The sequence below is a fragment of the Melozone crissalis genome, unplaced genomic scaffold (assembly GCF_028551555.1).
Source record: "Melozone crissalis strain CALT ecotype California unplaced genomic scaffold, PUWL_Pcris_2 ptg000016l_1, whole genome shotgun sequence".
Classification (NCBI taxonomy): domain Eukaryota; kingdom Metazoa; phylum Chordata; class Aves; order Passeriformes; family Passerellidae; genus Melozone; species Melozone crissalis.
This window is the reverse complement of record NW_026535794.1, coordinates 28873649-28995544: the sequence shown is the minus strand read 5'-3', so window position 1 is coordinate 28995544 and position 121896 is coordinate 28873649. Positions and strand designations below refer to the sequence as shown.

The 121896-nt window shown below is 38.0% G+C and overlaps 1 protein-coding gene across 2 annotated transcripts; it reads left to right on the top strand.

Moving 5' to 3' along the window:
• Window positions 1-724: 724 nt before the first annotated feature.
• On the top strand, window positions 725-66946 carry ETV1 (ETS variant transcription factor 1). 2 transcript variants are annotated; one of them, XM_054273853.1, is made up of 14 exons: window positions 725-850; window positions 1405-1540; window positions 2335-2422; window positions 4135-4182; window positions 13996-14049; window positions 34354-34483; window positions 36027-36215; window positions 40002-40249; window positions 52219-52286; window position 54038; window positions 54658-54726; window positions 57748-57917; window positions 61433-61534; window positions 64106-66946. In XM_054273853.1, exons 2-14 carry the CDS (start codon window positions 1496-1498, stop codon window positions 64325-64327), a joined length of 1434 nt encoding a protein of 477 aa, XP_054129828.1. In that variant the 5' UTR covers window positions 725-850; window positions 1405-1495; the 3' UTR covers window positions 64328-66946. The 2 variants fall into 2 exon arrangements, with proteins under 2 accessions (XP_054129828.1, XP_054129829.1); XM_054273854.1 differs by lacking the exons at window positions 725-850; window positions 1405-1540; window positions 2335-2422; window positions 4135-4182 and adding an exon at window positions 4372-4699.
• The last annotated feature ends 54950 nt before the right edge of the window (window positions 66947-121896 follow it).

The window sequence follows — 121896 nt, the reverse complement described above, 5'->3', positions numbered from 1 at the left end:
CCTGGCACCACTACACCAAAAATTCCCCTAGATCCGGTGTATGGGTGCTGCCAAATTCTGTCCACAAAACCTTGAAATTATGTCATCCTCGTAGAAATAAAAATTGCTTTCTATGATTCAATGAAAAAAAAAAAAAAAAAAAGAAAAAAGAAAAGAAAAAGAACCAAAAAAACCACCACCCTAAACCCACCAACCAAACACGCCCAACAAAAAAAGCCAAACCGAGAGCACCCACGAGCCCCGGGATGCCACCAGCTCCGGACAAAACGGTACCGAGCGTCTCTGGCCGCGCTGACTCCCGGCGCCCGCGGCTCTTTGCGGGGCAGCTCTGCCGCCAGAAAGGGCGCGCGTGTGCGCGGGGGGCGCCTTTCGCTTTACGGAGTCAGGCGGGCGAAACTTTTTCTTTAAATAATTTAAATTTTGTGAATGGAAAGGGTTGCCCTGCCGCCCGGGGGGGCGCAGGGGACACGGCGTGCCCGCGGCGGGATCCCGGGCCGCCGGCGGGCCCCGAGCGCCGCTTCCGAGGCGCTGCCCCGCGGGCCGGGGCCGCGGCCGGAGTCGCCCCCCGCGGGGCCGGGCGGGGCGGCGGGGCCGGGGCCGGGGCCGGGGCCGGGGGCGGGCGGGCCGCGGCGATCGGCGATCCGGCGGGGGGCGCGGGGAGCCAATGGGCGGCGGGGATCCGCCGGCGCGGCTCGGGGGCCCCTGGAGGAGGAGGAGAGGAAAAACCACGGGATTGAGCTCTGTCAGTGGCGCTCGCGGCTTCCAAGGGGGAAGTGCCGGGGAATAATTAATGTTTTTATTAAATTTGGAGGGAATTTTTTTGCAGCCGATCGCCGCGCGTGGCCTTCAGGTGGGTCTTCCCCCGCAACTTTGCCCGCCGCCCCGCAGGATTGCGCGGCGGCGGTGGGGCTGCGGGAGCGATCCTGTGGGAGAAGGTGGCTGGTGCGCGGGGCGGGGGGGCCGTGTCTGTGCGTGCGTGTGTCTGTGTGTCTGTCTGTGTCTGTGTGTGTGTGTGTGTGTGTGAGGGCGGTGAGTGCGTGGCCGCCGGGCGCCGCCGCCGCCGCGAGGTGCGCGGCGAGCCCCGCGTTCGCCATTACGAGTTGAGCACACGCTGCGAGAGCCGGGGCTGCCGGCGGCGCGGATCGCCCGCGGGCGCGGCGCGCAGTGTAAATAAAGCCCTGCCTCTCGCCCCGCCGGCCGCCGCCGCCGCCGAGTGCTTGTGCTCCGCGCTTTGCTGGCAGGAGCGTGTAACCCAGGTGAAGGCAGAGAAGGGAGGGTTGTTTTTATGAATGGGACTCTTTGAGGTTAATTAGGTATGCAAATGCAAGCAGTTCATTCATGCTGCCTCTTTTTTTTTTTTTTTTTTTTTTTAAAATCTAAAAGCCATCTTGTATTCCCCTCTAGGCTGATTGGAGTCCAGATCCCGAGGAAATCTCCAGATCAAATGCCCAGTAAATAAAAAACACTGAGCTAACACTCGTGGAAGAGCTGCAGAATGGATGGATTTTATGACCAGCAAGTGCCTTACATGGTCACCAATGTGAGTGATCAGTTCAAAGTTGGTGTTTATAAACTTGACTCCGACTTATTTCTGTGGGGGAGTTTTACAGACACAGTCTCTGCTTTGTTACGGCTGTAGGGGCGACTCTTCATCTGGGAGCTTTGCTTGCAAGATGAGACTGTCTTCTTAGTTTTTGCAATAAAGCATCGTGTTCTTTTAAAGACAGTTTTGGGATGATTAAAAAATCATTCACATGATTAGCGGATGAGGGAGGCGAGAGCAGCAGCAGCTGCATTCAAAGTTTCTGGCTGCGTTTGCCTGCAACGTTCAAAAGAATGAAGTTGAGGCAAACATTAACCTTTTTTTTTCCCTCTCTGGTGTTTTTTTTTTTTTCTTTCAGGACTTTGCAAACAATTTTATAAGTAACGCAGGGAAACAAAGCAATCTATTATAATTTCATGTCTGGGTTCTCCTGCATAGCTTATGCTATGGGGATTTATGGGCTATTGTGTAGGTTTGTATACTTTAGATGCTAAAAATACGATTGGCATTGTGTTGCTGCTTGAGCACATTATATATGTATTGTACAAATAGATACCTACATAGATAGATAGAAATGTGTTGCATTTAGATATAGGACTCTTTGGGAGGATATTAGGTGCTCAGCAATATCTTTTATTAGAAATTGAAGGCTGGCAAGAAGTCCCTGTTTGAAAATATAAAGAATTTATGCTAACTTTGCATATTCCTGATTAATTAAAAAAAGCCCAAAACAAACCCAACCAAATCTCAAACCTCAGATTTCTAAAGTAACTGATCTTTCCTGTTTATAGAATCCGCGTGGGAGAAACTGTAATGAGAGACCGACAAATGTCAGGAAAAGAAAATTCATTAACAGAGACCTGGCTCATGATTCAGAAGGTGAGGGCTTGTTGTTCCCCCCCCCCTTTTCTTACTAATGCAGAGAAGCTTTTTGAGAGCTCTTTATTTATTTATTTTGGAGATAAATATATCTAGATCAATCTGAATAAACAAGACAAGAAAACTACATTTACCAATGCAAAACAAACTGGCAAAGGCAATAAATTTATAAAGTTGAAAGTCCTTCCTTGACTTACCCTGTTGCATTTTGTGCACATGTGGCACACGGATGTCATGCACTGAGGACAAGCCTTTGCGGCATCTGACACAAGTCACGGCACCTGGCCTTTCACCATCAAGCCTCTTCATATTTAGGGCATTCTTCATCCCTCCCATCTTTTAACGTCCTTTTCCCTGGTATATCTTCAGTAGTGGTAGCAGGAGTGAGAGAATGTGGGTGTGGAGATTTGATTTTCACCAGCTTTACTGTATAGTCAGGGCTCTGGTACCTGCTGGCCTGTTTCTCTTGTTGTACGACACTAACAGGGTTAAAAATCCAGGGAATTTCGATTAACAGAACCCAGGGTGGAGAAAGTTTTGGAGGCCCAAAGGTTTGTAACTTAGTCCCATCAGTAGCCACCCAGGACTGTAGCTTGAGAGCTGGAGCTGTTAACACTTCTTTAGGTTACAAGGGCTGTGTTATGCTACGCCTACAGCCCAGAAAGTACACGAGACCTACAGGAAGATATGTAGAGGCCTATAACTTACCCCTATGTAAATCTTATCAGGGTAAGAACACACTGACACACTTTTCAGAGTCCATACTTGCCTGGAAAAGTAGATTCAAAAAAAAGCAACTTTCTGATTTTCAGTTAAATCATTCCCAATGTGCATGTGGGGTATCAGTACACAGGATAAATGAATAGCCTCTGTCATTTAAGTATATGTAAATAGCTATCTGTCAGCATTCATAAAAGAGGAAGTCTCTCTCAAAATACAGTAAATTAAAAATAAACCATTTGTTAGTTCAAATATGCTACTTAGTCTTGGCAAACAGAATTTTCGTAACTGAGTTTCTGAGGCTTGCAAGTAAGCTGAATGCTGCTCTGCTTTACACCCATTATAAGTACCTGATTTCAGTGCATTGCAAAAGATAAGCTGCTGCAAAATTCAGTCCATGAAGAAGGTGGTTTTAGTTTTAAAGAAGTACAGTGAGTACAGCATAGAGGAAATAGTGCTGGTTCTCATGTCATATGAAGTAAAACATTAGGGGAAGTACAAAAGATTTCCCATTTCTCTTTGCTATTGCAGCATCTCAGGTCACGGCTTCAGAATTTTTATATGGTAGTTATGACCCTACTATTAAAAATTCTCAGTTGTTGCTCAGGCAGAACTGTGGAAGTCCAAGCAAGCTTTATCTGGGGCAGATATTACAGGAGGAGGCCTGAATTGTATAAGAAGAAATTGTTCACCTGTAAGAAATGTTACGATTTTTAACTTTTCTATGTGTTGCTGAATGAGCCTTTTATACTACAGAGCTCTGTTAAGATTCTGGTTATTATTTCAGGAGCTGAAAATACAGTAAGTGCTTGGGTTTTTATTAATAGGTGTAGAAAAATCAGTAACTGATGCCTCAGAATGTCTGCTTTTTCTGTGCACTTGACTGCCAAACCAGAATTGATGTATATTGCTCTTAAGGAAAAATATATTTTTGAACCTATTTTAATCTTTTGAAGAGATAAAATTTTATCCATGTCTTTATCTTTGTGCAGAACTCTTTCAAGATCTGAGCCAATTACAGGAGACATGGCTTGCAGAAGGTAAGGGAAAAAACTGCTTGTAAAAAGAGGAAAAACAACTCTGGAGGGGAAAAAAAAAGTCCTGAACTTGCTGTCTTAATGTTCAGCCCAATTAATTGAGCTCTAAAAGAGCCACCTCATGTGTCATGCATACATTAGAGCCTCTGATGAGTTTGTCTTTGGGGACTCTGGGGCTGCTCTACCCAGTGTCATCACAAATTACCAGGAGAAATTGCTTCCAGCTCACAATCACATCTGCTTTTGGCAAGAACTAATGCACCAAGACTTCAAGTTCTAAGCCTCTGTTCAGATTTTAATTGCAATTGATCAGGTTTATATTATTGTACCTCGAGAGACTACATACAGCCAGAACTGGGCTTGCTGTTTCCTTTTCAGCAGCACATATAATTATTTGGTGTTCTGGTGGAGTACTTTTCTGATGGCAGAAATTAGTTTCTCTGGGTTCATCAGGACGGGATGCTTCAAGATTTAAGTGCAAGTGTCTTCTTTCCACCTTGTTCACAACACAGAACATTAGGTGTGTATGAAATGCTTAACCAGTACTTTTTCTTTCTTTTTTTTTTTTTTTTCAGAAACCTTTAAATATTTTGCATGTTATTTTTGTCTTTGTATTTGTAGTTGTGAGATTCTGTACCGGGTGATTAGAAAACTAACATCGGTCTGTTTTACACATGCATGCTCTTTTAAGTATTTCAAATAATCTTGCAGAGCACATTCTAGTGAAGAGACAAGGTTTAAGAACAATAATGTACAAATCTGAATTTCGAGTAGTTGTTGAGATATTCATTTAACAGTAACAAAAATGAGCTGCTGCAATAGAACTTTAACAAGTTGCAAGGTACCTTTTTGCTTGTTCAAATCTATTTGTTTTCAGCAACATTTTCTGATTTTTTTCTTTGATATTTGCAGTACTGTTTATTTGAAACATAAAGATTTTTATGCATTATCTCTTCTCAATATTTCTGGTCAGTTTTTTATGTAAACTTGTGCATCTGAATTAGACATAAATTTGATGCAAGTTAAAATAATCTCTCCAGATTCATCCTGATTTAAATGAATGTGAGTATTCACATATGTTTAAGTTTTTTCCTGTACAGGACTATGTATAGCTGTTTATAGAAGAGTTATTCTGTGTTTGATTTTTTTTTTTTGGTTTTTTTTTTTTGTTGTTGTTGTTGTTGGGGTTTTTTGGATTTTTGATTTTTTTGTTTTGTTTTGTTTTGTTTTTGTTTTAAAGGAGGGAGGTTGGGGTGAAATGCTTGGTGTTAGTGTTCATAGAAAGGGAAATATTGCTGACTGCTTGTTTATACCCTGATTCTGTTTTAACAGCTTTTTGTGTGGTTTCTTTACCTATTAGTAAGTTGTGGGGTATTGTTTATTTTGATGACATTTTTATTCTGCTAGTGTTAGTTTTACTATGGGGTTATTCTGTGTATAATCAAAAACCCCTCCTGAAATTAATGAACAGAGGATATATTTTTATGAACTAATAAAATTCTTCCCTAATAACTGAAAACAGGCTGTCCTGAACTAAGATCATTTTTGTAGTATAATGGTCAGCTGTAGCTGTCTCCCTGTGGTGATTTTCCTAAGGAGCTCTTTACATTGTATCATCTCATTCATGTTAGCAATCAGAAACATGTTAAAATGCTACTCAAAAGATACTATATTTTAATTTAGAGGTTGACTTTCAGTTTGATTGTTTCACTGGCATGGATGGTTTTGTTTCTTAAAAATGGTTAAATTTCTTTGATCTTAAGTCAGAAAAAATGCAGACAGATTCATAATGCATGTGCAGATAATAATGGAAGTTTGAAAAATAATGCAGAATTTAAAACTGAAATTTGATCACTTCCATAGGTACATAAATTAATGTAATGGCAATTTTTTTTCTGAAGGCACTGCTTATTTTAGACTAGAATAATTTGTTTGAGAGCCTTTTAACCTCTTTATCAGAGAGTATTTCACTGAATAAATTTAGATAGGTTTTGAGAGAGAAGGTGTCTAGTCCCATGTCAGCTAGGTTGAATAACCTTTATAAAGGCAGATAAAATAATCTGGGAAATATTTAAAAATGAAAAAAGAAGTTCCTTTTTTTTTACATAGCAGAAGGAAATAAACCTAAATAACACTATTTGTCCATGCTATATTTACACTAAATATTACAGGTTTTGCAGTGTTCTAGAAATACTTTAAGAAATCTCTGTTTCGGGCCATGCCGTGGTTTGAGCTGTTTCATGAAACAAACTTTGCACAGCTTTTCATAAGGCTAAACTAAAACTGAAATAAAAAGTTAAGATCACAACATCAAATATTGAACTATTAGCTTCATCCCAAAGATTTATGGAAAAAAATAAAAAACCACCCTTAACAACTTCTGTTACTCTTTATAACATGCCGGTGTTTGAGGACATTGTAGCTCTGCTCAAATGTCTATATGGATGAGCTTAGCCAGGAAACAGATTTTGAAATCAGACTTGTTTACCCATTGCTAGATGTGTCCATTTATGTTCTTCTGGACCTTCCTAGGCTAGAAGTCTGCCAATTTGGCAGCATCACTACTGTTTACATATTTCTTTTCATAATGCTCTGGAGCCAGGGAAATGACCATGAAATTTTAAAACATCTTGACCCTTTTTAAGAAAAGCAGTGGCAGCTGACCAGGTTTCTCCCGCAAGTTCAGATCCCCACTGGGGTGTAACCAGGTCAAAAATATACTTATTTGTTAGGAGAAGAAAGTGAGTTGCATTTTATGACACACAAAAATAATGCTTGTGGATTTTTCTTTGTTTTGCTTTTCTTGAAGCTGTCCTTATTGCATCACATATTTTAGCCTGAAGATTTTTACAGCTAGTGTCACCTGTGACAAGTTGGTGGTAAACAAGTAAACAGAAAATATGTGTATTCTTTTCCTCTTGAAAATGGTGGGAGGTTCACTTGTATTAAAGAATTAATCCAAATGTAAACAATTTGTGTAACCTGTTTAATATTTTATTACTACATAATTAACAAGCTGAATACTACTTACAGAGAGCTCACAAATGTATTCCAGTAGCTGCATAGTAGATTTTTATGGAAATGAGTTTTACTTCTTATTCTGTGTAGTATTATATACGTAAGAAAGACTCTAAATTATTTTGATGTAAAACAACTCTAAGATTGCCCTGTGTCAATTGTTATGCAAGACAGAAGATAGAGTATAACAGTTTTCTCATGCTAGAAATTGAAAATGGGAAGCCTTTAATAATTTTTTCAATGTTCAACCTTGAAATAGTTAAACTTGCCTATTGCTAATCAAGACAAATATTATTTGGATTTTATCATGTACATTTAAATAACTCAGTGGCAACATTTTGGCATGATAATACTATAAAATGACTTTATTGATTCCATGTGTTTGGAATCAGATTGGTTCTGTCAGGTAGCAATTGTTCGGTGACTTGAAAAAAGTGGTTAAAATATTAATCTAATGTTATCTTGTCATGGTATCTCTACCTACTTGTGGAAGAAACTGTAGAGAGAACAAATTGTTAGTGAGTGAGTGTCTCCTTTCTATGGTGAAAGCATTTGGTTTTGGGGAATACTAGATTAACAAAGAACTCCGATTTTTTTTTAAATATTATTGAAACACTAATTTGTCCTACAGCTTGTTTAAGATACATAAAAGGCATCCCAAGCGAAGACAAATAATAAATTTATGCCCTAGATCTGCTTCTTGGAGCAAGTTAATAAGCTTCTCAGATGGCAATATACTAAAAACTAAAATATAACATTCTTTGTGTGATTTGTAAAACATACAAAAAGATTAAGTAAACAGAAAGGGGTCTGAAATAACTGCTACTGGTATCGGGTTCGTGCCTCTACCGCAACTCTGCTAAATTGAGGGGATGGCTTCTTCAGCTACTGCTATTCAGAAGCCACTTCTTAGTATCTGAAAGTAAGTAATTTCTCTCAAATAATTATTGGCCAACTTTGGAATGAACTTGAGGAAATAAGTTTCTTCCCTCTGTTCTCCTGATGTGAAGGTCCCACCAGTGCTGCAGCGATGTCTAAGCAAGTGTTGACTTGTCGTTTGTTTCTTGAATGAGAAGGTGTGAAAGGAAATAGTTTCTAGGTCTTGAAGGATTGCTTTTAATAAAAGAGAGTACTGGATCTTCAAATATTAGTCTAGTCGGAGTGGCTTTGTTTAATCTGGCTAACTAGCTTTTTTCTCCCAAAAAGTTGTAAAATTTAGCCAGTGTAAGGCAGATGGTATGTAGCCACATTCAAGAACTGTCCATATTTTTATAGGAGCAATAAGAGTCAAGAAATTGTAATTTAGTACCTCCATGACTGAAATGGGCCTTACAGGAAGAAACACTCTTAAAAGAAGTGAAAACATTTTCAGTTTGTAATCCAGAGAATATCTTATTATCTTTTTTTTTTTTTTGGTGAACTCTAGTGATCTGATAGATTTGATTTTCTAATACGCCTCATGATCATAAATATCTGCACAAAAAAAAAGAACAGTTAGATTAGGCAAAAATGAAGGAAAGGGATGTTATTAAAATAAAAATCCAAAAGAAATAAACTCACCAAAAATCTACAAGTCTGAAAGGCTGCGTAACAATAAACTTTTTCATGTTTTTCTTGTTTGCTAGTAAAGTAAATAATTTTATTCAAAATCATAATTTTCAAATGCGGACAGGGTTTTGCTAACCATGAGGCATGTAGCAAAATACTAAATGTGAGAACTCCTTTTAAAACTAACTTTTTTTCTCATTTTTAGTATAGCAGCAAATGAAGAGCAGATTCTGCAAACCCATCTTCATATTCCTAGGGATTATTCACATAAGGAAGAATTTTGAGATCTGGAACTAGTTTTGAAGTGCATTTAAGTTTATTAGTCTGAGCACCTCACGTTATGTAAAAAGGGTTTGGGGTTGTTTTGACAGCAAATCCAGTGCTTATGGGTAATAATTTTTTTTACCGTCTTGAAATTTATCACTGTTTTACCTTCCCAATGCTTCTTTGTTAGAAACAGTTGTTCCCGTGGAAAAGTACAGCCACCAACCAACACCCCCCCACCCCAGCTCTTGCAGAATACTTACAATTTAGCCAATCTTTCAGATATTCAGAACTGACAATGAATCAAAGAAAACTCAATAGATCCATTACTGTTGAGGCTCAAAGTCTTATTTTAGCTAAGGCCAAAATACTACTGCTCATATAGAATTTCCTGTCAATTTCAATTTCTTTTGCCACTTTGAATAAATGATGGATATTTTAAAACTAATTGCTCTTAGCTCTAAAAGTGAAGCATGAGGTCAGAGCACACAGTACCACAGGAAGTGTTCTGCTACCCAAAATAAAGTTTTAAGTGAAGCATTTTCAGCTTCTTGTTTTTCTGGACAGTTTCCAGTTGGTTTTTTTATTTTTTAAACAAGAACACCTTTCTCTGGAGTGCAGCTGAGCTTTTGGAAGCAGTTTGTGAGTGGGACAAGGAAGAGTTAAGTTTAAGCCCTTTATAGTTTGCTTAACTTTTCATTTATTAAATAACGTTCCTCAGCAGGTCTGTGCTGCATCTTGAGACAAAGCAGTGAAATCACTGTGTTTATGCCTAAAGTTCAAGTTTACTTTGCTGTAGCTTTCTGGAAGGGTGTGACATGAAAAGCTTGTGGTTGGGGCCACATGGTTCATGCTGGACTGTGTTTTTGTGAATGGAGGCAGAACTCCAGTTCTGACTGCTTGTCTTGAGGAATTGCTTCGGAGATCAGCTGTCTCATTCACTGGCAGAAAGAATGACTCATACATCTTCTGCCTTGTTTGGCTCCAGGTCATTGTTACAGTGGATAGAGCTGGTTTTAATTAAATATTAACTCCTTTTGTCCTGGATGCTTGTTAATGGGGACTTTTTGTTTACTTGCAATGAAAGCAAGCTAACAGGCCCGAGTTCTAAACTTTTTTTTCCCCTCCAAATTGCTTTCCCTTTGCAAAATGAGCCGTCAGTTCAGCCTTTCAAAGAGTGTTTAAAGCTTTAAAAACTACAAACAAGCATTAAGTATTTTTGTGCTGTGAATGTTTGCATATCTCAGTAGGTAGTGAAACTGTAAAACCTAAACTGATAACATCTTCAAGATCGTCATTTAAATTTCTGCAGGCTTTCCAAATCCTCTTGAGACATTATAGCTATAGTCAGAAGGAAAAAAAAACTTTTGGTAATATTCTAGGCTGAGTTGGATAGCTTATGCTGCAGATGTTGTCTGCTTCAGGAGTCTGAGACTTGATGGCTCTGAATGTGGAATGAACTCATGTAGCTGCTTCTGCTATAAGCAGTAAAAGCCACGTGCTTAATATCCTTCAAAACCTTTTATCAGCCTTTTGGAATATACTTGCCTTCTCAGACCCCCTTAATTAAGTAGCTCAAGGAAATGTTCTCATTCAGATGGGTGATCATTTCAGATATCTTTTTTCAATTTCCCTCTGAATGGCAAAGGAAAAAAAAACGTTTTGCTGATTTCTGCATTGTGTCTTGTGTATGTTAACAGAAGCTTTTATGGTGGCCTTGCTAAGTTGCAGTATTTATGAATAAAAGAGGAAATGAATGGCCATGTAGATAAATGTGTAGACAGTTGTGACGCTGCAAGTTACATTTTCCTTTCAGACATTCATGTTGAAGTGTCTTTACCTGCCTATTTAATTTGCTGCAGAATCTACCTGTGATTATCCAAAATCCAGGTAGAAAAGCCCTCCTCTGCTTGAGCGATGGGATGATGTGTCCCGATGATGCAGCATCTCACAGCAAGAAGCTGGTGGAAGGAGCCTCTGCATGACGATGAGTGCTTGCATTTCAGCAGGATGAGCGTATGCAATTTCAGTTTTGCTAGTTTAGGAATAATATCAGATTAAGTGAAAGAAATAAGTACTCATATCCACCAGTTAGCAGGTCCTTTTAATTTCTTCATATAGGCTTATGGGTTCATTTCTAAGGTACTGATGCTCCTAAATTTGCATTCCAGTTGGAAATGCATGTTCCTAGTTTGTTTTACTTGCTGTTATTTGTTATGTTTATATTTGGTAGGGTTTTAAATATTCTTTAACTTGCATTGTTCCTTTCTCTACAGAGGCTTTTAAGGCCATGTTAATATTGCATTTAAAGTAAATTTTGACAGCATAGTCTCCACCTGTTTCTAAAGTGCCGATAAGATGATGCGCTCCGTCTCTATTAAATACGCCTTCATAAATTTTGGGGATCCATGAATAAAGTACATTATTCTTATTTACTCCATAAACAAGACCAAATCAGTGGTAATGGCAGTAATGTAGTATTCATTTTTTTCATAGAGTACTATGGCTGGGAAAAAAAGGACCTTACTTACTGATATATACATAAATCTCTACAGCGGATTTTTTTTTCTGGACTAAGTCAAATTAAACTGATAAAACCAGAATGAAGCACTGGTGAAGCTGTCCAGTGCATGGAGGATGCTCTCTGGAAAGTTATATGAGATTTCTATCCCTGTTCTGCAGCCACTAAATGTAGCCTCTTTATTTAAACAGAAGGGGGTTTTGTTTTCTTTGAGGCTTTGAAAGACATCTTAGATTCAGAAATTTATATATATATATATATCTACATATACACGTATATATGAAATGCAGGTGCATGTTAAAAAATTAATCCTGCTAGTCTCCCTGCTGCATTTGAAAATGGTGTGTGGCTTAAGAAAAATGTGTGGGATGTGTCTTCTGTAAACAAGTGACTTGATTCAATTACTTTAACTCTGAATGTACTCACAGATGCTTCAAAAACAAGTGGACTTATTAGAAATCTTAGGTACTGATTTCTAAGTAGAAGACCTTGATTTCATAATCAGATTTTTCTGTGACAATCAAATAGTTGGCATTTTTGTAAGGAAAATGCCAAACATTCACGTGTAGTCAATTGCCTGAAATGTCAGAAATTGTGGAGTGTTAATATTTGGGCTCATTCTGTCCCTGAGTTAATTCTTGGTAAAACTTGTGTGGTTTCTCTAGAAGAAAGAGAAATTGAATACATCAAAATACTGGGTATATTTGGGTTGGTAGTGTTTTATTCAACTTCAAATTTTGAGGAGCCAATATGTCCTCAGAGGTACTGGTTTATTATAAAAGGATGAGTTACTGTCAGGTTTGATTTTGTTCAGGTTTTTTTTTTAATTAGAAACCCGAACAACAAAGCAACAGTAGCTATGCTTTTTTTTTTCAAAGTAAGGCTAATTACACTTAGTGTATTTATCTCACACTTCTTTTCAAATCTGTATTTGCACATTTCCAAGGTCATTTGCTTTTAAGGGGTATTTGCTGCAATTAAGACAGTAGGATTTTAATTTTATTTTAAAACCCAGAACAAATAATTTTTCAGTATTATGAGCCTGATTCTGAACTCTTTACCCAGGAAAAAAACTTCCAGTTAAGTCATTAGAAATATTTCCTGAGTAAAGGAGTGGAGGTCTGGTCCATGAAGAGCAGTGTAATGCACATTCAAAAGAATTGTGAGTAATTTTAATTAAATATATATTTTTAATTCAAATTATATAAAAACTAGTAGAAATTGCACGTATATAATGGGGAATATGCATTTCCTATACTAGAAAATGTTCTGAAGGGCACGAAAGTCACATTTTATCAATTAACATATTTGAGAACATTTGATAATCACAGTTTCGATAAAAGATTATATAAGCAGCATTTACCTTTCAAATGTTATTGGGTAACCAGATCATGGCAGATGTTAACTTTTAATTAAGATAGTATGAATTATTTGCTTGTCTTTGGACAAGAACCGTGGAAAGTATTTTTAAACGGGAATTTTACGCAGCTTTGCTGCAGCGATTCCAGTTGGTGTGGATGTTGAGGAAAAGATGACAAAGTTAAGAGAAGATAAGCTGGATCTCTCTTGGTGTACCAGAAACAGTCATGCTCCGAGGACGCCGCTTCTGTGTAATGTTCTGCAGTTATTTGAATGTATTCATCTATAATAAACGTTTAGTGCTATTTCAGCTTAAATGGTTTAAATGAGTTTACCACACAGTTTGAGAGATGGATAATGTCTTAGATATACAACGAAAAGGAAATGTGGTACCAGAGGAGCAAAATTATCTATCAGCAGACCGTGAAATGATTGTATTTAATAGCTCAGGTTTGTGATGGAAGTTTCCTAAAAGCAAAAACGATCTTACAAAAGGCAAATGGATGTTAATTGTGATTTTTGTTTTAAGTAAATCTTTCTCGATGTCTGAAATGTTGTCATTGAACTAGGAATTCTGTGGTCTGGTAAAACAGTTCTTTTTGAATATTTAAAGCAATAAGAGAAAATCCCTACTGTGTTGGCTGACTGCCACGAACAATTGGAATCACTTTTAAGTAAGCCAAAGGTGTGGTAGTTTCGGGTTAAAGAAGCATTGGTGTTAATCAGTGGGATTTGGTTTTATGTGGACTTGATGTGCAGATATTTTGAAAATAAGCACTAATGAGTTTTACTGGTGGCTTGGTAGGTCCAGATCCTGGTACAGGGAGTGAGGCAGGGCCAGTGAGTCCCCACATCCTCCCATTCCCATTGTTCTGTGCCAAGACTTCTCTGGACTCACGCTGCACCACACAGCTTCACCCCAGGGCTTATCTGATATTAAAATGATGCGCTTGCCTGATTTTCATACCCAACAATGAAGAAACAAAAAATCATAATTTTAAATTTGACTGTGCTTTAAATTAAGCACAAGAGTCTTTATTTATGCTTTAATGGCTTATTTTAATTCTTGGTTTTTGTTTGTTTTGTTTTTGTTTTCCTTTCTTCAGCTCAGGTACCTGACAATGATGAGCAGTTTGTGCCAGACTATCAGGCTGAAAGTTGTAAGTATACTACAAATCATCACTTTCTTGAAATATACATATTTGTATATTTATATCTGCATCTTCATATTTGTTATTTATTTTGTCATCTGCGGTCATGTGATAGCTCCTTTTGCTGATCGGTGACATCAGTGTGATGAGTAGATAAAGCAAGTGGCATTTTGACATTTTGTTGTGCAGCCAAAAGAACTTCTTTGGGCTGAAGGTATAACCTTTAGCACGGGGCCCTTCCCTGTCATTTCCACCCACAGCCCCAGGGAAGCACGGAAACCTTAGGTTGTGGAGGTGGAAGGAGTTTCTTTGTCTGTAGAGTGTGCAGAGGAGCTTTTTAGCCGGTACAGATCAGATACTGTGGGACGGAGGATGCATTTCTGCTGAGCAGAAGTCAGGCTGCTCGACACGTTTTGTGTAGGAAAGAATAAATAAAATTCTCCATGTAATCAGTCAAATACAGCCACAACTGAAGCATTCTAAAGTTGTCTTAGCATGTGACATTTTCTTGCTCAAACAATATTTTCCTTTGAGTTAATCGGTGAGAACAGCAGTTATGTTAAGCTGGTTGCTTTGCACTGTTTTCTACTTACTCAACAAGAGTCTAACCTTATTTTTATCACCCTGTAGCCCTCAAGTCTTGCCTTTTCCTATTAAAAATGCTCCTATTCTGTTAAATGCTGGCTCCATTTTGCTGTACCTGATGTTCTGTGGTATTGGGTGACTGCAAGGGCATAGCATGAGAAACATCTGACAGTCACAGGCTTCTTGGAGCTTCTTTTTGTAGTTCTGTTCTTCATGGCAAGGCTTCTCCCCATCATCAGAGGTCTGTTCTAAACAGTGTCTGCTGATTGTAGCAGAGCACATGGTAGCTTTTCCATTTTGCTAAATAACTTAAATAGTTTATCCTATTGGAGTGAATTACTGCAGTTCACTAAACCAGATAGCTGTTAAACACGGCATTCTTATACTGAAATATTAAGATTAATGTAGAGAGATTAGGAAGAATTGCATTTAAATTGTCTTTAAACAAAAAAAAAAAATCACACTTACTGAATTTTCCTATAAATCTTTTAGATTATTTTTCCAGTTATTAAGTAGCTGTTTTAAGAACAATTCATTGAGTGTATTCATAAGAGCATTTTGTGAGGCAAAAAAAAGCCCATACTTTTTTTTTTAATCCCCTGGAATTGTTGCTGTGCAGGATAGTATCCCTACACAGCAACAATATAAATTAGTTTTTCTCTCAAAGTTCCTGTACATGTGCTAACCAACGATCGTGGTCACTTTTAAACTTTGAAAATTGCCTTTTATAACAGAGGTTGTTTTTTTTTTTACCTCTGTCTTCAAAGACTTTTTCTAAAAAAATTAAATTATAATACGAAAGAGAGAACAATCTATACATTGAAAATCAGATATGTTACTTTACATATGGATCTGTGTCCAAATATAGTCATTCATGCATATGCCTTTGTGTGAGTACAAAGTTCAACTGGGGCTTCTATTAACCCACAATTATCATTACACAACAAGTCAATGATTCTTGGAAAATAATTTGTGGACTATGAAAAGCCCTATTGAAGCTGGCCACTGCTTTTGGTGATAAAGAAATTCTCCTAATATGGCTATTTTATTAATGCTGTTGTGTTTCAAAGTTCCTTAGCCACAGCTTACACAGTATTATCAAAGGAACATTTATTTCTTCATTTCAGTTGGTTTCTTTATCTTAAGTAAAGGTCAGGAGAGCTTCCTGGAGAGTTACTCTGGCAAAGGTTATGGAGTTTCAGACATATACTTGGATATAATGTATGTAGCTGTGGGCTCTGCAAAACAGGAATGGAGATCAACATAACCAAAGCCGTGGGGAAATTACTGCTGCAGAAGTAGCACAATTGTGACTGTTTTCTCTAGATCCAAGCCTGCCTTCAAACTCCATTATAATGACTTGCTCTATACAGACTATAACTGTGCAGTACTGAGCCCATTACTGGCAGCAGTCTGGCAGAAGCGCTTGATTTCCTTTTTTAAAAATCTACTTAAATTTATTTTATTTTGTTTATTTTTATTTTTACATGGGAGAGAATGGACAAGCTGTCATAGATTTAGTGTTTAATACATTTAATTGAGACAAACGTGAAGAAGGACAGAAGTGTATACCGATGAAGGGGATTGCAGCCACTTTAGTTTAAAGGCATCTAAACTAAACTGTGCTTTGCTACAGAAATTTCATTTATGGAGCTGAGTATAGATAGGGGTGTGTATGTGATGTGCAAAGTGTGTAAATAAAACAGAAGTGTTCCAGTGAAACAGCTACAATCTGCAGTCCAGGTAGAAAAAATAATGACATTTTATTTATAGCTTCATTGCTTGAGAAAGGGGCTTTAAAGCTGAGACAGATCTGTGCTGTTAAATTGAAAGTTGTGATGTTAAATTGAAACAGTAAAAGGAGACTTAAGAAGCTTCAGTAACAGTGGCAGTTTTGGAAGAGTGTGGTTAAAATTTTCTTGCCTAGAAATCACCAGCTTGGTGATCTGAAGAAATCAGCTTTTGAAACAAGATGTGGAAGATAGTAGAGGAGCTGATATGCCAAGATCATGTGCTGTGTCCTAGCACTGAGCAGGATTAAATGCCCCTTAAAGTGCTGTGACTTTTGCCTTTATTTTCTGTAATAATGATTTTAACTAGTGAAACTGCACTGGTATTAGTAACTAGGGGAAACATTTAGTTTAGATTAGATATACAGTCCACTTTGTCCACTCAGGGATTTAACTTCAAAGCTAGCTTGGGCCCATGAATATTTCAATTATGACTTGCTATTAAACTTCAATCACTTTTTGAAAAGCAAACATAATGTGTGTATTTATAGTTAGGTGTGGGCTTTAGATATTATGGGTGAGATCAACAGCCAGCATAACTTCATGTGGTACTATTGACGTTATTGGAATTACGCACATTTCTATTAGCTAAGGATCCAGCCTGTCAAGCTTTAAGCTGTTTAAAAGTAAAATTTGTTTTGTTACTCCTTTATGGCTTCTGGAAAGAGGTCCTTCCTACCATAAGAATCTTAGTAATTCTTATTTACTGCACTTTCAAACCGTAATTTTTTGTCATCATAGTCCCATCTTCTCTTACTCTTTTATTAAATATTTTTAACTTGGCATATCTATCACAAAGAACCTTTTTGTAATTTTATTTAGATTGAGTGGAATTTAGAGTAGATAACAACTAGCTTGTTTGGCTGAAATTTGAAAAACAAAATGCAGTTTGGTCTCTTGTACCTTTCTACTTTCTTTGAGCACTGAAATTCTTGAGTTCTAAGAGGCAACAATGTGTATAAAAAAGATTTTTTTTGTTTGAAATTATACTGGAAAAATATTGAATTGCATATTAAATAGTGTCCTTTTCTTAGTTTTTCAATTTCATTCTCACAAGAAATAAAAGTTCCACAGAAAGAGTGAGGAATCTTGTACAGGCTTTTTCCCAAAAATTCTGTTTTAGGCAGGTTGGTTTTGTCTCTGAATCTGCTTCTATAATGCAGTTCACTTGTTTGCTGAACATTCAAGTAACTTCCTAATGACTATTCTTTAACGAGAACATGAAAAGTTGTGTAAAGCAAAGATGTAAAAATCTGTTTGCCCTAAAAAGGTGAATGTTTTGGTGTGGTTTTTTAATCAGCATACTTCATGTGACACTTTTTCCTAATTCTTATCCAATTCATAAAACCTAATTAAGCTGGTTTTCCCTCCATGTAGAGTCAATATTCACATTTGGAGAAGGGTGACCTGTGTTAACTTCCTCAGATAAGGTTTCCTATTGTTTCAAGTCCATTTTCATATACTGAGGAGGAGCCTGATCCTGAACTGGTTGTAATCAGTGGCAAGGCTTTCAGATACTGTAGAACAGCAAGGACTTTCCACTCCAGGAGCAAAAATGAATAAAGTGTTCAGTTTGCTCGAAGTCAATAGCTGTTGAGGTGAAGATTACTTGCTCCCATTGTTTGGATGGTTTCTGTGACAGACACAAGAGGAAGTAGGTAGGATTTGCTGATGTTTAAAAGATGTAGTTGGCAAAGAAAACTTGGTATTGTCAACAACACACTGAATTGTAACGCGACCTTGGTACAGCTGGTTATGAATGGGGATAACTCAGCACCAAACTTGATTGCCTGGTGTCTTAATAGTATAATCATGGTTTATTTTGTTTTAATAATATGTATTTGCATGGATCTAATTTTTCAGAGTTTTCTTTTTTTTTTCTTTTGCCCTGAAGTGTTAGCTATGTATTTAAAATTAATGATAAATTCTAGATTTTGGCTTTTATTTGCTACGGAGTTTCGGTTAATGAGAATTTGTCTTGTGCTTCACATTCTTGATCAGTTTCCTTCCTTCTTGTTTATTTTGTTCCTGTATTGTTTCCGAGATCATCACAGCCTTACCTTACCACTGCCAAGGGGTAAATGTTAGTGTTAGACCACATCTGTTGACAGTAAACGGGAAGGGCTGGCTGTAAAAATCCATGCTTCTCCACGTCTGATTAAACTTTAAGATAGAAAAAAATACTTTTTTTAGTAGTGATTTTGTCACTGATCTTTCATGACCTTTATTCTTTCTCTTACCTCTTTTTTTGTTCCTCCAGGTTTAGTAAAGGGGCGCTTTCAATGTAGATGCCAGGAATCTTAAATTATTCAGGGATGTGCTTTTTAGATGCTCTGCTTCAATCTTTAAAAGCCTGTTAAAGAGAGATTCTTTACATAGGCTTCAGGTAGCTGTATTCTTCTGTCATTTTAACTAATGGTGTAGGATATTCCAAATGCAGTTTAAATGAGGAAAAGCTTTAATATTTATTTATATATTTGCAGCATACAAAGGAATTCCTTTTTTACATTACCATATTAAAAATGCTTCTTTTGGTTTATTTTCTTTCTGTTTAAATTTCAAAAGTGAATTTCAGAATTAGAAGAGCATTTTCTGCTTGCTTTAGTATGGCAAGAGCTGGTGAGAAATTGACAGAGGTTAATTTCCCCTTCTTTTAACATATTTTGGAGAAGAAACCCCACACAATAAAGGTAGAAAACACCAGCATACTAGGAGTTCTGACAGGCCTACTGAAGTCAAAATGAGGTATATTTACTGGTATTAGTTTTGGTTTTCATGCAGAATAGTTTAATTCTGCAGCTTCTAGAGGAGATTTTTGTGGACTAAAAAAAAAATGTCATCTTTTTAATGTGATGATTCACTTCATAGGCAGCTGGTAGTCATGTCCTGGTAGTGCACAATGTTCTAGAAATTACAGTTGGTAGCGTTTTGGTTGTGGCAAGTTGCACACACCAGAATCTTTTCAGTGTTTGTTTGGTTTTTTTTTTTTTTTTGAGATTTATTTTATTTTCTTTTATTATGCCTTTATTTAGAGTCTGTACGTCTGAAATAACCTTTGAGTGTAGCTCTGTAAGTGTGGTGCTAGCTACAGCAGGCAGTCTGACAAATATCCTGCAAGGTGGTGCTACTTATTCCTGGAGCTGAGCTATTCCCTGGTAGGGCTTTTGCTGCAGCTGTGTTTTGTTTCTTGCCACTTGTCTTGAAACTACTTCCTTCCATAGGTCAGATGTTGTCAAATACAGAGACATTTGCTTACTTCTTTTAGTGCATGCCCGACTGTGATGGATTCTTTCTTAAGGGCTGTGAGAGTCCGGGCTCTGTGGTTTGTTCCTGCCTTTAGCTTTGCATGACCTTGGGCATGTTGCTTAACATCTTTGTTTCTGGTTTGAAGTAGGTACAGAAATGCATGTATCACTCTGCTGTGAGATACACAGCTTTCTTAATGATCACTTATCTGGAGATCTCAAAAGCATTTTACAAAGACAGTCCAGTGCAATTGCTGTTGTAAGAGCTGGAGAGGTCAGACTGAGGAGTCGATGCTGACCACCTTATCTCCCTTCATAGTTGCCTTAGATAGCCTTGCTTCTTTCATTGTATCCCTGAGCACTTGTTTCCTTTGTTTAAAGCCGGACTGAAACTGTTACCACCTGTTAACTTTCCTTTTTCTTTTCCTATTTTTTTTTCCTTAATTCACATTCAAAAGAAATTAGGATTTGGTGTCTTTCAGAAAACTCATTTTGTAGCTCATCGATGGGCATTAGTCTGTGCTAATAAGGGTTTTGGTTTTCTTCCTTTTCCTCTAGAAGATTATTGGAAATATTTCAATCTGCCATACAGTTGTGACCATAATTGCAAGACTTGATTCTTGAAAAAGTTTTACCATGAGGGAAAGTGTTGACTGTAATGCCTTTAACTTGTGATCTTAGTAGTAGAGAATTTGTGGGCTTGCTTTGATTTTAATAAGCAGTTTCTGTTTATTTGCTTATCTGCTTGTATTTTTATACTAAATTTCCAGCTTTGGAAAGGTGCAAAGATTTGAGATTCTCCGGGATTGCAGTAGTGGTAATGTCTCACAGATTATGTAAATACTTGTGGTGGCAGTAGCCCTGTGAAACAAATTAGAAGACCCCCATCAAGAACGCAGCTTTTGATTTTTAAAACTTCTAAAGCGGAAGCTTTCTTTCAGAGTGCCCAGCAGGCTGTGATGAGAATTTTACTGGTAATGGGGAGGTACCTCTGGGGATCCACAGAGACAGCAGACACCTCATGCAGACCGGTTTAACTGCCCAGGACCAATCTGAAGCCGATGGTCTCCAGCAGTGTGGGCATGGGGGAGCCCAGGCAGCTGGACAGGGCTCTTCCTGCGGGGTTTTGTGCCCCTGTCTGCCCACTGCCCTTCCACTGCCATGTCCCTGCTCATCCAAGCTGAGTTAGTTTCCTTTCCTTCAGCCCCGTCCTTGTTTGCTGCTTTATTGCAGATTAAAGGCTCGGGTTGCATGTGAAGGTTATCAGCTAATGAATAAACTTCAGTCATCCTGTCCTGTGATAAATCTGTCTCCTAGATCAAAGATGAAGCATGTAGACCTTTTTCCTTTCAAATGGTAATTTCTTAAGGCTGTCAGGTCACTTCCTAACGGCTGTTTACATGAAAACAAAAACATTAAACATATTTTATTCAAAATGTTGAATTCTCAGATTTGAAAAAAACCTTCTATTTCCTCTCTGAGGGAGTCTCCCCTCCTTCCTTCTGTGTAGGTCTCGTCTGTGGAAATACAAGTGATCCTCACATTGTAACTTGTGGTCATGGCAGTATTTTCATAAGACTACCATTATTTCTGTTACAAACCAGACAGTTGTTAATTTCATCAGGAGTATGTGTACGTATTAGAACATTTTTTCATTGGCAGTTGTATTAAAATGTGCATAAACTTCTTTTAGCTGTATTTTCACACTGAAGCCAAGCAAGGCAGACCGAAGGGTCTTTGTGATTCTATTTTGATACAAAACCCTTATTCTCCTAAAGCTCCTTTCCATGCAGTGTTTTTGCAAAATGAGTTTTGTATTTCAAGAGCAGTGTAAATACTGATTTGAAAATCTATAAGCTCTGGAATGGTCTAAAATAAGGAGGCAGTCTGCAAGCTGAGTTCATCCACTTTATATATCACGTATGTTTCTTTACATAAAATGTGTTTGCAGTCTGTATAATTTTTTTTATCTTTTTATTTCTGCTTGCTGCCTCAGCAACTGGAGATAGAAATCAGGCTCTCCTACAGAGTGCTGTGAAGTTTTCAAGTGATATAGCAGTTAAAAAAAGGAGGAGAGAGTGAAACTCCTCAAGACGTCCGTTAAGCACTGACATGCTTAACACACATTTGTGTCACGTAGGACAGAGGTAGCCCTCTGTAAGCTTACAGGAAAAATAGCCCTTGTTTCAGGTTCTGAGTCCTTTTGTTTTGGTCCTGTGCATTTCAGTACTAGGAAGTAGATGCAGTGAAGCCATTTATAAGCTGATAAATATGCAAAAATGATTATATTTATTAATTCTTTTGAAATGTAGAAGTCATCAGTGTTTTTCTTTTTTTAGGAATGGTCTAAACCTAGTCTAAACTTGTAAATGGAAAACTGATTATTTTATCAAGGCATGTGCTTCTTTTCCCCGAGAAGGATTATTTTCCTTTCACTTATTCTTCATTCTCTTTGTCTTCAAGACATTACTCTTACCAGTTCCTGGATTCTAGTATGACCTTGATGAGGTGAATGGAGAAGTGAACTGTCTTGGTAAAGGATATCTTTATTCTTACATATCTATTTCTTCTGTAAGCTGAGGATTATGCATGTTAGAAAAGAGTGAATCATTAGCAGCTTTATTTCTGGTTGTCTTTTTTCCTGTGGCTGTTTATGAACTTATTCAGCAAATGTGGTTGCCAGTAAGTTAATGTAGTGAAATATTTTCTAGCAGTGACATTTACTGCCGAGTCCTGCAGTCACCGAATAGGAAGGTTCCTGACTGGCCAGGTTTTTGTCTTTGAATTTATATATTATGAGTCGTCATCAAGGACATTTGAAAAATTACATGTGCAAAAACAATTCCCAGTCTTGCTAATTTGATCCTCTTTGCTCAAAGGTTGTTTCCTTTCTGCTTATAATGTATACCTAGAAAAGATAAACAGTTTAATTCTTTTTTAATACTTTGTCTTCATGCTGTAACTGAATGCAATGTTTCGTTACTTAACAAGCTGTTAAAAAATTTCACATGGCCAAAGCAATACGAGAAATGGAGACAGCAAGGACTTTTTAAACTGTCAGTATTCTGTAAAGACAAAAAGTTTCAAGCATTTTGCATTAGAATTTGGGAGCTGGATTAATACAAGTCTATATAGTCAGTGTGTGTGTGTGAATATATATATATATGTATACATGCATACAGGAAATACAACATGTAATTGTCAGTGTAACTGATTGTATGCCCTTATAAAATAATCATAAAACTTTAGGAATGCTTGGCTTCAGAAAGCATCAGCAAGTGTATTAGTAATGTATGTTCAGCGAGTCTCACATACATTAGGAATGCTTTAAGTAGCAGCAGAAGCCTTAAATATCCGTGCTGAGCACAAGCACCTGGTTGCAGGTGGTCACACTTCCACTGGCTCCAGAAAGAGCACTTTGCTAAGAGTCTTTGAAAATCGGCCCACTTAAATATAGTCTTGACTTTATGTTCCCAGACGTAACCACTTCTGACAATGGCTTCTTTGTTTCCCTGTTGAATCAGTGATAAAAATTGTGAGCTGAATTTTACTGTTGACTTATTTCAGTGGCCCGCACCTTTTCCACTGGAGACTGCAGGTTTTGCAGTGGTGAAGTAGAGAATTAGATTCCAGCCTTGCTTGAATGATTTGTAAAAGCGATCTGTTAGAGTTATTACTGGTGAACATTTGTGAAAATTGAACATTGAAGCATGGAGGGCACATGTATTTAGAGTGGTGACAGTCCCTTTCTCCACATGATGTAAACAAACATCCCATTAACTACCCTGACTTAGTGTTGTTTTATGAATATATACTTATTGTTAAAGGCAAAATTGAATTAAAAATAATCTCAAAATGCAGTTTTGTTCAGTTTTAGTGCCTAACATTGAGAGCCGCTAAAATAAAAACAAATTGTAAATAATCTTTTAAATTAGTTCTTTAATTCATGCTAGAGAGCACTCAATGTAGGGTCCATTTCATTATTTATTGTTTTCTCTTACTTTTGCATATACTTGAGTAGCTATCTGACAAGCATGATTATCCTTAAGGATAATCTTTTATTAGGATGCTCTTGTATTATGGGGATATTCCTGTTTTTATAGGGACACAAACTGACACATTGGTTATGGCTCCTGAGGCTGAGCTACTTCTAACTAGAATCAACCTTCTGACACTGGTTGTTTGGATTATGGCTGAACCAGCAATTAAATCCAGTTTCTTTCACATTTTGGCCAGCTGCAAGAACAAGATCGGTGGTCCTCACATTTATAGATGGCTGTTAGCTCTTTGCATGAATACATCAGAAAAGAACAACAAAGATAATAATTATACTGATGTAACTTGAAACTTTTCCTTAAGAGGTGAAATGAGGCAGAATCAGTTCCTGTTTGTTTTCTGCTGTGGGCATCTTTCCTAAATATCAAGGTGATGGTACCTTTAAAACAATAAATAGAAAATACAAAATTGTTCATTTTACAGTTTATTGTTATGTTTGGTAAAAATGCTTGTTATAGTTTCCAGAGTTTTCTTCATAATTTTGTTTTTATAAAACTATTTAAATCCTGAAATGTCAAACTGCATAGTTACCTGAAGTGGAAAGTGTGCATGTGTGTGTATGTGTAAAATGCTGGGATATTATTGGGTATTTTAGTAATGGAAACTACGCAATGCTTAGCCATTACCTCTCACAATTCAAATTAAATTTTGAAAATTGCTGCAAATGGAGATCCTGCCCTCAGAAAAGCACACAGACCCTGATATAGTGGCCAGCTCTTCTCTTTGCATTTAACTTTATTGATAATTCCCAGGTAGGAATACAATTTAAGTTTTCTCCCAGACTTGATTTTACATTAAGAACTTCCTCTTTAGCAGAAGCTCTAAAGGTGGATTGCCTCTTTTTGCACCGTGCCTGGGAGCCTTTGGAGCCAGATACATTATCAGTAGCTGTAGGAACAAGTGCCCCGATCTCCTCCCCGGATTTTAACAAAGCAAATGCAGGTGAAGAGCAGCCCTGTTTCTCTGTGTGGACCTGGAGGTAGCAGATGCAATGTAGAGGGATTAAAAATTCTTTGGAATTTTTTTTCCCTCTCTATAATCATCTTCAGCTATCCACGTGTTTTAGTTCAATTGCTACAGAACCCAGCTGGTTTAATTTTATTAGGTTACCACTTCCTCCTCCAGAGAGCCCTAAGCTTCTGTTTATTTTGGGGGCAGGGAGAGCTCCTGGTCCTGCCTCACCTGCTCTCCTCAGACATCAAAGTGAGCCAGTTCACTCCTCCTAGCTTAATCCTTCCCTTCTCCCTCCCACCAATGTTCTGCAAATTTCCTTGTATTCCTCCCAGTAATCCAGTGCCCCTGGTATTTGTCAGCAGGTTCACTTTTACCCTGGAGGTACCTGCTAGGAGGCAGAGACCCTCTGGCAGCACTTTCCACTCGACTGCCTGCAGCTGTGAGTCTCCTACAGCTGGACAGGTAAATTGTCTGGAAAGGAAGGAGAGCACTGCAGGAAGGGGACATAAATCGGAATAAAACAGTGCCTGTGACAGCATTTCTGTGGGATTGCTTCTTTTGGAGGTTGAGAAACTGTGTCGGAAACTGCAGCTCCTGCTGCCTGAAAATACTTTCCAGACAATTCTTAGTGGGAAAGTGGAAATCTTTTGGGGATAGAGGCAAAGAGGGATCAACTAACCACAATTGTGCCAAAATGTTCCATGCTTGAGGGTAGAAGAGTAGAGACAGTTTTCTAATACTGTGTGGCAGTTCAGCCAGGTAGCAGCTGCCCAAATACACTGTCAGTTTATGACAAAGGACCTATAGTGCCTTAGCTAGGTATTTACTAGAAGCCTCTGGAAAAGTTTGCCTTGGAATTGGTCTACCTTTGCATTTTAGTGAGTAGGTTATCTTTTATTGATATTTACTGAAAGTTACTCCCCCTACCCCCCCAGTCTAGTGGCTTACCCTTTTGGGTGGGCTTTTTACTTGTTATACTGAATATACTCAGTGAATATACTATGAAGTTTTTGACTGACATGGTCCTTTGAAATGAGAAGCAAAGTGGCTACAAATATCTGAATTATCTCAGTGGTGCCTTCAGGACTTCCAGTGTCAGAAGGCTGCAGGTGTACCCTCAGTAACTAATGAGCATTTCAGAAATTGCATCTCCACAAATAAGCAAATCAGGGATATCTTGCACTAAAAGTGAGGATTTATAGAAGTGAACCAATTATTAAGCGGAATGCGTACAACCTCTAATATTGTGCTTCCTCTCCCACACTAACTGGGAACCCCTCCACCTCTCAGGGGAGGCTACATCTGTCATGGCAAGCGGGTCTTGGGTTAGCTGCCCAGAAATAGCTACACTGGCAGAACGTTTTAGTGTCTTAGCACACAAGCTGTAGAAAATTCCAGTTAAAGAATGACACTTACTTTCCTTTGTGAAGAAGGTCCTAGAAGAATTTCTTTGCTGAACAGGGGCAGGACCATAATGTTTAATTGTCACATAAGGTATCCTGCAGGGAAAGGGCATATGCCTGCATTTTAGTGATGTTTTGTTGGTCACCTTTTCCCTGTGTATAAATGCCCTTGTATAAATCTGCCTGATGGATACTGATGCAGACTTGGTGCCCTATAGGTGCAGTGAACTCTTCTCTGTTTTCTATTTCAACACTTTTTTTGGCCTCAGGTGCTAATCTCAAAGACTTCATGTTAATGCCAGATCATAGTCAGGATAGGGAAAATTATGTTGAATATAGAGAATTAACATAATCTAGAAATGAACAGGTGATTCAATTAATTTAGAATTGAGTTTCATCGATGCATTCTTTTTGTCTTTTACTCATTAATCTGTAATGCTTTTTGCTTAAAAAATTAGGAAAAAAAAAACCTGACTCCAAAGTAAGAGCAAGTTATTTTAGCAAACAGTGCGGGCTAAGATGGATGCATTACTGTAGATCTTAATGTCCAGTATTTTCCAATATCAATTGTAGGAAAATGGGCTGTTATTTTCCATCTTGCAACTCCTTGTTTGTAAACAAAATTAAATTCCAGCTTTTGCTGCAGTTTGTTTTCACCTACTTGCTACTTTTTCCTAAGTCAAATTCAAAATAATTTTTTTTTCTATTCTCATACCATGTCATCTGAGAACATTCCATGTAGGCTTTGAGGAAAAAATCCCACAATTTTGGGCTGTCTTTTATTCTTTACCTTCCCCCCACATCCTTTCCCACCCCCTAAGGATGTAAAGGCTATACTATTGCATAGCGTTCATGCAATTCAAGTAGACCATTAATTGACATGTACAATATTGTAGGCTTTAGTTTGGAAGAGAAAATAAGCAATTTGCTTCATTTTGCAGCATGAGTTCTAACTGTTATTAAAGTGCATTTGTAGTTGCATATTTTCCAGTAAAGGTGACAGATTACTTCAAAGCTGGTATTTTCTTTTTGTTAAACTAGGTTCTCAAATAGATCCATCTTGCCCACGTATTCTATTCTTGCCAGTTGGCTTTGAAAGCTGGTGCTTGGGCTCATCGTTCAGAACTAGCTTCCAAAAAATGAGGTCCCATGCTGTTTCTATCTTTTGAGCTAGTAGGGGCTGGAAGGATCTGATCTGAAGCCAAGGCGAAGACTGAATTGATGGAATCATATATAACGGCTTTGCCAAGTGCTGCCCAGTGATGAAGTCCCACTTTCTGGGAAAGAGCACTGAGACAAGGGGTGGCAGAGCATTCTCTGTGTTAAGGGCTGTCCAGAGATTTTCTTTTCTGGACTTAGAGTCAGGTTACCACATAAGAACTAGCTTTTTATTGAATGCTTTTTCACACATTTACAAGTTTCTACTTTCTTCTGCTTGCTACTTACCCATTTTCTCCCCAGTTATACATATCCATTTGAAAAGAAAAAAATCTTTCTGCTCTTTATCACAGTATTACACATATTTTGGCCATATGTAATGTATCATTGCAGAAACATGCTTACATATTCAGTATGCTTACTTTCATTTGACTCTGTGTGTGCACACAGCAATACCCAAACACACATGCAGACTGTTTCAGGTGAGCAGTCACTACTTGGTGAGTCTAGATGGAGCCCAGCTCTCTTTAGATCAAAATTCTGGATCTTGAAGGAGTTCTAGTTTTCTAGATGCAATGGTAAAATGGAGAATAATATCAAGATCATGTATTTCTTCAAAAAGATACTTGACAGGAATGCATAGATTACTCCCATCCCCACCCTCCCTTCCATTGCTAGCAGCTTTCATTTGTAAGGTAGTGAAAGTTCAGGTCTCTTGTCTATGTTCAGCTTTTCTATAAACTGCCAGGATAGTCTCTGAAACCACAGTGATGATGCATATCTGTGTGTCAGATATCCAATTTGTCACCAACTTCTTCCAATATCTGGCAGAGAGCAGGACCTAAATGAAATCCAGTTGACTGGAGCTCAGCTAAGATCTGATAGAGGTGACTTTGATAGATAAATGGTTGAAGAACCTAGTGGAGTCTGTGTAAATGTAATCTCTTCAACCACTTTTAAATCAGTCCACAGCCTTCAAGTCTTGCTCATTTCTGCAGCTCTTGCAGTGGTCAGAAACAAAGCGTTTTTTTGCAAGAGATCACGTAGGGTGAAAACAACTGCAGATCTTGCCTCAGTCGTCCATGCTTAAAGTCAATTCTGTCTTCAGTTGTAGCAATCTTAGGTATTTACAGGCTTTTTATTCAAAATCATTATAACAGTTTAGATGGCAATTCTTGATTACCAGCCTTTACTCTCCCGGAGGTTCTGTTAGTATACGAGGCTGCATACCTCATCCAGCAGCAGCACAATAACCTCTGGAGTATGAATGAATGGTCAGCTATGTTGAGTGCCTGCTTCTGATCACTCGTGAGCATCTCAAAGTTACCAGTAAAACTTCTCATCAAAATATATAGTACAATGAAATTGAAAGAGCACACTGCTTTGGCATCCTGATGTCTTTAATCTGATTCATATTGTTGAAATTCGGAGTGCAGATGTCTACAAAGGTCTAAAGCTCAAGTCATAATGATCTAGAAATAAATAATCAATACATGCCTTCCGGAATGCAGAAGGCTGTTGTTTCATGAGTTGAATGCACACTTTTGAAACCTCTTTGGAAAATATATATAAAGCCTGGCATTCCCACCTAGAAAGCTATAGAGAAAGTATTTAGTTTCATAGCTCGTTGCTTAAGGTAAGCAAATACCTTTACTGAATGTATGATTCAAATATTAAGGTTACTGTTGCAAAAATAAGGCATTTCAGGACTCATGAACCCACAGTGTTGTGCTTGGATTTTTTAAAAATGTTTTCTGATAAGAGCAGCTAGGTCACTACTATCACCTAAGACATAACTAGCATTTTATGCTCTTTGACGAACTGTTCAATAAACTGTTTAAAAGCAGATTTTTTTTTACTAATGCCTACCTGTTGTACTTATAGCATAAATAGTTTGTTTGAATCATCAGGTGAGTGCTGTTAAGTTATAGTGAGCGAGGAAAATGGCAAAAACAGGAATTAGGGTCCCTGTCCTTAAGTGTATTTCAGTTTGCATTTTGATAGCAGTTTAGAAATGTTATCGCCTGTTTTGTCACAGACATAATTCACATCTTTCTTCAGGCACTGTAAACAAGAGAAATGGTTTAATGGCTCCATAAAAGGCACTCTGTGCTGATAGCTGAGATTAGACCCTTTAGTAATGGATTTTTGTGTGTTGGGGGAAGGGGAGGGCTTGGCAGAAGTAAATGTACTGGAAAAGAATCTTGGAGAGACTCTGATGTATCTGAAGTGCCTGCTGCATTGCTGTATGTATTGAGAGATAGATTTAGAATGTGACAGTGTTGCCTTTATCAGTACAGGGGCCTTTCCTTCTTGCATTTTGAAATTTTACCAAGTATTATATTGGTTCACCTCAGTCCGTCTGGAGTTGCTAGTACCTGGAGTTGCAGTGGTATCAACTTAAATATTTTTATGTCTTCTGTCTTTTCATCTTGCTGTTGAGTCAAGTCCCCTGTATTCAAATATGTTCAAGAAATCTCTCAAACCTTACATTGCATATTAGCCATTTTGCCTTAATTGATGATCAAAATTAGTGAGTTTATTTACAGAATTGTGTTTAGAGAATGATTTGAAAGCATAAATTTGAAAAACAGCTCAGAAACAGCGTGTTTAGGCCATGACTTACTGTTTCTTTCTTTTCTCTTCAGGTATTCAAAGTCCTCAAATGTAATACGTGTGAATATAGTATTAATTAGGAGACATCAGAGTTTACTATCAGGAGCAAGTGTGGTACAAAATCAACTGCTGTCAATTGATTTTATACCCTATAGTAAATGTTCTTGACCCACAAGTGTGGATAGGACATCTTTCTCTCTTTGGTCAGTAGAGTAAGCATTGCCTGCCATTAGCCAACATCACTGAATTACCAGTTATATTTCGTGGCTTTTTAAAGTATGTTTAAAACCATTCTTCCTCAGAAATAAGGAAAAAATAAGATTTTATCATGTGTTCTGGGCAGGAATCTGAAGTTTGAAAGTTAAAAAGTTACTTTTTGTTCAAAGGAGAAATGACTTGCCATTTCATATAACGTATTCCTAATTTCCTCTTCATCTTGAATAGTCACCTCTTGAATTGAAAAATATTTTAAGCCATTGCTTAATGTAGTGCATTTCAGGGCTTTCTCAAAAGAAGTAGATTCAGTTCTGTTTGTACAGAGGTGGTACACTTCCTGTTTCTCAGGCTAGAAAGTGTACATATCAGACTCCTCTGAGACAAACCAATTCCTCCTTTGACTTCAGAGTTCTTAATAAAATTGTTCTTCATTTGAGTGGTGTGGTTCTTCATTCTTTGGGTGTTATTATGAACAAAATGTTCAGGGATTAGGCTGTTGACAGATAGCAAAGTAGAATAGCACTTCTGAAGGATGGATGGCAGGTTCCACCCCATGTTTTTACATGTTACATGTGAGCTTACTTTGGGGTGAAATCATTATGGCTTTGTATAAAATCTAGTTCTGTACAGCAGCACGTTATGTATAATATGCAAGCCCTTTTACTCTGCAGATATAAATAGACATATTTATGCACAGAGAATATGCACACAGTAATTTATTATACCTTCATCAATTTGCAATATATGGCAGCAGTCATGCTTGCCTTATATCTGTGTGTTGGCTTTGGAGATGCTCCAGACAGGGTCTGTGGGGCAAGGGTCTGTTTCTGACACCGGTAAGCCTGACTTTGCGTGGTAGTTGAGATGAGGTGTTGAAGGCATCCATCTAAATACACATTGTAGGATTGTTTGCCTTTCAAGTTCGGAGGTAGTTATCTGTAAGTAATCACTCGGGATGAATTCTTGGCCCTTGGTCACTGTTTAATAAGACCATTATTAAGGCAGAGAGCCCCTTACTTTAATAGGGTTGAGACTCTTGTTCTGGGGTTAAGTAAAATGAATTTACCATCAGGAAGAAAGAAGTGGTAAGGAGATGGTTGTTTAAAATGTCATTTTGTTAATATGAATGTGTTGGTAGCTGGTATGCTGCACTAAAATTAGATTGTATAAATAAGCAACCCTGCTCTCCTCAAAAGAAAGAAGATTGAGAACATAATATAAAATCCGGTTTAGCAAAAGAGTGTATGTTTAAATTCTTTTAATAGGTGCACTATAGAATGAGAGTCACACTAAAATCAGAAGTGACGGGCAAAGGGTTTCAGTGATGGTATGAAAACTGCATTGAATGTTTGAAATTGTATAGTTAAAATAAGTCTGTCATCTTCAGCCACACTTAAGACATGTCCTGAAAGGGCAAGTAGCCTTCAAGAAAGCCCCCAAAAAGCAGTAAGTATTTTTATCAGCCTATCTTTTTTCCTCTCTACCTTTAAAAGTGGAGTTACAGATAAAGCTTAGCATGGTGACTGTGTCAGGGGACTGCCCGAGGAAGGCTTTAAATTTTACAGCTACATTATCTTTCTGGCTGTAGTTAAGATAAAGATCTAATATAAAATCACTTTGGTCTGTAATGCTTTCTCTAAATGAAGTGAAGGTGTTAACCTACTTGATTTGATACACTTTACCCTAGCTTATAAAGCTGGTAGGAAGGTGAGGTAAACTTTAATTAAAACTACAGCAGAGATGCCTTCTAGCAGTGTGCCCTGTACCTTGCTAGGACTGTACAGTAAGCAAAATAAAATGTACCTCGCAGTTGAGGCAGCAGGCTGGAGCCGTGTTCAGTGAAAGTAATTTAATTAGTGTTGATCATGACTCCAGATGATGGTGATTTGATAAGGAATAATTTAGTACTTAACAGCCTTTTACATGCACCAACTCCATGTGGGAAGGTAAAGCAAATTGCACAAAATGAATGTGCTGCTTTCACTTGTGCCTGTGCCAGTGAGCTGGAAAACTGCCTGTTAGCAGACGTTCAGGCTCTCAGCGCTGTGATGAAATACCCAGCCAGTTCTCCGCACAGGGCTGCAGTGTGGGAGTCTCTGTACTCCCGTTATTTAAAAATAAATAAGGGAAGTAATTTTTCATAACAGATTAACTCCAAGGAAGTAGCAAAGTAAAAAAAAAAAAATTAAAAAAAAAATAGAGCAGCATGTGGCCTTTGTGCAAATATGTGATACTGGCTTTAAAAAAGAGTCTTGTTGCAGTTGTGCTTTATTTTTTGATTCAAGTTAAAAGAGATTGCCTACCTTAGCTTTGGAGCCAGCGTCCCAGAGTTGTGGGGCCCATCATATACATTAAATGTATATGCAGGCATTATTTGACCAGACATACAAAGGAGAGTCAGCAGTAAAAGTTCACTAGAAGCGTCCTGAAACAAACTAGTGGATATCAGCCTGCTTTGTGATTGCTTTGGAAAACTGACTGAGCTGCATTTTGCCATGTTATTAAGTCTGAGAATCATTTTTCAAGAAGTCCATGTGTGCTTTTTTTTAGTGCAAGTTCAGACAGTTTTATTTAGGAAGAATTATTTTCTTCTTGTGATGTTCACATTTTCCATCTCTGTTTCCTAAGCTGTTGTGCTGTGCATATGCATTTCTATATGTTTTATTGTCTGCTTCTCCTTTCTAATCTTTCCACATAACTTTTTGTGGAATTGTGGTATTGTCCACAAAATATAATAGCTGAATAGCAGTTTTCTGCTAACTCTTGTGAGTTTTGTGAAAATACCTGTCAAAATTGAATAGTGTTATGTTGCAGATGACTCAACTGAAAGGCAGTAGTAGAAGCTGTCATGTAATAGGGTATGAGAGGATCTATTTGTGAAAGAGTTCTCTGAACATTGCCTAACCATGAGAAAAGCCAATGCAAAAGTCTGGAATCCAAACCTTGCTCACAGATGCCAGAGTTTAGTGGTTCTGATGCTCACTTCTTAGACAGCATTTCATTTATCTCCCCACTGAGCCCTGGCATGTGTATGCAGATGCATTAGTATCAGAAGATATGTAGTCTGTTAGAAATCTTCTTTCCCAAGTTCAGGTGCAAGACAAGGGGTAAGATGCAACTTGATGGTATATAATGATAGCCTGGCTTTTTGCTGAGATTCCCTAACAGGAACTGCTGCATGTACATGGATTTTTGTGGAGATACAAGTGTCTATGTCAGGCTGGAACGTGATGTTCATACTATGGTGTTTTGGTGACAACATCAAAGTGATAAAATTATGTCTGAATTCTAGGCATCTTGGAGTTCAAAAATGCATTAAAAACCTCATTTTATTTAAAACTTGAGAGGTGTGTTTTCAAGCTGTTACATAACTGTCTTTTAGTCCTTTGTCCTCCTAGCCACTTACTTAGGTCTGTCAGTGTCAGGTGAACTTTGAATTTTCTTCTGCTTTAATTTTGGTTAAGATTGGATATGAAATAAGGAGAGTTGTCTGGTGTAAACTAATTTGCTGGTTAACCTTGCCTTTACCTTTGGCCTTTCCCTTAGTACAGACCACCTTATGCTTCTAATTAATGCTGCGTTTCTGTCACACCCCCTCTGGGTTTTTTTTTAGCTTTTAAAAAGTATGAATTTTTTTGTTTTGTTTGTGTCTATACCACATCTACTATTGAATTTCGTCAGGCCAGGATTTTATCTTGTATATTTTTAAGAAAAATTACTTAAACCATTTTTTCTGATTTTTTAATGATGTTATTTATAATTAAAAGTGCATATAATCATCCAGTTTCAAGGGGTTTCACTGCAAATTTTCAAGCATTCTGTGGGACGAAAACATTACTGATCATACACTTGAGGCTGATATATCTTAAATTTATTTTGGAGTCGTTTGTGTGACACTCTTTGAAGTGGACTACTATTGCATTTATAGCTAAAAGCAACCTCTGATATTACTTAGAAACATTTGGTGCCTGGGAAGTATTTTGCCTCTGACAACATTTACAGTAGTTAAGCCAAATATAAGTGGGCTGTTATTTTCCTGCTAATGAGATGGGATGCTGGCCATCATTCTATTAAACAATAGAAGCGATAATAGCCAATGTGAAGGATCTCTGGTGTCTATTTTTCAGTTGACACTCAAAGAAATATTTGAAATGTTTATTTCCTATATTGTTTTTATTATTACAATTGTTTAATTAATCATGTGTTTAATTAGCAATGTCGAGCTTACTTGGGAAAGCTAATTGTTGATATTGTACTTGGGTTTTAATTGCATTCTCCTTCTCTTTCCAGTGGCTTTTCATGGTCTCCCTGTGAAAATCAAGAAGGAACCCCATAGCCCATGTTCGGAACTTGGCTCCGCTTGCAGTCAAGAGCAACCATTCAAGTTCAGTTATGGGGAAAAGTGCCTGTACAATGTCAGGTAAAGTAATTAGGAGCATATTTGCAGTGAGAACTGCTGGCTTAAATGAGGACTGACGAAAGAGTAATAAAACCATAATAGAGATCTTAGAAAAGTTACCTCTTCAGCAGATAACAGACTGATGAGATAATGCATTTAGCTGATGAACACTGATGGATTTGTTTACAGTTGTGTCAAACACTTACATAATAATTTTAAAGCAGTGTTTTTCATCAAAATGCAAATCCTCCATTCCTCCTCCATGGGAGCTAGCCAGAGTTTAAAAACCCAGGGTACAAACATGAAATAGAAGAAAGGAATATCTTGTTTTCTGTGAGCTGTGTTGAAAGTACTTTCAAAATGCATTATGTGCATTAGGAAAGAGAGATCTGTGTAACAGGCAAGGGATTGGCAGGTGTGAGCAACACATTAGGTATTTGACAAATTGTGAAGATGTTGTATGTGTATATTCCTGGGTGATTACCTTTTAAAACAGTGTTTCATTAGTTGCATTCAAAAGCAAGTTGTCTTCTTTTATAGGCATAGATAATAAAAGCTTTATTTATTTGTGGGTGGTGGAGGGGCTTGATACCTTTTCATTCCTTATTGACTTTCTTTTGCTTGCATTTACATGTCACTCCTTCCTTTAGTGTCAGCAGTGAAGGATTTCTTATTGACATTTCAGTCTATTTTAGAATCTTTCATCTAGCTTTGATTCTCATCAATGTAGTATGAAAACTGTTAGCACTTAAAGCATTATAGCATTTAACTTTTTGGATATGAATGGGGTAAAAAAAGGAAAAGACTGGCACTTTTGCCAGTTATAAGGAGTGATTTTGGTTTCAAAAATCAAATGAATCCATTGATGGATTTGATGGGTGCTAAGGGAGCTGATGTAGAAAAGCGTGCAAGCTTGTGCTTACTATTCCTAATGTCTGCATTTCTCCTGGTTAGAAACAGGGATGATCAAAGTGTTCTCAAGTCCTTTCCTGATGTGAGACACCCTTGAAAATAGCATCTATGTATTTGTAGGACCAGCAGTTTGAGAGAGAGAGGGGTAAAAAAACCTGTCAGGAGAGGCTGCTGACATCCTAGTATGGGTAGCTAAGCCAGCATACCATTGTTTTTCTGGGTCAGATCACTTCCCTCTGGCTGTATTGTTTTACTGTCTCACTTTGTGGTTTGTGCAAAAGAAAAAGAGCCTTGACAGGCACTGTCAGCTCTTTGTGCTCTAGTCCAGGTGCTTCTACTTTTATGTATTTTGTATACCTCCTGTTAGAATGTGACTGTAAGACTAAGTCCTTTAAAAATACATTTCTGTGTCTCATAGAAGCAAATGCTGTGCTGAATCACTTGCCTCCAACATGACTTCTTCATTGCCCTTCCTAGTGTAAAGTTGAGAATTCTTCTGCCCCAAACAGGTTCATAAGTTAACTATAATCAAAAGCTTCTAAATGGGGCACTTGTGGTGATTTTTTTTCTGGATGTAGATGCTATGGTTTTGCTTTTTCTTCTTTCTTTGGAAAAAATAACCTACCTTGCTTTTCCCTTGCTTTACTAATAGTGCCTATGATCAGAAACCACAAGTGGGAATGAGGCCCTCCAACCCACCGACGCCATCCAGCACTCCCGTGTCGCCGCTGCACCATGCCTCCCCAAACTCCGCCCAGACCCCGAAGCCTGACCGCGTCTTCCCTGCCCACCTCCCTCCATCCCAGTCCATTCCAGACAACAGCTTCCCCATGGATCACAGGTAAAACACAAAACATGGGAAGGTGTTCAGTTGTGGCTCTTTTATAGGGTAGTACTGGCTTCCTGCCCACAGCTCTTCCCTTTTAGGCTGGGGGATCGAGGTGGAAACCAGCAAGGTTGGTAGTGCAGAAATGTGTGTGTTCATGAAAGGCTGGCACCCAGCTTGGTGCACTAGTGTATGAGTTCATATTGGCAGTGACAGAATTTAAATTACATGTTTGTTCTGTCTTGTGAGGGTGATTACAGTCTGCTGGATAATCTCATCTAGGCTCCCTTTCCCACGAAAGGCTGGGCACAATGGTTTTTCAAGGTCCCTTCCAACCTGAGCTCTTCTCTAGCTCTGCGATTCACTTGAGGCTAGAAAGCCCTTCAAGGTGATGAAGTCACTAGCAAGCATGTTCGTAACTATAAATATCTGGCCTCTTGCTAAGCAGTTCACCTATCTAAGGGATAAGTGGCTATGTTGCAGTGTTCCTGCTTCAGAATATTCTTTAGGAGGGTGGATCGTTTTTCCAAGCCCTTCTGTAATGTAGTGTTTCAAAAAAAGATGCCAACATAAACCATGCTTAAATAACATTAGTCTGAGTAAAAGCCACAAGAGTTAGAGACCAGAATTAAAGCTTAAACTGTCCTTAAGTCACCCTGTTTTGTTTTGATATGTTAGAAATCCCCAGACAACTGTCTTAGCTCAGTTTTGCAACAGATATGTTCAGTGGATTCCCCTGTTTTTTTCAGTCCAAGCACTTGTTTATGGAATTCTATTTACCCTAGCCTTTATTGCATGAACCTGTTTTTGTGTGCTGAATTTTGATTGCTCTTGAACATTTAAAATTCCAATGGTGTGTAAAGAGATATATGTTCAGAAACTTGTTTTACCTCTTAGCCATTATCAAATTAAGAAAGACCTGAAAAGAAAAACAGTTGTTGGGAGTGTGATTTGCATGTTTCTGCTCTAATAAGGGTTATCTCCAGGGATTTGTGTAGATCACTTTTGAAGGAGGTTGCTAATGTTAATATTGCTGTTTTGTGCTCTGCTGAGATAGCTTTAAATACCACCAAGGTTCTCTACAAGCCCTTCTGGCCATCAAGAAACACTGAATTGGCCCCTTCACCTGTCATAGTCCCCATCTCCTCCCCAGCTGTGGACTGTGGTCTAGCCACAAAGGCCCCCAGTGAAGGCAGGCAGTGGTTTAGATTACAGGAGGGTGGATAAATGTGTTCCTGTACATACACCAAAGTCAAGCTGCCAGGACACTGAAATCAGCTGAAGCTAAATGGCTGATGTGCAGAGAACAGTAGTAAGAATTTTCAGATGAAAAAAAAATATTTTGTTATAAAGCTACTTGTAAAGAACTGAACCTGTATGTCAACGCTAACTTCAGTATTTACAGACATTTGCATACATCCTAGTATAGTTTCTGTACCCACAACCCTTGCTCTGTGCAAGCTTTGTAGGCTCTTTACATAATTCCTGCTCCCTCCCCATCTCTGATATCCATGTTCTTTAGGGCATTTTGCACTAATGCTTCCCTTCTATTATAGAACATTATGTGTTCTAGTAAAGTCCAAAATAGCTGACTCAAGGAAGAAGAAAAATCATCTCATTTTTCTCCATTTTTAAAGAAAGGTGGAGTTGTAGTGGGAGATATTTTTCACCCATTTTCTTATTTATTTTGAATCTTGTGTATGAAGCAAACATGTACTTAATATTTTTGTGAAATTCAAATTTTTGTGATTTACAAGGTGAGATATTACTACAATGACTGTATTCAGAAAATGTCACTTAAACAAATGACCTGCCTATGTGAGTTCATATAAGCATCTATAACTCAAGGCACAGTGGTTTTGGAACATGCATTGGTGGCACAGGATATCTAGTGGCATTAATATCTAGTACATACAGCCCATACATCTTCATACAGGGCATGAGTATATGAACGATAAGTGGTCCTAACAAGTACCAACAGGAAACAAATCCACTTGTATAAACAAATGGCTTGATTCCATACAAAGCTTCCAGTACAACAAGTATTATTAACTTCCTTTGAGGCTTTGTGAGTGAGCCTGTTTCTTATTTTATCTTCAAGTTGCAATTTTCTGATTCACTCCTTGACAGTTCTTAATGATAATTTCTGCTTCTTTTTTTGGCTAATGAAAAAAGGAAAAAAAGGAAATGAATGCAGTGCCAGTCAGCCTAACTGTTTCATAATACATTTGAGTTTCTAAGTTTATTTTCTGCAGGTGTAGGTGGAATTGCAAACCCCAATGTTACAGCACAGTACTCTTTCTACCGAAAAAATTATAGTATTTACAGCAGCATTGGAAAAATTCAGTTTGTCTCCACTACTGCATGGTAATAGTTTCTATCTCTGTAGTTTCCACAGTATTTATAATTAAGCTGTGATAGTAAATATTTGTCAGAACAAGTTACAGCAGTATTATGACAGATGGTAATAGAGTTTAAATTGTTGTAGAAATATGTACTACCTATGAGTTGATAGTCAAGGGTTTTATTGCTCGTGCAATCAAACTCCTGCATTGTACTTCACTCACACAGTTTTCTCCAAAAGAAAGTCTTTTGCTTGCGTGAATCAAAGCTGGTTCAGATCCGAAGTACAGGAAGCTCAGGAATTATTAGGTCTCCATTTTTCTTTTGTGTGACAGTAAGAAGCTTCCAAAGAAAGGCACGAGTTTTTGGGGGTATTTTTTAAGTGTCTTGTTTGTATTAAGTGATAACAGGACTAGTAAACAGTTTGCTGCAAGAGCACTGCATTTGCTGTTGGTTAGTGTGGACACAATATTACTGCTGTGGTGATTACTACTGTGGTAATCTGCAGGAGATAACTGGAAGACATCATGCAGTTCATCAGGGTCCAGTGGGAAAAAAGCATCCTGGTATTCTTCTGTATGATTCTGAACCTGCAGATGTCCAAGTAATTACATTCAGGCCTTTTAGTTCAGTTAGATAGGTTTTATGGAAGAGAAAACAAGCATAGGCTCTTGAGAGTAGCATTTCATGCAAAACAAGATAATTTGAAATCCTCTTCTTTTTTGCCTACTGAAGAGCATTTGGGAATACCAAATGCAGTGTGGCTTGTACAGATTACAACTTTCATGTAGAAATAACCAAGGGGAAAAGTTAAAGCTGGAGGGTAATTAATTATCGTAGCAAAAATTTGCACCCTCTCCTTTTACGAGGGTGCTGACATTCCCTTCCTGTTACAGCTGGAGTGCAGTGCCATCCTTGTGAATCGACCTCTCACGACACCACCCCAGAACAGTGGACTTTTACTCTGGAATGTTTCCAAATGTTAGAGCAGACAATACTCTATAAAAAATGTGTTTATTGTGGTCAGAATGATTTCTGTGTAACAGTAAGATGGGTAAGAGTATATTAGAGTAGGAGCAAGATGTTGCTAACATTTGTGAAAGAGCAGAGAACTCTAACTACGCCTCCTTCATGTCACTGTGGTAGAATGTCAGTCTTTCTACTGTTTTGGAGCTGGTGCATTTCCTGTTTGTCTCCTCTGTTGAGGGAAGATATTGAAAGCAAAGAGGATGTGGTGGGGACAGGTCTTAGAGCTGGTATTAATAGGTGGGATTTTTGTTTCTTTGCTTGCTGCTGTTGTACAGAGACAGTGACCCTGATGGGAGCACTTGGCATGATCATAAGCAAAATGTTGGTTTTTGAGAAAGTGATACAGCCACTAATAACGACTTGTGAAGATCTTTGGGAAATGGAACGTAGCTGGAGTCCTTTACATGACCCCTCTAATTTGTGTTCTAGATTTCGCCGCCAGCTCTCTGAACCTTGCAATTCTTTCCCACCTTTGCCTGCAATGCCAAGGGAAGGACGTCCAATATATCAGCGCCAGATGTCTGAACCAAACATCCCTTTCCCGCCTCAAGGTTTTAAGCAGGAGTACCACGATCCAGTTTATGAACACAACGCTATGGTTGGCAGTGCAGCCAGTCAAAATTTCCCCCCTCCTCTGATGATTAAACAGGAACCTAGGGATTTTGCATATGATTCAGGTAGGTGAGATTCTCCTTTAGTTCTGCATAGCAAAACAATATTTCACTCCAAGCCAGTGCTATTGATATGTCTTGATTGTATGAATTGAAACTTGCTCTTTTGACACATCTCACAAATTATGTGTGAGACAGCTTACAAAGTATTAAGATTGCTACATAATACAGTGTGACTTGTGCCACCATTTCTTGCTCTTTAAAAGGCTTCATTTTCTAGAAATCTCTGTCCAGAAACATTAAAGAAGTCGAGGAAGAAAGTAATGGGTGCAAATTTGCTTTGTTAAGAGGGAACTTGTTCTGTACTATCTCATCTTTGACCTCTGAATTTGTGAGCTCCATTTTATGAGTTCTTCCATTTGTGTGCCAGAAATAGAGAACTCTTTCTCCTCTTGCTTACATTACTTTAAATCAGGAGTAACTCCACTGAAGTGGGGTTTATACAGCTATAAAACCGATGAGGGAGAAGAATTGGCCAAATTGGTGTCAGCTCCTCACTTTGTGCATACTGCTGTGTTTTGTGGAGGTACATAATCTGAGATGCCAGGTTGCTGATGTAGAGAATACACTGTTGCTATTAATAATGTTTATTATGATTGTGCTTATAGGGCAACTGGAATGGAACCTTATTGCTCTACAGACAGTACAAAACAGAGGAGGTGGTGGCAGAATCTGCTCTCAATAGGTTCTGATCAAAATAGAAAAGATAAGCAATAGGAAGGCTAGAAAAATCAAGGGAATAATACTGTAAATGTTTGACAAAATTTCAACATAATATTTATATTATAATTGGGAAAAGAATGAGAAAATTAAGAAGTCAAAAAAGAAATTTAGTAATGAGTACCAAGTAACAAGGTGAAGGAAGCTACAAAGAAGAAAGGTGGTATGAAAAGAAGCTGAGATTAAAATATGAGGAATGCTCTAGGTGGGGTTAAACAGTTGATTGGTATGGAGCCAAGATAATGCAATCAAAATGTTGTTCAGTTTTAGTGTAAGTGATTTCTGCAGCTCCTCTTCAGTGTCTGCCTCGGTCCTGCTTTGTGCATGCTCCACTGTTGAAAGGAAGGGATTTCAGTGTGTCCCAGCTGTGCTTCTGGAGGAGGGCACATTGCTTTCATACACATCCATGATGACTTGGGCAGGGGGAATGGATGGCTCTGTCTGACTTCGGTCTGACTCCCCCTTCTTATTGATGCTGCTGTACTCCCAGGGCTTTCCTTCTGGTTCAGTCTCTGGCTAGATGCTTTTGCAGTTTATTTTCCAAAGGCTATATGACAGCTGAGTTAAGTGTCCTTTGAAATTTCAGCTCATGAAAGACTATCTTGCAATTTGATATAGTGTAAAACAGTTTTTTTTTTTCCTTTTTGTAGCTAACTTAACACTGTCTATCTGGTGCTAGTATTTTGTCGTTTCATTAATGTAAAGTGCTTGTTGTAGAGTTGATCTCAATGTTAGAATGGGGGAATTTGGAAACATTTCCTTTCTTATTCTTAACAAGCAAAAAATCAATCGTTAGGAAAATTCGAGTTAGCCCTTAACAGGGAGGGGACCAGGGGTGAAATATTTCTCCAAGCTGAAATACAAGACAAGATTAAAGTGAAATGGAATTACAAGGATCAGATCTAGAACTCAACCCATTCACTGATGAGGGTTCTGAGATCTGTGGCTTTGTGGAGTTATGTATCTCTGGTCCTAGAGCATATGGGAGAGACTGTGTAGTTCATGTGGCAGTGGATAATAAATGGGGGACAGCAGCTTCAGGGACTGCCAGTCCCTTGCAACCTTCACAAGCACTGTTATTCATCTTGCTAAATTAAAGGTCCAAAAAAGGCCCATTTGTAAACATGCTTCTTATTTGGCTCAGAAGTGGCATCTCCTTATTGCATACTGTTACTTTAAATCTGGACTGACTGCTAACATTCATCTTTCTTTGGAATATTCTGTATGGAAGAAAGCAGGAAATTTTATTCTGAAATGAAGATGTACAAACTTGTATCCAGTCCTGTCATGTCTATTTATTTTGTGCCAGCAAGAACAACATTCCACTTTATAATAATTATCTTCAAGCAAAATTGTTGCTTCTTTTGTAGATGAATGATTAGTTTTTAAAAATGTAATAGCTGTGTAACCAGTGGTCATGAAAAATTAATTTGTTGGTATCAGGAAGTACTTTTATTGGCCTCAGAATCACTGCATTTAAGTTGACACATCTGTACACTCCATAAATTGCAGTCAACAACTGTGGTCTGTTGATATTTTGTCTTGTTACCATCTGTTCTCCAGAAACCATCATTTTCCATCCTTGCTAAGAGTACATTAAATAACCCCTTAGGAAACATAATGTATTTGTCACTGAATCATTGATTTCATTTTTCACCTATGGATGTTCAGGGAAGGAGGAATGCCAGAGTAAAAAGTCTTTTTTTTCATTGTATTTTATTGCAGCTCAGATAAGAATATAGAAACACATTTAAGAAGTTCATTGTAATGCACTGAGATGTTCCTTTTGGGATGTTTTTGAAAGGGACTCGTAAAAGTTCATCGCTTTTGTGCACTATTCTTTTATACTTTGTGGGAAGCTGATGAATGAAAAGCATTATTATAGAATGATTACAACTCTATTAAAACATGACATTAATTATGACATGGGAAATGGCAGATCAATTAGTTGTAATTGTAATTGCAGGTATGCAATTTCTACTGCAGAATAGAGATAATGGAGATGTTTGAGATAATGGAAAAAGAAAAATGTCAACAGAGTAGAGGCTCTTCCTTATCCATCCACGCTTCTAGAAGTCACAGTGCATCATATAGGTTCAATCAGACATTTTCTGTCATGGATTTTTTTTTTTCCCATGTCTGACAGTCAGATGTATTTAGTACTTGATGGTAAATCTAGAAACTTTAGTCACAGAAGTGCAGCCAGGGACATACAGAGCTTTGAGATTTTGTGTAATTAATGAATATACTCCAAAAGGCTTCCTAAGACCTTTGTTTACAAGGCCTAATAGTGGGTATTCCTGTACTGTTAGCACTGCTAGAACTCAGTAATGTATTCAGGTACTTAAACAAAAAGGCCAAACTTGATATAGCTTGTCTCTTCTGTGCTTTGTTTTTGAGCAGGACCTTCACAGGCTTAACCCTTCTTACATGATGTAGTGTATTTGCAAATATAGTAAGGTATAACTCTAGCTGTGTGTGTATCATTTAATACTAAAAATCAGGTTTTAAAGTGACATCGTAAATTATTAAATCTTATATTTGGTTTTGCCCAATTGCCCAATATTTGGTTTTGCCCAATTGAAAATAGTTATTTTGCAAAATTGAAATAGTTATTTTGGTTGAGAATTTTTTATAACCATGTCTTTGGAAACTGAAATTTGTCACACAGTGGTAATGGAGATGAATAGAGGAGGAATTGTTGCTTGCATATACTACTTACTGATTGCCAGGAATTTTTCTGTTGAAATTTAGATAGATTCCGTACTTCCTGAACGTGTTACAGGCATTAGCAGGGCTGTTCTTACAGTTCCATTTCAGGGTAGCCTTACAATTAATGCGCTTGAACGGACCTTAGAAAATTTGGATTCTGTCCCTGTCGCTTCCGAGACACTAGTCACATCACTTAAAGAATGAGCCCTCCAGACAGAATTATTAGCCTCCATGTCTTTCTTTCTGAGTTGCTCATCCCTTTAATTCCTGAAGCCTCACAAGCAAATACCTTGTGTTGGCAAGTGAGAATGGATGGGCAACTGCCCCTCTGTTAAAAGAAATGAACGGAGGCCGAGAGACAAATCAGATACATAAACCTGTTTGTTTTGGATGCCCAATTAGAACTGGGTGATTTTTAAAATAACATTATGTACTACATATGTTCAACTCTTAGCTCCTAGGGACTTTCTTTGTGTTTCTAGATGAAGAATTATGGGAACATCAGATAAGGGTCTCAGTATAAGCAGTATAAAAATACATAATACCAAAAATCTGTCAGAAGCAATGTGGCTACTCTGAGAAAACTTGTTGGAGCTGGAATGGCTTTACTGGGGCCTAAAGTTGACCATTCAGCTGTATTATCTTTTCTTTTCTGGAGAACTTCAGTACATAGACAACGTCCATCCCCTGTAACAAATGAAGCAGGGGTTCCTCCTGCTAAGCTGTTTGCAGCATGGCGCTCCTTCCCACAAAGAGTTTTGACCTGTGCTCTCAAGACAAGAGTGATGGAGCAAAAGGCTGTATCATATTTGCAGCAAAGGATTCATATAAAGTTTGTGCAGGAAGTTGTTAATTATGACATTTACTAACCTCCTAAATTTGCTCTTACAGGAATAGGATATTGGTAGCATTCTGCCATCCATGTTATAAATGTATTTACCTAATAATGGGAAACAGATTAAAATGCAAGAATCCTCTCAAATTCCTGGTGAAGTGTTTTTTGGAAAGCAAATCAGTGCGTATTAAGGTGGAAAAAGACCCCTAGTAGCACAGTCTTCCCTAGGCATCAGCCAACATATTCTTAAATTTGGGATTTTGCAGAATAGCATAAGAGAAAGTGCTGAATTGAAAATTCAAGGGGAAAAAATATTTCTATTTATTTGCAGGTTGATTCCTCCCCCCACCAATTTATTTTTTTAAAAGTTTGTTATTCTATTGTATTTCTGGAGAAAAATTTTAGATATTTGGAGATGCTAGTGTGAAGAGAAAAAGTCAATTGGAGGCAGTGCTGGTTTGCTTTCTCCAGGATATTATCCAGTGCTGCATTAAATGCATTGACCAGTGCAGCATTTAAAGTGGCACAAGTCATGGTGCTTCCATTACTGTTTTTGATTATATTTGCTAATTTTTGTACTGTGCTCTGAAAATATAAAGTTCTGTGTGATTGCTAAGTATTATTACTTCTATTTTTCCCCCTGGGAGATTATTTCACAGACAAATAGACTTCACAGTTAAGAAATATTTCTTGATCATAAACCTAAATTTTCTCTTTGATTGGTTGCATTCCCTTGCTCGTAACTACATCTCATGGAAAGCAATTTATTGGTACTAATGCACCACCTCTAAATCTCTGTAGATGGATTGTGTGTGTGCTCTGTCAGTGTGACTCAAGATTTTGTATCTTGCTTCAAAAGTCTTCCAGCTCTCCCTCCAAGTTTCCTTTTTTCTTTTTTTTTTTTCCCCCTTTTTTAAAATCAGGCTGTTTTGAACACATATTTATAAAATGCTTTGTGAAACAAAACTGACTCCTTCCTTTTCCTGGGTACAGTGCTTAGTACACACATCTAAGAACTGCATCTCCTTATGGCCTTAAAGAAATTCTTATATACAAAAGTACAATTGTTCTCAATGAAAATCCAGATGGCATAAAGGCAGGAGGGGAGAAGGGACAGGGTTTGCTCTTGAGTTAGGAAGTTTAAGAACTCTCCTTACCTCAATTTTGGTTTTGCAGTTTTCCCTGTGGTTTAAAATATTTCATCCTTGTGTTTTGGGAACTTGTCTTTGCTGTGTTGCTTCAGTGAATGAGTATGAATTTTGTTCAGTAGTTAAGCTGCACTGGACTTTGCGCTTGCTTTTAAAAGACAAATCTGCTGTCGGACTGTGTGGTGGCAGAAAATAAGAGCATCTGACAGGGAAACTTGGGAAACCTGGACTTCAGAAGTTTGCTGTGAAGGGCAGAAATTTAACTTTTCACTTGCTGTCAATCTAGCTGGTTTCCTCTATTCACTATTTCTGCCTGAAATAAATCTGTAGTTAGAAATGATTTAATTTTGCAATGTTACCTTTGTGAACAAAGGAAAGCCTGAATACCAAGTTAATGTGAGTATATAGGCAGGAGACCGTATATGTATTTTTGTTTTCAAGGCAGACAATACGATCTGAAAAATTGTCCTGCAGTCCCTGTTTTTCAAAGAAATGGATAAATATCCTCTAAATCTACAGTTACAGTAAGTGGCACTGGCTAATGATTTGATTTGAGGATTGAGAGCGCAGTCTGGATTTACTCTTTGTGCATTAAGGCAGGTCAAATGGACACAGGCTGCATTTTAAATCAGTAATGGGAGGCTGAAGCCTGCCTTAAACCAATCACATCAGCCTTGCTCAAGACCAATTGATCCCGAGAGACTGAGCCCTGTGAGCATAGCTTTTATATGAATGGACTCTGTGCAGCCTGAAGTTTCATTCATAAAATGGATGCTGAAGGGAAAAAAAAAAAGCCAACCCACACACGCCAAACCCTGGAATGTCCATTTATGCAGAGCTGAAGGGTGTAGTGTTCCCTCAGCTGCTGCTTTTGCCAGTTGCCTTAAAGTAATGATTAATGCTGCTTGGCCCTGCCTGCCTGCAACCTGACACCATTTATGGCCTTGGTGTGTTTCTAATGTATAGTGAATGAGAAGGCTACATTCTCAAATCAGAAACATAAACAGGAACTGGTTGGTCTGAATTCCATTCAAATATGTCACTTCAGCCGTGCAGTGTTTGTCCAACTTCGATTTTACAGGCAGGGAATGGGGCGGGGGAGAAAAAGCAACACAGACATTTTTGCAGCAAGATTACCAACAAAAGGAGCGAGGGAGAGAGAAAATACTGCTGTCTTTTGTTGAATTCAAAGGAGAGCAGTGTTTAAGACACATTTTACAGTTACTGAGGTTAATAAAAGCAAATACATGATTTTAAAGTATGCTCGAAAGATCAGCTCCATGTGGAATTTCAATTCAGAGCTGAATGTATGAGCCTTTGTTTTCCTGTTCTGCTGTACAGAAAAAAGTTACACATCGCCTAGACAGGCTGTTGACATCTGGTCTCACAAAATGCATTGGATGTTGTCATAGATCTAAAAACCAAAGTTGTGGAAAGGAAGATGTTTGCTTAAGGTTTTTTCTGTATCTATGTAATATTTCCACTTAGACATGAGCTGGTGAGGCCAAACCTAATTCTCTGACAAGTTTTTGTGAAATGAGGTGTAAGAAATTAAACTTTAACAATTTTAATCAGCTATTTTTAGAAGGAAGTGTATGTGTATCTATGAGTGCACATTCTTGTAAGTTTGGTTTTTTTTTTCCTAGATTGCTGGCACAAAGGCTGGTGACTGAGAAAATGCATAAAACCTTCCATTCTGAATGTTTCTAAATTGCATAATGATTTGGGAAAAGATTGCCTTATTTAAAAATTAATTTTTAGAGATTTTTTTGTTTTCACCCATGTAATTTCAGTGCACCTACATTTTTTCATGCTGAATCTGCTACTGAAAAAAATAATGCTGACTTTTGTATTGCCAGGACTTTACCAGTTTGTAGGACTCTGTTCATTACATAGCTTGTGAGGGGATAAAGCTTTTAAAGGTGGTTGAACTAAAACTCGGTCCACCAACATTTAAGGGGTGGGTCAATTGCTCAAGCAATTATTGTAATTAGTTCCAGTATTTTTACCTGAATATCTCCTTTTGGGGAGGTATGAGTTTGAATCTGAATGTGTTCTGCAGGTTTAAAAATCCAAAAGAATAATTTTTTACTTCTCCCTGCAAAACACAAATCATGCATTTTTCTTAGTGACTCCTGGTGCTACCTGAGCGATTTGTTGTGATCTTGTGTGAAGAACTGCCGTTCTTACCTAAAAAGGTCCTTTTTTCTGGTGTTTTCACTATTATCTTCACCCTTGAGCTGGTCAGAACTTCTCAGTGATGTTGTAAACAGCTGCTTTCCAGCAGGAGGCTGAATGTGTTTCAGGGGGGGATGAAGTGCTTCTTTGTAAACAGTTTGTCAGTGCTCTTGGAAATCCATGCACAGAAAAGTTATTTGCAGTGATACTGTGATGTTTTAAGTTTAATGTCAAAAGTATGATGTGTTCTAGTTTGAACATTTTATTTTTAAAAGGCTACTTTTGTCTCTGCACTCGGTAAAAATCTCTCTCAGTACACCAACCACCTGCTCATGTAGCAGAGAAGTGCTTGTAGTGTGCAGGGGAAGCCTGAAAGGCGCCGGAGGGATGGCTGGTGTGTTCACAGGGTCAGGCTGGCACATGGCAGTGACTCCAGGTTTGTCCCAGCTACCCAAGGGACTTGTGCATGTCCTTCTGTACCCAGTAGTACAATGGGAGGGAATCTGCATGTGCAGCATTTCTTGTCTATGGGAAGGCAAAGTGGCACATTTAAGTCTATCTGTGTAGACACACAAACTGAATTAATGAAATAGCAGCCAAAATTCACATAAGTACTTTTCAGACCAAAAGGACAATTTAGAAGGACATGATATAAGTGAAATTGCAGGGTTTCCAGTGAAGTCCCTTCAAAGTTTTGGGGACCAGGTCCTTTTGAAACAGTTCCTTATGGAATCTGCTTCTAATCTGACTTAGTTGGTAATAAAGTGTAAGTGGAAAAGTGGGCAGGAAAACAGTAAGAAGGTTGCAGTCTTATTATCACTTTGTTTTAAATCTGTAGGGAAGTAGGCATGTTTTACTGTGCGCTGAGTATTTGGTGAATTTGGGTGACCTGTTAACAGGCTCCCTGACTAGGGCAGCTGCCTGCCAGTGCAGCACGGCTTTCACCTGAGCTGCCACAGGGAGGGTGAGGCCATGCAGGCAGTTCCCTTCTTCTCCCACCCTGTTTCAGGTGGTCTGTGCCTCCCGAGGCTCCATCTCCACGGCTCTCGCTCTGCAAGTGCACACGTGCAATGCCTCTGTGTGGCACTGTGCTTTGTCACCAGCACATGGGCTGTGCCCTGTGCCTCCAGATCTTCAGCTGATGTCGATAAAGCAAGCTGAAAAGTAATTCAGAAAGAATTAAAAAAAGAGTTAGAGTGTAACCTAACAACCTGCCCTTCAGTTAGGGAGGCTGTGTAAAGCCAGAAACAGGAACAGCTGAAGAATAAATCCTTGTTCAGGTTTCCAGTTCCTGCTTTGCTCTGCTTCATTCAGAAGACAGTCAGTCACTTCCTCCCATAGAATACAGTCTTGTCATTTCATCCCTTTGCCTGCAGAAGCTCCATCTTCCCTGTGTCTGTTCTGGCTGGGGACACAGGCTGAAATTGTGTTATTTTCTGTACGGGGTGGGATTGTGGGAACAAAATCTCATCCTTAACTCTGAATAAAAATCAGAAAAGAGGATTTAAGGATTCTTTATCTTCTCTGAGTTATACAGGGCTGAGACAACCTAGCCCCTTAAATTCTGACATGATAATTAATATGAACTACCTTACCAAGGGACCACTCAAGTGTCTTACTTAATGAAACTTAGAATCTGTGCCTGCTAAGTTCAATAGCAGATTTTTCTTGTCCTGAGAAAGTCTGTTTGGGCTTTTTCTGCTTGGATGTATTTTGAAGGAGTCATAGCAGAGCTTATTTCCATTATTTTTCTCTGTGACAGTCCTGGATGAGAAAGCACTTTTGCAGTGTCTAGATTATGTGTACTTTTAAAAACAGCACCTATTGTGAAAAGAATGGTTTCATGGTCTAGGATATAAAACCATATTCATTGTTTTAAGATGATTGCTATGTTCCTGTAATAAGAAGAGCAATTAAGAATGATCCCTAAGTATTCCAAAAGAATAATAAAAGATAAGCAATTTTTTCACATTTCCATATTTTTAGATATTTTGTTATGTTGTTTTTTATTTTCTTTTATGGGGCTCTGCTGTTCTTGAGCCGATGTAACCTTACAATGTGAATTGCTTCATTAACAGTCTGAAATAAGCTTGTTGTGTGTCTAAATCCAGGCACATTTTTTCTTCAAAGACCAAAACTTGTAAAAAGATGATAAATCAGTCATCTCTGGGATCTTGCCCTGGAAGTATTTCATGGCTGCTTCTGTCTTATTTGTTGTCTTGAAACAATGGTTTAAGAAGAAGGAAACATATAATTGCTCTGTAATTTCTGCACTAAAATGTTTTCTTTTGAAGTAGCTCCGCTTAGCATGTAAAAATACTTCTGGGTCTTAGTCAAGCATTTAGTACAATTTAAAACTGCAATACTAAATTTCATTGGTTGGACTTTTTATTAGATAAGGTAGAAATGAAAGCAGCAGGCAATTTAATTAGCAGTAATTTTTCTGGGCAAGTCATTACTTTGATGAACTTCAGAGCAATGTTTATGGCTCCTAATTAACCATGTTAGTCATTTGATTGAATAATCACTTTGGAAATGTTTCTGCAATTTGATTAGAGTCTGACCCACTCTGATAGTCATAAATTAACTGATAGCACTTTAGGATAACAAGACTCTAGTTACTTTACGAGAAATAAACTCTTCGTTGCTGTATTTTTTTGGTCCTCTGTGGACTGTTTAAGCACAAGCTAACCAGAAGATTAAGTAATGTTGGTACAAACAATGCTTGCCTTAAAGAGACTCCAGATGTTAATTATAATTGACTTAAGAGCATGGGAGATGAAACCCCAACTTGGCTAAGAAGACAACTTTGTGGATGCATGCATAATTCTTTATTCAGTATACTCTGTTCTATCACTTTGCAGGAGCGGAGTTCATGAGTCAAAAAGGGCTTTGCTGCCAATACTAGAGAAGCTTTACCTAAAATAGAAAATAGCATCTGTTTCAGTTCTACAGCTTCCTCTTTTTTACGTAGATTTTTCCATTCTCCTTAGAATTCAATCTACTTGCTAACATGAATGATTCCTTGCAGGTGAAGCACTGCTTGTAGCCTTGACTTCTAGCCTGCAGAGCTATACTTGACTGGGGTGATCACTGAGTCACTGATTCCTGTGGCTGCTCAGAATAGCTGCCTGAGACATTAGAGATTCTCTAGGCCTGAGGAGGCAGGCACCCAGTGTTTGAGAGAGGAGGTAATGAAGAGTTTGGCACAGATGTGCAAGAGGGACCACGGACTGTTAGAGGAAACTTATTATTATTACTGCCCTGTGTTTCACTTGTTTGTGAAGTCAGTGTAAAACCTCATTTTCTTATCCTGCCAAATCTTTGATACTCATCACTAGTCAGTGAACAGTGAAATTTGGAATCACAGTCTGAAAGAGTCTGTAGGCGGTGTTGGAAAAATAATGTCTGCTCTTTCGACCTCTGTTTGCATCTCTTAAAGAGTTACAAGTTACTGGTAACAGATTGCATAGCTTAGGGTAGGAGTTCATCGCAAGATCAAATAGACTTTGTTGAGCAAGACTTTTGATATCCAAGAAGTAGGTTAAACATGGTCTAGAAGGGCAAACATTTACGGTGTGTTTTGGTTTGCAAGTCCCTGTGCACAGGATGTGACTACTTGGGGACAGTGCAAGACACGGGGAAGAAAAAGAAAGACATTTGAAGAACACGTTTTTCATTAGTTCTATATGGTTTTTCTCATTCTTCCTGCAGATTTGAGTAGAGGTGGAGAATAGCAAATAAATATCAGTATTATTTAGAATATGCACAGTATTTTTTTAAGGTGTCATTTTTTGTTTTAAACACATAGAAGTGGAGAGTGATATAGATAGACCTAAATTTCTAGATAAAATGCTTAGCAACTACAGAAAATTTCATTAACCCTTCAAGTCCTTAACCAGAGTCTAAAAAGCATTATCCTACTCTTAATTCACTTTGACATTCCTTGTGTAAATGTAGTGTTTATAAGTGTGACTGGCAGTCTTTTCAGCACAATCGATTAAAAACTTTGGGTTGAATTAGATACGAAGATAGATATACAAGCACAGGGTTTAAAATATTCTTGGTCACTGGTGCGGGTTTTTTGGTGAATGGTCCAAAGTGTAGTTGCCGTGGGAGTTAGCTTTTAGCAAAGTTGATTACAAGAGGTTTGGAGTTCAGGTGCCTATGGTAGGTGGGATCTGTGAGCCTCACTTCATGGCTTTCTCCTTGGCCATGCGTGGTGTGGGCTGCTATGAAATGCTGTGTGTTGACAGGTTCCCTCTCACTATGAGCTGCGTCCTTTTCTGTTGCTGTTGTGCTTGCAGCTTGTCCCATTGATAATCTGCACACTTTTAATTCCTGACAGTCTTTTGACTTGCATTGTCATCTTCTCCTTTCAGAAGTGCCTAGCTGCCATTCCATTTACATGAGGCAAGAAGGCTTCCTGGCTCACCCAAACAGAACAGAAGTTAAGTTTTCTATTATGTATCACTTTTGTATGAGCGAAATGTAAAAACAAAATTAAAAGTCCTGGGGGTATCTGGGGCTCACTGGTTTAATTCTGGTTCTGGGAAGACTGGCATCATCCTTCTTTCCCTTTTCAGTGTTGAGTTTCTGATGCACTGATTTTTTTGTAGTTTCTTTTAGTGCCATAGGTTGATCAGCGTAGAAGCAATTATATTATGAACTTAACTCCTTCTGCTTTTCAAGGCCTCTAGCAGTTGAAAGGAAGACACGCTTAAAAATTTGTCTGTTTAACCCATTCTGCTCAAGTGATATTTTCCAGGCTGTTAGCATGACAGGCTCAGTTAACTGTGTTAAGTAATCCATTTTATACTTCAAATTCAGTGAAGGTTTTGGGTTTTTTCTTTTGTTATTACTTTTGCAATGTTTTGATGCACTTTATGCCCAAATTGAGATGTACCAGAATTCCCAATTATTTCAGTAGGACAGAGCTTACATAATTGTCAAAATTAAGAATTCTGAGTAACAGAACTTTATATGTACTAGAAATAAGAAGTCCAACAGAACTAAGATGACTGTGAAAGAGAGGTTATAGCCTCCACTGTCCTGTTTTAGTTTATCTGTCTTTGCAATATATTATTTTCTGCTTGTTTGTTTAGGATTTATTTTTCTTCCAGTGGGCAAATTTCAGAAACATGAGGAATCTGGTTTTGAGATTGATGAGAATCCAGATAGACATATGAATCAAAGTCTTCCAGGAAGACTTCATTTGCTAGTGTAAAGATAGAAGCAAAAAGATAACACATCTGGCTAAAATCCCATCTGCTTCTGGGTTGAAATAAAGACAGAAAAAAAGAGATAGCGTTTAAAAAGGAAGGTAAAACAGGAGATGGAAATTTCTAAGTCTTGTTATATGAAATTATATGTAGTATAGAATTTTGGTAAAGGAGGTGAGAGACATCAGGAAAAATATAAACAAACTGCAGGGATAAGGGCAAAAGAGTTTTAGTTTTAATCATAGCACAGATAGGGGAAAACCCATGTTATCCATGTTATGGTCTTGTAAGGAGTTGGAGGTGGCAGAATTTTCATGAATGACGTAAAAAAGCAGTGATGTTAGCTAAATATTTGGTTTCTGTATTTGGAAATCAATCAACATAATTTTACAGAATAAAGGTCATGTCAAATCTGATTCTGTTCTTTACTGAAAATAAAAGTTTGATTGATAAAGATGCTTGTATCGTATAGTTTGACTTTTTATGGCATTCAGTTTGCCTCTGCGTTACATTCTGATTAAGAAGTTAGCACAAAGCAATATCAATAAAGTACACATTAAATGCATTAAGACCTGGCCAACTGACAGATCTAAAAGAGGCTGTCAGCAGGCAATCATCTCTGAATGGATTATAGTTCTGTAGGAATTGATATCAGGAGTGTTGCTATTCAATATTTTCAGTAAAGATATGGAACAAAGTTAATAGATAACTTTATGGCACAAAGATAGAGCAGTAAATAACGGGCAGGACAGGGCAGTCACAAAGCAGTTTGAATTGTTTGGTTATCGTGGCACATTAAACAAAATGGTTTTTTAATACGTGAATGTAGATCAGGCCTGTGGAACAGGGAAACAATATATTGGAAAAAAGGATTTTGAGGTGGGCCTCCTCCTCAGCTTCACAGTGGGAAACCAGCCCAACCAAGCAGTGTAACCTTAAGGCAAAAAGCCTTCTGCAATGCTTAGGCAGTCAAAAGGAGGGTCAGAGGGTGGCAGGAGAGGAGATGTTTTGTCTCACTCAGTAGCACTGGTGAAACTGATATTGATAGGCAATACAGTTCTGGTTAGGCAAAACACGGGCATAATAGGAAATAGCAGGAATGTGTACAGAATGGTGTGCTAGGAAGGCTGCTGGGTTGTAGACAGTGTCTTTTAATGACAAAATAAAATTCTACAAAATTATCTTGATGGGAAGGAACATCAAGAGCAGTGTGTGAGGGTGACCTGTGTGGGTGTGAGGAGGAAATGCTGAGTGGTACTTCTTAGTCTTGCAGGGAGAAGATCTGCAGGAACTAATGGTTAAATGTAAAAGCCATGCTAGTTCAAACAGGAAATGAGCAAACATTTTGTAATAAATCATAGAGAAATATGGGTGCTTTTTCATTTTAGCAGGTGGAGATTAACAGTCTTTTGGGAATGCATATGTTAATTAAACACCCTTGTACTTAGGCCAAAATGTTGGGATTGGGCGGTGTCTAAAGGATGTGGGATATTAATCTGATTCCTGTATAACTTAGTGTTCCCTCTGGCATTAAGCCTGTGATCTCTTTTTTTCTCCATGCATCTTTTATATAAACACCTCTCTCTTTTCAACTTACAGGCTGCATGTATGAAAAAGGACCTAGGCAGTTTTATGATGACACTTGCGTTGTTCCAGAGAAGTTTGACGGTACGTATGACACATCTCTTTTTCCTGTGCAGGGAGATGAAAAAGAGATGAGGGACTTTTCTCTGTTGCTGATCAAAAAAGCCCAGTAACGTTCCAATTTAGGATTCCTTAACATACCATTTGTGGTGCACCCAACCAAAGCTGACCTTTGTCTCTTGAAACCAAAGTCTCCTCTTCAAGAGGATGTCATTTGACTTTTGCCAGCGAAAGATGCTGCATCCAGACTCGTGGCAAAGGAGATCAGTTTTGTACCGTTGAGAAGTCATAAGAGGATTTCCATTGCGCTGATGATCACATATTACTTGTTGTTTGAGATGTAATGAAAGCTGTACTTATAATTAACAAAACAGTGGAGAAAGCAGCAGCTTTGGTTTTACTGAGGATTAAGCCTCTTGTCTTGCTGTCTACGAAGTGATGAATAGTGAGAAGTGAGTATATAGGGCATTTTTTGTGTTTATGCCAATGTATTTGCACTAGGTTGAATGTACTAGTGGTTTATTTTTCAGTGGGATTGATAACAAATCAATGCCCTGTTCACAACACTACCAATTACAGCAGATTTTTTTAAGAGGAATTCTGAGGTCAATTAAAATGAATGGTCCAAATTATCCTCAGTTACTCTGACGTAAAATCAGTTTCCTGGTGTAACTCAGTTGATTTCAGATTTATTTCATTAGAAGCAAAGTAGATGGACACCGTATTTCTTGCCAGTGACTCTGTTAGTCTGCAACTTTGGGAAGTAATTTAGAGACCAATTACTTAAATTTGCTAGAATGGCATTATGTTAGTGGATGCAGGCTAGTGTAGTGTTGTTAGTATAGCTTTTGTGTTAGTGTGTGTATGTCTGGCTTTATTTATTTCAGCAGGAAAGATTAGATATTTCCTGATAAACTTGTGAACAAATCTTTGACCACAGCTAAAAGTAGGGCTGTAGAATTGGTGTTTTTCTCCTACTTTATTTTGTTTGTTTTGTCCTGAGACTCACTTATGGATTACAAAACTATTGTGTGTTTAGCAGCATTTGTTGTATTTGCTGAAAATCTGGAGACTCTGAAATGAAAGTAGCCCAGAGAATTGCACATTCTTCAGAGTATCACCTATATTTTTATGTTGGTAAGAAGTAGATAAAAGAGTTTTAAACAATATTAGACCTAACTGAAGGCTGCTCAATTCAGTATCGTGTTGTCACTGCATTGACACAGTCACAGAGTGTTTTACTGAAAGTCTGCTTTATACTGTGGCTTTGTAATGTGAGCTTGTTTGGATGTTTTTAACATTTTTTAAAAGCACATTGAGTCAGGTATTTTTTTGTTCCCCAAAAATGATTGTGGATCTGATCTGAGCACCAGTGTCAGATTTTTATGTACATTAATGGGAATGGGATCAGACCCTGTACTACAAGTAGTAAAGACTCGTTAACAGTAGCATTTGTCTATGTCTTCCTTAAAAATCCTTTTGGTTAATTTGGGCATTATACAGGAAAGGGAATGGAAATGAAAAAGAAATACAAGTACAGTAAAAGAATTAAATGTTAAGAAGTATTTTTGTGCCTGCAAAGCAAGCAGTCTGCTGCTAGTTTCTATGACTGCCCATTGAGAGAACACCTTGTACTCTAGAAGACTGAACTCTTGATGCAAATAGGTGTGTTTATGCTTGCAGCATGATGTTTTGAGGGAAAAATAGCAGATGTGTCATCAAATTCTGGTCAGTAAAGCAAAAGTTGGATAAGCTCAGGACTAGCCTTGATGTTTCAGAAGTAGATTCTCAGCTGCTTCATTTGAAATCAAAGATCAGCACAAGGAAAGAATTTGATCCTGTATAATACTGTACTTGCTCTTTGCACATTGCACAGCTATCATTACAAGGAAAAAGCCTGTCCTTGAAAAAGAAGGACTTTCAGGACTGGAACTTGAACCTCACATAAACCAAAAAGCCTTGTGCTGATTTATTTGTTTTCCACAGCTATTGAGTCAATTTTCTTTCCTGATTACAAAAGGAAGTGCTCCATTTTTAATATTATTATTCTGCCTTTCACTACACAGAGCCATTCTGTAATGGCTGTCAGAGCATCCTAATGTTGTGGCTGAATTTAAATTCCTGACTTTCCTTATTAAATAGGTCACACTGTTGGAGGCTTTTGCTGTTTTGATAGTTGAAATGAGGAATTTACCAGTATATGTAGGATTGCAGTCATTGTGTGGAGAAAAAAATACTGTCTGCTTCAGCATCAGACCTTTCAGCTGTTGTTGTTTGCAGGAGTTGTTCAGTATAAATATGATTTAAAAACAACAAAGACAGTATGGATGTAACAGGATGGTTTTCTCATTGGCAATTTGTAGAACAGCTAGTAGAATGTTATTGATATTTTTTAAAATGTTTTTCTAGACTTAAAATTTTAGAAAAATTAACTTATTGCTTTTCAGAGGGAATTTAATATGTAGATATGAGTAAAAGTAATTTTGCTCATATGCAAGTCCAAAATGCCACAGAGGAACTTGTGTATCTGCAGGATTTACATGCCTATACATAAAGGACATGCTGTTTAAGTCCAAGTCAAATACTTTGTCAAAATTTTCTTAGAAGTATTTGCATGCAAGAGAAGTTTCACTCAATGGGGTTTTGCTCCTTTATGAAGGCTACATTACTTTACCAAAACTGGGGCCTGTGCAAAGTATAGTACGCAAACACAATTCTGCACATTTCGCAGCTGCTTCAAAAATAGTTAACGTACTTTCAAAGAGAAGATATTACAAAATGGTTTGCAAGAGATTTGCATTTATCAGACCTACGTGGGGAGAGACTTAGTGAGACTTCCATAAATCATGAATGAATTTAAATGCTTTTTAGTATATTAATGTGTGATTGTAAGTCCCCAGCAAACAGGGGAATGTTGCATTTGAGGGTGGCTGAGTCTTCCCTTTGTTTTGTTACCCCTAATGATTGCTTTGCCAACTCGTCTGACAAAGTGAGTGCTGGTGTTGCAGGGCATTGCTCCTCTAACCTTGCTGCTGTTGTGCGCAGGAGATGTCAAACAGGAGCCGGGCATGTACCGCGAGGGCCCCACGTACCAGCGGCGCGGCTCGCTGCAGCTCTGGCAGTTCTTGGTAGCTCTTCTGGACGACCCATCAAACTCTCACTTCATAGCATGGACCGGCCGAGGCATGGAGTTCAAGCTGATTGAGCCAGAGGAGGTGAGTTAGACAGACAGCATGCCCTCACACCCACTGCCCCGTCCTGCAAACTTAACTGTGCTCCTTTGGACTTAGGCCTTGTTTTCCTTCGGGATTTTGCTTCAGTAGTGCTTTAGAAGGGTGACTGAAAGGACTGGCAAGAGAAGTGCTTCAGTTAGGACAGAGGTGTAGCTAAGCATAGATTTGACTCCTAGTCCCACAAAACAATAAAAATGTTGCAAGTACTAGAGTTAGTAAATAGTTCACATTAATTGTGGGGTCTGCATATTTCAGAATCACTTTATGGATGTAACTGTATCCCAAAATCCTTTGAAAACTTGTCCCTTATTAGTCTTTCAACACCAAATATTAGGTTCATTAGATTGAATCATTAGATTGTTTAGTACAGGCTTAGATCCTAGACTTGCAGACACTCATGCACATGCATGGCTCTTCTGAACCATGGGGTAGATAAAATTACTTATATTCATGAACATTTGCTGAAGCGTGTCTTAGTTCACTTGTGTGATACACAGGAATAAATTGAATGTTTTATTATGTAAACTGTTTTGGACTAGGTAATGTTATGTAACCTAGCTTGCATTCTAAACTGTCATGGAAATTGTTGGAAGATCAGGTGTATGTGAATTTTGTTGTAAAATTTAAGTGGAGGATTTAATTCGGGTGGTCAAAAGGCAGTATCATTCTGCTTTACTTTTCTTGCCCCTTGAATATGGTTTTCTAATAGAGACGACTACATCAAATTTTCTGACAGGATCCTCTCTGAGTTAGAGCTGAGTGGGAAGGCTTGGGCATTTATGGCTGCTTCTGCATTCCCCCAGCTATTTCTGTTTGCCATCCATCTACTGGCATTAGGAGTCTGAAAGCTTTCTTGCATGTTACTTACATTGTCTGCTAACTGCAATGTGGAGAAGCTGGAGCAGCTGGGGATGGTGTCAGGACTGATGTCCCTTTCCTTCCCGACCTGGTCTGGCTGAGGAGCAGGTTGCTGCAAGGACCCAGGTGCTGGCACTCGTTTGTCTGAGCATCCCCTGCTCTAGTGATGGTCACCACTACCAGGCAGATCCTGTCATTGTGTATCTGAGGATTTGAACTCAGAATAGCTCTATTCAATATGATACTGAAACTTTGCTGGCAAGCCTGCAGCCTTAGCAGGCTACATGGATTCCTTAGTTGTGTAACCTGTCCAAGAACAGAGCAAAATCTTTGGAAAGTTTTTTGTTTGGTTTTGGTGAATGATGCACATGATTTTTTCCCCCTACCTTAGTCTCATATTTTTTACTCTCTTAGTTTTGTCTTGTCTTTGAGGTATACCAAATTTTTTTAAAGATTGAAGCATTTTATTGAGAAATGCTTTCCAGCAGATGGTGCAAAAACTTTATAGATTTATTAGCTAAGAAAAGGAAAGTAACAAACCCCTGTTTTTCTTATTTGTAATTCCCTGAAGAATTGGATATTCTAATTTAACTTAAACAGATCATCTGCATGTCTGGCTATGTAGAAGTTGCTTTTTGAGCAGCATTGCATCCAAGATCTGGAGGAGGCTTGAAGGTTGCCTCACTCTGTGTGTTCCTAGAAGTACAAAGGACTTTAAGTTGTTTTTTTCATGAATGTCATGAATCTGACAGAAACGGTCAATTAAAATAAGAATAGCCTATGGGAAGTCACACAAGTTCTGTTGGTTGCCTAGTATTAATTGAAAGGAAATCAAAGAGCTTGTTGGTTCTGCTGTGGCAAGCTAGGATGTCAGTGACACGACCTTTCCATCCATTCCTTATTGGAGGTTTACGCCCTCTTAAAGAGTGACAACAAAAATGAATATGTATCAGCTCCTGGAGTGCCATAGTTCATTCAGGAAGTAAGTGACTGTGAACTGTGGAGCCTGAGAATTGGGCATGGGTCCATTTATGCAGGCTTGTCACAGGGACAACAACCTTCAGCAGGAAGGTAGGGTAGGAGTCCCCTCTACAGAGCAGGACTAGGTAAATGCTGTGCAGTTCAGGGATGGGAACTGGACCTGACTGCTTGTTTAGGAGTCTCAAAGTACCACAAATGTAACATATTCTTCACCATTACTTGTTGTTTATCTTTGTTGTGTATTTATTTATTTTGCAAGCCTGTTATGTTGGGAACATTTAGGACTCCGATTAATGCAGAAAAAAACCTTGGAAGGGATAAAAAATGGATGATGTGGTCATGTGTTACAAAAATGAATAGGTGAATCAAAGTTAGACATCTGGGCCAAATCTGCAGCTGGAATAAATGTACGTGATTGGAGGTGTGTTTCAGTACAGCTAAAATGTAGCTGAAGTTAGCAGAACTGTGATAATTTACATAACCCTGAAAAGCTGCACCACTGAAAGGAAATAATGCTTTCAAAAGAAATTTTAGAAATTATAGTCCAGGTGGACACCAAAATCATAGATTTTTCTTAGTGCTGCGTGTTGCCATGGCTTGCATCAAAAAGCTCCAGACACCTACGGGAAGTTTCGCAGAGCAGTCTGCAGAGAAGCTGCTGGCTACTCTGTCCTTTTTCCAGAGCTGTATGCATATGCACCTCTCAATCATTTTTATAAAATGTGCTTTAAAGAGTTCATCAGCTCTGCCTTTTTTTCCCTCAGGTGATATTACAGTCATTTTTACAGACAATAATTGAAATGTCACCAATAGCTGATTAAATTTCAGGCAAGGAATAAGAAGTTAAGCTCTTTAAACAAAGGGTCGCTTTGTCCAAAACTATCTTTAGCAATAAAACAGGAAGCATAAAGTCAAGTAGAAAACATAAGTCAGAGCAGAAGGCATATTGTTCTCTATGGAATCACTTCATGAGTTACTTGCAATTCACTTTTTATTGTTATTTTTAAGGCGAAATTATAGAGCTGAAACTATGAAATTCCTGTTCCATTCTTCATTCCACCATACAGTTCTTCCAAGTGATTATTCTGCCTCCTCAGATAATTCATTTTTTTTTGCTGAAGTAGTGTTTAAGACTGGGAGTTGTCTTTTGTTTTGTCTTGTATCTCCTAATAATTGCAACACTGCTGTCATTCCAAGTACAGTCTGTATTAGTTCATGAACTAAATATGCATGCATATGTGTTTAAAATAACTTAGTTTTTTTCCTGGCAGCACGGAAAAGATAGACATGGTACAAATTATCCATACTATCAAACTGAAGAAAGGTTTTGTAAAAGTTTTCTGGTAGAACTTGCTAAATGTTTTTTGTCCATCATCTCTTTATATGTTTTTATTTTTTCATTGGTTTTCTTTATTAAAAAGCAAAAAAAACCCCTAACCATCCACCACGTTGTCCAAGAAATCTATTACAAGTTTAATGATGATGCAGATCCAATTAAAATTCATAGTAGTACATGGGAAATTCAGGTCATAGCAACCTTTTCCTATTTGTTGCACCTGCAGGGTTTTCCCTCCTGCATCCCCAAATAAAGTATCTGATGATAAGATCTGCTTGTTAAATGCATTTAACAAATCATTGCTAATCCATTTTTGTGGCAGGTGGCACGTCGCTGGGGGATTCAGAAGAACAGGCCAGCTATGAACTACGATAAGCTTAGCCGATCGCTTCGCTATTATTATGAAAAGGGAATCATGCAAAAGGTGAGGAGCTAATTTTGTATTACATTTCACCAGAGTCTTGCATGTTAATCCATAGGTCAGTTTACAAGGAGTTCTTGTAATTGCATGGTTAAGGTAGTTTTTTTCATCTGTTTTGGCAAACACTAAGCTTTTGAACCTACTATGTACAGCATATGCATTAAGATATTTTTTTCTATGTAAAAACCGTCTGTGGTTTCAGTTCACACAATGCATTTCATGATTATAAGGAAAGAAGTAACATTCAAAAATATCCAAAAGAGCTTCCTGGCAGCTGGAAAAGGCAAATGGTAGAGTACAGTATGATTAATGTTTTGCAGATCTAAATTATCTGCCCAGTGCTTGGGTACTTTAGTAAGTGCAAGATAGGGGAGAATAATTATGCCTATTAACATACCAAGTACTTTAATATTTTTATCAATAGTGTTGTAGTAATAGTGGTTTTGAATGGATTTTAATATTTATAATAGACTGAATTAAGAGAAATATATAACAATAATTTATCTATTACGGGCTTGTCTTGCTGACAGTACTCAAGCCATCCTCCTACTGTGGCTTGCTGATTTTTAAATCTTGCTGTGTAGTACCATGTAGACTGACTGAGAAATCAATAGGAGAGGCCAGTCTGCTGTATCTACAAAACTGCCAGGTGTGATCAAAGATCATAATAAACACCTTGGACTGCACAACTTATTCCATGTCTCTTCGCATTGGTCTTCTGACCAGTGATGATGAACATGTTTAAACTTGTCATATGCCAATTCCATTAATGGAAACAGTGCTCTTAGCTCAGGTTACTGGGAGAGTTACTCAAGTTATCCTTTTCCAGTAGGATTTGTGAAGTCTGAAAAGTTCCCTTTCTTAGATTATGGGATTGTTGTAGTGCATTCCTTTTCCACTAGCAGTAGTCAACTTGGACAAATATCTGGGCTAGTATTGGCTTACAGTTCTCCAGTAGCTCAGCACCTCATTCATTTTTGTGTGTCATGTAACAGTGCACAGAGTCTTTGTAAGGTGCATTTGAGACTGGATGTGATCAGAGAGAAGCAGAAGTGTTTGGTTTTGCTGACTGGTGCTTCAGGCAGAGGAGTTCCTTGTTGCAGGTTACAGCTCAGCAGCATAGGCAGCTGTGCTGCCAGCACACTTCAAAGGCGGCACAGGCAAAAAAAAAAAGTAGCAGAGTGAAGCAAGTTGAAAAGGTGGGGATAGAAATGCCAGAAGGCTGATAATGCTGCCCCAACCCACACATCCATTTAACGTGGAAGTCTTGCAAGTGCTTTGGACAACTAACTTGCTACATCCTAAACTACTACTTTATTATCTACAAGAATGGGTTTAGCACGTGTTTTGAAAGCTAGCTTGTATGCTTATTTTTCTGACATAGCAATGTTTTGGGTTTTTCCTGGGATCACTCTGTCTGGCCAGTTCATGTATGTTAAAAATAATTGGGCGTTGTAGATGCAAAGAAGGTTTCTTTATGACAAAGTTTGTATGCATATTTTCCCTCCTTTTTTTTAAAATCAACAATGATAGGTTATGCAAAAGCCTGATTTCTGAGTGCAACCTCTAGTTTATCAAACTTGTTGACATTAATTTGATTTTAAAAATTCTGCTTCAGATACAGTCCCTACCAAATTTTATTTGTGGAATAAATAAGCTGAAAGTTCAAGGAGGTGCTTCAAACTATTTTGCACCCATTAGAAGAGAGTTAAGTTTGCAACACTTTTTCCATCTTCACTAACTCACTTCATTGCTATGGTAGCTGGAGTTGCAAGAAGCAGACAATATGATTTTATTTTAAAATAATTTTAATAAATTGTGAGCATGCAATCTAATGCATATTTTTTAGCACAATTTTTAAAATAAGCTACTTGAGAAGACTGTATTGACTTCTGTTTGTTGCTTGTAATAAGACAGCAATTTGTGTCGTTTTTATCATTCGCTAGCTTTTAGGAAATTGAAACGTAGACATTTAAGGCTGTTTCTGATTAAGGGAAAACTTTAGGATCTTTGGACAAATATCCCCTCCATAAGCAAATCCAAATGTCCCAGCTTTGCATGAGCAATTGCTAAGTACATATTAGCGTATGTATTTGCTTACACTGTCCCTGTACAATCAGCAGGCACTATAACTAAAGTGCTTTTATACGTAAGCATGAATCAATCTGTGTAAAGTGAAATCCAGATCTCTGCAGTGCAATGCGATTCTTTTTTCCACTTCGCACACGGAATGTGTAATTTTATTTTGCCACTGTAGTGACAATTTGTTTACATTTTCCAATAAGAACGATTCCATTTGTGGTTAAGTATAGGAAGCAGTCGCAAACAAATGTTTAGAAGCAGAATACTTAGTTCATCTTCCAACAGGATGTCATGAGTGGCAAAATCAAGAGCATTCTGCACAGTCTGCCTTGGCAGGTCCCACTTGTCTTTGCTAGGTTGTTAGCTCACCAGTTCTGCTGTCACGTTATTAATTGTGTAAGAAAGGTGAGTTCTTTGCAAGACTGTTGAACTTGGAGCTGCGAAACACGAGGCCTTACACTGCGCCTTTTTTTCCCCTTGTGTTGTCCCAAGGTGGCTGGAGAAAGATACGTGTACAAGTTTGTTTGTGACCCTGAAGCGCTTTTCTCCATGGCTTTTCCCGACAACCAGCGCCCCTTGCTGAAGACGGACATGGAGCGCCACATCAATGAGGAGGACACTGTGCCTCTGTCCCACTTCGACGAGAGCATGGTCTACATGCAGGACGGGGGCTGCTGCAACACCCACCCCTACAACGAAGGCTATGTCTATTAACAACAGTGACACTGAAGGGGTGCTTCCCCCTCCCTTAAGCTTCTCCTCTTTCCCAAGACCCAGAGGAAAGCTGAATCGACTTCAGTTTGTTTTTTAAATAGTACACTAAAAAGGGGCTTTTCCTGTTGCATTACTCCTATGGTCTGCCATGGACAGCGCACTTTATTTGAAAGGGGAGGGTTGGAACCTAAATGTTATTCTGTGTAAAAGGAGGAAAAGGGTGGGTTTGCTTTTTACTTAAGTTTGGGAAGGGAACATACAGGTTTTGAGTACAAAAAAAGCTATATCATGTCTGTTTTGTTTCATATCGGCATAAGATATTGTACATTTTCTCTGGGTATCTGTAGTACAGTTAATTCTCATTGTGCAAAATAACCACTTTGGATGATGATATCAGCACAGCATGCCTAGGGCACTTCTTTCTTGCCATTCCTAATTGTCTTTCTGCAGTAATAAAAGAGAAGCAAAGCATATACCACAGCATTTAATTTAGAAGTTTCCAGTGGCAGAACTTGTACCTTGCCTCTGTGAACAACCAGATAGTTTTCCTATTTTTTCCCTTTTTTCTTTTCATTCTTTTTCTCTTTTCTCTCTTTTTTTGTGTATGACTTAAAAAAAAAAAAAATCCTATTTAATGACAGACTGGCCATAAGTACAGTGACCAAGCAGTGAAATCCCTGACTTCGGACTGCAAGCTGCATGCTGTATCTGGTGCCACGTTGCTATACATATATGGCCCATGCTATGGCGCTGATTTTTCAAGATCCATTTGAGGGTGGTAATTACATAGAGTAGGCTTTCTGATGATCATGTCAGCATTAAATACAGGATCATATCATGATCAGGAGGGAGAAAACATTTTGTATCCTTCCATTTCCTTTGGTACATAAATAAGTTATTTAATCAATAGGAATTAACTGTACTAAGTCACATATCTAATTGTGCTGTTTAGACACAGCAAGCACTCCTTGAGAAAAATATCCAATACACTAAATAGGTACTTTAGTAATTTTTAGACACGGTACCCATTAATATGCATTTAAACCTTTTACTGCTGTGTTATGTTGATAACATATATAAATACTAGATAATGCTAATGCTTCTGCTGCTGTCTTTTTCTGTAATATTCTCTTTGATGCTGAATTTACTATGACCATTTATAAGCAATGCTGTAACTACAGGTAGCATTTCAGGACAAAATAGATGACTTGAACCATTTATTGCTTAGAAAATAGCTTACGCCATAGCTGTGCTATAAGCAGCTTTTATGCGCATCCACAAATGACTAGTAAGCTTCAGCTTGCTAAGGAAAGCTCTGCAGAACCTTTTGTAATTTTCGGTGGAACAGAGATGAACTGTCAAAGAATACCATGAAGTTGCTGTATGACGTTGTAGTGCTGGCACTGGTGTTACCAATCAACTTGTTTTGGACACTAAATGTAAATGTGATCGGATATGCTCGGAAGACAATTTAAATTTTGAGGGGTTTTTTTGGTTGTTTTGTTATTTTTTCAAATTGTTTTATTTTTTGAGAGGGGTTACCTTGGACACAAATCACACATGCTATTCTGTATGTAAAACAAAAACAAAAAGTGGCAAAACCCCAAAAGTTTAAAATATTTATGAGCACCTTTTTTGAAATACAATAATTCATAAGTTGGAGGGGTGGAGAGGAAGCTAAGAATTGGATTTAATTTTTTGCCCGGTGAAATTTAAATAGTTGTTATATGAAGTACCTCATTTTCCTAGATTGTCAAGAAGTGGGGGAAAAATAAATACATAACCATAAAAAGACAAGAATAACTTTCATCATAATGGATGGATTTCAAAGACAGTCCTAGGTGGTGGGTTAATCTTCCATCCTTTGTCAGTTAAGACACTACTTAAGTTATGAATATTTTAATACACATTTAATCAAAAGTAAAGAAGTAGTGGTCACTAGAAACCACAGGTGCATAAAAAGCATTTGGGCAGGTATTTAATTTACCCAGATCCATGAGACAACATGTTTTATGATATATGCCTTAATATGCCACCTAATTCTGTCATTCATAGGTCTCAATGGCACTTAAATACTCAGTGATCAACTGAGAAAAAGAAGTCTAAAATTGCAGAACTAGCAAAAGGGAAAGGGAAAATGTTCAGTAATATTGTTTAAAAAAATGTGGTTTCCATTGAAATAAGGTTCAAATGAAACATGCTTTGATGAAAAGTCCTTGGATTGGTTTTGGTTCTTTAATGTCAGCACAGAGCGCCTCTTGGCTGTGGCAGGATGTGGGTATTTGGGAAAGGGGTTGGACAAAAAAAGGAAAAAAAAAAGATTTTAAAATTGCATCGAATGTGTAATATTTAAGAAGAAAAAATATATATATATCTGTATACGGTAGTGACTCACTGAACAAAACAAGCAGTCAGACCAACATTACATGATCTCTCAGCAGAAGACAAAAAGGTCTTTCACTGAACTGATTAACCCTTTTTAAAATGTACCTAAGAGGTTTATTTAAAGTCTATTTTTATTCCACTTTTTTGTTTGTTTGGGGTTGGGGTTTTTTTTTTCTTTTGTTTTGTTTGGGGGTTTTCAGGTAGAATAATAAATCTGGCAGCTGATTTCTGCAAGATTGTTGTGTATTGGATTCCTAACCATTTGGATTGGAGAGGCCCCTGCAGAAAGGTCTCTCTTTTGGGAGAGGAGAGGATTTTCTGTCCCCAGTGCCTAAAATGGCTTGCTTCAAAGGGTAACAAAAAAAAAAAAAAAAAAAGAAAGAAAGAAAAAAAAAAGAAAGAAAAAAGAAAACAAAGAATGGGGAAAAAACAGGTGGCGTATGTACAATTCATGTGTGTGTATATATGAGTTACAGTCAGGAGTTAGATTACCAAAGCATGGTATTTGACTGACAAAAGGGAGGAGGATGGTCTATGTATATTTTGGGATTGATTCCTACTAAGAACACTTACACATTTTCAGAGGGCATTTTAATACCTTACTGGATTTGAGTGTGGGATGTTTGGGGCTGGGGTAAGGGGGCTGGGTTTTCCTTTGGTTGCTTTGGGGGTATTTTGGTTTCGTTTTCAAGCTGCACCACAAGTGGAGGGAATATGCAGCTTTCACCTGCTTTTAGCAGGAGCTGTAATAGAGTGAGCTTGTCTCTGTTTGCTGGTCTGTCTCTGTGCTGGGCAGAGCAGTGGGGCAGACAGGGCAGAGCTGCTGCGAAGCTAAGTCAGGAGGCATCACTGCAAAGACCCAGCGCTGTGGAACAGCTGAAGGGGCTCAGCTTTCATGTGCCATCCCAGATCACTTGCACCAATAGCTGAACACAGGTGAAGTTAGTGAAGGACTTGGCAGAATCCCTCAGAATCCATTTGAGAGAGTTAACATTACAAGTTTAAGACAGTTTCTTTTTCTTTAGGGATCCAACTTCCATGGCAAAGAGTCTGCCCTTTTCTCTCCAAGGTTACGCCACTCTAACTTTCTTACATTAACAACCTTAACTTTACATTCACTGAAAGAGCAAATTTCATCTGCTTCTCAGACCAAATCTGCTTGTTGTCCTGACCATGGTCTGGTGAGGTTACCAGGGGAAACTGGGATATATAAATGCTTTTCTCCAGAAATTCCCTGGAAAGAGGCCTTTACTCAGAATCTTTTCATCTTTGGGATTCTCTGCTACATGGGACTATTCCCCAGGGATTAATGCTTAGAGTTTTATTGCCCTTGACATCTGACGGAGTAGGGCTTCAAGTGCATTTTCACAGGACAATATCATCTATTAAATATTTTTGCCTTCTTTGTGGTTTTTTTGTTTGGTTGGTTTTTAATAGCAGGAAACAGATCAATGTGTACAAAAGGTATTATGAGGAAATCTTTGAGTTGTTAATGGCTCTACTTTCTCCTCTGAAGAGCATTAGCTTCAGTTCATGTATTACAGGTAATAGCACCCATAAACAGCCCTATTCAGTGCTCACATTAATAGTACTGAGGACTTTTCTAAATAGTCTCCTTCGAAGATTTTTTGGGAGTCTTAATTAATACGATATCTTATACTAAGAATCATCACTTTGGAATATTCCTCTAACATAGGAGACTAGGAAATTAATTTCTCAGTTCTCTGCTTATCTGAGGGTTTTTCTATTGTGTCTTTGAGGTTTTGGTTGGTTTTTTGTGGTGTTCTGTTTTGTTTTTTGTTGTGGTTTGTTTTGTTTTTTGGGGTTTTTTTTCTGATTTTGTTGATTTGGTTTGGTTTTATATCCGAGGCTGCTCTGCTAGGAAAGGAGGTAGCAGCTGAGAGCAGGTGCCTCTGCATCAGAAACCCCAGTTCAAAGTCCACTGCATTTTGCTAAGCTACCAGGCTGAGAACTGGAGTATCTGCAGTACAGCACTGTGCCCTCCCCTCCCTGTGCTCGTACTGAAGAGGGGACAACAGTGCACTGTCTTTTGTTTCTTCTGCTACAAGAGCAGTAATCTGTGTCAGAGCAGCAGGATGGAAAGCTAAGGGCAGTAGCATTTTAAAACTGCAGGATTACCCAGATCTGTCTGTCTGAGACACCAAAAATGCATCAGCCAAGTGCTGTCCCTTACCCCTCAGCTTTCATGATTGTGAGGTAGGTAAAGTGAACTTCAATCTTCAGGAGGTTGAAATATTGGTTTTCTCCCTGAACACCAATTTAATTTCTGTGGGAAGGAAATATCTGTGCCATCTTCTTATGTAATAGTCTGAAAGTGTCTATGAAGTATCTTGTTGACATTTTCCCAAAGAACTTTTTTTGTGTGAAAATGCCACAAGACGCATCACCAAAAGAAAGGGTAAATAAACTCCAAGAAGTTATCCATACATCAGGCTCTCCAAAGCTATAGTAGTATTTACTCTAGCAATGTATCATGTCTTTAATACTGCTGTATTGTCCTTATTACATAGTTTCATTGGGCTGACCTCAAAAATACTCAGTGTACCTTGAAATTTTGTTCATTTTAAATGAGCTTTTAAATGAGTTACAGGAAGGTAACCCTGAGGCAGGGTTACAATCAAGCATTTGGATCTGGTAAGCCATAACTCTGTGTCTTTGTCTTTGCTCTTACAAAGCTCTGTGGGCACATAATGCCCATATAAATGCTTTTTAGTTGTGTGGTAGAGAGGCTAGATTTGGGGGTGAGGGTGGTTTGGTAGTTTTTGGGTATCCATGACTGGCTTTATTTCAGAAGGAATGTCTATATGTATTACTTTTCAGTTACTTTCCAAGTTACCAGGTAGAGAATCGGTGTCCAAAATAGAATTTTTGCTGTGTAATTTACAATAGAGGCTATGGTATTTCCTTGCTGCTGCCCTAGAAAGGAAAGATGAGGAGTTTTCACCATTTTCTTTTCCCCTCCCTTCAGTGACAGGATCCAGCTGATCTGTCTGAAGATAGTTCAATTCTTCTCTCCCTCATTTTAGTGAACAATCTGCTCATCAGTACAGTGGCACTTTGTAGAAGCTCAGGTAGAGTGTTGAGTATTTTAGATGTACTGCAAAAGGCTTTCTATGGTGGCTTTCAGTCAAAATCTTGCATGGGCAGTGCCATATGGCTATGCCACCTAAATAGAGGCAGAGAGAGATTTTTTGCAGAGGCACCAGCTCCTCAGCTTGAGACATTTGCTGAAATCTGCAGTTTAGGCTGATTCCTGGCCAGCCAGGGTGAGTCTGCCCTGGCAAGGAACTCAGTGTGTATGTGGAAGACCAGAGAGAGCACTATCCCAGCATGCCTGAGTGAGGAAGCACAGAGATGGGAAAAAGTCTGTCAGGGGCAATCTGGCTCTACCAAGCAGCTACTCCAGAGCTGATTAGTACAGGAAGAAGGAGGTTACATGACCAATACAATAAATCACAAAGCTAATTATTTGAATGGCATGCTGCAGGAGAATCATAAGAAATTATGGAAAGTAATAAACTCTGTAAACAGCAGTGATTTTTTAAGGCCCTGGTGCTTGTGGGAGTGCTTCAGGAAAAGGAAGAGAGAAAGTAAAACACCAGAAAGGGATGATAATATTAGATGAGAACAACAGGAGTCAAACCATGAACTGCATTAAGGGACTTGGAAGATTGCAGTGTTTTAGATAAAAGGAAGGGACTAAGATAAGTGCAGCGTCAGTACACTGAGATAAGAGCAAGAGAGGAAAGGTAATTGGAGGCAGTGCACTTTGTGGTCAGTGGGCCAAATGTGTTAGGCTCAGAGCTGCACTGGGGATGTGTATGGCCCTGGTAGCATATCCCCAAGGACAGGAATACCAGTTCTGACTTTGGAGTGGTGATTATTTAGTAAAATCATCTGCACAGTGTTTGGTAGTTGTTAAAAACAACATACTGGAATATGCAGAGAGTGTTTGGGGCTGTAAATGTAATGTCTACTTCATCCCACTATACTAAAAAAACCCAACAAAACCCACAAACACAAAAGAAGAAAGAATACCTTTCAGGATAATGGGGCAGATTGTGGGTTGGTATAACTTAGCTTGGTTTCCTCAAAATCAGCTATGTAGCTTTATGTTAACAGAGCCTGTATTTGGTAATGTGTATGCCTGTCTAGCATAGTATATACACAGGATTTTTTTCTTGTTGCATTATTCAGAAAGTTATACAAATGATCAAGACCTGGGGCGTAGCATGAGACCAACAATAAAACATGAAATTAAACAAAAGTACGTCTTCTTAATTCTACTGATGTAGGCAAGTCATTCTGCTTTTGTATAAAGCTCTCTGATGGAGCTCTATGCACACCCCTGATCCTTGTGATTAACTTTCCTGACCAATGCTGGCAGACTCTGTGATGGAGTCTCTGCTCCCGGTGGCTCAGCACTAGCCTCTACAAAGGTATCTGGGATCTGCAGGGTCAGGCTGCCTGCCCAGCTTGTCACAAAGACCTTGTGACCATTTACAATTCTTAAGGACTGCACTAAGCTTCCAGCCATTCTCTATATTAGCAAAAATCACGTATATTTCAGATTTAGCCAGAAAGGCTAGACCAGCAAAGGAACATACCTTTGGCTACAGGTGACTTGGATATACCTGGATATGAGTATTTGAAATGAAGGCACAAATTTCTATTGGTACAAGGTAGTTCTGTGTATGGCATTTTGTTTGGGTTCTCTAACTGAACTGAAGAGGAGATAACACAACTGAACTAAGTATTTTGGATTTCTTACACTAAATTGCAAAGGCCTGTGCATGATTACAAAGCTGCTGACACTGGGATTGGGTTATTTTTAAAGGGGAAAGGGAACTATTGCTGCATTTATGTTTAGCTGGGAGCTGTATGTCTTTCAACAAAGAAGAAATGAAAAAAAAATCAAGAATAAAATTTAACGAATTAGTGAGTAATACTCATTTTATATCACTACCACTAACACTTAACTTTTCACCATAATATTTGCTCTCTGCCGGACATTTTTGCATATAGGAAGCTAAGGCTATATAGTAACATAAAGGGTTGAAGTAGGTCTAAAAAGTTATAACCCCCAAAAGTGAGGAGGGAGAGAAAAACATGGTTATAAATGTCTTTCCATTCTCATATTGCCTCTAAATTTATCAATTCCATATTCCATAATGCTCTGAGTTCCAGCCTCAACAGATAACATTAAGCAGTACGTATTATAATTTCATCAGACTTGGACTCTTCCTTAAAACCTCAGGTGACTTCATGCATTTATATCAATTTTATCAACAGAGCAGTGCATCTGACTCTCTGAAAGGAGGTGTGGATCCAAGACCAAATTTCTCATGACAAGAAGGTTTGGATTTTGATGGGATGCTTATGACAAACACAGACGGAAAGAGACCAAAATCTCTCATGTAAAATAATACAAAAAAACTCTGGAAATACTGTGTATGTGATGTCTTCAGTTAGTAATATTTTTGGAAGACTAAAGGCAGTTTTCTTTGGCTGATTTGTGTTACTTGGGGGTGACCATGTGCATAAACTATAACGGGAAGTCAGTATTTCTGAAAATTTATATAAGAGGATTTAACCAGAGAAGTGTGACCTGCTGACTCATTGTCCCAAAATGGTATCAGTCTAAAATATCATTGCAAGTGTGAGCTGAATTCTCATGCTAGCCCTAAATGGGACAGACAGTAGCTCCATACATTAGGAGAACAGGCTGTCGTAGCTGTATCTAGTAGAGAAGAGTAAGGAAAGAATCCTAAAACCATTAATCATAAGGAAAAAAGATTAAAACTTTCAGTCTTGGTTCAAATTGGCAATTGTAAGCTGTAAATTGTAATTAATGAGAAACAAAAATTAGCTTAAAATGGTTTGGTAAGAGACCTTTGATTCTGGGACATCAGATGAGTTCAGCTTCTGTTGGACTGCACACCTAGGACATGTAAGTAACTCAAGCCAATGAATTTTTGTATTACGTGAAATGGTCTCAAATTTGCTTATAAAAATCTGGAGTGTTCAATGAGACATGCTAAAGAAAACATCATTATGTAAGAAAATGAACCTCTGGATTGACAAGAGAAAAAAAAAATTTAATCAGTTAGTGGATGGTAACAGTATTGTTAAAGAAAAGCCCCTTGGAAGAGCCTATATACGTAACAAAAAAGGACACCAAGAAAAGCAAGCCTCTCCAGTACCTCAGGTTTAAAATGTTTAGGCAGGTATATGGTAGCTTCCTTTTCTCATGACCCTGCTTTTGAAGGAAAAATAAGCTTCCCCTTTAAAGCTCAATAGCCATCAAGATTCCTACTCTTTTCCTTTATCCTTGTTATTGAATGGTAAAATTCAGATTTAAAGCTAAAGCCTCAGACCCACTCTACTGAATACAGCTGTTGCTATGTCATAATTATGGAATAATCATAGAGCAATGTGGTATAGGGTTTTTATTGACATGGATATGAAAGAGTTGTATTACTGTGCCCAAGCTGCTTGTTACTTCCACACTGTTTGTTTCTGGAGACAGAAGTACATTTTACAGCTTTCCCCCTGCCCAAATAAAGAAAACTTTTATAGCAACAATCCCAAGCTATTTTTTCCCCCTGAACCTCATATGCTAAAGAAAAAGAAAGAGGAAAATATTCTTCAAGTGTTTAGAAAATTTTAAATAGTGGCACAGGTTTCTTCATTTTTCTGCTTTAAAAGCTAATGACTGTGATGACAAGTCCTAAATCCTGACAAAGAATTTTGAAAGTGAGGTCCAAATAAAACATCTCAGAGAAGTAGCACAGATGTGTTAGCTAATATTTATCTGCTCACACACATAATCAAACCACTTCTTTCAACAAAAGCTGTCAATTATTTCAGATGTTTATAAGATAGAAATTGGTGTTTCCTATTTTGCCTAAACGTCAGATTTTGTGAGAAAGGAAGGAAAACTTTATCAGAAAATAAAGAAAGGATGACTAACTTTTCTAGATTGCTGGAATATGAGATTGCCCAATGGAGCAGGGAAAAGGAAGTTAAAAATGAATGGATAATTACAGTTGACATATAGCTTTGTGATTTACTACATGGATACTATTCATGTACATAGACTCTATAGGCACTTTATATAATAGCCATGTAATTAATGTATACATTATTAATATATAAGTGCTTCTATTAAGAAATGTCATTAATGATTCTGCCATCCTGAAGCTGTAAGATGCAACTTAGTGTGATCCCCATAAGGTATTTATTCTGGTCTGTCAGAATTAAGACATAAAAGCTGCATTAAATTCTTACCAGTACATAAAATCTTCTAATAAAATCCTAGGAAAGTAGCCAGTCTAATTGCCCTGGAAAGGAAGCACACAGGCCAATTTTTGGTGAAATGGGCAGAAAAGATATGGAAGTGCATCAAGGAGGACTTAAAATATACTCAGGCCTCAAAATATAGTCAGATCTGTAAGAAAAGGCTATAGGAAGGACTGCACTGATATATATTCAAAGTTTGAAAATAGAAAACTTTTTGTTTTTCCTGTGTCCAGTTCCAAAATAACTGTGGAAATTAGAAAGGGACTGAGCAGTTCTGTGAGAAATGACATTTAACAGATTCCCATTACTGGCATAAGATAACCCATTTATTTTTTGCAAGTTTCTGCATAACAATAGAAAAATGTTCACCTTCCACTGAGAACTGTAAAATAGAATGACTTCACAAGACTTCAAGAAAAAGAAAAATAATTAGTGAGTTGAAGGTTAAGTATAATAATTACAGCTGGTAGCAGAGAGTTTAGGATTGAAATTTAATCAGCTCTGTCAAAATAAGTTAAAGAGACAAATATTTAGTCACAATGTTTTAATATACACAGTTCAGGTGTTTTCTCTGAGTCTGCCTTGAGGCCTACAGGCTTTAGGTCCCTCTGCCTTTTTTATACCTGTAAATGATGTATGGTTTCCTGAATGCATGAACATTCTCTGCACAGGTGAAACTCTGAACTGTGAAGGAACAGAGTTCAAACGCCAAACACAAGCAGAAGCATTGGTTTTTTTTCAACATTTTCTGGCAGCAGAGCTCCACTCAATGGTTTGGTAAATTCTCCAGAATTTCCAGTAGTTCTATAAATTTTTCTGTACAGTTTAGTTGAAACTAGAACTCAGAAGCCTATTGAATTCAATAGGGCTGGGCCCAAGATTTCCCTACTGCACCTCATTTTCATATGGATGAAGCTAATCTTGTATGCCTTATTGGATGTGTATGCATACACATTTTTTGTGTATGCCTGCTATGAGAAGACTGATTCATTCTGCCTCAACCCCTTCTTTATACATTTATTCTTGTGTAGAGGGTGTGAATTGAGCAAGGTCAAACCAATCAGCACAAATGCAAATGAAGATAAAAATGTAAAGAACTGGGCTGTGGCATCCAGTTGTTTTCTATCTTCTCCTTACAAATCCAAGAGTTTTTCTTCCTCTGTTTTTTAGCAGTAACAAAGTATTACTTATTTTTGTTCTGTATCTCTGTCAGCACCAGAGCACTGCAATCTGCTTTTTCACCTCTTCAGATGAGAAAAATCCTTTTTTCTTTTTGTCCCATGTATTTTCATTTGCTTAAGTACTTCTGTGCTTCATACTCCTTCATTGTGAAAATCCCATTTTGAGGAAACTAAGGCAGACATAACAACATACTAAGACAGGTTGACATATCTTACTGGACGTCCAGAAAAACATTTCAAAAGGCAAGTATCTGAAATATTTTGTCTTAGAGTATTAACTATTCTAGTATTGCCCACTAAAATAAGACCACTGTAAGTCTATAGAAGGATATTGTACAGTATTAAATACATCTTCCTTGCTGAAACATGGACAGAACAATTTCAAACACAAAAAGTGCATTACACATCTCTGCCTTGTCCTGTTCCTGTTTTTGAGGTGATCATCATCCTGTAATGGGATGATATTATTTTTACACTGTCTATTGCCATCAATATATTTGAAAAAACTCCTTTTATTGTCCGCTGGCCAGCTTGAACTCCAGCTGAGCTTTGGCCACACAAATTTTCTCCCTCAAGTAGAAAGCTGCATCTCTCTATTCTTCCCATGTCATTTGACCTTGCTTCCACTGCACATGCACCTTCCTTTTTTGCCCTATTTCTAAAAGAAGATCCCTGTTCAGCCAAGCTGGCCTTTTGCCTTGCCTGCTTCTGCCATTTGGGAATTGCCTGCTCTGGTGCCCTTAGGAGGTGATGTTTAAAATGTGGCCAGCATGGATGGACCCCAGCAGCTTCAAAAGACAAGGGCCAATCCCTGATTTCTGCAGGAAGGCTGTCAGCACAGGCATCTCCTGCTAACCAGGGCCCATGGTGGCAGCTCCACTCAACTGAAAAGTACGGAATAAAGTTGGAGATTTTGGAGGCTTTGTAATCTCAATAAGAGAAAAGGTTAATCAAAGTGCTTGTGTATCAACTACACTCTGGACTTACTAGGAGGTTTTTCCATCGTCTTCCTATTCCATCTATGCCCAAGGTATTTTGTATTGTGAAAGGAATGATGAATAATGAAAAAGTAACATTTTTACTACCATTCCCTGTCTCACAAACCAGGATCTGTTTCATCTCCATATTCTTTATTCATCAAGGAGGATGGTTCTTTGTTTTTCACTGTTACTTTTAATAAATTAAATAAATAGCTAATAATAACAGGGGCTAAAGATCTATTGTGCTATCCATTCAAATCACAGTGAACTTTCTTTGAACATGAGCTATCAAAAGTACATCTTGAGCATGACTCATATGAGACCTCAAAAATTGTTTGCTTTTGTGCCTAATGCCAGAACTTAAACTCTGTTCTCCCAAGGCTGAAAGGCTAATCTACTAATTCACAATGTCGTGCAGCTGCCTATTTGGTTGAGTTTTCTGTTCTTCTCACAGAAGGTTAATTTCCATAAAAGGGATTTTGATTTGACTGGGCTTGTTTGGACAAGATTTTAGGGGATTTAGTTTCAGTCGTGGTGTTTGATGTCTCATTACGTAAAAAAATACAGCACAAGAACACAAAATACTGAATGAATTTTTGAATTTTTCACTGCACAAGCCTTTTTGTATTGAATGTGTGTGCAGGGTATGTTGTCCTGGGCTGGTGGAGTATTTTACTGTGTGTAGCAACATTATGTTAAGCCAGAGCTCTTTATCACTCTGGTTTTTGTGGTGCTTATTTTCAAGGGATATGTATCAGCAGATAAAACTGATTGAAGTAGGTGATAGGCAGTAGGAACCAAACAGTTCCACTTATCAGGCCATGGGTTCATAGTGATCTGGGGAGAATATTTGACTGCAAGAAAGTCTTTGCAGAAATCTAGGATTTTCACAGCCATGTGTTAGAGGTGTGACAAATGCACAACCTCAAAGAGACAAAGCAAAGTTAAAGCAGTTGGTAGATGTGCACCTGATCAAGGCACACAGATCTTGAAGATGTTAATTTCCACCATTTGCCTTGTAATTAGAGCTAATACCATTGATTAAATAGAAGGAAGGTGAAAGAACCTGTAGATTGTCATGACTCAGATTGCTTTTGTGTTCTGGCCTCTCCAGCATGCAAGAATCAAAATGTAGAGCAAAAATTTCCATCAAGAAACAGTAATATAACTAAAGTGGAGGAAAGAAAAGTCTCAAGGCAGTAAACAAATTCATCTTCTTTAACTCTAGTGGATGAAATCTAAGTTGAGATCAGTCTTCTACAACCTTGCCAAATTTAAAGCCGTCTGCACAGGGGTAACTGATGGCAGCATTTGCCCCTGCAACTCATTTAGAAATACATCTTCATTTGGCACAATCCAGCAGAGATGAAACACAGCAGCACTTTGTGAGCTCTGCTGAGCAAAAAGGTTTAAAGCAGCTGACAAGCACCATAAGATATTGTTGTACCAGTTTGTATTGATTGTGCTGGAGGGCACCTCCTTCTGGAAGAGGATTGATTTTTGTGTGTTTTCAAAAAGAGATTTTAATAGTCTTTGTACTTGCTGTCATGTCGCAAAGACCCACAAGCAAGGCATGCCTGACACCACAGCTTTAAATGATCAGCCATCCAGCTTGCAATAAGCATCAATTAATACTGTATAAAAACATCTCCAAGGCACTTATACTAAAAACCAATTTTTATAAGCTATAAGGTCAAATTTCTGCTATAGCAAAGAAATCAGCATCATCCAGGAATTAAATTAGCTCAGCTTCAGAGAGCGATTAAGAGAAAGAGTACTCAGTTTCTGATTCTTTGTTAAGAAGGTCAAATTCTTTCTTAAACTCATGAAAATGTGAAAGCTGTTAATTGCAATCATTTGAGTCATTGAATAGAAAATTGTTCCTAGAGTTTTTTCTTTTGTTACTTCACTCAGATATTTAATGCCTCTATAATTTCCTGAGGTAAAAATTCACAGCAAAGAAATGACTAGCTAGATAACTTTTTAAAATTTGGACAGAAAAAGCACAGAAAAGAGCCTATGGTTTTTGTGCCTAAGTTTTTTGTGTCATATATGTAGGCTAGGTCAAATGACTATAATATTACTAAAGCTTTATCATAGATCATTGATACTGCTTTCAATACAATAGTACTTCTCCATTTGGAAAACTCATAGAGAATTTAACAGAACTAAAACCAGAAATGGAACACAGAATATTATGTGCAGATTTTTAAAAAAGCATCTTTTCAGTGATGTGAGAACTATAATAACTTTTAACAGGTGTGTCAGAAAAAAATTATTCTCATCTATTAAGTTTTCCATAAGATGAGGAAATCCTTTTTAAATCCATGTCCAGTCTGCCATCCGATTCCAACTCTGCTGGGGTGCAGTAAAACATCTGTTCTAGCAGAGCTGAGGCACTGGTGGTTGTAGATGCTCCAAACAGCAAGTGGGTAATTTGTGGTTTCTCCTGACCACAGTAGGTGATGCCCCTTGTTGAGCCAGTAGTGACTTCTGGAATTGCTTGGCTGCTGCAGGTGCTTAAAACCACAAGTGAATGTGGCACACCTGGGGACATGGTTAGTGGTGGGCTTGGCAGTGTGGGTTTGGTTGTAGTTGAGCTTTACAATGTTAGAGGCCTTTTTCAACCAAAACAATTTTTTAAATTCTCTGAATATCCTTATGGACCATGCCATGATGTACTGAGCCCTGTATCCCAGATGCCACTCCAGATGTCACTCCAGATGTCACATTCTCTTCTTCCATCCCTCCCACAGGTATATTCCCCACCTTCTTTCTTCATGTCTCTTTCTATGGATATTGAAGAGAAGCTGAGGCTTTGTCAGAAAGCCAACAGGTAGTGCTATCTTTGCTTTCTGATTTGGCTTTTAGAAGCAACACTGACAATACACATGCTTAAATTAGTTGCCCAAAATCAGGGAAAATATTCTCTGCTGCTTTGGTTTTGTTTTGTCTTAGTATTTACAAAAGTCCTCTGAAATTTCAGGAGATTGTATGTGAGTTGCAACCATTATAATGCAAATTACAGATTAAGCCCAAATCAACATGGAGGTAAGTAAAATTGATAGGACTATTTCCACCAACACCTATAGTAGATTGATCCGAATTAATAAGATTTCTGAATAAAAGGTTTTCTTTACTATATATTCATGCAGTATTTTGTGAAGTGAGGTCTGGAATCTGTATTTTGCTGCTGCTGCCCTAAAAATAGCAGTGATGTAATCTACTTTGCAAATACTGATCTTTACTGTGGGACCTAGAGTTCCTAGGTCTAGTAGCTTCTAACTTTTTGTAGTTTATAGCTGCAATATGTCACAACTCTACCTGCATATTTGGATGAAGAAAGCTCAGATGCTTGAGTGTTGGGAAAAGTAAAGAGCAAAGAAATGAGATTATGAAAAATGTTGGATGGTTCTTAGGACTTAAAGACAGCTTCTATTCAAAATAAGTGAAGAAAACCTTCTTTGTCATTGGTCTAGAATATAGAAGATGTGAGAGTGGACAGAAAAAACGTGTCTTAATTTTAATGAAACACGAATATGGAATATATCAGGATAAATCATACTCTGGCTACTATCAGAGCCGTCAACACTATTTTTTGTGGAACAAATATGCAAACAAAGAAAAGATTGCATCTTTTGTACAATACTGATCAGAAAAATAGGGAAAAGAGTAGAGAGAATGTGGAAGACAGACAAAGAGAGAATGAGTAACATGACTTTGTGAATCAGCAAGTATTGGCAGTGCTCCTTAAACTCTTAACCAGCTGGGAAAAGTTGGCTCTGACTGTAAGCTTAGATACAGAATATTTATATTCTTCAGTATAATGGAATAAAAAAGAAAATATATTAACTAATTGTTTGAGTATGGAGGAAATTATAAGATTAACTAATATACATGTAAAATTCTTTCTATGCTGGATGTTGTATATTATATATTTTACATCTTGTACACGGGGAACAGCTATCTCCTTCAAAACCATAAATCTTAATTTCTAATATAAGTTGGTAGTACGTCTTCCATTATAGTGTACTTTTCATCTTTTCTTCAGCAGCTTTTTGGGGGAGAATGGAAGGATGAATTCATTAGAAAGAGACTAGATGAACAGTCAGAGAGTCTTGAAATGACAAGGTTTTTCCCATGCAAACCTAGAAGAACATTCTGCCTCAGAGTTAATTTTGAAAGACTTTTGTTTTGTTTTGGTTTTGTGTGTGTGTGTGTGTGTGTATGTGTGTGTGTGTGTGTATGTGTCTGTGACACAACCTAAGAAGTTTTTAAAAGAAAAGTGCTGTGTGAGAATATGTGGGGATAAAAGCAATGAGATCCAAGGCACTTTACCTAATTAAAAGAATGGATCTTAAAAGGCAGCTTAAGATATTCAGGGATCAACTGCACAATTCTGTCATTCAAGGAGTGTAGAAGCCTGATCATGGATGCTTGTAAATATCTTTTATTAGAGACAGAAAAATACTGCAGATGCATTATCTCACTCAGCTCTCTGCTATGTGACTGTTTCATACAATATTCATTGTACTGTTTTAAAAATATCGCTGTTTAACTTCTAAGTCTGCCTTTAAAAACAATGTTGAGTAACTGAGATAATATTCTTATGCAAATATGATGCTTTATTCTTAGAATTAGCATGGAATAGATAATGAGAGAAAGGTAATGACTTGTGATTGTATAGTTGATACTGCATAGGCTTTAACAGCTACTGTTACATGTATGAGATAGATGTCAACTATTCTCTTATGCAGTCATCAAACATTTCACATGATCCTCTACATAGTCAAAGAAATTCTTGGCTATTTCTTTCTAGTCTCTCTGCACTGTTAGAGATACAGCTGGATTCTGCTTTTAGGCCTTGCAAACATCTCTGTGGGTATCAACAGATATACTTCTCAGACAAGGGAGGTAGAGTGATGATAATTACAGGTCAACCACCTGTGAAAAGATGAGAAAGGAATGAGTCCCTGGGCTCCATTCTTCACCCAGAAACATGAGTATGTATGATGAGTTTGCTGTGTTCCTGGTCAATTTAACTCCTTTCGTTGCATGATGTTCTCAATGATGAATTATGTTTTCATACCTAACAGTGGAATTAGTTTCTAGATTATATGTTTTCACCTTGGTATGGAAGATTTCAGGTGGGTGATTTTTCTTTAATGTTTATTAGGGGAAAGTATGCTTAAAATTTGTTGTGTAATATTTGTCATATGCACTAGAGAAAATGAACAAACCTCAGAGCTATGTGTCCAGAGACCTGTCTGCTCATTCAGATCTTAACCTGAACTACTTTACAAGGATGATCACTGTCTTCATTTTTTTGTGCTCAAGTTCTCCATCCTCAAAATGGGAGTAATTGCATTGATTTAATATCCCCAAATATTATTGTTAAGCATAAACAACTGTTCATGAAACCTGCTACAAAGATTAGGCTTTTTCAGAAATGGCAACAGGGGAGGTTGAGAGAAGAACACCTAAGCATTCAGGAAGTACTGAAAACTCAATAAGTTGACTGATTTTTGGAGTGTGGTTGCTGACGTCCCTCAGACACACATACATGTATAACCATAAGGGAAAGGTGGAGGACTGGCAAGGAAGGGGTGAACAAAGAAATGTATGCACTTTTCTAGGCATTACAAAGTGAGATGCAAAGTGAAAGGAATTGAAGTGGAGGGAAAGCAAAAAAAATGAGGAAATGATCATTCTGTAACGCAAGCCATAAGAAGAATTAGGGTTGTTGGAGAAGGAATAGAGTTTAAGGGAAATATCTAACAAAGACTTAGAATGGAGAGAACAGGAGAGTCATAAATGAAAAAAAGGCAGATGCATCTGAATGAGGACTCTGTATTATTAAGTTTCTCCTGAACAATCTATCCTTCAAGCAGATTTACCCAGATGTTCTTGCCTACTGCAGAAGGATGTGATCTGGTCATGAAAAAGCAGATGAGGTTCTAGACTGGATCAAGGAAGTTATGACCATCAGACACTGAAACCCACCAGGCCCATTGCTGCTTTGTGCTGTGTTGATTATCTACTTGGATTGATCATCCCTAAGGACTTGTAACTGTGATGAATGCACAGACAGGAATACCCAGGGCCTGTTTATTTTAGACTGGCCCCAGGACCGGAGAGTCTGTTACATGCCAAAAGATTCAGATGAGTACAGGAAAAGGGAGTACTATTTGTACCTATAAGTACTTTCTGTGGTTCTAGGCAGCAGCTACTGCCTCACATGGCTCCTTGGTTCCTCTTCCTTGGTTCCTAGCTCAGGTCACATGCAGCCCATCCTGTTTAGGATGATGATGCAATAAATGACATTTCTAGGTGGTCCATTCACCACCCTTCTGTGGAATTGAAAAAAGCGCCATAATATGACTCATTTAATGTTAGGAGGCTTTATTGCCACAAATTTTACTAACAACTTCCATATGTGCAGTACATTTATTTGCACAAAAGCTAAACAGGGAGCAGGAAAGTGTTGTTATTGGTAGAGCATTGCTGCAATTGTACATCTTGTACAGTATTTCAGGGGAGTCAGCCGTGGTGGAATCCAGTCAGTAAAATACTGCCAAAAGCTACTTGAGAGGAAAATCTGAACAATTTATAGGAGTTTGAGTAGTATTTTAAAAATGGAATTGTTGAGATTCTGAAAGTTATTAGAAGTTATTTCTAGCTAAATGAGGTGGATTTGGTCTCAAATGTATGTATTTGGAAAGCAAAAAAGCCAGCATTAGTAACCTACTGGTTTATTATACTTAGAATAACTGCAGAGCACTCTTGGGGAAAAAACCAAAAAAGGAGGTTACGTTTAAATGGACCATGGGAACTAATTTGTAACTGAAACACTGATGATATTTTTATGCTTATTAGCTTCTATCATTTAGGAAGGAGATTAAGCTTTCTACAGAACCCATAAACATTTAGTTTGTTGTAACTACAGATTTTAATGGTTGAAAAACAGGCTTATCCATCTGTTGGAGACCAGCAAAACAAATACCTTGAGTTACCTGTACAAGCTGCTTTGTCTGTACGTGTAGCTCTAAATAAGCATGACATGATAATACTCATCATTTTTTAGACAGGATGTCAAATTTAGGGTAAATGATGCTAAAAAATATTGTAAAATGGTCCCTAGCCTCTCTGAGTGCAATAAAATGATCACAGCAGGTTTTTTTTCTCATCAAAGCAGATGGCTTTAATGATTTTTCAAGCCATGCTTAATTCATCTGCAAACAACAGAGATTGGTTTCCAAATGTGTACTGAAAGAGAGAGATGTTACTGTTCATAAATGCTCTGCAAGTTTGTTTTGCCCCATCATTAGTGGCAAATGGTGTTTACTTAAGGTAAATTATTTTTTGTGAACTGCCTTGGAGTTAGTGTTGCAGTTGCAATAAATTACCTGTAAAATGAAATGAGCATCACCTGGTTAATGTGGCTAGTAATAGACCTGATGGAATATAAAAAATTATCTATTTTATTTTGAATTAAAATTGCATTGTAGAAAGACTGCTATCTTTTCCAAATACTTGTTTGTTTTGTACTATAAAACTGGATGGTTTTGGGTTTTTTTCATAATTTTCTATTGTGAGTTTGTTATTGTCATATTGTTCTTTAACACCAAGTAGAGAAAACCACAAAAACACATGGCCAATTCCCATATGGGTTCATATTTTAAAAATATCTTTGTTTTTTTATTGTGTCAGAAGTTAGAGAACAACAGAAGAACTAGTCTGCATAAGATATCTTACAGGAAGGGAAACATTAAAATACACTGAGTAAATAAAAACAATGATTCCAGCTTCTTTATGTCTCCAGAGGAGGAAATGCAGTTATTCCTAAGATTATATCATTCCTCCATTTAGCTAGTGACTGAAATATAACTGGAGAAAGAAAGTTTGTGTTTAATGGATGTGTTTCTGAACACTGAAACTTATGTCTGCTGAGGCGTCCTCACATTAAAAGCCTTGGTTTTATCAATAATATTGTTGCTCCAGGCCATAAAGAAATGGAAAATTTTGTTTCTTTCTATAGACATATACCAAAACTCTAAAAAAAAAAATTCCAGAACAGGCATTTATCACTTATAGATGTGAGTAATGTACACATTTAGGCCATAGAAGACTTGTTTTCTTTCTAAACTGATCTTAGTTGAAGTTAAAATATGTCTCATGATTTATGATTGATGGCTTGCCAGCTAAACCATTTAAAATGTAGCAAGAACAGACAAAGGTGTTGGGATGACACTGACTATAATAAATAACATGAGATATGTGTTAAGAAAACTGTGAAATTAGATATTGAAGGGCATTGATGCTTGGGGTTGTAGATGTTCTTGATTTCATACTGGAATTATAAACAAAAGTTGTACTAAATAATTTCAAAGAAAGTTAGATGCAGGTGGTGGTATTCCTGATATGAGTGTTATGTGTTTCTTCATAGTCTAGACCTTCATGCTCAAGCTTCATAAAGTATTGAAACATGTATGCAATTAATAAGATCTGCTCACTTCCTTACTGTATCATAATCTGTGCTCTTCCCATCACTCCCATTGAATGTTGTGAAAAGCCACGGTCCCAACATGTAACAAAGGAAAGTTCAGGGCTATACTGTACAGAGTTTGAGTATGCAGAACCGTCAAGCAGTGGTAAGGACACCTGATTAAATCAGTATCTACACAAAAAAAGGATTTGTTGACCACTCTCATTTCAGACCATGGCCTTCAGATTTTTCAGTCCTGGTAAATTCAGTCCTCCGGTAAGAGATGCACAGGGTTTATATGTCAATATAAAATGTTAATTAGGCAGACAATAGAAAATATCTCTTCCAAATAATCTTCTTGTTGCACAGTTAGAAAGAATGTTTTCAAATCATCTTTATTTTAAAACTTCGCTGATGCAACATTATTCATGGTGTTAGTTTTCTGGGAGGATGATAGCAAGCCACTACATGCAAAGATGTGACGTTTTTGAGTCACAGCAATTAGTTCAGTTATCTAACACAATACAAGTGGAAGTGACAAAGAATGGGCCAGAACAGGAATAATTCTCAACATGTCTTTCAATTCAGAAGGGGGGTCAGGGTTAGAAACATTGCATTCAAGATGTCAGAGACAGTGTTAGAGAGCATAATTTAGCAGTGACGTTCATGGCTAGTGCCAGGAAAGCAGCTGGCATCCTACAAGAAATACACTTGAATAGAACATAGTTCAAGACACTTGAGACCTTTCTGAGAAGTGAAAACCTAGATGAAAATACAGCCTCAGAGTATAAATGGAGGATCTGTCTAGCACTGTGTTGTTGACATTCTGTTAAAAAAAAAAAGAAATAACCCACAACAAAACCCACAGTTGGAAGGTGGGAGGAGGGGATTGTATCCTGCTAAACTGTGAGTTTCAGTAATAAGGCTTCACTAAGAAAAGTGCAGCATAACTAAATTTAACATACATTCTAGAAGAGCAATCAAATCATATAGCCAGAGTTTCAGTGAATTATTCATGTGAAACCTGATGAGATAAAAGGACTGACATGAGAGAACACCATAAATAACATACTGTAAAAAGACTGAAGACCAAAGATCTAGGCTTTCATCAGCAGATATAAGGCAGCATTCTCTTTTGGAAATGATGGTGGTTCTTCTCTCAATCTAGTCAACTTGCATTTTCGCAGTTTTTAGCTGGGAAATTGACAGAAGACAAATTTCCCAGCAGACAAATTAAGTATTGCTAACTTGCTGCTAAACTCTAATTCTTGCCAATTCCCTAATTTTGTCAAATTGAGATTTTGCTGAAGAGGATAATAAATACAGGATCTTGTTGCCATTCCTGGTGAGTGTAAACACCAGACTGATCTCTCCTATTTGGTCTAAAATCCACACCACACCTTTGACCACTTCTTGTGTTTGGCATAGGACTGATGCCTCCTTGTCTGAGTCACACTGCTTTTCTTCATCTGATCTTCTAGGTTAGAGTACAGAGAAGTAAAGCACACACTGAAAGACTGAAAATCATTTTTCTGGGAAAAATGAATGTTTTTTGGAATATGTCTCTGCTGCAAAGGATTAGTGTAAGTAAAGCAGCACTTTAAAAATAGTGATAATCCACTACTACAATGGACCTAGTGGCAGTAGTGGAAGTGCTGCATTGACTAAAAGTCCATCCTTTCCCTTCCATAGCTGTGTTTACCTGGGCTTTTTGTTTGTGGTGACTAAGACAGTGTGTTTTTCAAGTTGGTTTTTTTTCTGACCTTTGCAAGAACACCTGAGTGGCCTTTGTCAGCGTCTGCCAAACTGCAGCAGCAACAATCTGCTTTATTGCTTCTGATAAAAAAGGACACCTATGCTAGTGTAGTTTACCCCAAAGCCAAGCTGAAGAAGGCTGTACAATTTCTTTACATTCTAGATGTGTTATGGTGTGCTGTGAATGCTTGACAAGATGTAAACCACTCTCCCCAAGTATTTGCCTTAGCCAATACTTCTGACTAAATGTTGGGGTGGGGTGCAGGCATAGTCCCTTTTTTCTTTGTAAACAAATACTGATATACAAGGAATAACAAAGCATCTCTGACCTCAACAGGTTCTTTTGGTGTAAATAATGAGACCAAGGTGTCTGGTGGCCCACTGAGTTTCCACTGATGGGAGTCAGCTAGAAACCACAGTGAACTGCAAATTATGCAGGTGCAGTATAAATGCTGGATTGTTATTATGTTGAAAATTATATATACTTTACTCTGCTTTGCTTCACCAAAGCCAGGAGGCCAGCACTTTGTACACTCAAAGGACTTATAGCATCTAAACTAGACCTAGTCATACTATTTTTAATTAACATGTTTATTCTCTTCAAAAATGCAGATTTCACACACAAAAAAAAGGCAGAAAAAGAAAAAAATACTTTATCAATATGGTGTGATAATATATAATGTCATAAAAATTTATTGTGTTAACTTCAGTCAAATTAATTTCTTTTTAGATAAATTTAATATTAAACAGTAGTTCCTGACTTACCTTTCTGTGAAAAATTGTTAAAATAACTCAATTTTACATGGCCTGGGTTGTTTAGAGCATTGTCTTGTGTATATTGGAAAGGAAAATTCCACTTTTCATAGCATCTTTGGAAATCCAGAAAGAGTGGAACAGTATTACATGGCTCACATGAATACGTAAGTCATATTCAAACCAGATTCACTGTTTCATAGAAGGAAAAATGTCTTCCAGCTTCACTTCTAGTTGGTATAATGAAATTGTTTGATGTTGAAATGGCCAGAAGCAAATTGCTTCACCTTTAGTATAATGATTTTTACTTTTTTTTACACTATACTCTGTGATTAGTTCAGTTTTAAGTTGTCACCCCAATTTGAAATAATGATAAATATTGATGTGTGGCTATTGCCTGTAAAGCATGTCCCCACTCCTACCTAGGTCTCAAAAACCTTTATTCCTGGTCTGTCAGAGCTATTGCATCTTAGTGAACATTTTCTAAACCAGCAAAACAGCCTCCCACAGCCCATTTGGATTGCTGTGGTGGGCCAGTGCTTAGTTCACTGCAATGCGGTGGTAAGCCACAATGTCTCAAGAGATGCTGGACTCTCTGGAATGCAAAACTAGCAGTTGTCATTTTAGTGTCCTGCACATTGCACTGAACATTTTGGCATTTGTACATTGCACCGAACAGCTCTGCCTGCCCCAAGGAGAGGGGCCAGAAACTAACCTTGGTTAAGCATTGGATTCATTCTTCTGGCACTTCTCTCAGCTGATACTCCTTTCCTCAATCTATGAAGATATTTCACAGGCTTTCTATTTATAATGCATTTAATGTCCCCTACTGGTGGTTTATGCGTGGAGGATAGTGGTACAAATGTATTAGAAGCAGCCGATATTAGTCCTAGATGTACTTGTAGTCTCTGAATTTTATTGAGCAATTGCTTCTCTTGCCTGCAGGCACTGATTCATTACAACGCAACCCAGAAAACAACCTTGGATTTCAAATAAGTAACTGAGGTCAGAAATTTGGCAAAAAGCTCTTAAACCAATAGTGGAGGAAATTACTTTATTGCAGAGTTAGGCTGATATTTTCAGAGGCAAGAATAACTCCCATTAACATTGCTGGCAATCATACAGCCTAATCCCAAGCACGTAACTCAGAAAACTTCCCCCTGTGTGGACAAGTGTTCTCAATGAGTTTCTAAATTTATAGAAGCCTCAAAAGCCCATAGTCTCTTTGTTTTGTTGTTACAGTCTGCAGTCAATTCTCAAAGGTAGGACTTCAGCATAGCAACAAGCAGCACTTTTATTAGGCCAACATTCAGCAAAGTAACATTGTTTATATTATACATTCTTGTTTTTACACATAATTTTCATGATTCCGTTTTAGCTCTATTCCCAATAGATGTCTGAAATACCATTGCTCTAATCTCTACTGACAAAGAAAACACGCAGTAGATTAGGCAGTGGTAATGGTTACCAAGTGTGGGGCCCCTGCTGTTGAGCACAAATGACAAGCTCATCAAGAGCTGTTTCTGATGTTCAGCTGTTTTACTTCAGTATTCTCCAAGAAGCAAAGCTGGCAAGATCTCTGTTCTGAGAACAAAGTGACAACATAAGAAAACTCAAGGCCCAAATCACGATTTTCACAGCCCTAAAGATTCCAGGAAAATGACTTCTTTGTTAGTATGATCTGCTCTTAACTTTCAAGGACGGAATGAAAATGACTTTTAAAGTAACAGCAACATCAGCAAGAAGTCGCCATGACCAATAAGCTTGTGTTGTAATATGTATTCTCTATAGTTCAAGTCTGCCTGAAATCTGAGTGCAAGTCAGGCTTGTAGTACTGCCATGTCTTGGAGTCATGAAGCAGGAATTCCTTGTGGAACAATTTTGTTCTTGAGTAATATAAAATTGCAAAAGCTGTTAATATGGCAGAAAGAGAAGAAGCTGGAACCAGAATCTAACATCTGGATGTACCCTGAAGAATTTCCCATTTCTCAAAGAGGTGAGGTATTAATTTCTTTACCTTTTTTGGTATTGTGATTGCTATTAATTCTGTTTGGATGAAATTCAGAGCCTTACACTCCTCACCTTCACAAAGACAGGACTTTCAAGCTGTCTGTAGAGAAATATTGAGTCAGGGAACCCAGCAACTCCTTTGTGTTCCCATTCTTCTGGTTTTGAGGCCTGTGTGTGTACTTTCATATGCAGCTACATTAGGTATATTCCAGAGCCTCCTGAAACATTGGTCTCCCTTTTGCTGGCTGTCAGCCTTCATATTCAATTACCAGGAAGAAATCTCCCTGGGAGGGAAAATGTAGTGCAGAAACAGTAATGTTTGCAAAGTGCATGAAATAAATAAGTAGGATGCACAGTAGAGTCTTCTAAAATTCTGCTGGTCCTAGTCCTGGTTCAAGCAATAGAGACTGTGTGATCCTTGAATGATGGATATGCCAGTATCTAGCAACATGGTTCTACTCATTTGCATTTCAGTATGAAGATCAACACCATTCCAGCATTACTAGGAGTGCTCATGATCCCAGCTTTCTCCAAGGAGGTAGAGAGTGCTGCTCACCCAGCCCTTTGGGGGACTGATAAAACCAATCCTGAAGCTCTGTGTCCACTGTTTGGTTGATGTTTTGGGAAGGAAGAAGAGATGGCTACAAAGAGCTGATGAAACCTGACAGGAGCAGACATGGTATGGACAAGAGAGGCAACCTGGATGGTGACATTTAGCAGGGGTGGGGACCTACAGGCTCAACCCAGCCTTTGTATGAGAGTAGTGGTGTGTGGTAACTGTTGTTGTCTGGGTTTGGCCAGGATAACAGGAAGTCTATTTGGTCTTGATAGAGTGAAAGACAAATATTTGGAGTGAGATAATGTTTGACTGAGAAAGACAAATAGGGTGTGGATGATGAGTTATGTATGAAGGAAGATAGGAAATCTCTGGAAGTCGTGCAGGACAGGTGGGTAGGCCAGGGAAAGTGAACAAAAAAGCAGTCAATAACTGACAGGATGGAGAGGATAAAATAGCAGAAGGGAGGAGTGCAAGTGGAAGTTCTTATGGGTAAAGGAATATGAAAATTCAGGAGTTTCCAGTATTTTTAAATGACATTAGGAATAAAAAGGTAATAATTGACTGAGAAAGAAGGCATTGTTGTGGTAGATCAAGCTACTGTTCTGCAAATTATCTAATAAGCAGAGAGACATGACTCCAATAATGCTTTTTACTTTTTGTTTGTTAGCTTGTTTGGTCTTTGGGGGAGTTTTTTTTTGTTCCCAGAGATGCCATTTTGAGAAGAATTTTCACATTTCTATTCCAAAAAATATAATTTTTTGAAGACCCTGGGAAATACAGATCTAGATTTTGATCCACTCATGCTTACTTTTAGCTGTGTTGTTCAAGAGAGGAAGTAATATTTTTAGATTAGGAGAAACAGATGCTATATCTTAATAAAGCTTCTGGAATCCTCTCATTGTAAATTCTTCACTATTTGGATTGTACAAAGTACAGAGGTATCTTAAGAAAGAACTGTATAAGCAAAGTCACTTCTCCAGCACCAAGGTTAGAAGCTTCATGAACTAGCTCAGTGCCAAATCACAGAAACGCCAGCACGGGTGACAAGGAGGGAATGAAATATTTGCTACATATCTGTGGCAAGAAAGAGCTGCTTTAGTTATATTGATGGCTTTTACCTTATGGTCAATGTACAGTTTGGATTTTTAAAAAGTGGAATCTCTTAACCCTATGCTTCAGAGTTACTATTGTGTACTAAAAAAGGTGATGCAGAAGGACCAGTATGGGCTTAATGGTAACCTTGCTTGTGACAATTTCCCAGCTTCTTCCTGAAAAACCCATTCCCTTCTGTATTCATCTCAAAGCTGATATGTGCAAATTTCTTTGCAGTGGTAATTAACACAATATTGGTAAAAGGGGAAAAAGTAAATTAATTTCCTCTGAAAGCTGAGCTTGATTATGAACAGGTCAGGCTTACCCAGTAACTGTTTAAATTCTGGGTTTTTAGGAAGTGGATTCAAGACCCTTGACTCAATCTTTAAGATACTGTCTACCTAGGTTTTCAATGATGCTGGTTAAAGAGTGTGTACTGATTCATAAGACATCCCAATAGAATGCCTGCCGTATAGCTGGAATGGAGCAAGATGTGATGAGCACCACATTTGGAAAAAAACAGATCAGCATCAGTCTGGATAATTCTCACATAATCCGAATGTCTGAGGTTGGAACAGACCTATGGAGATCATTTGGCTCAAACCCCCTGCTCAAGTGGGACCTCCTGGAGCCAGTTGCCAATGACTGTGCCCAGACAACTTTTGAATATCTCCAAAAATGACCACTTTTGAGTTTCTAGAAGTGCTCCAGCCATTCCCCTTTGTATCTGTTACTGAAGGAGCAGGCTGTACACCAACGTACACAATGCGTCGCTAAAAACTCACAAGTGGACTCAAGAGCTTTGGTGTGAGTGTGTATTTGCCCCATCCATCAGAGAATTATTTTACAGTGGTGCACAACCAGCCAAAGTCACAGCTCTGCCTCTCTTCCCCATCCTTTAAAAAGAAAATGATCCTCAGCTAACTCAGCTCCATGAATTAGCTCAGTGCCAAATCACAGAAATGCCAGCATGGGTGACAAGGAGGACTTGAAACTGTATGGCCAGGGGAGAGATGAGGAGTAGACAGGATTACTGTAGTTTGTGTTCGAGTATGACTTAACAGCCACAAATGACCTAAGGAGGAGAATTGAAAAAAAATTATGGAAAAATATGAAGTACAGTTTATTCCCCTCATTGGTGAAGAGCTGATTCATCCCTCAGTCCACAAAGTGCCTCTGTCATCTAAGAAAAATATTAAGATATCTTTACTGAATTTTAAAAATAGTCAATTGTACTTGCAGAGTAGGGTAGAACACAGTATAAATAACGATGATAATCATATTGATAGCTAGATGTTTTCTATTCAAACTTACTATCTTCTTTGGTTAATACCCTTAGGTTTTTGTTGTAAGAGTTTAAGTATTTTTCTTCAAATATCATGGACAAATTGAAGCTAAAGTATCTTTTCTCATTCTGTGTCATGCTCAGCTACAAGAGTCAAACCAAGTGACTGCAGTGACTTCTGAAGTAACAAATTATATTACTAATGTGAGCAAATATTGTAAGAATATAAAATTGATTAGATTGAAGAGATTGTTGAATTTTGTATTTCAGCTGCTTTGGATTTTACCAAGAGAAATTTAGATATCTCTTCCCTAATGCCATGTATGTATGCCAATTTTTTTTCCCTGCCTGCTATTTCTTTATAGAAATATCATTATTCCAACCACATCACTTTTGAATGTAGAGACCTACATGGGCAGTGATTTGTGAAGGATTACTTGCAAAGCTTACATTGTAATTGTCTGAAGTAAAAAAAAATAAAAGAAAAAAAATAAAGCTTACAGTAAGGTAATGTATACTCATAATATCAAATTGATTCTACATGCAGAGTTTCAAGCCTGCTGTGTTTGCACAAAAATATTGTTTCAGTTTCTATATGTCAAAGAACAATAATCCATCTGCAAATAAGGATTTGCTTTAAGCTGTCTTGTATATCAAGATTTCAGCAAAAAAACCTGATAACTAAAATTTGTAACTTCTATTGTTATTATTATGCTTAAGGGTAAAGGGGCCATTTTAAACCTATTAAACCAATGAAATTTCTTATTATGATTAGCATACCAATAGCACAACTTTGTTTGCACCCTTCCTGTACTAGATACTTTATAAATCCTGAGGCTTAAACATCAAAGCTGTTGTTCACTGTGTGCCTGACCAAGGGGACTAGGTACCACCTTGTTCATATAAAGAAAATGGGTGGGATAACTAAACTAATCTCTCCAGCTACATCACTGTAATCCTCTGATACAGCCTCACTGCAGTGAACTCAAACTGGCAGCACATCAGCTGTGCTCAGCTTCCTGTTGCACTGCTCTAGCTGGAACAAAAACATCACTTTATGCATCATTCCTATAAATATAGGGTCTGTTAGAAATGTAAAAGTATGCAGTAAAGCTGGCACATGTCACTGGAAGGCATATGTGTAGAGGCAATCAGGTGGTTTCAAAAGTGAATGTCATAGGAGGAGTGTAAGATTTGGTCTTATCATCTGTCTATGCAGCACAGTGAAGCACTGATGCAGTGAATGATGTGGTGCTTTCAGCTCCTTGTCTTCTGTGATGTTTCACTGTCTTTAAGACTGATGTAGCTTCTGTTCATCTGGTACTGCAATATACTGAGTTTCTTTTTTCTCCCTGTGGGACAATCAGCTTTTTTATTTTGGTTTTGCACTTCTTCTTACCAGTATCCAGACACTGTAAGTCTTAGGTAGATCTATCTTAAGTCTCTATAAACAAAATTAGTATTTACCTCCTTCCTTGGTTGTGCCAAGGATGAGAAGCAGGGACTTTACAAGATTCAGAACTCTCTTACTGGAAGGGTTAAAAGTGAAAACTAACGAGATAGGCTTTAAACTTTCTAAGTGACAGGTACCAGCCTGGCTTTCTTGAGACTCAGCATGAGGCAGAGGCAGTGCAGTCCTGCTCTAGTCTGCTGCTGAATGTTTATGCCTAGACCTAATCTTCTTTATAGCATCAGAGCCCTGTAATAATAACATAGGTTTTGTATTTCTCAATGGCTTTGATAATTTTGCTGACTTTCTTGATCAGATCCTCAATGGCCACCTCACTTTTAATTCATTGAACATTAAATACCCAGATGCAATCTGGACACTCAAATAGGTTTGAGGGCTGAGTGAATGGTTTTTTTCACTGTGTACTCTCCCCTGGCCCTCCTTTTTAGATGATCCTTGACTTTCCTTACTTTCTTCACCGTGGTAAAGGTTTCAGCCATGTATTTTGCTTCGCTATTTGCATATTGCAAACAGACAGCCCTATAGTATTTTAGTGCAAAGCTTGCTCCGGTGAGCTTCAAACTGATCATAAAAGCAGTTTTCCTATTGACTTCACTTTGATTTAGGTCAGGCCTAGATGCTGAGATGGGACATATATTTAAGGATACAGAGTTATGCAAATTCCTGTATTTTAGTAACGAGAAAGTGGGGGATGATCCTTTCAGATAGTTACCTGCCTCTTATGAGCAAAGTGTAAGGCACGTGTGTTCTACATGGTGCTGTCCTGGGTACCTCAAAATGCCATCTGGCCTGGAAAGTCAGGACAAAAGGAGGGAAGAATGGGTAGCAAGTGAAGAGAGGCAGGTAACTAATACCTGTAATTCTTTACAGCCATAAGGCCCTCTGAAATTTAGAATGAACTTTTAAAAATTTCTAAAGCTGGTAATGTTGCGAACAGGAATTTCTTGCAGGGAAATTGAAGCCAACAACCAAATCAAACAACTCTCTTCCTTCTAAGCATTCATATCTTGCTTGGCAGGTCTGAACTTTTGACAACCTTAGTATTAAAGTTGCTCATTTGAAATCACATGATCCTTTTCCAAAGAATAGATCAGAGATTGAAAAGAAAGGAGAAAATAAAGGAAAAAAAAAAAAAAAAAAAGCAAGCAGAAAATAAAAGGATTCTTTTTTCTATTATGTCTCTCTTTACCTCTCTCCTTCTCTCATTCTGCTTTCTTGCTCCACCACTTGACTATATCATACTGTGTTGCTGGTTGCTGAGGTGCTGCTTCACCTTCTGCAATGTTGCTTGATCTTTGATTTCCTGTGAAGCACAATGAATCTTACATTAGAGTGTGCAGAGTCAGGTGGTGCACCATCTGTTCCCCAAGCTCTGAAAACACTGAGTAACAGAGAGCAACAGAAAGCAATAGCTACACCAGTTTCATCAGAATATTCATATTCACACAGTAACAAAAAACCAGATGACTCTTATTTTCAAGCAGGAAAAAAAGCATTTAGTTTTCCAAGTTACCTATTAAATCTGACATATTGGGCTGGTTTTCTTTGATTTTGTTAAAATATGCTTAATACTCATTAATATGGCTCAGTCATAAAATATGTTAACCAATTCATACTGCTTAAATGATTTGATGTTATGGAGACCATGTGACATGGACTGCAAGCAGTGTTATTTAACTGTATTTAGGAACATCTGTGCATGCAGCGACCAAAAGACTGCTGGAAAACCATGGTGCTAACATTGTGATTCCCTGGCCACCAACATATGACAATACTTTTTTCTTTTAGTGTGCACTAACATTCTGTTAAGAAAGCATCATATATCCCTAACTTAGCCTTAGAAATCTCTGTGCTACCCTACTAAATATTGATTATGAATCATAGGCTAGAACTATTTTAATTATATGTTTTCTTACCTGTGGTTTAATCAGACAAAAGAGAAAAACCTTGAGGCCTTAGAACATGCTTGTTGGTTGAGAGTAAATCAGCTACAGCCAAAGTTGCTAACAAAAGGGCCTCTTATTCTTCAAGGTTCCTCTCCATATTGATACTAGAACAGCTTAAGTCAGATTTGCAGGAGTCCCAAATTGCTTTAACTACTTTGCTAAACATTGTGCTTATTACAGAAGAAACTAGAAGAAAGATTTATCACATTTTTAGAAACCATTTAAAAAGCTTCATTGATCTTCCTGCACTTTAACTTTCTGATACTCTTGTTTTGAAGCACTATATTACAAGAAGAATGTAAATGTTCAAAAATAAAATTGCTTCTGCCAAAAAATGAGGAAGTCAGGGAAGAAAGAAACACTGTTTTCTTTAGCACTGGTGCATCAGTACTCTCTCTAATGTCTTCCATTTCTCAATATACAGCACTGAAAATAAATTGTATCTCATGGGTAGGGCTGCCTATTCCCAATTGCGCTCATGATTTGTTGAATGATCCTGAGAATTTGCTATGTGCTATAGTTCATCCAGACATGAGTAGAGACAATGATGATTGTATATACAATGATTCTGTATATGCAGAATCTTTGACTCAGAAATGTTCACATATTTTACAACCGTCTAAATATCTTACTCCATAATTTCCTTGAGGGAATACATATTCCCTCAAGGAAATCATGCAGTAAGATATTTGCCTAGCTGGCAACCACATGTAGCATTGTATAATCATATAATGCAAAATGTGTTCTAATACTTGTATTATTTTACATATGTGCATGTGTGTAGGTGCTATATGGATTTTATATAATATGTGTAAATTTAGCTATACAGATAAACAAATATGCAACCCCCATGATATGCAGTAAGGGTACGGCATGGTTGTAAAACATTTGAAGATATCTGCATCAAAGACATTGAACTAACACAAAGTGAAAAAACCTCCTACCTTAAAAAAATGCTGAGCCACTCACTGTTGGAAACAGGGCAATGGGGGGAAAAAGGTAACTCAAAAAGCTGACACAAACATATTCTGTGTCTTGGCAAATGTTGGTTGCAAAATTGATTTTGCATTGTCTGAGTTTGGAATGGTTAATGTTGAGATCAAGCTGCTAGTCTGCAGAGGAGCTAAGACTTTTGGCAGATAGGAATAAACACAGCATGTGCAAGTAAAATGCAGGACCAAAAAAGACCCCAAGTCCAGTTAAATTAGAGATAACTTCTGATTACTGATTTTCAGCCTGGACAGTGTTCAGTGCCCAGCTGGCTCAGCCTTACACTTCATGGCTAATCAGGATGATCAATTAAAATATTTTTCATTGCTTAATGTGCAAGTATGCCCTAGATCAATGAGGCTTAGAAGTCCTATAATCAGATGTCCTAAGCTTTTAACCTTTTATAATTGAGCTGTAAGAGAAGCTTCCTCATTCTTCTTGAAGCCTTCAGGAGCACGTGTCAGTTTATTCTTTGCTTGTTAATTGTTCATTTGAATGTAAGAGAGTCTGACCCTGTGTTTGCTGACCTGAACAGAAATATTTTCGTTGAGCTCAATGGATTTGGCTGCTCTGCTGCTGCCTGGGGGTTGGTCATCCCTTCTTGTAAGCAGTGTAAACACATGGGTGTTGTATATGCTGGGAACAAGCAAACAGCCAGCCAGAGACGAGCTGTTAGCAGGACAGGTTTGCTGCTTCTGCAGCTTGTGCAGCTATGTTGGTGAATGTAGAGCACTCTGTAGATAACACTGAGTTACCCCTAAAGAAGGAATTAGGATCACTCCAGTTGCAACACTGAAATGGTTTTCCAGCATTGGAACAGGCTGCCCAGGGAAGTGGCTGAGTCACCAACCCTGGAGGTATTTAGAAGATGTGTAAATGTGGCACCTGAGGACGTGGCTTGGTAGTGGACGTGGCAGTGCTGGGTCCTCAGAGGTCTTTTCCAACCTAAATGATTCTGTTATTCTATCTGCAAGTTGCATCCTGGCTAATTTACTTTGTTCTGAAAAGTAAATGTGGGATGTCTACCTCCTTTGCCTCTCCCACAGCTATAGCACAGCTTTGAAAGATTTACTCCTTCAGAAGCAAGGAAAAACAGCCTCTGGTCTAAAAACAGGCTACTGAGGCAGAGTCCATGAATTTGTCCATGCTTCCACTGGAGGTCTGTGTCAGAATTAGAAATCAGAGGCAAATATTGCTGTACCAAGATGATTTGAGCCTTATTCCTTTTCTTCTTGTGGCAAAGGAACCTTGCTGTGTGTTAAGAAATGAATATAAACACCAACCCCCAAGCTCCCCAGTCGTGCATTTGTGCATATAAGTTCATCAACCAACATTCATCCCATTCAGCTTGGACAAGTTCTGGATTGAGCCTCCTTGGCTCCTTGACTTTTTAGATATGGGCTGGATTTCTTGAGTAGTGATGACTAGAAGAGGTAATGTTTTCCAAGAGCTAGTCTCACAATCAATCAAAGGTTAACTGACCCGATTATTACATTTTTCTCTCAACATGAGGGTAGAAGGTTTGTGTGAATCTGTAAGTGCAAAAGGTGGAAAAGAGTTTATTCTTAAGTTCCCTCAAGGTGCTGTGGGATGTCAGCTTCTGTTCAGGAACTCCTGGGGCTGTATCATGTCAGCAATTGCTGTGGACTGATCTGAACTCTGGTGCAGATGTGTCTGGGGTGGGACTATGTGCAAAGGCCATCCAGTTGCCAGGGTAATGGCACTGAAGGAAGCAGTGAGTACATTCTCCAGGAAGAGAATGGACAGAGTAGGGAGGGGCAGGAGGGATGGTGTGATATTGGACTGATGCATGTATCTCTTTGGATTTAAAACTTTAACTATATAATCTTTTCTCTATGTTGATTTTTAAAATTTCATTATGTACTGCAATAGAAGCTTAAATTAAAATTAATGCTGACCCATTGACTTGAATAGGTGATGGCTCTGAATTTCAGGGAGCTGAATTTGCCTGTGTTCACATTTCCTTCAATTATAATGACAGCAGTTTTAATTTAGAATAATATTATCTGGTACATATTTATCTTTCTGCTGCCAACTAAGATCTCCATGGAGAACCTGAAAGATTGTGACATAATTAGTAGAGACAATTTCCAAAATGCCAGAAGTAAGTAAAGTTGCAGGCAATCCCCTCTTGAATTTACCTGCCAATATTTTTTCTAAAATGTGTTATGATTCCCATTTGTTTAATATTTATGAAAAACTACAAAGTTCATTCCAGTAACTATGTTCTACATTAATCACATTTTTACTATTATATCTGTTTATGACTTAATTGATTAATTAATTATAATTACTAATATAAATAATGTTTACATTTATTAATTCTTAAGTATATTAATGAATTAAAGGCAATTTATTAAAGAAAGTGGAAGTGAAATATTTTGAGGCCCAACTGCCTCTTAGATTTACTGTAAAAACTTGCAATGATAGATGCAATCTGAAATCATCCCACGGATGAAAAGCCATCCTGTAGCAGGTTTCAGAGGGCTGCCTGACTCAAGATGCCAACAATCTCTGCCATCATGGACCAGGCTCTAACCCCAGCTGAGACTTCACCAGACTGGACATGTTCTGTCTGAAATGTCAAAATGTTACTGAATCATGGGTGGATGTTTATTCTGTTTGATTCAACCTACAGCAAGGATCAATCCTGCTCCATAAGAGATTTCTGAATGCAGCAATTTCATTTTAGGATCTATGCAGTAATAACTACTTTAATTCAAACATAGGCTGACAGCTGGCATCTCACTGACAGGAACAGTAGAAACCATTTTGCTCTTTTTGGCCACATGAAGTCAAAAGTCTGATATCACCCTCATATTTTGGAAGGTAAAATCACATCAATTGTTCGTTCTACTATAAATTACCCCTTATAAGTGTTAACCTCATTTTGTGCTCCACCATATACACTTAAGGAGAACAGAGTATCTAGATTCAAGCTCAGTTTTTTGAATATATATCAAAGGTTTTATACACAGTTGAGAAAAAACCTTATTTGTCAAGATATATTTCCTTTATCCAAAGCTAATAACTAGTTTCATTTGCATCAGCTGCAGACAGTATGTGTGATGCTGGCACTGAGATTTTGCCTTTTTTAACTGAAATGAGGCAGGTGAAAGAAAAGAGGAAAAAACCCTAACAGTTGATTTTAGAAAAATTCTAATTGGAGGGTGTTCATTTTGCTGAAAAAATTCTTGCTCCTTTTTAACACAGCCGATCTTCCCTTTTGACATGCCATATCATCTTCTGAGACAACACAGCATGTCTTGAGATTGTCACTGAAGTATAAAAACCATAATAGTGCTTTATTGGGGTTGAGTTGGAGCAGCAACGCGCAAGATGTTGTCAATGCCTGGTAACCCCTCAGCCGTGTCTGTTCCTGTGCCTTCACACGTGGGTGTAGATTTCCCAACAGCAAGAACTCTCCTGCATGAGGTAACATGCCAAGATATTTTAAGTGCCTATAGGTAAGCTGAGCCTGAAGCTGAATCTAGTCTGATTATATTTAGAGCTTATTTTATTTGAATAACAAATTTGGGGTTTTGTCCCCGCTCCTAACATTAAAATATACAGATGTCTATCGGCCCTTCTGTAAGTGTGTTAGTGATGTTTAAAAAATGAGTAATTTTCACTGTACTTGTTGGATTTATTTCAAAGGTTTGGGAATTTGAACTAGCACTTGCAGCCCTCTGAGTAATAAGAACACTGCTGGATTTGAAGGAAAACAAGGACAAGACTACTTTTTTGTCATTTGATAAATGTTATGAAAATGTTTGAGGTCAAGGTAAATCTGATCTGATAATTGTGTAACATAAACATTTTCTTGACCATGAGTGCAATTTGTAGTTCAAAGAGAGATCCTGTTTTCTTCTATTCCTACCAGCAGCTGAACTGAATATAATGTAGTTATGTAGAGAAATGACATACAGGACCCTTTACATACAGGACCCATGTAATAACAAAAGAAAAAATATTGAAAATATTGAAAATATTGAAAAAGCTCTTCAACTTGGCAGGGTTTCTGTGAATTTGCCCACTGGTTTTCAGAAATATTGACATAGGTTTTCTTGCAAGTGGGAGGACTGAAGAGTCCAATGTATTTCTGTATATATGAGAATTTTGCTCAGTATAAACCAGACATAATGTAGGACTCAACAGCAGCTTTCCCTAGATTTTGTGCAGCCAGTAAAATAACTTGTTTGGAAGTTAAACTGCTTATTCAGCTTTTGACATCTCTGTACATGATGACAGCCACCACCAAAAGAAAACACCCTTCTTCCCAGACACAGGTAAAATAATACAATTTTTCTACTTGTCCTCCTCTGGCATGCTATACCTTACAGATCTGCAAGAAAATACAGTTTTATGTGATAAACTATCCACAGGTTACAACAGATGTTAGGATGGAAGCCTCTAAGGAATTTGCATCATGGGGTACAAACCTACCAAGAATCCTAGAAAGGGCAATGCATTCCAAAAGTTAATAGTGTCTGAGAAAACAGTGCTGGATTTTTAAGAAGTAGTGTATTATTAAGGGTCAATACTCCCAAAATTCATAAGCTTTAACCAGCTTCACTTGTGCTGCTTTACTCTGCCCAATGATGTATCTTTTGTTCTTTGTAGACTATCTTTAATTGGAAAATTGTTTAATAAATCCTCACATTTTATCTCATCAAAGACAGACATAGCATGTGTAAATATTCATTACCACTTCATGTTTAAAACCACTTTGATAAATTAACTTCATAACCTTTAGAGAACAGGAAGAGACAGGAAGCCTGGATGTAACTGAGACGATGCATAAAAAAATGGAATAAAAAAAGTAACTCAACAAAGTAATTTGAAAATGTATTTAGAAAGATTTTGATTGTGTCTATTAGTCAAAAGGAGATTCACATGAGCTCTCTTAGAGTAGAAGATGAATTATCTTCTTGAGCTGGCAGTCTCACTCTTCTGTCTGTAGATATAGCTTCAGCCACTGGCTTAACATAACTTTAAAGTCACTATGAATCTAAATTTTGTGGATATTTAATAACTACAAACAATGTAGTACTGTAGGATGTCTTAGTCCAAGTTTTACAAGAGTCTGGTCTCATGTAAAATGCTGTTACAATAATTTCTTTACCATCTTTCTTCAATCTTTTAAAGGACTGATTTTTTTTCCTTTTTCTGCATCTTTTCCCACATTTGTTATGAAATTTATTGCTTTCACCATTAAGTTTCTCCAGACCCTGTCTCCACCATTGATATCCCTCCTATTCACACCTGAGTCTTCACTATTCACTGGTTTTATCTTCTGAACTTCCTCTCCCCCTACTCTTCATCCTGGGAAAAGCTTTGTTGCCATATACACAGCTACTTTATCATCCTCTTTTCATTCCCTCCTTAAAACCCTCTTCTTTGGGACCATAAATTTTAGTGAACAGCTGACAGCAATTATGATGTGGATGTGCTTTGACCCCTATCAATCTTAGTGACCAATATCACCTCATTTTTCCCTTGTATTTCCCCATATGTCTGTATCTGTTGCCTCTTATCACACCATCTCCATAATATTTATGGAGCTAGCTGCAGAATAGAGAGAAAATATCTGAAATATCTTTAAATGAAATGACTTTATCATGAGCAGCAGTCTCCTGTACAGTACAGATGTATCCTTAAATTGCAATCTTGCTGAAGCAGAGCCTGCTTTTTTGGCAGGAGTAGCATAATTTCAGCTTGTAAATAAGTCTCCTAAGTACCAGGGCAATGCAAATAATTATCAATAATGCCAACAAAAAAAAAATCCAGTAACCAGACAAGCTGATTAGCAGCTGAAGCAAAAGTAGAGGTCTTGTCTGCATGAAGTGTTAAGAAACAAGCAAGTAAAATATCCTATATCACTTTGTACCAGCCCTCTTCAAGGTTTGCTTGTGCTAACGCTTAACAGCATATGCACATCATGCAATTTCTTCTGCTTTAATTAGAGATCTGTGAGGAGTGAATTCTCTAGAGATAAAACTTCTTCTTACCCTATCCACTAATTATCTGCTTTTTCTTTGAAAAAAATATTTGATATTAGAATCTACTGTTCTTGAGTTGGAAAAAAGTTACTGTGACCTATGATGTGACATAATGCATAACAGATGAATTTAGAGAATATGATGAAATGTAGTTAGACCTTTGCAAGAGTTAATATATAGCACATAAAAAGAATTATGTGAGGAATGTTGAGAGATTGCTACCTCTTTTGCTTTTTTCTCCTCAATACTAGTGGGTGAATCAGGTTTTACTATTACTATAGGAAATATATTTACAGGGGTTCTTGCTGGAGAGTGGGACAGCAGGACAATGGTGTAGTAGTATAAATTCTCCTTGTGAGGAAGGCAAAACAAATTGGCAGTACAAATCATGGCCAGTCACCACTTCCTAGCTGCAGCCAGACCCGTCTGTGCAGTGCTGGCCCCAGAGGCTGTGCTGGCTTTTCCACAGCCACGCGCTGCTCAGGGGAGCGGGAGGAAGGAGGCACCTCTTGGGCTCCCTGGCTGGAGCAGCTCCTGGAGCTGCTAATTTGATGTCCCCTCAGGCTGCAGAAAGCAGGGTCCCCCTTCGCTCTCCTCGGGGAGTGCTTCTAACCACCGAGCTATTACATGTGGCTCCTCCATTGGATTTATTTTTGAAATAAAACAATGAGTTCTGCACAAAGAGCAATTGGTAAAGCTTCCTTCAGGAGAGCATTTGGGACTGAGCGTCCCAAGTGTGAAAGGAGCAACAGTCTGCTCACAGCTCAGATCAGAAAATCAAAATTCCAGAGGAGAGAGAAGGGATTGCAGACATGATTGACATTTCCTATTAGCTAGACATAGGAGATTCCCAGCTCCCTAGGAAGCTTCCCTTCACTACATGATTTTGTTAAGGATATGTTTTGGTGGTGCCTAATTTTTCATGTAAATGGCTCTGAGAGGTTAGATATCTCTTGGGACTCCAGCTGAGGGGTTAGAGGTGCCTGGCATGAACAATAGTGGGAACATGAGCCTGGCATGAACAATAGTGGGAATAGTTACAAGAGGCTCATGCCCTGGGTCATACTCTCTGTCTTCACTTTGATTTATTAATTACCTTGGATCTGATAAATTATGACTCTTTTCAAAGGGCTCAGAAAGAGGGCATTAAAATACAGGGAAATTTTAACTTTGTTATTTGATAATTTGACAATGTCAGGTTGCTCCCACCCTGATGACTGAGCCCTTTATATGGCAGCCACTGACTTCATAAATTTGTTACCTCTCCTTAATGCACAGCACTTTTGTAAACCAGCCAGAGGACCACAATTGTAATTTCACATGTAAGAAATCTCCAACCAAAGGCCTTGTACCAGTTTTAGGTCAGTTTGACTTCTTGGACTTCTGAAGTGTTACTCCTAATTCATACTCATCAGATGAGATCTAAACCAGGCCCACAATACTGCAGATTGTTCAGTGTACTACCCTCACATCTTTGTATTCCATTCTTTGCAATAACGTTAATGTATTTATGAGGAAAACAGAAAAAATAGTGTAAAAGTGCTGAATAATGAAAGTTTTCCTTTAGATAAAGTATATACAATTAAAACAAAACAGACTAGGTCACTTGAATAAATTCCACAATAATTTCACAAAAGTAGGAGGATTGACTACAAATTCCTTGTGGATTTTCATTCCTCACTCTTTCTATATAAATGATCTTGCCCTTGGGAGTTAGATTTGCTTTTGCCTGCCCTGGGAACCAGGCAGGTTTTCTAGAAGTCCCTGGAAGCCAGACAGTTTTCAAGGAAGCTAGTATGCATCACTGGCACATACAGAAATCCTAGCTCCCAATGAATGGGGACAGTTAATGACATTTGTACAGACAAGGCTACTTTGTCTGATAAAACATAGATCCCTAAATTCAAGAGAGGGAGTCAGAGAGTCTACTTTCCATCACTGCTTAGCTCTGATGGCCAGAATGAAAACAGATAAGTGGGACAGCAAATCTTTATCTTATTGATTAAGGATGCTGGCATGGTGTATGTGAGATCTGGGTTTTGATCTGTGTTCCCTGGACTATTTATGCCTTATTACATTCGATGGTTTAGGTGAAAAACAAACAAAGAGAAAAACGAGACCAGACTGTGAGAAAAGGCCCCTGACTTCTGCTCAGAGAGGCACCATAAGGAGCACCAAGGACCACAGCTGCCTTGCAGAGCCACACTGCAGCTTCTGAAAGGCTGCCTGCCCCCAGCCGGGCAGCACAGCTGCTGAGGCGTCTTCTGAGCTGCATGGAGTCTTCCTTCTGGAGATGAAGATTTACTCCTGAACCTCCCAAAGGCTGCCAAGGCATTTGAAACACAATTTCACTATGTTAGCAAAAATGTAGGCTGTGCTATGACAAAGAAACAGGCTTTTCAGTAATTTTGTACTAGCCAGGTGAGCAATTCTCAGGGCTGCTGTAACTCAGTTGGGCATGGTCTCTTGTTCTTGAAAGCTTCAGAAATGAAATTTTGAGCCAGCCTTGCACCTAGATCTTGGTTTCCTACTGAGTTTGTATAATGTCCTGCCTTGTAAATCAGGCCCCTTGTAAACCAAATCTTGTAAACATGTTGGCTTTCTTCAGAAATGACACAGGGAGCTGGGCATCATAGAGTCATAGAATGGTTTGGGTTGAAGGAGCCTTAAAGATCATCTAGTTCCAACCCCACTGCCATGGGCAGGGAGACCTTCCACTGGACCAGGTTGCTTAGAGCCCCGTCTAGCCTGGCCTTGAACATTTCCAGGAAAGGGGTGTCAACAACTTCTCTGGACAGCTTATTCTGGTGCCTCATTACCCTCACAGGAAAGAATTTCTTCCTGATATCCAGTCTAAACCTACCTCCTTTCAGTGTGGAGCGTGCATGTGTGCTCTGGCTCAGTCTTCTGAGGTGAGTGGAACATCTTCTTGGCCAGTGAGATGCCTATATTTTATTTATCATTGTGGCTTTGAGTAGTGCTTGTTTAGCCTGAGTACCTCCACATTTCAGGTAGAGTCTAGAAAGCTAAGCTCTCATGGAATAACATTTTGTCATGCTGCTGGGAGAGGTGTAGCCTATGATAGGTGAACTTACCTTCTCTAGTTTACCTGCTGTTTGAGCCAGATTGCCTTAAGCTACCTAAAGATATCTCTAGATCAGTCAGATGTGTTTGTAGCACAATGTGCTTATCTGTGGAATCCTCCACAGATTTAACTGTCATACAGGGCAGATAAGATGTATCATGGATGACTATTTTTTGTAAAAATATTTCTGATTAAATAATCCAAATTTCACAATCTCCTTTTTGATGCTACTCTTACAAAACACTTTGAAAGAGAACTAGAACTTTCAGAAGCAGAAAAATGTTGGAAAATCATGACAGACAAAAAATGCTGACTCTTTGATGTACTTGATTATAAATCCTGTAATGAAGAAAATTAACTCTACTGCAGCCAAAAAACAGCACAAGCATCATGTCTGTTACCATGTTACTGGCAATGGTCAGTGAGAATACAACTAAATCTTTTTTTTTCTTTCTCTGAGACACTATCATTCATGGGTGCCTGTTCATGCATAACGTGATACCCCTGGGGTCACATACTACAGAACATAGTATGACAATGTCATGTGCTTAACTGAAGGTTGTGTGATATTACCTTTAATGAGGAAAAAAAAAAAAAGAAATTAGCCAGGGACAGAAATATACTAATTAACTTAATAATTGGCTATGTTTTCTGACAATGTATTCTACTATTTGTCACTCTCCTAGCTGTTTTAAATCTTTGGAGGACTGCCTAACAGAAAGGATGTCCAGTTCTGGGGAAAGATGGAGGGTAGGTAATTCTCACAGAAAACAAAGCATATTGACTGCTATGCTGCTTAACATAGGAAGTTGATTTACATGTTTCTTAAGCAGATGCAAATGAGATGTGGTATAACTTAGTTTAATACATGAAGTAGTAATAACAGTTTTTTCTGTTAAATAAGGTAAACCCCTTTATTATTGCAAAAATTTCAAGTTTTACATGCTCAGCTTAAAAATGGCTTTATTAGCTTTCTTTTAGTCACCACTGACAGTAGAAAAGGCCTGATTCATTCAATTCAGGGGTTCTTTGAAAAATACTAAAATAAAATCATGAACAGAAAACTGATGAAAGGATGAATCTGTCTTTCTATTTAGGGGGAATATACCATGGTCATGGTAATATTTGAGAATTGTCCTTCCTAATGCAGAAGCTTCAGGTTCCTTGTTATTCTGTAAAATAAGTGCTGTTGCACAACAGCCTTCTAGGTGTGAGGTCTGCCTTTCTAGTGGTTTTCAAAGTGTCTTATAAAAAAGTATTTAATATATTACTGTTTCTCTTTCACTTCAGCAAGATGTTTTCCTCCACAATCTTGCTGAGGGGACTAAAGAGAGGCTGTCATAACTTCTCCCATTTTTCCATGCTCTGCCCTAACTTGTAACAGGAAGGTCCAGCCATATGAATTTATCCTCCTCTCCTTTTCTTTCTCAAGACACAGGAGGGCACAGAGATGTGTGTCACTTACTGTCCCAGGAAGACACAGTAGAACTAGTAATCTCCTTCTCTTTTGGCTTATTGTAAGTAACAAAACAATTATTTGCAAGGGCATGGGAAGATATTAAAGAAAAGAGAAGAAAGCATATCAAGCTGTGTATTGAACTAGTGCAGATACTTAAAAAAACATAATTGAAATGATAATTTTATTTATTTAACAATTAACTCAGTCATTTTTTGAAAGACTGGGAACAAATCATTGATATGATACAATGTAGTGGTACCTCTGACTCTACTTTTACTTTTTATTTCTATATAGTGAAAAAAATTACTGCATGGTTAGCACTACTAAAACAAAGTTCCAGATGGAGCTCTTCACTTGTGTAAAGTCTGAAATACAAAGACTTAAGTAAATGATATAGTAAAAGGTTTTTAGTTTTCATTTTGTTAATCTGCCCATTGCATAATTAACACACAAAAAAGAATTCTCAGCTTCTCAAGGAATGATTTGATGTTTCAGTGTTGTTGTAAGGTTTGAATAATTTGTTAGCTTTTTTTAATTAGTAATTTTGTTAGTTTTAGAAGACTATCTAGCATGGGTTAGCATTCTAATTATTATGTTGTGACATACAATATATTACTATTTTACTGTATCAAATGATATCACTATATATGGTTATAAATTATATGTTCATTTATGTATGTAATAGTCTTATAAACAATAGTTGTGGTTGGAACGTTAATTCTTTCTTTATGTGATCGTTTCTTGGTTTCTTTAATGTAATTATTTCCCTGTCATTGAATGCAGGCTGAATGTACTCAGAAACAACTTCTCCTTTTCTGTGGATGCTTACGCAGCTTTTAATAATCAAGTGGTTAGAGCATAGAGATGAATGAGTGTAGGTGTTAATGGTGATTAGTTCCTATGCTTGCTTCTTTTCCTTCTTGTGAGAAATATGGGAGGCCACACAGGAACCGTGTTCCTATTGCTCTAATCAGACACAGTAGGATGAGCAGCAGATGTACTTAGCCAGCTGGATATGAGCCAGCAGTGGGTCCAGGTGGCCAGAACACCAATGGTGTCTTGGCCTGTATCAAGAATAGCATGACCTGCAGGACCAGGGAAGTGATTGTGCCTCTGTACTCAGCCCTGGTGAGGCTGCATCTCAAGTTCTGTGATCACTTTTGGGTGTCTCACTTCAGAAAGGACAGAGAGGTGCTGCAGTGTGTCCAGAGAAAGGCAATGGAGTGGTGGAGGATCTAGAAAACCTCTTGTGTGAGGAGGGGCTGAGGGAGCTGGGGTTTTTTAGTCTGGAGAAAATGAGGCTATGGGGTGACCTTATCGTTCTCTATAACTCTGTGAAAGGAGGTTGTAGCCAACTGGGGGTTGGTCTCTTCTGCTGTGTCTCAAGTGAAAGGATGAGTGGAAATGTTGTACCAGGGGAAGTAAAAATTAGATTTTAGAAAAAATATTCTCTGAAAGAATGGTTAGACATTGGAATGATTTGCCCAGGGAGGTGCTGGAGTGTTGCAATCTGTGGTGGTGGCAGACACAACCTTCCCTGAGAAGGTCTTGGGCCAATGGGTAGGACCCATGAGAGCACCAGGAAACAGACACACAGACACAGACAGACAGACAGACAGACACACACACACACACACACACACACAGAGACACACAGACACAGACACAGACACACAGACACAGACACACACAGCAGCTCAGCAGCAGCTCAGCAGTGAAGACACGGGAGGGCCCAGGCACGGAGTTCCAATGTGCTTTACTTCAGGCAGCACTGAAAGGGTCCAGGTGCCAAAACTGAAGACAAAGGAGAGTCTAGGGTATAAATACAGGGAAAGAGGGGGCAGGCAAGAGCATCAGGGATCCAATGGTCTCAGGGCTCAGGGGAGGTACACAGGGAAGAGACTAATAGGGAATTCCAGGGTGGATAGGCAAGATTACACAAACCAGTGGGATTACAGGGAGTTGAGAATTTACTAGAACTTGAAAATGTAAGGGTAAAAGGGGTAGAGAAGGCCAACAGGCCAATGGGGAGGACAGAACTGGGGCAAATTAACACAGTGCTGCAGAGCACCGTGGGGACAGCTTCTTTCCTCACCCTGAGCTGTGAGGAATGCCTGGAGCCTGAGGTGGATCTCTCCAGGGAATTGCTGTGGCCTTCTTCCCAGTAGGCTCACAAGCCTCCACGCTGGAGTCGCTATGTCTGGAAGACATCAAGAAGTGTCTGGATGGGGCACTTAGAGGTATTGTTTAGGGGTGATTATAATAGTACTGGGTTGAAGGTTAGGCTAAATGATCTTTAAGATCTCTTCCAAACCTAGATCATTCTGTGATTCTGAGCCCTATTTAGCTGTTATTGGTAACTTGAGGATATAGGGGAAATTTTCAAAATTAAGATGAAAACAGATAGTCTTCTGAACCCTCTTGGGTAGCTTTGAGAATGGTGCCATGAAATTGTTTTAGTTTTTTGATGATACAAGGACAAGGAGTGATTTACCTATGTAAGATGTAATTGACGTACTCTTATAAAACCTGATTATTGTTGGCTTTAATCAAGAATATACTTCTTCTGAATCTAAAATATTTTGATAATTTTCATTAACAGAGCTTCCTCCAGGGAACAGGTTCAAGGAGTTCAGATATTGGAAGTGGACTTGGGTCCTTTATTTGATTTCAGCTGATGATGTTAATGATTACTTTTAATAACTCAAATAATTTCAAGTGAGGTAAAGTCTGAAATTTAACTCTGGCTCTTCCACATCAATTGCTCACTTATTCATTATAGTCAGTCTCTTTTTCTCAAGAACTGGTAGGGTAGTGAAAAACTTTCAAAATTGTTTTTCCTGATGGCATCATAAAGCTAATTTTAAAATATCATAAAATGATAAAAATATATAGGTGGTTTCGTTCACTCTCCAGGAAAAAAAAAAATCTCTTCGATATGTCTACTTAAAATTGATGACAACAGACATATCTATTCAATGCGGACTAAACGGTCTACATTTCCAATAAGAGTGAAATTTGGAAGCACAAACAGAATATTCAGTGACATAAGAAATTTGATGAATTGCAGTGCATCTTGTGATGTAGTTCCAAATGCATAAGGCCAAAGAACATCAATAAGTCTGAGTGGTCATCATCTCTCTAGAGAAGCAGATGCTCCTGGCTTGCTCTTAGTTTATGCCCTGCACTAGAGAAGCCATTGACAGACAATGGCAGTCTTATTTCCTACCACATTTTGCACTAAAAGAGGTTGTTATAAGACAATTCAGTCTAAATGCCTTGAGTCTCCATACTACTTATGAAGAATTTCTACTATTTTGGTAGAAGAGAGTGAGGAAAGCATGCCTACTGTTATCAGTAACTTTCTAAATGTGATTGTGAAAAGGAGCTTGAACAGGTCCATTCTGTTTTGTCAGCAAGGTGCTTTTTTTTCATTACTGAATCAAAATTAGACTCCATTGGTTCCAGGATGAGAAAGGCCCCTCAAGGGCTCCATGGCAAATTTCATGCCAAATACTCTAGTGCTCTTAGGGATCTATTGAGCTCAAATTATATGCTAGCTTCTATGGATCTGGCTTTTGTACCTAGATGAGCCATTCAGCAGGGGTACCAAATAGGGCAAAAATACATCTTTGTTGAAACAAGAAGGTGTCTCCCTGGCTGGGCTATCTGTGTGCATGTATGCATACATGCATTCTGCCTTCTCTCAGTGATCCAGCAACCAGAGAACTGCAGCAGAGATGCTGATCCCAAATGGCTATAGAGAACATGACTTAATCTTAAAAAAATTAATCTCCTCCTTCAGCTAGCTTAATAATGGTATATTCCTTTAACCATTGGCACAGAGGCCCAGCACAGACACTCTCATTCCCACATACTTGGATGGGAGGCTGACCTATTGTACTCAAACGTGATGCACATACTGATTCTCAGCATGCCAACACTCATGGCCATCTGCTAGGGTGGCACTGTGCCCACCACAAAGGTGGGACACCATTCTCAAGAGGCCTAGGTGCCAATTGCCTGTAGGTTGAAAAGCAGAGTTTAGACAATACAAAAAGTGGCACTTTCTTTGTGGGTGTTCTTCCTGATGCCGCAAACTAGCTCAAATATTGTTTGCCTGAGTCAGGCAAAATTTTGCTAATTCTGCCTGATAGCATGTATCACCAGAAATATGGTCTTTGAAATGATTCACAGACAAAATTCCAGACAGAAAAAGATCTTTAAAATGTTGCTAGGCAGAGTCAGAAACCATAAGCTAGAAACTCCCCCAAAGTTGTGCTGAAAACACAGAAGCTAAGCAACAAGCATCTGGAGGAGTGGGGGGGACCTGACACACCCACTGCTGGGACATAGAGCTTCATACAGCTGTGTCTATCCCTCCTCAGCGCTCCTTGCTTTATTTTGGAAAATGCAGTTGCTTTCAAATCAAAGTGGTTGCACACAAAGCTCAATGTGCAATCAGTCAGATTTTCAAAAAGATTCTGTGTGTACCAAAACAAATATCACATTTCCACGGGAAATGAAAAAGAAGGGGGATGGGGGAGGAATAGGATTCTCAGATCCTTTAAGCTTCTTTCACCTTTTTCTTTTGGCTTAGTCAGCTTTTAAGGATAGAAAGTTTCAGTTTACTAAAATTTTTGGACATTGAAATTCTTTTGAATCTTTCTAGAAGCAAACACTGTGCTCGGATACTGATGTCTGGATATTGGTAAATCTGTATGAGAAATACCCTTCTGTGGAAAACATGTGGGTGATGGCAGTGGAAAATTATACAGGTTAAGGCCCTGCTGGAAGCATCACAACTGAACATGTTAAGGGTCACTGGAGAAGAAAAGTTAGGGAAGTCAGCACTTGTGAAAGTGAGGGGAGGAAGAGTTAGATGAATCTTGTTGCTGAGCTTGATCTATTTAACAAATCCACCATTCTTCAAGTCACCTTTCAGATCATTGCCTTATCCATTTCAGTGTTATTGGATTTAAGTCCCCAAAGCATGTCAGGTGTATTTGACTACTCAGTCAGTCACTGCTGAGGGAAGAGTGACACCCCACAGAGAGTCAGTGATTTTGAAGGGGTATGCACTGATTTGCAATGAATTTTTGTCAAATGTGTGTGTTATACTTTTCATTATGAAAGCAAGAAATGTTGTGATTGTCATAGCTGAGCATTTCAAGTTAAAATTTAGTTTGCTCACAGATACACATCTGTACATATTTATTTTACAATAGGCAATGCAAGAAAAGAAAGAGCTTGTTTCTATGGTACAGCTTTTAGAATAAATGCTGGAAAGTTTGCATATTAACAGAATAACATTCTTAAAACTTCAGTACCTTAAACCTTTATTCAAACCTATGCCAGGACACGAAAGCAGAGTCCCAAAGGGCTCATGTGTTAAGCTATACTGGTTACAGCTTCAGTAAAATGCTGAGGAATCCCTTATTTCCATATAAAAGTCTTTACTCATGGTGTTGAAGAAGAGACTATGTCTCACATTTCTACACTAGCAGGGAAAAATCATTAAAATATTTTGTATCTTTCTGGGAACTTAAATATCTTTAGAATGATTCCAAAACAAGCCTAGATTTCTTTTCAATTCTGTGTTCTATTCTTTCCATTTTCTGACTTTTTAAATTATTAGATGTTTATGGAATGGTTGCCATGATCAAGCATTAACATACTATTGATATAGAGTTAACAGGATGAAGTGGCTTGTTTTTTACAAAGGTAATACTTATATTCCCTTCTGGACAGCAAACTTCATTGATTTGGTTTTCTCAGAAAGATTTTTGTCTCCTCAGAACAGTATAAAATAAAATAACTGAAATCATAAAACAAGATTGAAAAGAAACTGCTTACATCTCATATCTATTTTTGCAGTGTATCTTGGCCATAGCATGATCAAGATGTGGACAATAATCTGCACATTAATCATGCATGCTTGCCTAATTTTACAAATAGCTTTGAGGTTATATTTGTTATGTCTGGCTTGTATATAATAGAAGGATTTATTTTCCTCTCTTTCTTCCTCTTTGCTTTCCTGCAAATCAGAACCCGTGCAACTGGCCTATCCTCTCAATCAATGGTGTCTGCACAATTAACTGCTAGGAAAGAGCCAAGCCCACTAGGTGGCTGACAGCTGCTTGAATTTAGGCTGACACCTTTAAACAGGAATAGAGATAGCAAACGTAGCTGATGCTGGGATGCCTCCATGGGGAATACAGTGGATTAGCTAGCTCAGTATATGGCTTCTGTTGCATATATACAAACTACTGAGCATTTTATGGGCCTGATCCTTTGAAGCACCAGTTTGGCAGCATCTCCAGACCCTACTGAATGTTCAGGCAAAATGAAGATAGCTGTGTTATACATAAAATTTCCTTACCATTTTGTGGATCAGGCCAATTATCTTTTAAGTCCTTTCTAGGGTGCTAATAGAAGAGTCTTTCACATGTTTAATTACACAGAGAAAGGAAGAAAAACAGACAATGGACAGAAAGAGCATAAGAATTGATTCATTGTCTGACCACAGTGAAGTAGAATGGCAGGACTGAACTGAAGAGCATTTTGGGCCTGGATGAACTCCAGAAAGTACCCAGACATTAGCATGAAATAATTTAACTTTCAATAAGTCCTCCTCCTTTCCTTTCTCTTTTTACTCTCCTTACCCTCTTAGTTCAGAAAAGAGTTCTAGAGCTGAAACTCCAAGAATAATTGAAGATGGTTTTCAATGTATATTTTCTTTGTACAGATATTTTCAGCATCTAATAAGAGATGTCTTGACAGACATTGAAGACAACACATTTCCACCTAAAAGGACTAGCCCAAGTCACTGTGTTGTCATTATAATCTTTCTCATAATCCATTCAAATTAGTCTTCTCAGGAGTTAACTACAATTTCCCAGTTTATGAATGTTAAGAGCTGGAACATGATTATTTATCTTACAACTGTGTATAACGTATCCTACCAAGGATAAAATAATTTATTTGATACAGGAGAAGGAGTGTTTGCTGTGATGGTTTTATACTCTAAGGAAACATAATATTCAAAGAAAGAGAAAAAGAAATATCAGCATCTCTGTCTGAGATAATGGAAGGAGATTTTCAGCATTCAGCACCTGGTCATGCAGAAATATATGGCAGCTGTAGGATTTAAACTAGATCTCCTGACTTTCCATCCAATCCCTTTCTATAATTATTCATTTCATCTGAAAAATTTGCCAGCAGAAAAGTCTTGCACTGCATCTGGTAGTAGACAGGACATAGAACTTTATACAAGAAGATTCACTATCATTACTGGCATGCAACATGATTTCAGCAGAGCTGTATTTTGAATTTTCTTTAAAATTCCTTTAAAATGAAAGAATGGCATCCATTACTAACTCACAATAACTTTTCTTTGATTCAAAGGCTGAAAACATCAAACTTTACATCTTTATTTGCAACAGGGATTGTTTGGCTTCCCTTTTATTTTGTTGGTTTTGGGTATTTTCCCCACTATGGTAAGAGTCCACAGGAGAATAACTTGAGAAAAATTGTGATCAAGGCCATAAGAAAAATATGTATTGTTGCCTTCCTAGAGTTTCTTGGCCTTGACCAACTTTGTAAGTCCTCACAAATTTCAGCAAAAAATAGTCTTGGATTTATACTGATTAGGCTGCCTTTGTTTTGGGCACACAAAACAAAGAGGTTTGTAATTAATATGAAAAAATATTATTCTAACAAGAGTTGCTGCTCCAAATAATTTATTCTTTATTTAATCAATATGCAAAATTTTTTTCAGGCAGCTTACTTTTTTAAAACCTTTAATACCCATATTTAAATGCATTTGTCTTAAATCCATAGTAAATGGAAGTAGTATATACAATCACATCTCACTTTTGGTTTGTACACCAAAACTTAGAAACCACTAAATGTTGTTTAGTAATATGTAGTGTTGTTTAGTAAATGCTGATGAGTAATAGACATGAGGCATGTATAGAGGATGAAAGTATTTACTATGTATGTGGCTGGATCACTTACTTGCTTTCTTACTTAGTCACATTTACCTTTGTTTTTTCTAGGTCCTTTTCACCTTTCTCTTTTTGTTGGATTGCAGTCCTTCCCTGTTTTCCCTGCACTTGGATACACCTAGGCTAGAGTATGAAGGTATGTTTGAAAGTATCAACACTGGTATTTGGAATATTTGTCATCTTTCTCTCTTTCCCAGTGAAGAGACAAGATATGGATAATTTTGATGCTGGTGACATTGGCATGAGTGTCCAAAACAGAGCCCTGGATCAGTGCTGCTGATTTGGAATCCAGTAATATTCTCAAAGATAGAGAAAAAGGTGCCAAGGAAAAAGTCTGGTTTTTTCCCACTTTGCAATGTCAGCTAGAGATGGTTCTTCTTCACTCCCCTTTTTCTAATGTGAAGATGCTGTTCAAATGGCTCCTACTTTTCTTTTTTGTGTTTCAGTGATACATAAACACTGTTTACACCTCATTTATTTAGCAACTCCATGTGTTTCACAAAGTAAAGGTAAAAATCCAGACTCAGTTTTGTGTCTGCTCTACAGTCTACAACATATATAAGGAGAAAGTTCTCTGTGAACAGGGTTTGGATGAAGTTAGTGTATAATATCCTGTTCTCAGGCTTACATTTAAAAAATGCCTGAGGCATTTCTTGAATGCATTTTTTGGGCTTGAAGAAGAAAATTCCATAGCACTGAATGTCGTGGTACCCCATTTACATCACTATCATTCTGGGTAACATAAAGCCATTCCTTCTCCACGCTGTAGGGTTGTACCTGTATCTTATAAGATACTTAGTTTCCAACAAATGATCACTGTTCTGCCTATTGTGCTCTAAAGCAACTCAGCTTTTGCTTTTAATGAAATCTTCTAATCAACCAAATCAACTTCCAATGCTCTATATTTGAGCGGAAAGCAAGGGAATATTTTTAGAAAATGCCATTTTTTATAAACCAAAAAATATGTAGCAGGAATAGCTGTGAATGGACAAAACTATCTATGGAAAAAACCTGATTATTAAAATCATAACACATAGTTTTTTAAAGCAGTAAACCTGAAGCTGTTGATGAAACAATAAAGAGAAATGTGAGCAGGAAGACTCAATGGGAACCAGTGATGAGGACATTGGGAAAGCTGTGCTCAGCACATTCATTGCCTTTGTGCCTTCAGTACAGTAGAATGAGACAGGGCAACAGGACTTCCCAGCCTCACAGGAGCATTGTTTGGGTAAATTAATGAAAGACTCTGAGATGTTCAGGTGTCATGGTGATAGGGAAAGAAGAGGAGGGAGAGGGGGTGAAAGAGAGAATCCTGGTGGCCATATATTCCAAACAAGCAAAAGAAAACAGTTCTTTTCCCCCTGCTTCTTAAATACATTATCCCAGAGGCACAACCCCAATTGGTGATGGGCTCAGCCTTTGCCAAGAGTGGGTCAGTCTTAGAACTGGCTGGCTCAGTTGGACATGAGGGAAGCTTCTACCAGCTCGTCATAGAAGCCACTCCCTATAACACCCCAGCTGCCAAAACCTACAAAAACCATGCAAACCTACTGCATGTGCAGACCAACTCCTGCAGCTGTGGCTTGGGATGGTGTGACAGCAGGGCAGGAAGAATAAATTGACAGGGGATGCAGGGACAACCTCCAGGCACTGTGGCATTGGATGGGAGGGTGCACAAATAGATAGGCATGGGGCTGAACATAGGATTTGGACACATACTCAGACCATGTTGCTTCTTATTTCTCCTTACTGCAAAATTCAGGACCGCATTTCAATGCTTGCTATGGGAATTATTATGGTTAACTCTGAGATAATTACCAAAATGAAAATAATAATTATTATAATTGCCATGTATTGTCAAGAAGAAAGGCATTTTCCTTTCATGCCCTCATGCCCATTAATTTCAACGCTAGCAGTGATGTTTTGCAGAGGTAGTAGTGGTGAGAAGTGCACTGCATCTCTTTTCTAGAAGCTCTTCCTGGGACCTCAAGCAGCTTTCTGGCCTGTTGAATGCTGCTTTTTCACTGTCGCCCTGTGAGGCTGGTGGTGGTTGCAGATGCTTAGCCCCCACACAGCTTGTACACAGTGCTCTCTCCTGACCTGGATTGTTTGCTGAAGGACCAGCCACATTTACTGCTGCCATGCTGAGAAAAGCACAGGAAATGCTTCGTCTCCATTCTCAGCATCAGAAAAGGGGAGGGCAGACTGGTGCAGGAGGAGGAGAGGGGAGTTGGTAGCCAAAGGGGACGAGGGTCTTGGCCCTCCATCCATGAATGGGTTTGTGTTGGAGCTGTAGATAAGTAGGGCTATAGAAGATTTGAAGGCTGTATGGAGCATTCGGCCTCTGTAGCCATGTGGAGACACTTGAATTAATTTTTAGATGAAGGAAACAGGAATGGGGTATTCAAAGGTCATGGTTTTCCAGGTCAGATTTCTAAAGTTTTGCATCTAAATCTGTTCTAAGTAAAGCAAGTAGAGATGTTACACCTTGAGTCACTGTTTTGTGCAAAAATTATGGTAAAAACTCATGCCTTAAAATATCACAGCGAATAAATTTCCCTGTTAAGATATGTCCTGGACAAAAAAAACCCCTATGCTTTCCTTCTTGCACATATTTACAAAACAGAGATTTCTGTATTTTTGGTATTTAAGGGTCTTTAAAACTTATGTATCAAGGCGAAAGCATAGAAAACCTGCTTTTTGGATGTTGAAAATAGTAATACCTAAACATGAAATTGCATGGTGATTTCCAATGAATAGCATATTATATATTTTATGCCTCTTACAAACACTGGAAGTGTGTCTATATTTGCAAACTAGTTAGGTGTAGGTAGGTAAACTGCTTTTTGAATAATTTTAATTTTTTGTCTCAATTCGGTTTTATGTTCCAAACTTTCCATGATGAATTTGGACCTTGGACTTACTGAAAGTGAACTGAAATTTTTCTTTGGTATCTGCAAGAAGGTCTTGTTATTCCTTTTGTTTTGTGTCTGACTCTAACTAAAACATGATTTTGCACAGTCTTTTTGTCAGACTTCTCCAGTTTTCTATCTAAACTGATCTGTGCATTCACAGTGAATCTTCATTAAAGATCAAGCCAAGCAGTCTTTAAAAAGTACAGGGCTTCAATGATAGACAGATGGTGGCTTTCATGATGTCAGGAAGTGTCAAATATTATGGTTGGCTGCAGAATGATGGCTACTTTCCAAACAGATTGAGAAACAGACAGAAAGAGCAAGAACACCATTTGTTGTATTTAGATACATTGTGAACAGAAGGAAGCAAGACAGAGCATACTTTTACACATCTTTTTTCCACTCCTTGTGAAAACAGTTTAGGATTTGTTACGTTATATTAGCCCTATCATTATGCAAAAACATGTGAAAGCCAGAAATGCTAAGATAGATATATATCAATAGATAGATAGAGATATCTAGCTATAGATATGTATATATTTATATATATATATGTGTGTTTCCATTCTGACTTTCTGTGAATTTCTGGCTCTGTGGATAATTTTTTTTAATATTATAGACAGATAGAAATCTGACATTTAATTTCATGGATTTATTTATTTATCACTTTATTTTGGGAACAAAGCTGTGTTAATCAGCTTTCTTAAAAAATTATGATTTACAAAAATATGATGATGATGATGATGATGATGATGATGATGATGATGATGATTATTATTATTATTAGTGGTAGTAGTAGTATTAGTATTAGTAGTATTATTAGTATTATTAGTATTATTAGTATTATTAGTATCCTGTATTTTCTTCTGAACCTCTGATTGGGATATTACTCATTAAACCACTTATATTTAGACATTTGCTTTGGTGTTGAGTAGGGGCGAGGTTTGTTCAATATTTGTGTTGGTGCTTCTGGAGTTGGGACAGTTTTGGTTCTTCAGAATGGGACAATATTGAAATATAATATGTGTCAACAGCTAAATAACAACTTTTAAATAAAAATACCGAAAGACAAAGGCCATGAATTGGTCTGTGCCTGGATGAGTGGCTTAAGCTGCACAGAGCCTGAATGATATCAAGATTGCTCCTGAATGAGGAACCAGACAGGTTTTATGCCTAAGAACCAATTAAGAACTACAGTTTTCTACTTGAGTATTTTTTTGCCCCATAGAATTCTGTGTGATGGATGCTGAAATGCTTGCCCTTAGTGCACAGTATTACATTGTGGGAGTCTAGATCAGGTCAGCATTTTGGTAGAGCACATTGAACATTCTTGATGACTGTAACTTTGAAAAGTAAGTATTCTATATGGATTTTATGTGCTTGGCACAGCTACTGGAGAGTCTGTCTGCCCTCGTGGCTATAAAGGAGAGTGGTCAAGTTTGCCTTTGCTTATTTAAAATCTTGGTTAGGCTGATCTGTCAGATGCTTTAAAGGTAAAGCAATGAGCTGGCTGTGGTCAGGAGGGATAGAGGAGAGAAGGCCTGTAGAAAAGAGACATCTGAGAAGCTGGGAACTAGGACAGCTGCCCTGTGTGTGTTCGTGCTTATTTTATTTATTTATGAGCTTTTCCATGATGCCATTCACTAGCTGTGTATAATCACTCCTTTTCTCCCCAGATCTCTCACGGAAAATCTGTTTCTCTGAATTATCAAAATACCCAGAAAATGCATGCTTATATTTATAATAGTTAAACCCCTAAAATAAATGACCACATCTTGGAATATTCTTTTATTCTTTTTGCTTGTTATCCATTCAACAGTGGACCAGCTGTATCCATGGAACCATCACATGACAATAATTTTACACTTCCAAATTATACTAACATTTGCAAACAGCATAGCCATCATGGTCCACAAGGAACATCCTTAACCAGAATCCTGTTGCTCTGGGGAAAGAAAACAAAAAGTGTAGATTGGAGCTTATTCCTGGCTTGTTAAATTGTGTTTTTTGATTAATGGTGCAAAATGGAGTGATGGGATTTTCCTGTTTTTCTACTTTTGCCAAATTTGCTGTATGATTCAGCAGTCCCCTCTTTGAATCCTGGAAATATTTATTTTTATCTTTTTTTTGTTATTTTTGGTATTTTTCTGTCTTTTGTAAAGATGTTTTAAGGACTGAAGGCCTTTTTTATCTAATTCATCTTTGGTAAATAAACAAACATGGCATGAATAATATCAAAAAATGTCCAAAAGAAATCATTAAAGTTCTTAAATGAATTCTCTTTACCCATAGTCACAGAGAGTTCATTCAAATTTGCTTCTTGATGGAAGAACAATCAATTGAGATTTACTTTAAGCAGAAAGGCATATAAAAAGCAATAATGCAAATTTTGTTTCCCATAAGCATTTGTGAAAGTCTGATTTTAAGGAGGAGCACACAACTGTGTGCACAGGAAGTAGTGTTCCTCACACTACTTCACCAGAGAGAACAAACCGTGTGACCTGATTTAACAATCCTAAATAAATGATGCAGCTTGAATTTCAAATATTTGCAATCTGTTTGCAGGGTAAAATTCAGACATATTTATTGAGTGCGTTTAAATGAGAAAATCATGATCTGCTGATGGATATTGCATGGGAAGAAAAAGAGGCTAATTTAGTAGAAGAAATTACAGGCAGAGAATTACTCACTCAGCGCTACTGGCAAATAGTAAACGAGTGGCACCAAGGTTTCAATTCACACACTTAACAAAGAAAGCAAACTAATAGCATCTTCCTTTTTCATCTGAAGTACTATAAAGAAGAGGGCTAGCCCTTCTGCCAAATTGCTTTTGCAGAAATGTGACTTCCACCTTGGTTATTTTTACTCAAATTGCCTTAATTAAGAAACTTAACTCTCCAACCCTAACTTTGATCTTGTTTTCAGACTGGATGTGTCCAGGTTCATCTTTATGAACTTGCTGATTTTCTGCTGGATTCAGGTCAGAAGTCACAGTCTGTTGCAGAATATTCCTCCAAATGATACATTTCAAGAGGAAATAATCCTTTTGGTTTGATATTATCTTAATATTTTTAAGAAATTGGAAAGTTATGAAACAACCCCCTAGGTTGAGAAATACAGTCCGTCCCAAGGTTTTTCTGTTATACTGTAGAATTACACTGCATGAAGCTAAATAGTAATTTCAAAATCTCCTTTTTGTTTGTTTGTTTTGGTGGGCTATGTTGGGGGTGGTGGTGGTGGTTTTGGTTTTTGGGCAGTTTGTTTGGGGTTTTTTGGTTTTTTTGTTTGCTTTTTGGTTTGTTGTTTGTGGTTTGGTTTTTTTCAGTCTTCCACACCTGAGAGGTCTCATGTAGCTGTCTTCTTTCTGGAGTCCAAAACTCCTTCTTAGGCAGAATTCTACTCTGAACTGATGACTTTTTTTCCCTTTGAATCCTTTGCTTAGTGAGATATCAGGTTCCTACCTTGGTTTCAAAGGGTTAGTAATAGAATGATTTGCATATGGCACCAATTCCAGATAAGTACAGTACCATGATAATTGTTAATACAAGTAGATTTTTGTTACCTGGGGAAGAACCTTGATGCTTGGGTTAAGAATTGGAAGACAGTTTAAAAGGATGGCTTTGGCTCCAGCTGAGGTGAGTCTATCTACTGTTTGAAGGTGGAATTTTATATGGGAATTCTATTAGCTTACTTGGGTTTTGTCCCTTTCTGGGGCATGGGGATTCTCATAGGGCCTCTCTTATCCTGTCTTCTTTGTTTTATTCCATACCCGGAATAGTCTCTTTTCTATGGGCAGGAGGAAGGGAATGAAAGATGTTTTATATCTGGAAGTCTTTGCAAGCTGTACATTCAGTCCCCATCCT

What these genes read in the sequence shown, in the direction of transcription:
- ETV1 (XM_054273853.1), top strand. Translation starts at nt 1,496, where the DNA reads ATGGATGGATTTTATGACCAGCAAGTGCCTTACATGGTCACCAAT. An exon ending in GGATTTTGCATATGATTCAG is followed by an intron (nt 40,250 to 52,218) that starts GTAGGTGAGATT and finishes TTCTCCTTTCAG; the next exon opens with AAGTGCCTAGCTGCCATTCC. An exon ending in AAAAGGGAATCATGCAAAAG is followed by an intron (nt 61,535 to 64,105) that starts GTGAGGAGCTAA and finishes TGTTGTCCCAAG; the next exon opens with GTGGCTGGAGAAAGATACGT.